This window comes from Anguilla rostrata, chromosome 6 (assembly GCF_018555375.3).
Source record: "Anguilla rostrata isolate EN2019 chromosome 6, ASM1855537v3, whole genome shotgun sequence".
NCBI classification, from domain to species: Eukaryota; Metazoa; Chordata; class Actinopteri; order Anguilliformes; family Anguillidae; genus Anguilla; species Anguilla rostrata.
The window spans coordinates 43,974,924-44,118,959 of record NC_057938.1 but is presented as its reverse complement, the minus strand read 5'-3'; the positions used below and the strand labels follow the sequence as shown (position 1 = coordinate 44,118,959).

At 40.2% G+C, this 144,036-nt stretch overlaps 4 protein-coding genes, 1 long non-coding RNA gene and 5 other non-coding genes across 17 annotated transcripts in view; 8 read left to right on the top strand and 2 right to left on the bottom strand.

The window, feature by feature from the left end:
• LOC135257307 (5-hydroxytryptamine receptor 1E) overlaps positions 1-1,017 on the bottom strand; it is a 21,418-nt gene extending 20,401 nt beyond the window's left edge. The window contains exon 1 of the mRNA XM_064339917.1: positions 721-1,017. The gene's annotated coding sequence lies outside the window, so the exon portion shown is untranslated. The remainder of the gene's footprint in view (positions 1-720) is intronic.
• A 42,222-nt stretch (positions 1,018-43,239) lies between these two features.
• On the top strand, positions 43,240-45,497 carry LOC135257306 (uncharacterized). Its single transcript, XR_010330631.1, has 4 exons — positions 43,240-43,390; positions 44,352-44,408; positions 44,749-44,796; positions 45,447-45,497. It is a non-coding gene; the product is annotated as an uncharacterized LOC135257306 (long non-coding RNA).
• On the top strand, positions 44,596-44,667 carry LOC135258365 (small nucleolar RNA SNORD50). The gene has a single exon (XR_010330958.1). It is a non-coding gene; the product is annotated as a small nucleolar RNA SNORD50 (small nucleolar RNA).
• LOC135258369 (small nucleolar RNA SNORD50) lies at positions 44,965-45,036 on the top strand. Its single transcript, XR_010330962.1, has one exon. It is a non-coding gene; the product is annotated as a small nucleolar RNA SNORD50 (small nucleolar RNA).
• A 392-nt stretch (positions 45,498-45,889) lies between the features above and the next one.
• On the top strand, positions 45,890-45,961 carry LOC135258366 (small nucleolar RNA SNORD50). The gene has a single exon (XR_010330959.1). It is a non-coding gene; the product is annotated as a small nucleolar RNA SNORD50 (small nucleolar RNA).
• An 877-nt stretch (positions 45,962-46,838) lies between these two features.
• LOC135258368 (small nucleolar RNA SNORD50) lies at positions 46,839-46,910 on the top strand. Its single transcript, XR_010330961.1, has one exon. It is a non-coding gene; the product is annotated as a small nucleolar RNA SNORD50 (small nucleolar RNA).
• Positions 46,911-47,276: 366 nt separating this feature from the next.
• Positions 47,277-47,348, top strand: LOC135258367 (small nucleolar RNA SNORD50). Its single transcript, XR_010330960.1, has one exon. It is a non-coding gene; the product is annotated as a small nucleolar RNA SNORD50 (small nucleolar RNA).
• A 3,075-nt stretch (positions 47,349-50,423) lies between these two features.
• On the top strand, positions 50,424-62,365 carry syncrip (synaptotagmin binding, cytoplasmic RNA interacting protein). Of its 6 annotated transcripts, none has more exons than XM_064339913.1 (12): positions 50,454-50,789; positions 52,253-52,412; positions 53,310-53,428; positions 53,509-53,616; positions 54,042-54,155; positions 54,500-54,676; positions 54,778-54,913; positions 56,768-56,976; positions 58,086-58,235; positions 58,355-58,476; positions 58,740-59,263; positions 60,810-62,365. In XM_064339913.1, the coding sequence occupies exons 2-12, from the start codon at positions 52,265-52,267 to the stop codon at positions 60,836-60,838; spliced, it is 1,836 nt and encodes a 611-aa protein (XP_064195983.1). In that variant the 5' UTR covers positions 50,454-50,789; positions 52,253-52,264; the 3' UTR covers positions 60,839-62,365. The 6 variants fall into 6 exon arrangements, with proteins under 6 accessions (XP_064195981.1, XP_064195980.1, XP_064195983.1 ...); XM_064339915.1 differs by having other exon boundaries at positions 50,469-50,789; positions 58,740-59,106; positions 60,813-62,365; XM_064339914.1 differs by having other exon boundaries at positions 50,470-50,789; positions 58,740-59,106.
• Positions 62,366-64,150: 1,785 nt separating this feature from the next.
• snx14 (sorting nexin 14) lies at positions 64,151-82,549 on the top strand. Of its 3 annotated transcripts, none has more exons than XM_064339907.1 (30): positions 64,151-64,340; positions 64,989-65,131; positions 65,352-65,472; positions 65,570-65,640; positions 66,358-66,436; positions 66,522-66,565; positions 66,940-67,027; positions 67,837-67,921; positions 68,272-68,428; positions 68,693-68,768; positions 68,937-68,981; positions 69,112-69,192; positions 69,300-69,414; positions 69,851-70,006; positions 70,187-70,311; positions 70,727-70,785; positions 71,752-71,778; positions 74,125-74,254; positions 75,363-75,552; positions 75,886-75,969; positions 76,264-76,364; positions 76,705-76,816; positions 77,156-77,196; positions 77,801-77,920; positions 78,087-78,204; positions 79,210-79,374; positions 79,662-79,757; positions 81,018-81,109; positions 81,324-81,380; positions 82,064-82,549. In XM_064339907.1, the coding sequence occupies exons 2-30, from the start codon at positions 64,995-64,997 to the stop codon at positions 82,124-82,126; spliced, it is 2,835 nt and encodes a 944-aa protein (XP_064195977.1). In that variant the 5' UTR covers positions 64,151-64,340; positions 64,989-64,994; the 3' UTR covers positions 82,127-82,549. The 3 variants fall into 3 exon arrangements, with proteins under 3 accessions (XP_064195977.1, XP_064195976.1, XP_064195978.1); XM_064339906.1 differs by having other exon boundaries at positions 65,567-65,640; XM_064339908.1 differs by lacking the exon at positions 71,752-71,778 and having other exon boundaries at positions 64,152-64,340; positions 65,567-65,640.
• A 5,428-nt stretch (positions 82,550-87,977) lies between these two features.
• On the bottom strand, positions 87,978-105,424 carry nt5e (5'-nucleotidase, ecto (CD73)). Its single transcript, XM_064339909.1, has 9 exons — positions 104,988-105,424; positions 102,349-102,571; positions 100,749-100,937; positions 93,685-93,882; positions 91,837-91,991; positions 91,389-91,497; positions 91,143-91,292; positions 90,645-90,845; positions 87,978-90,128 (listed from the first exon to the last, which is right to left on the bottom strand). Exons 1-9 carry the CDS (start codon positions 105,327-105,329, stop codon positions 89,926-89,928), a joined length of 1,770 nt encoding a protein of 589 aa, XP_064195979.1. The 5' UTR covers positions 105,330-105,424; the 3' UTR covers positions 87,978-89,925.
• Positions 105,425-144,036: the final 38,612 nt, after the last annotated feature.

Genomic DNA, 144,036 nt, shown 5'->3' with positions numbered 1-144,036 from the left:
CTCTTGGGTCCAAGAATAGACGTGTTTAATAACGGCAATGTGAGGTGATACATTTATATTAAAACAAGAGTTAAGACCAGGGGATGCCGAATAATTTCAGTAACACAGACACCCGGCAACAATACACATCACTCCACCGGTAACACTGAATACACGCAACAAGCTTATCAGTTAGGGTCAGCTTATTTCGAATAGAAAAAATCGCGTTGACAAAACACACACACACACACACACACACACACACTGTATTTCAGAACAGACAAAAAAAAAAAAAAAAAGGGGGGGGGATACCAATAAATAAAAGATACATGTAATCTGTCTTTGAAGATTTCTACATCAATATCCCACGGGGTATTTTTGCACAAAAAGGACACCAAGAGCAGACTACCAGCAGTAGTAATGCGAAAGTGTACCCTGTACTCTAGTCAATACAGTGAAAGGATTTAACAATGCAACTCGATATATAAATAAATAATTCTGTAATGTAACTAACCGACATTAGGCAGATCTGTTTTGTTAGTAACCTGGACTATAATTAACGGTTCAATAAGTATACTTAGCTACTTTTCAATTCAACCATAAGTCTCGTGGACAACAGTTGAAATACTAAAATATAGCCTAATTGCTTCATCGTCGTCCAGTTCTTTCATGAGTTTGGTATTATCTATGAATAACTGGATTACAACTTAATGTTTAGTTTAACTAGAATGTGTTACTTACCTTGGTGTACTTTAAAGAGATGATTTCAGTCTAATCCATTTCGAATTTGCATGTCTCTTAAAGAAAAAATGTTTCCCGTCTATGACTTATGAAGCTAGCACGATATAATAAGCAATGTTCCGTGCCTTCTTGAGGCTATGGACTGAGCCACTCATCAGGTGTTCCTTCACAGAGCTGGCAGGCATCTTAGAATAATCCACGGCGAAAAGAAAAAGAGCCGCTCACCTGAGCGTATTGTCCACGCTCTTATCGACTCACTGCAGAGTGGAAAGGGGGGAATCAGTCAATAAGCGTTTAGGGGGTCCTTGCAGCGGTTTTCCTCACACGAAACGTCAAGGTTGTCTACTAATTCAGAGAGAAACCAAACACCAGGGGGCACTTTTTTGCCAGATTGAATGCATTACATTTTCTTCTGGGTAATGGTCGCGGAGTAAGCAAAGGCAGGTGTCAAGATCCAAGTGATAACCCACATTTGGTTTAGTAAATTGCCCTGTTGGATCTCTTTCGTCACTTTATGTACAAACTAAGCAGACTAAAACATTACATGAAAACAATACAAAAAGTGGTATGGTGTTTTTCTAATACATGGAAAATATTTTCTCAAAACGTTTTTAATTAATATCGATAGAATGAAGTCGCTGTAGATTGACGCGCACGCGCACATATACTTTACATCTCTGAGTAAAGCTGGAAGGTATTCGTTCTGCAGGCTTTGCCCAAGCACCGGACAAATGGACCATCTTAAACATATTTAACCCATTAATATATGCCCCATTCTCCGATAAATGTACTGAAGAGATCATGGAATGACTTTCAATCCCGGGGTTTTGACTATTCTCTCTCTTAGTAAGTAATGTGGGAACCAAGATGCTTGGTGTGAGCTGGAACCCGAGAGCTGAAATCAGAGGTGGCCAGAGAAGTGACATATTTTGCGTATTTTGATTGCAAGATGGGGCAACGCTGTTCCTGGACTTTCTTGGGCCCCATCCAGTGACAGGGCCTCTGAAAGCTCCCCCCTGCCCACCCTCCCCCCTATTTACAGGCCTGGGACTAAGGACTGGTCCCCATTATAAAACATACATGTCAGATTCAGTCCCCCACCAGATGGCCAAGACGCCACTGGGACACATTTTCCACGACAGAGAAAAGTCAGAGTCTTTGCTTGGTAGCCATTCATGTGGATGGTCCTGTCCTTCGTGAGCAGAATGTTACGACTTCAAATCTGAGATAATCGAAAGAACTTATGGTAAATATGGCCAAGAGATAACTGAACATCTGCTCTGTCACTTTATCCATTGAATGATAAAAATTAAATCCTGTAAACAAATTTCAGTGGATAGTTCATAGACCTGTATAATTAACAATGAATGTACAATGAACAATGTGTCACTTGGACCAAGGAATTCTGTTGTCTATATCTTCTGTTGCTTCTGCATAATTGTCCACAGGATGTTCAGATATTAAATGAGCATGAAATAGATGCAACATTTATGAATGCATTATTATATCTATTGTAAACTTTATGTTACAGTCATATTCATATACTGATTGTCAATTTATTGATGTTTGCTTTCAAGTAATTACAAAGCTAGCATTTAGGTAGCTAAGATCAATGAAGGAGATAAACTGAGATATGTGGTTGAAATAAATATTTTTAGATGAACAATCCAGATATAATCTATTGGTTAATGCAAAAATTAAAAAAGTAGCATGGATATATAAATAATGATGGAGCATGTGCATATAACTATATTTCTATTATGCATGGACAATAATAAGGATGATTCTAGAAAAATGCTGAATTTAAATCTGTGAAAGCTGGGCAATTTGGGACAACTTAAATTTACACCGTGTGATTACATATGACAAGCAATAATTACAGGAGTTAAAAATACAAACAATAAAACAGAACAGACATAAAGCGGCAACTATGCTCTTTAATTACAACTTTTACATCGACTGCTTACTGTAGGACCCAAAACTAATCACTAACTACCTCTATTGTGTTTGTGTCTGTGTCTTTGTGTCTGTGTGTGTGAGTCTGTGTATGCGTGTGTATGTGTGTGTGTGTGCGCGCATTTTAATATAGGTGCCCTGGTGGCCAAGTGGCAGGGGTGCACTTGCCTGTCTTATCCAAACCACCTCATATCGCAGTGGGAGGGTCATCCAAGGTTGTGTGTGGACCTTCGTTTTGGGGGTTGATGTGGTCTGCTGTATCACAGCTATGTCTTCATAATACTTCCATGAAAACTGCACATCTTGAAATTACATTTACCTGCCCTGTGAACTCCCAGCTTTTGACTGTGTACTCCCCCAGACTGCCCCTCTGCTGATTATGAATTCAAAGACAATAATAAGCTAGTGAGACATACTGTGAAATCATTACGTCTTGATTAATGCCTAAAAATAGGGTTATTTTTTTAAACAGAGAAGAGCAGGTACTGTGAATACGCCTGGGCACAAGCTGGGACACGGAGAGTATGATACCACTTCAGGATGCAGTGATGTTTATGTCTAAGTATTTCCAAACGTATAGAGCCATGGTCTGTGATGGAAATCTTAACCCCCCTGAGCCTATAAAATGTCATCGCAGTTAGAATGCTTATGCTGCACATTGTGTTAAGGGTTCCAGGTCCTCGCTAGCATTGTTTGGTCAGCTAGAAAAGAGTGACAATAATAGAATAAGTCTGATGTCACTTTAGGACCTTTGCCCTTGGAGGTAGCACCCTATGAGTGCTCAGGCCTTTTATTTTATATTTGCTTTTGATTTCCGCTTTTAAATGTTTGTTGGAATTCAAAGCACACCACCACTAGAAAGGTATTTTATGAGATTAGCATGAAAGCAAGCCAGGGCTCAGAGCACAAAGAGTTGAAAATAGATTGTGAGACTTAGAGGACAAGAACAGAAGGTAAATAGTGAACTAAATTAAAGGTATCTGCCAAACCAGACACAGTAAAATGACTCATGATTGAGAATGGCTTGAGGCTGATTAACAACAACATGGGTCTGTTTCTGCCAGCTTTGCACCTTGGGGAAGCGGCGTTGGTTGTCGGCCAAGTGCAGCATCCACGTTCTGGCTAAGTGACTCGCGTGGTTGGAACTCGTCCCGATTTTTGCAACAGGAAAGAGTGAAGCCACTGGGCAGTATACTAGTCTGTCATAGGGATATTACCTCCAATTTCTAACTCTTCATGCTGAGCGGCAATAGGCATAATTTAAAAAAGTTTTATCTCTATTTTCTCCTGGTTTGGAATGGTCAATTTGTGTGTTCTCACTCATTACTGCAACCTCTTTTGACAGTTTGATTGATTGTCGAGGAGAGAAGCTGCTACTTCTTTTCACTTTCCGGTCCCCAAGTTGAGCATGTGCAGATATTGAGTCCGATGAAGGACATTTCCTGCGCATCTTGATCTGGCAGTTCTGTGGGTGCCCTAGTAGCTGTAGGGGGTCTTTGCTATGTGATGAGACATGGGCAGCATCACTACAGAAATAACAAGTGTCATCTCCTGCTTTTTCCCCCTGTCAAATCATCTATTCATTTTCCCACAGCAGGTTTAGTACAATATGCTGTCAATCGATATAGTGCACATACCCTTATGACTTGAAATGTTTTGTAAAAGCACTGAATGAATCTCTGACAGAAATGTGAATTGCAGATTTTTTGCCTTAAATAAAGCAGTGGCAGGATTTTGCTTTGCACTAGTATTCTGTCAAATGGCTTATAGTCAGGGACCACATCACGGGCCAGTAATCACAAGTTAGAAACCTGGCCCTGTGGCAGATTTCCCAAGAAATGAACATGGAAACAGGAAACATTGTTTAAGCACTAGAAGGGGGAGGTGAGGTGGACCTGTCAGCATCGATTTATGTTGTGTGGCACAGGATAATGTAATGCAGCCCTTTTGCTGTGTAGAATATTGATTCAGTGCTAGAGAGGAACAGCAGAGGAAGTAAATACCTTTGAAAAGATTTTGAATTTTGAAATAGACACATGTTGAGTTCATTCTTTTTTGGTGGAGATCAATCAGACATTGGCCACAGGGGAAGCTGTATGTAATAATGACACTGAGGTAAACCTTATTCAGTTCTGCGAATCAAGCCAGACCCCAAATAAATTCAATTGTTAAGTAGTCCTGTTGAATTGCTTTCACATTTGAAACCATTGTTGCAATTTCAGTCATTTCCTAAACTGAACTGAATAGACATCCATTTATGAATGTGCCTTTTAGAACCTCATGTTTCAATTATAATTGTTTTTCCAAGAAATTCTTATTACAAGGGCTTAAATGTCTTTCTGGCCAATTTAAAGCATGGTAACAGAATCTAGCCAGCAGAGAAAAGAATTGCTTTAGTCTTTCCAATTAAGTTTATTCAAGCACAGTTTTGAGGACCCTTGGGATCATATTTCTAAATAAAATAAGTAAAATAGCATTAGCAGGATGAAAATTTGCAGAAAGTTTGTAGATATTACTTTTGCGTATAGAGGGTGGGATCGGCACCAATGATAGCCAATGATATCCTTCTGAACTGATGTACCCAGGAGAAGCCAGAGAGTCCATCTTTAGCTAGTCCAAAATACTGTAAGATAATTGGTGATTGCTGTGTTTTATTTGAAAGAATGCATGCTTGTTTATACAGACTCCATAAACACACAAAAATACATATTGTTTACTCCTGACAAATATAATTTACAGACATATTAAATCAACACACATCTGAATTCCCCATTGTTCTGTTCCTGTCATCTCAGGGTACAAAAATGTACATTTTTTGATGATTGATACCAGTTTATTGATATTAATGTGTATCCACCATTCTTCTTGGTGCAATACCTCTGGCTGTTGCTGGACCACTGCATGATGGTCTGTTGGTGTCACTATCAAAACAGACAGAGGGGAGGAGAAGAGCAGAGAAGCTGGTGGAAATACTTTCATTCACAAGTCAGCAAGTCAGACGACACCACTGTTTCATTAACCAGCTCTGGCAGGCTCGGCACCTTAGGAACTGGTAGATGAAACAGGCGGATGCTGAAGATTAGCAGCATCGCCTTCGGCTGTTCTGACAGATTGCGTTCTCGGACAGAACAGTCGTGGCGGCAAGACTAGCATTCGAAGCAAGAGGACGCAGCAGGTCAAAGGCCTGCAGCCGATCAAATGAAATCATGGAGCAGATTGAACAACCGTTTCTTTAACCTTTAGAGTACGGGCCGCTTTCTTCATGCGTTTGAAATGGTTTATTTCAAAGGTCACATAATAGTGAGCTTTATGGCAAGAAACTGCAACAGAAAAGTAAATATTACTTTCCAGTGAATCTATGTCTAGAAAATCATCGAGAAAAGCAAGCAGGAACTGCAAGGACTCAAGAATGTGCAGTGATAGTTTAAAAGTATTTGTAAGTTTTGATGAAGATCAAAATGTTGATCGGTTCTGGGCGACCCTCATAGCCTTGGATCGAACCCAAACCGTGCCAGTGCTGACTGTGTCCGGTAGCTCTATAGGGCAATGTGTAGATTACCTCACCCAGGGTGAGGGAGGGGACCCCCGCTGGTCGATTGGGCACCCGTGGACTGCATGTGAAAGCCATATATGAAAGGTCTTCCTCTGAGTCTACTCTGTTCGAACTTGTAGTCTGCAATGTGAAAATAACCATCTGGCAACATCACATGTTTGGAAGAGAACTGTGGATGCCTACTGTCTCCCTAATTGGCAGTGGGATTTGGCAATGGGGTTTCCACACTGTGGAGGGAATTGGAGATGCTCTGGGCACCAAATTTTTATTGAAAATGTTGATCTCTTTTATTGTTCATAAATCAAACACATTGAAAGCCTTAGAAAGTTTCTTTCTGTGTTTTATAAAGAAGATCTGGATCGTGATTTTGAGAACAGGTTTTGAGATTATACAGAGTAGTGATAATTATCAGAGGTGCAGTCAGTATAATGTGTACACAGGAAAAGCCTTGCTGAGTTGGATGGGTATGAGAAATCTTGGAACACGAGGACAAGCTCCTGGCCAGATCCGGGGTAGATCCATTGGAATTGTTTATGTTTCAACAGATGCCATTTGGAGCAGAACCGCTCCTGCATTATTTTAAGGAGATTTGGGTTTCTGGGTTATGGGGCACTCTAGCTCCCATTGGAACAGGTAAGACCTGCTGATTGGGTTGTCTTATTTGTATTATAGCACAGAAATATTTAAGCAAGAGACTCAGGAGGCAGAAAGTTGTGTTAAAGTGTTAAAGGGTAGCATATGCAGATGGTAGCCATATGGTATGTATCAAAGACAAATGCTAAGTACTAATAATAATTAATAATTACTAATAATTACTTTGATGACATCACAAATTACAGCACAAATTTGGAATATTAATGACTCGCAGTCAAACTAAAGTGTAAAAATAAAAAGGAGAAAACAAAAAGAAAATCCATTTAAAAATTGAGGCCTAGAGAGAGGGAGTGTGTGTGAGAGAGAGAGAGATAGATAGATAGAGAGAGAGAGAGAGACTATTCAAAACCCCAAGATAGAAAACCATTCCATCATCTCTCCAGTAAATTTACTTTTAATATACTTTAATGGTTTATGTGATGATTTGACAATGGTCAGAGAACGTGGAGGGTCACAGAAGGATATATAAAATAATATAATTCAACAAAACTTATGAAGAAGATTACAATTATTTTTTGTCAGGCTCTGCCTAAGGAGGAGATCGGAAATATGTTTAAATATTGAAAAGGTATTAATAAAGTGAATCACAGAGGCTATTTCAAGCTCAGTTCTCACTTCTCAGCAATGAAAAAGGATGTAGGTGGAAATTAGTTCAAAGTAAATTGTGCATTGATACTAGTCTATCGTCAAGAGCCAATGCAGACTATGTGCTGCAAAACCAGTTAAATCTGGCAATCAATGGACAACTCTTTGAAATAAAGCCCTGTCAGTATCCAATGCTTTATGTCCAAGACTTTTACACTGCTATACTGTCATTTTGTAATTGCCAGGGAAGCAAATGTTAATGCAAGTTAATCGACTGTCAGTCAGTCATAATTTTATGATTGTCAACTGGACATATGGTAAAAAATAAAATAAAATAAAAATTAATTAAAATTCACACTTATTTGGATTTTTAATCAACTCTAATTGAATTAATTATCCTGTAAATAAAATTGTGTATTAACTTTAGTGTTTTAATTAAAATACACAACTATTCCATTGAACCACTACATTGCCCATAATTAGGATTCACTAATAATCTCTCTAATTGACAACAAAGTAAAATATATTTAAATGTTTACTTCATGGTAGAAAAATCATTGCAAATGACACTTAATCGTGTAGTTTGTGGCACAATAAAATTCAACCAATCGTGTAAATGTCCATTGTCAAAGTTTGGCTTAATCTATACTCATATCTGTTTGCCTCAGTGATGATAAAGATAACATACAGTGCAATATAATGCATTCACTTCTATAATTTAAGGGTTTAAAAAAAAAAATTTATTCATCACAAGAGAAGCACAATGAATTACTAATGTTTCAGCCATATCTTACACGGCTGAAACACTAGTTCCTTAAAATAATCACTTTTTAAAAGAATTTTGTATGTAATGTTTATGAATATACAAGTGTTTTAAACTGATTATTCAGACGTTTAATTAAAAACAAACCCCCACCTGTTACATCATCATCTGCTTGCAGGATAAAGTAAATGAAAAGATGGCATATAGTAAAATTGGTTTGTCATCTTTCTCAGAGCTTGCTTTGCAGGGTGTATGAATTAATCATGATAATTGTTTTCTCTTTTAAATTCAAAGCTGCAGTTGCCCCAGGCTGATATAAAATGATTAAAACTTTACCACTGTAAGAATCCCCTCAGCTAGGCTACAGCAAACAGCAAAATCTTAGTGACACAGAAATGTGTGTAGTCTTCCCCGGTGCTGCTGGAACAGGATTAATTTGATGTTATATTGATTATCTGACTCTAAAATAGTGTTTTAACCTTTCCTCTGTGCTCACAGTTATGCATAGAAGGAGGAGACTACTTTCTGCCGATAGTGCAGCTCAACAAAGATCGCTATCTATCTTGGTTGACGTGGACATGTCTCTGGCTTGTGCAGCCTGCATAGATACAATTGTGTATCTTGCTATGACACTAGTGTATAGGTGAATGACTGCAAGGTGCAGATATCCTGAGTTCTATGTGTATGTTAGGACCTTGAAACTGCTAAGTGTCAAAGAAGGTTAAAGTGCCAGGTTAGAGAGAATGCCGTTTATTGTACGTGTTCAATAATGGCAATACACACTGGTGCAAAATGTATGTGTACTTAAATGGCTATGTGTGTATGACACGCAGGAGAGTCTCCTCAAACATACCAGTTTTTCCCTATACACAAGGATCAAAAGAAAACTAAAAAAGTAAAATAAAAAAGGCAGAAGGCGGCAAAACTGAAATAAAAAAAGAATTAAAGCAAAAAGCAAAATTATCTTATTCTATTTAAATGGATTAAATTAATGTAATTTAAAGACTTTCTGTGCATACATTGCACAGCTTGCACATTATGTACACAATTTAGAAAATTAGAAATTATATTTAAATACATAATATATACATAATGTAATTTCCACCTTTCTTAATGATTTTAAATAACCAGTATATAAATATATTTTGGATCAATTACAAACTCTGAGAGAGATAGAAAGAAACACATTATGAAACAACATTACTGATCACATGTCTTATGTAATATTATGTACGTATGTATACATTATGTAAATAAATAAATATTTTCACTGTACGTTGGTTTGACAAAACACAATATGTAGGTATGACAAAATGCAATTTAGTTTAATGGAAGGAAAATGTCACTGAAACATAATGAAACCGAGCCCTTGAATACTAAATTTATTGTCAATACCAGCAATAAATGTCAACACACCATCAAAGTTCCAAAACGTATGCGTGCATATATATTTGTAAAGCAAGGTACTTGACCCAATGGCTTCAATCAATGTCCAGCTCTCTGAATGCATAAATGTTCAAATGTTCATAGATGTGAATTACATTATTCATCCCAGACAAACCCATGCAAGAAGAATGTTAGAAATATGTAAGTGGTAATAAATTATTAATGGTGGGTTTAGCTGTATTTATCCCAGAATATTTGTAAACGACCCATTTAGTCTTAGAAAACCCAGAGCTTAAAGATGTAAAATTCATGTGTTGAGAAAAGCATTTCCTTTTGATCCTCTAAACATGCGAACACAAATGAGGCAGTTCAGATGTACCACTGTCTTGGCTCCGTTTAAAAATGAGGAAATTTACCACAGCCCACAGTTTATTTTGGTTTGTCCTCAGTGCTTCTGTTCCTTTGAAGCGCTCGTGAGAAACAGCTCTTGTGTTAGAGGCCCATCTTTCCACCCATGCCTCTTCAACAGGCAGTTGAAGTGCAAGTTATTCATTATCTTCTAATTGGTTTGCTTTGAACTGTGAGCTTGTCTGATCTTTACGATTTCAGTTATTCATTTATTTTGCTTTATTTAACCTATTTTAACTCAGATAAATGACTAGGTGTGACAGGGTATATGTTTAGAAAAGATATTTAGAAATTCAAAAACAATGTCCCAGAAGCAAGATTAAATTAAGTCTCTCTCTGTATCTCTCTGACCAAGACTCTAATGACCTGACCAATGGAAAAACAACTCCACTATTCATCAATGTCAAAAACATTCCTTTATTTACTGGTTAATAATATTCCAAAAAAGCATCTTATTAACCAGTAAACACAGAAACAGAAAAACAATCTGGAGCCCTAAACTAAAGACAAAATCATAGCTGGACAGGTCAAAAGGAGGCATGGCCAAATTAGGTTAGGTATTTTAGCCACCTAAATCAAGCAATTATGTCCAACAAACTGTCCTTCACAGGGAAGGGTTATTTCATAATGCTTTCAATACATCATTGAGACCTTTCCTTTTTGATCTATCTGTGTGATGAAAGAAGACAGAATTCAGCAGGAGTATTAAAAAGAACATGAAAAAAGAAAAAAGGGAAGAGGAAAAAAGCTTATTTTGTAAGAATTATTTCAAGGACTTCGTCAAGTTATAATTGTACATATGCACACTCAAATATATGGCTGCTAAAAAGTTGCACTATTATATATAAAGTTGCATGTAATGTAATCCATGTGCTTTGTACAGTGTTGCAATGTGTATGTTTACAATGCCAAACACATAATGTCAGTGGCATGTGCACATGTGCAACAGAGAAACAACACTGCTCTAACTTCCAACTGTCCACTGGGTTAATCATTTCTTCAAACCCCCCAGTAATGTAGCACGACTGAATATACAACACTTCTTATAAGTTCCTAACTAACATGGCTTTATTAAAAAGTGTTCAGTACAGTATTGTGTGAATGAGCATTGTGGTCTTGTATCAAATCTGGGATGTGTTAGAGCTAGCTATGGCTGACAGCACCGCAGGGTGTCGCTGACGGTTGTGTCCAAAATCCACAACTTAACAGGTGGACTGTACAGTGGAAAAAAGCAGAAGGTGAAAAGCACATTTTGGAGGAGAGTATGTGCCGGTCTGTGACGCAACAATGCCTGGGACCACATAAACTGGCCATTCAAATTTTGAGAAAATTAAAAAACTTGCATACAAGAAAGTGTTTTGCATTTATAACTCTTCGCTTCAATATTAGTTTCTGCATTCAGTATTTGGCCAATTTGATGGACATTGTCCCAATATTGATCACAATAATTATGGTACAAAGCAGTTTGTTCATGATTTTATGGTGGACAATTACCTGTTATACTGAAAACCTTCCAAGAAAATTCATTTGAGTTCTATACAAAAACTAAAATAAAATAAAAAAAGTAAACAAATGACCACTATAATATGACAAGTTTGCCGTAAGACACAGGTGGTCCTGTCTTGAGACTATACTTCTGTGTCCACAAATTATCCAGCTTGTAAACTATGGGCATGCATAGTTTTGTGACGCAAGAGTGCTGGAACAAGGCATCCTGAGGGATTTGAAAGCAAGAACCTAATCTGAGGAACCAAAATTGTCCATTTTCAATGCACTTTGTTGACACTTACCTAACACTGAATATCTCACCCAATATGTATGAGAACATGAACAAGTGTGAGCCTTAGCATTGAATGCCTAACATGCAGCGGCACATATATCCATATACTGTATATGCATGAATGACAAAAAAAATAAAAAAATGAAATAAAATAAAATCTTAATTTGATATCATGGAGGCTACAACACTGTCCAGTGGCTGCCTTTCTATGACAGCGGCCCATTAATCTGGGGTGTAGGGTATTCTGGTATTCTTTGTTGCTCAACACTTAATTGGCCAATAAATACATTTCACATCACAGCATTCATGTCAGGGCTCACAGAAAAGAATAGGACCCAGACACAGAGAGGAGGCAGAAGCAAGTAAAATAAGTCTTTACTGAAGTCTTTAAACAGCAAAGACAAAAACAGTGACAAGGCAACAGGAAACGAGATGCCAGTAAAACCAGACACAGGGGAACTAGTGTCAAGGACAACTATGCAAGAGAAAACAAAGACCAAGCACAAAACTGAAGAAAACCAGGAGCTTGAATACGCAGTGAGACACATGCAGACAATCATTGAAAACAAGCAGACATGTGCGGAATGTGAAGAATCAATTATTCAATAACAACAAATGATTAATAGACAGGAGACACAAAACACAGGAACTGGGTAAGAACTAAAACAGGGCATTTAGTGGTCAGGAGCCACAACTGTGATAATTCATTGGTTAATTCAACTTACCTGGGTTCTTAATTGTTGGCCAATGACATGGTAAAAACAAAAATCAGTGGTAGGTTCGTCTGTCTGACGTGTTCAAAATAGAAACTGAACATAGACATTACGATAGATATTACAATATTCTGAAATTCTATGATACTGTGTTTAAAATGTTAAAACTCATACCTCACTCACTTATTCGCTCTGCTTTGTGTCATGAGTTCATCGTTGAGCATCCTCCTCATGTGGACACTATTGGTTTTTATAGAGTACTAAACACTACATATGTAATGACTTCAGTGACCTCTGCCTCAGAGTGAGAGAGAGTGAGCTCATGCGACGAAGCTCAATTCCCTTGAAGTTATTGTTCGTCTGATTCCATGTGAAGAGGGTATAGGGTATCATTGAGCTGTATCAGTGCTGGAGACCTGTAATGATGTTCTCTAAACCGTTGTGGATCACGAAGAATCTTTGCTGTTGATGAAAATAAACCGTTGCTGTTTCTTGTCCTTGCTAGGAGGGTTTTTTGCACTATAGTAGTTGTGACTTCATTACAAACAAGTGCCAAAATTTTAATGAAAAGATTTTGAGTGGATGGTGTTTCTCTTCATGTGTCCGTACCTCTGTCTGGTGTCAGATGAATTCTTTCTATTTGTTTTGGGACTGTAGAGCTTCACCTGTTTCCATCCATAAATAAATACGATGGTGTTTGGATGTGGGGATATTGAGACTTTATTGATTCTATGTAGCAAGCAACAGCAAGACTACATCTCAACAAATACAATATGTTGCTCACCCAATGAGACACAAATTGGTGAGTCTTTGGGGGGTGGGAGTGAGGATATATTGAAACTTTATTAAAATATGCAGCAAGCAAGAGAACTACAATCACACTGATAATTTCTTTATTGTTTCATTAGGTTTCAGAATGCCTGTTTTGGTAATTGTTTTGGAATGGACCTGTCAAATTCTATTCAAAATTATGATGCTCTCACTGGTCATGCTTTGCTAGCTATAGTAAAAACCTTTTAGAGGCTCATTGACATTTCAGTTACTTTACAGAATTATGAGCCTCTAAGACTAGAAAGCACAGGATGTTCAAAATTGCCATTAATCTTTAGGAAGTGTCCTATCAGCAATGTGAAAGAGTTGAGAAGAAGCCATGCAATGTAATGCAAGTGCTGCGTTTTGGATACCTGACACTAATTCTTCAGCCTATATTCATAAATAGCAGGACCTATAAATTCACCATGTTCTCTGGGTAATGGTGCAATAAAATTGAGGATGAATAGCTGCTATGTCATTGTGCAGGATGGCTGCGACTTCTTTATTTAGCCCTTATAGCTTCGGACACTGCTGGGTATCACAGGGCAAAGAAGTTCAGGTAATTGATATTCACTCTGCTTATTGTGTATCTTAATTGAAGGTCTTTCTGAATAGGAAATGATTAGCAGCTATTGACGGTCTTTTTGAATAGAAAATTAGCAGCTGTGTTATTCTGCATATCAATTAATTACGTAACTCTCCTTTTGTTTGAATAACAGATTTATAATTGCCTGGTTGCATCTTTTAGCTCCCATGTTCACAAATAAAAATACTTAAGGAAGATTCCAAACAAACTGAAAGCACTATTTTTTGTGTTGGGATTTGGGGGAAAAAGTGAACATTGGCTTTTTTTTCGGTTTTAAATTGGCAAGCAGACCTTGAGCTCCGGTTGAATAACTTGGCTTTCTCACAAAAAGGCTCCTTAAATCGAAATACCCAATTCCCTGCTTGGAACAAAAAAATTTAAACACAGCTTGAGTCAACTGGTCATTTGTACTCCACTGAGCAGTGTCTGGTATTAGCACCATATGCAATTTGTTCACACCAGCAGGTGCCTTTTGATGTGAGAGTGGATAAGGGTGTACACTTGGCTATACACTTTATTGTACATTCATAATAAACGCCATCATACTCTTTTATAGCCTCCTTCCAAAAACTAATATTGAATAAGACATAATTATTAACGATGAATACATTAGGTTTGGAAAACTATGTGGGTGTTTGCAACCTCTAATTATTATGAGAATGATTATTTCTGCGACTATGGAATGAAAGTGATAATGCTACCAGTGAACAGCAGTTGATGAAATGTGTACCTTATTCACAGTATGACAGTGTAGCCACTTGCAGTATCCCACCATACTTAACTGCTCATTTATTTCTTGGAAAATACAAGCTGAATGGATTTAAAATATGGTCAATGAGAGGCTTCTCTTACGGCTAATCTAATCACTGCTCCCTAACAATATTGCTTCCCTACAATACCTCTCTCAAATATTAGATCCTTTTCATTATCTCATACTTGGTAATTTGGTGCATTAGGTATCATTATCATACCACCACTATAATGTCACACGTATTTGAGTACTGGCATTGCCCGTGGTATCTACCACAGATTATTAATAACACGATGGGCTGAATTATTAATAAGAGGTGTTTTTTTACCACGAGGGCTAATGTGCAAATCGGCAGTAAACTCATGACTCGCTGAGCCAATCATCACTGCGCCATTATAAACAGGAAACTGACCCCCATGCCTCTTGTCTCAGTAATGTGGGCACCGAAGGGAAAACCCACGCACAGCGAGGGCGGTAATGCTCCTCGTTATCACCCGACAGCTCCTGGCCAGAGATTAACAGCATACTCTGTCATCCTCCTGCGCATCACATACCCCCCCCCCACCCACCCCCTCCATCCCCTCCTGGGTCAAACTCCGTGCTGCTGTGCCTGTGGACAGCCAAAATCTGACTGATTGCCAGCATCCTCCCTGGGGGACCCCAAGAGGAGGCTGACAGCTTTCTAAATATAAACAGCCCCATGAGACAAGTGCAGGACCAAGCAGCAGAGGGGGAAATTTTGAGCTCCCAAAAAATCTGTAGAAGAATTTGTTGGAGTATGCCTAAACATTTTCGATGTTCTTAAAGTGGTTTATGAAAGATTATGTGAAATATGGGGATGAGAATGACACTGTCTATTAATAATGATAATTAATATACACATTGATATTATATAACAAATATAATATGATGATGATAATATAAGAAATACAAAAATAACGTGCTAATAATAAATGCAGAAATGAAAGTAACTCCTTGTAAATGCAACTGCTCATTGCTCTTCATTCAGTAATGCCTCACAGTTAAGAGAAGTACATCTTTTCCCACAGCTGGGGCTCACCTTGGTTGAGCTGAGTCCAAGTTAACAAATCTTAACCATAGCAATTGCAGATAATTGCTATCTCGACGCTGGTTATAAACATGCTCTGTCATCCCAGGATTCCCCAATCAAGCTGCAGTATCTCCCAGTATCTTCACATAACAGGGGTGGTGTCTGTAGCAATGAGCCAATCTCACAGAATCACAAAGAGAGCCAAAACCACATATTTCAACAGGGAGTGAATCATTCTCATGTCAAAATATGAACGTTTTAGAAGCGTCTTTAATCAAAAATGCAACACTCCTGCTGCCCCCAAGGTTCGAGAGGACTGCTGGAAGGAAGATTGTAGACAGTGTCAATGCGTAAATATGGGGCTAATAGCTGTGGTCCCACAGAAAGGACTGCTTCTGTGGTCAACAATATGTTTTATAATGCATAATACATGTTTCTATGTCATGCAGAACTTGAATTTTAGAGTTGATATTGTTTTGGGCCCACCTCCCAGAGATTACACCCCTGCAAAGGAGCTCGCCCTCTCCAATAACAAGGTTGAGCCCATAATGGATGGGGTCCAGTGGGAGGTGTGTGCTATGAACCTGGTGTCGGCAGCTCCAAACAGGCCTTTTTTTTTACAGGGTGAGATGATGCTCAACAGATATAGATTTTTATATAGATATATAAATATAGATTTTTAAAATGGATAAAATTATGAAGCACACCTTATATAATATTAAATCATAATATTAAATCAGAAAGGTTAAGGCATGACTCAATATACTTGACAATAATTTGTTTACTCCTGCCCCAAAGCTATAAAAAAATAATTTCTTATCCAATAACAGGGAAATAAAAATTGATAAAACAAAATATATAAAGTGATTAGTACTAAACATTTTCTAACAAAATGAAACATTTCAGTGTTGTCTGCTTAAAACATATTTTTCAGTTTAAACTGATTTACCCTCTAAACTGCGCAAGTGCAATGAATTTATAACTGTACATTTTCTCAAAGTTATCAACCAATCTGCATGTAGTTTACGCTTCAATGGTTACAGGCAAGGACCACCAGTCCGTTCACAGCTTCAGGTTCGAGTGCTGATGGGTGGCATGTCACCACATTACAGCCAGCACTGAAAGCCCTTCCTGATGGCTGGGATGCACCAGCATTTCCGGGCCAGATGGCTTACATGTGCCGGCAATATCAGTCCTCTTTGGCAAGATCCATATCATGGCACTGTGTTATTCCGGTATTCACATTAATGCCGGCATAATGCCCACCCCTACTCAGAGATTTTATTGATTTTTCTGTTTGCTGAGGCACTCAGCAGAGATGCTGTGCCTCTAGTATATCAGAGGAAGCCATTAATATACTAGTGCTTTAACTGAAGAGAATCTACACACTTCCCAATATGCACTAGCAGAGTATTTCAAGGCATTGTTACAAGTTGTCGGTACCTCGTAGTGCTGTAAACTTTGCATTGTAAAATTTTACAAGGTGGACTCTATTAGGAAATACAGCAAGGTGGGTATAATGATATTTCTGGTGGGACTGACCCGCATTGTGACCTAAAACCATGTCTGAGTTGAAAGGGTAAGTTGCTGATATAAGAATGTTTTCTTCTAATAATTTATATAAAACCACATTAATTTGAAATGGACTGAGAAGTTTATTTGAAATAGGGTGCAAATATCAAGATTTTTTGGATGTATTGGAAAATATCTGGTCATTCCCAGACACAGAAGATAAAACCTGGGATTCTTTCCTTTTCTTTTTTTTACATTATCATCAATGCTAATATGCAAAAACAAAATGCTCATTTGTGTGTATATTAACAGGCTTAAAACACAGAAATCAAATCAATGTGTCACCTATGAGTTTCTTGAGCAATCTGTAGAGATGACACATCACAGAATAATGGTTTCATTCCAGATGACATGCAGGATCAGCACAAATTAGACCCTCTTCACATTTCTGCATATAGCTGTCTCATAAGATGACCAGGAACAATGTTTTAAGAGAGTGAAAGCACATGTATGTTTTAAAAATCTATTTTCTCCCAACTCCCAGTCTATATGTGCTATTTTAAATAGGTGTTTCGGGGATAACTGCACTGAAGCCACTGAAACCATATTCAGCCATTGAAAGAACTCACTGAATAGGGTGACTGCTGGACTGACAGTTAATGACTTGAAAGTTATTCACTGGGTCTTTAACCCCCGATCCCTTTCAGTAATTTCCTCAGAGAAGTTCTTGAGAATAATGGCTTGGCTATTTTTGATGTGCATGGAAACTGGAAATTGGATTTATGTGACACACACAGTTTGAATAATCACATTCTCTTCAGATGTGTTAGAAGGAAAAATAAAAACACAGGACCAAGTCACTTAGTCACCAAGTCAATCTAGGAAACCTTGGGTAGCATTGCTTTGGAGTAGAGCTTGTTTATTTTGTGTGAGCTAAGATAGCCAATATTGTTTGTTGTCCTCATTTTGATATCAATACTTTTAATGGCAGGCCTAGATTTAGCAAGTTTTAATTGATGACTTGTAGACAATAAAAAAAGATGTTCTTTAGTGTTGTCATTTGCTCGTCCTTGTAAAGAAGGTAGACTACCAGTTCAGGTTTGAAAAGTATTGTTTTAGCTGGGGTATCATCAAATAAAGGTGACCACAAAATTTTGGTGACCAAAAAAAAAACGTGTGCACTTCCTTATATGACCATTTTGCAAGTATCCTGCAAGCAATTGGCTTCTTTCAAGATCTGAATTTATTAATGGCTGATGTAGCTAAATGTCGACTGGGGGAAATTATTGATTGTGGTACCGGAGAATTTATGCTGATGCAATTGGCAAGAAAAAGAAGCAGAACTCAGTGCAAAATCATGTGGCTTTATTGTGTGCACATGAAGTTGTTTGTGAATTCTGTTTGTTTACAAGAGGTCAGAAGATACGAAAGTTAAAGTTCCATACTCAGTGCCGTAACTTGGCAGATGACATACCTACCATCCCAGTCATACATGTTTCCCTCCGAATGTGGACCATTTTATCTGTATAATAACTTCCACGGTAGCATGGTGGCACAGTGGTTAGCACTGGTGCCTAGCACAAAGGATATTCTGGCTTTGACTCCCAGCTGGCCCAGATCCTCTCTGCATGGAGTTTGCATGTTCTCCCCGTGTTTGAGTGGCTTTCCTCCGGGTGCTCCGATTTCCTCCCACAGCCAAAACACGTAGCCCAGGTACAACATATGAAAATGAGCCTACTTGGCTAATTTTGGCACATTTGCAGAAATTTTATTAATGTGCATTATCCCGGTCAAATTAGTAATGATATTAGATGTTTAACATTTGATGCGTTTTTCTTTTTCATTCATAAAGATTATATGTTCAGGGCCCTTTTAGTTAATGAAAATGCTTACACTGGCAGTTTGTGATTCAAGTCACAGCAGCTGAGTCACACCACCAAGGCCCTTAAAATGGTACCCGCTTCCTCTCTGCTTGGTGCTCATTATTAAAAGAGATGGATTGGGGTAATGGCACTGCTGTAGACTGGCGTCCTGTCCAGTGGGTGCACTTGTGCGTCAAGCTGGTGCACACTGTAGTAATTGCTATATAATCATCCTTCCACTCTGTGAGCCACTCAGGTTGAGACATGGCTTCTATGATTGGGGGATGTTCTATTTGAACCACGAAGAGCAGGCTCAGAGTTTCAGATCAGTGAATAGTAGAGAAGGTGAAACAAGGTCAAAATAAAAGAAAATCGACCAGATGATTTAATGCCCCTGTCTTCCCCCTTCTCTCTCTCTCTCTCTCTCTCTCTCTCTTGCTCTCTCTCTCTCTCTCTCTGTGAGTAGGTTTAAAATAAATCAAGCTTTCATTATTGTTTATAATTAATATGTAAAAGAATCAGTTCATTATGCTTTCGAAAGGGATGGGTACTTTTTAGCTTTACTGTTGTCTCGTTGAAAACAAAAAAGGGCTCGATTTACAAAGCTGTTTTCCCTGGGTTATTGCGTAGCATCAGGATGCTTTGTAGTTATTAAATGAGAGTTAATTGGGAATTATGACACAAAATTAATTTTCATGCTGTGCTGTGAAAGTCAGATGGGAGGGGGATTTAGTATAGGTGAATAAGGTCTGTCTGTAGGGCAGTCTCCTCAGAGCACAAAGCTGCTTATGCTTTACCTACACTGTGTATCTCCTACTAAAACAGCCAGCTGGACTAGGCAGAATGGACCCCAAGAGGGACTCTGGTGGTACAGTAGGTCCTGTAGTAGACATTTACTTGTTTGAATGAAGGAGGATTATTCTGAATGCCTAATCAGATTGCCATTGTTGCTAGCTACTCCCACTTACCTTCCCACAGGGAGGAAGCTGGCGCTTCGAGAATTCACACAATTCAAACCAAAAGAGAAGTAGCATTACAATGGGACAATGATAATGCTGCAATTATGCTTCATAAACGTATGTACCATATCCATGTCATACCTGTATCTGGTTTGTAGCATGGCATTGCCAATGTTTCAACTGTGATATCAGTTTGAAATTTCATAGCATCTGACCATATGACCTCTGGGCCTGGCTGGACACAATGCCCCGCAGTCCTGTACAATCAGTGGGTGGAACACTGATTGTACAGGACAGTTTTGTACAGTGGTCTCAAATAAGGCACAATGGCAACACAAGTTTGCTGTGCTGGACAAAATGTGACATCCAACTGAAAATCCGAAACAGACAGGGAGGGCAGATTACAGAACTGAGTTTCCCCCTCATCACTGTAAAATGCTTTGAGTGTGAGAAAAGCGCTATATAAATGCAAGGCATCATTATTATTATTATTATTATTATTATTATTATTACTTTATAGCTACTCATGTTCACCTGGTCCCAGTTTTTTGCCCTCATTTTTGACACGCTGCCTAAATGGCAGCCTGATCAGTATTAGTTCATGGCTGTTTCCTAAAGCTGATCACATGAACAGGATTGCGCATAAAATTTACAAACAGTCAGCATTTATCTCATACTCCAGGGATATGCACAAAAACAAAGGTCTGCACATGTGTCATGAATCCAATATTAGCTTTTCATAAGAACATTTTTTAAAAACAAAAGTAAGAATAATTTAAGAATTTAAGGTTTTGTGAATGAGGCCCAATGTGAACATATTGAATCTCCAGCCCACCCAGTTTATGAATGCACCAGGTGTAGTCATCAGCAGCTAACCCAATGTGTATGACTTTTTATGTATTGCATAAAACTCTGGGTTTGACACTATTTATTTAAAATGCTAGAACTCCTATTGAACAGAGCTGCACCTGTGTCTTTGTGTTTCTTTAAGTGGTGACATTAAGATGTTTATGTAACTTGCTGAGTCAAGAGTTTAGGACGTCTGATGGGAACAATAGCTGTTGTCATTGACATTGCCATTTTTTTTGTTATTGTCATCGACTGCTCCCTTGTGAATATGCAAATTAAGATAGCTTCCTCAGTGATGTCGGAAAAAAACGTATTACGAAAGTTTCAGCTTTTGAAATATGCACCTATTCAATTTTTTTTTTTTGCTCACCAGCTGTCATACATACAGGCAGCTTTGTGGTTGCAAGCTTCTACGAAACCTGAACTCTTCATGGTCATTAAGTCTATTAATATGAAATTGTCATTACAGCTTTGAGAATACTATGCTTTTCCCAGAATTTAACCTCTGCCTTTGAAACAGTACTGCCTCTGAAAATTGCATTCTATTTGTATTTATGTAATTTAAATTTAATATGGGCTGCTTATGTTTGTTTTTCATGGTTAATACTTCTATGCCACCTGTAAGGAAACCAACACCTCCATCATTTTGATAATTAATTCATAGATAGGCTACATTTTTGGGAGGTATTTTGTATTGTGTGACAATGTGGATTATAATGTTTTGCCATAAATGTTTTAACATTTTCATTTCTGCAGACATACAGATGCAAAGACAGCAAAGCAATATCAGTGTCTGTGGGGCTGCTTCTCCTCAACATTAATTTAAGAAAGTCATCCCAACATAGATTAATGCTATTTTTTATTAATGTGATTTAACTGTAGCTGTCTACTCGCATCTTCTCAATGGTGATGGCCATTCTTTTCTCATTTAGTCATATTCAATACAGAAGATGCTATATTTATATTCCATTGCATTTTTATTAAAGGGCATATTATCAAGGGCATGTATCATGAATCAAGGGTTCAATATTTTAACCCTTTGTTTATGATTGAGTTAAGATAATTTTATTGTCTTTTCATTATTTAAATTGTCTATTAAAAAAATCACTATTAATTGCAAGAAGATGAAATGTTTGTGTGTTTGAAGCTGAATTGTATACTGCGTGCAGTATGTTTTGGGGTACCACTTAGGGTTACCTTTAGGGTACCACCTCAGTGACAGGCATTCATACCCTTTTAGACACTTTTTCAGACCTTATTTTCTGAGATGCAATGATGAAGCGAAGCTCTTTTAACTGGCATGTAATATCATCAGAGGGTTAACATATCATTGGCAGAAGACAATATGGAATTCATATGACAGTAATTGTAAAAGAAACATCACTTGACTTGGGAGTTTATTGGGTTACTGTGTTGCTCAGGTATTGCAGAATATCAAGTATAATACTTAATCACTGGGTTATTTCCTGTGAAATCCAGATGGAATTAACCCTTTCAGAAATATCTTGAATATTTTGCATAAAGAAACTTTGCGTAAAAATGTGTTATGGTACCGCCTGAAATGATTTCTCGGAAATGTCTGAAATGTCTGAAAAAACGTATTTAATATTTGTTCATTTTGTCCATACACAAGGAATACAAAAATACACTTTACATTTTGGTCCATGCAGATCACAGATACAACCTTGGTGTCATACTTCAACAGGACTTTTACATTTGTTAAATTATTGACTGTATGTTAATTTATTCATTCATGGAATCTTAACACAGATAACAATTTTCAATGTTTGAATATCCATTTTTTTGGTATATTATTTGATAGATTAAATTTTATCAGTGCAGCTAGTGGTTATTTCTGATAACTTCAAAAACAATCACCCATTTGTGAGGGAGACGGGCAATTTAACCAAACTTTATTTCACAGTTAGGATAATATTTATCCTATCCTATCCATTACATGAAGGACACAAAAATGCTGCAACCAGACCTTTCTTGAGTCACCACCAACAGTGTGTTTTACAATTTTAAAAAGGATAAAATATACATTTGCTTTTTTATTAAATATATCTTTTTCCAACAATCCAAGGACAATACTAGAAAGGTCTGCCATTGCACCTAAGAGAATAGGAGAAATTCTAACTCGCAATTTAAGGAGAAGTTACAGGACAGCTCAGACCTGCTAATAACTGTTGGATGGAAGCAGACAGCAAGCAACACCTAATATTCACACATGTGACTGCCATAGACAACCTGAGAACCGACTTCATCCTGCAGTCAGATTCGTGGAAGTGTATGCTTCCGGGGGATAGCGTTGACGAGTCACACATGGACGCCTGCTCCCTGTTAGCGCCCCGAGGTGCCATGGTCAATATGACAAAACACAGGCGATGGAAACGCACTCTGGATGGCCCTCTGAACATGGCATATAGCTCACCCTGGACAATCCTGTCATGATGCACTTTTAGCGTTCAGATGACAGAACGACTATTAGGTGTCTGAAGGCTCAAATGTCCAATTGCTTATGGCAGGGAATACTGGCACAGGTGAGTGACATCACCTTCATTCTGTTGTGGGCAATCTTCAGAAGACTGGACTGAATGATTTGGTTTTTTTATGGTAGCAAATAACCTTTTAATAGTTTCTCTGTGGAATTTAAGCACGTAGTTTCACAGCTGCTGAAGTGCAGTTGTTTACATTTTTGTCTGGACAAAAACGTCTTTTACATAGACAAGCCAATATACTCACAGATGAAGAGCATATATTCTATACATCAGCAGGGACATTAATAAAAAGAGAGAGGAGGAGGAGGAGAAGAAGAAGAAGAAGAAGAAGAAGAAGAAAAAAGAAGAAGAAGGCGGCATCATTATCATTACTTTGAAAATGGCACAGGGCACATCATTATCAGGGCAAACAGATATGTCAGAAAGAGACAATTGTTCCTATTTTTCATTAGGCCCTTTTCAGATCCATTGACAGCATTCTTTCTGATCTTTCACGTGTCGTGCGGACGATCGTTGCTGTTGATTTTCTGTTGATTTGACATTTCATGTGCATTGTGCAGCGGGGTATATTTATTCTGATTCTCTTCCATGCTCTGCAAAACATTAATGTTTAAACAGCGCTCTCTATTATCTACACAAGAGCAGCCTGCAGCAGGAGGCAGGCTTAATTCTGATTCATGTAAATCCACGGTGCTAATAGTGCAGGCATTAGCATGCGGTCTTTAGTCTAATGAGAGTTACGTGGGAGCTTTGCAGTTACTGTAAACAAACATTTGTACAGGCCTCCCACACCACACTGCCCTCCACCATTACCTCTCACCAGCCAGCAACTGGGGAATAAAAAAAATCATTAAAAAGAAGTGTGAGACATTTGAAGTGAAAAAAACAAAAACAAACGTTTGTTGGTATTTGTCCACAGTGATATATAATGGAAAAGCTGTTCAAAAAGTGAACACACTGATATAATGCCTCATAGCACTATGGCTAACTATAACCAGTCTTGGGGTGGCAAATCTGTACCATCAGTAAATCAGGCAACTTATTTACTCTCCCTGAAATGCATGACGGATCTATTTATTATTTTGATAAGATTGCCTTTTGATTCTGTTGGACTGATATGACTGAAAAACATTTCAATTGAAATGATAATTACTTTTCATACACGGTTTTTCTATAACTATTTAGCAAATCACTGGTTCTGAATCCTTTAATTTTACTGTGAAGGTTTCAACTGAAACTGAAAAACTGACAACCCTGTTGCCACTTGATTCTGTTGTGCTGGACCTTGCATTATTTTTCAAGCTCTGACACTGAAAGGAAATGAAATATTTTTGTTTCAGTTGTTTCTGTGGTTGCTACAGGTAACCTCAATGTTCACTTAAATTGTTGCTATCTGAACATATCTGAACACATGAAAAAATTGAGGTGCAATAATTTGGTTTGTCAGTTGAAGCATGGGTAACATTTGTGAGAAATGCATTTGGTGAGATGGAATACGTAATGTTTGCGATATCTCACTGAAAGTCAGTGAATGTTAGTCTTGGCAGCCAGATCAATCATCTCCCACATTGACACTGAATGATTCTTTTTCAAACTGACCTTGTTAAGCACAAGTATTATTGCCTTACTCCAGTGAAAATGTCAAAAATCAATAAACATATTGGTGTGCACTTTTCATTAGTTTCTTTTCATTTACTAGGATAAATGTGAGCTGTTTCTAATTTGCTGAAGTTTACATAGGAACCAAGGACCTGCTTGCTGTGAGGTGCTACCCACTGCACCACGTGTTGCCTGCATGCCATTAAAAGAATGTAGAAATAACTGTTCAAAAGGTGAACATACCGTAAGCATATAACGCATAATAGCACTATGGCTGGCTATAACCATTCTGGGGTTGACATTCTGAACCAGAATGAGCATACATCTGTACACTCTGAATTATTATAACCAATAAATCCATCGCCTGACAATGCCTGGCCTTCAGCAGGCAGAGAGTGAAGAGCATCTGATTAAATTGCCTGTGCAATATTTGGCCCACTGACTGCAGCCTTTGCATTTTCACAATAAACAGTTCTAAATTAATTAGACACTTTCATATTGCTATCGCTCTGTGCTCTCCACATAATGTAGCATGACACACCAAGGACATTGCTTGCACTGTGCTCTCAAGCGTCCTTAGTAGGAAATTATAATATGTGAGTAACTTGACTATATTAATTTGTTGCAATTGGAATAAAAGTAATGAAACAATTGTGCCAATGCCTTCAAGCTGATACACATGAATTAATAAGATTCAACATTTGATTGGTGAGATTTAGGGATAGTTTAGATACAGTTACGCAGATCTCCTTACTTTGTGACATACCATCACGTAATTGGGGCAGTTATACCTTCACCCATGATTAAGCGCAGAAAATTCAGGCAAAATTTTTAGGATTTTATTTTGAAATGATTACCGCAGAGAGGAAAATTTCTCATATTGAAGGAAAAAGTGCTACATCAGCTGTCCTGTCATACAGTGACCACAGAAATACACCTCTATGGGTATCCATGTATTTTTGTGTCTTACTCCTTGCTCACTGGTCCTGTATTTGGCCAGGGCCTGTGTCTGCTTCTCATCTCTGGCAAAGTAGAGATATTCAGTCCAGGGCCAAATATCAGCTAAGTCTACTATGGGATTTTGTTTTGTTCTTTCACATTCCTTTCTCACTGGTTGATAATTTTTTTTGTCCTGTTCAAATTTGTTATTATCTGCAGACCCAGCAGTGGAATATTTTTAGCTTCGGCAGCAGTGCTGTGCCAACCGTAAAACTGGGAGATCACCTTCATGCATTTCTCTCTTTTCACGTAATGGAATGAGATAACTCGGCCAGCTGAACCACAGAGTTGTTCAAATCCTAGTTATGTCAAAGGTAATTCTTTGTTTTCTGTCAACTGCCCCAGAGACATGTGGGCAAGTATGCCAAAGCCTAAGAAACATCTTTTCTTTTTTTTCCCTTTCCCTCTGGCGATGTCTGGTACTGCTCCCATGGCTCCCACTGGCCATTCACGTAGAGCAGACCCAGTGTTCCTGCTTGTCTGGAAGGCTGTCTGCAGGGAGGTAGTTCCCGAATATTAGCTGCCACATGTTTTCACCTCTGCCGCTAGCCCCAGGGGTGAGAAAGACCGTTCTGAGTGTCCTGACCTTGCAGCGGAAGCGTGAGCTGCGCTCTGAAACGTACCTATCCCCGCTCAGCGATTCGTGTCATCACCCTCACCCTCGGCCTGTCAGAGGCCCTTAAGCTGGGAGGCACAGCAGCCCATTAAGCCGGGGAAGGATACCAAAAATCCTGTGACGCCTCTTTGAATGAACGCAACCTAAAGTGAGGGTGAGTCCTTCATGCACTGCTTTCAGTGCGGCCATTTCAAGTGCAGAAAATTGCGGTGGGCTGTCGATTGTAAGTGCACCGTTGTATTAATACTCGCTGTGGGAATGTTTTTGCGAATTTGAGAAAAACACTTGAAAAATACATTCTGTGTCCTGAACTGACCCGCAAAAGACCTTCTTGTTGTTGCAGTTCCAGGAAATTCGCAGATTTCAGAAATTCAGAAGCCCAGTGTGTGTGAACTTTAAAAGGGAGTGTGAACAGAAAATATGTACAAATGCGCCAATGGTTCCCTCTTTCAGGACAGCATAAGCATGCTATGACCTTTGCAGCAAAGACAGTTTCACAGACAGATTTTGACAGCTACAAGCATTAGCTTTTTGAACATCTGAGTTTTGTACACAAATATCTAGAGAATCATTTATAAATATGCATTATTAAGATGGTATTAAAACAAACTTATGTTTTATTACTTAATTCAAGGCCATTAGATAGTGGTGGCCAACTGTGGACTAGGTTAACCAAATTCTGGAGGTTTTTCAATTGGAAAGTTAGGATATTATAACTGGTAAGAACAGGAAACTGAGGCGCAAATTCATTCCAGCTAAATAGAGGAGCTAAGAGCAGTACCTCTAGCCCTTACACTAACCTTGAAAAAAGGGGAAAAAAATTATGAAAAAAGTAAAAAAAAAAAAAAATATTAAAACGATTTTCTCCATTCATTAACAAATTGAAAAAAATAATAAATTACATAATTTATTTAAAAAAATGTTTTTATGAAAAATATGAATATGTTTCTTAAAATTATTATTTTTTATTAAAAAATAAAAAACCCTAACCATAACCCAAACCCTACTCCAACTCTAAAACTAAACCTAACCCAAGTCCTGACCCTACCGTACAGCAATAGCCCAATAGAGGATCTACCCCGAGCTGAAGACAAATAAAACAGCTTGTAGAAATAACGAAATGACACATTTTGAAAGTGATTCCTACTGGCAGGTTGCCTTGCTGATGCAACGTCTCACAACCCATTAATAATAGCAGACAGAGGAAAATTCACTGAACAAAGGAAAGGCCGATTTTGCAGGGCCTCAGGTGTAATTGCATTGCGAAACCTAGGAGTGAAAACACTTCGGCCAAATGACACGAGGTGCCAATGACAATGGCAACACGTTGTGCAAATGATGCCACCAAAATTAGACAAGAAGCGCAACTTGGGTGGTTGTGTTCGGTTGCTCCCTTGGTATCGCAGCTCAGACACGGCGTGCCTTCCAGCTGGTTCTGACAAGTGAACTCAGCTTGCATACAGGAACTCAGGTGGATGGGTGGGATCCAGAGGAACTGCAACAAAGAGTGATCATGCACTCATCAGAAGATAGGGAAAATGAGCTCACACAAGTATCTCTATTTGTTATGAGCCACTGAGGAAAGACCAGCTCATTTTTGCTGTAGGCTATTGTACACAGGGCTCTCAAACATGAATGCATCTGGACAGGAGATATTTTTACTTGCAGTGTTCATGCATCTCGATTTCCATGTTATACATCTAAGAAAACCATTACTGTACGTCATACAATCAAGATCCGGAGATCTGTTTTATCAGATATGACCTTATTTAGAATATACGTGAATAATTTAACAATGATCAATAAATAAATAAATAAATAAGATAAAACAGGAGGCAAACATACAAACACGTGAACAAACTGACTGGCTTTTATTCCAAATCAGAATTCTGGTGGCCATTTCGGTGTATTTGTTTCAACACCCCCAATGACGCAATGACTCGTCATTTTTGCTGAGTGTCATAACCACGCAGAACACACAGCAAGGTGTGAATGCGTGCTGGCAGAGGTTTGTGGAGTCATTTAAATTCGGTAGGAGGTGGTCAGCTGGAGAACTGGAAAGAGAAAAACACCCCGAGTCTCTTTGGTGCATTGGGTGAGAAATGGAAGGGCACGCGCTGCTGTACATGATCTGTGCTGGGCGAGGCAGAAAGTCAAATAAGCCCTTGTAAAGCTAGGTAGTGTTTTGAATCATTTCCACAGAAAGTAACTGGGAACAAAACGGTGCTTGAATAATTTTCGCCTGTCTGGAGCGATTGGCGTGATATGAAATGCTGGATCACAGAAGCTATTTAAAATGATAGGCACAGTGTGCTGCCCTTTTTGAGTTTTCAAAAATGATGTTACCAGGCAACACACTTGGAAGAAAGTCTGAAAGGTTGCTTATTTTTGCACTTTAACGCTCATAAACAGTGACCTCACGTATTCAGCCTAGAACATTTGTAAATAAAGCTTTTCGTAGTTTTAACGTGGCTGCATATGATTCGAAATTTGTCTTCAAATCATTCAAGGTGACTGGCTATATGGTTTGAAATATTACATCAAATTTCCATTGTAACTCAAATCACTAAGCCTAATGCAGCCTGCGCTACAGTAATATATGCACTTCTGTATCTGTCCATGTACACACCAACAATTCACAATTTGTAGACAGCTGTTCAATAGGTTAATGTGGTCTTTACATCACCCATCCATGGCCATTTCTAGACTAACTAGACATGTTTACAGGTGTTTGATTTAATGAGCAGCTGGGAACCAGCTTGCGTATTGAGGTGATGAATCACATAAACAAAGCTGTGAAGGGACTATTTTTTCTGACGGGCAGGTTCTTGAAATTGCTTTGCATTCAGGTGGGACAAACCTTACCACTCTGACCCGCATTAAAATCTTCTCATAATTTAACATTCGTTCTGCTGAGTGATTGAGTGGAAGCCTAACCTTATCCATTTGGAAAATTATGAGCAACAATGTTTGAAGGTCTATAAAATGTCTCTCCCTTTGCCAGCTCTCTCCAATGTCACCTTTTTTTCCTTTGTATCTTTGTTCCTTCACATAACAACTTCTAAATTACAATCACAATTTAAGCTTTGTCTCCAATATTATGACTGTTAATAACAATGCATTCAGTTCAGGGAAGATGAAATAATATTTTGACTCTTATCTAATAGCTTGAAACTTGGCATTGGTGCTATTTAAACTGTGACTGAATGAATGAATGAATGATTGAATGAATGCACAATAGCACACTTCAGCTCTTTATCAGCATTGGCAGTGAAGACCTGCTCACATGTTCCAGTCATTGAAAGGCACATGTGCTCAGACCGGGGCCAGATCATTAAGTAGCGGGAATGGTAACTTCATGCTGGGAGTGACACTTTCAAAGCCGGCTCCTGCTGAGCGATGAAAACCCGATCCGCTATTATCGCCACGCTCCTTGTGGTGAAGGGAAAAGACAGCTTGTACAAAGGGAAGCAAGACCTCAGAGAAAGCAACACACACATAAATGGTTAAAGAGAGGTGGAGGAGAATAGTCAAAAGATTGCAGCGATAAAAATGTCTAGCCTTTCGGCAGGGAAAAGTGTATGACCTGCAAACTCCCACATGAATAAACTAAAGTTGTACATCCATATTTATGTATATGCCTATAAATAACGTGTATCAGATTTCTGTGATGTTGGTAGTTGTGAACACTGCAGTTGGTTTTGGCACGGTCCAGCCTTCAACAGTTGACTAGGATATATTTGTTCCTTATTTGCTCTCATTATGTTTGTCTTCACTTTAATATTCAAAAGGTAAAATTGCCTCATCTCCTGTGCCCTGTCACTGCATGCTTATATACTGTATATCACTTATGAGTTAAAATAAATGAATTTCTTTTACATGCACACACGCACACACAGATACACAAATATGTATTCATATGTTACACTTCTATGTGTGTGTATGTGTGTGTGTGTGTGTGTGTGTGTGTGTATGTTTATGCTCATCACTTACTTTCAGAGGCTTGTGCTCTCAGAGCCACAGTTCACTTTACAGGGAATTACATGTGATTTATATTCTGGATGATTGGGCACCACGATAGGGGTGCTTCGCTCTCCGCAGCATGTCCCATTGTCTCATGACAGCCACCACTTACGCCCCCCGCCTCCAAACGTGACTTATAAATATTTTTATGCTAATGAGAATCCCAGAGCCCGGGTAGCTGGCTGAAGTGAAAAAGGAGAAAAAATTGTGGTCTTCAAGCTAGATTTCCGTGCGAATTTCATAAAATTACCATCTTATTCCTGCCCCCTTGTATGAATGAAGACTATTTTTGCCATCTTTGTTATTTCAGGGGTTTTCTCTCTCATTAACAATGCTAAAAATAATCAAAATGGTTCCCAAAATAATATTTTGTCTTCAGTATTACGTTCAGTGACCTACTTCCACAGATACATGGGTGCACTCTTAGATACTCTACTCTCCTATTATTTGTTACCTACTCAAATTATTCTAATGGATGCTTTGATCACAAACCAAGATTTATGAATGCCAGCCTTCTGTCGGCAATGCAAATTCCCAATGTTTGTTTATGGTACAAAATGCAGGATCTATGTGGCTTTAAATTGATGACATTTACTTGCGAGTCTGTCACTCACTGTGATACAGGTCATCAGAAACCCAGAGGACATGACTGTGTTGAGTGTTATGTCCAGGGTTAAGGTTTCAACAGTCACAAGCTGCTTGTGAAAAATGGCTTAGAAGCAAATGTGGAAGCTTGAGACTCGGTTGCCTGTGTGGAAAGATATGACAGCCCCAGAAACAGGCATCATGTTTGCATCAAACTGAGATGTGTAATACTGGCGTTTTCTGCAAGAAATCTTATCGACAACTCTGTCTCGATCAGAAATGATAAGGAGTAAACATGTAGTGCTGACAGTGAAGATAGTAGTGCAATTATGGGCATGTAATTGGCAACATCTATGAACATCTATGACAGTATATATATATAGTATATATACATATGTATATGTATGTATGTATAAAACCAGCCAGCACAAAGCTGGTTTAAATCAATCTTTGGATCAAACTGAATTCTTATCAGAGATGCAGTACTTTATCAGCTAGAATTGGTATCTAGGCAACCACATTGTGTTGTGGTGTGTTGAACAAATTGTAACCTCTGAGCCATTCTGTGACTAAAAACAAATTTCTTTCCCTTGAAAGCTAGACATCCATACATTCCACAGATAAAGCAAACTGAAAAAAAGAAGATCTGTGTCACGAAGGAGGAAATTGAGACAATGAAGGCGATTACTGGGGCTGCTGGGTGGCTCATCGTGTTATGACACGGCTCTAGTGCATGGATTAGACCCACTGCCTGGTATCGACTTTGGACTGTGCCTGAGACGACTGAAGCCAAGAGCCCCACAGGGTGATGCACAGTTGGGTGAGAGGGTTCCAGCCGATTAGGATGATAATGTCTCATCGTTAGCCAGCGATCCCTGCTGGTTGATCGGGCCATCGGCAAGCCTGCATGTTGAGCTGTGTAGACTATACATCATTTGAAGAAGATCGCTGGTTTGCATGCTTGTGGAGATAAATCCCATACTAGCCCACTGAGCACTTCCTGACCCACACGTGAAACCTCATGAAATGTGTATCATGGGGTGGGTGGGGGGAGGGGGGGGGCAAGCACCCAACAACCCATGCATGCTCCCTTGACTCACCCCCCCCCCTCCTCCCCCCACCCATGCCTTGGGATAGAATTGCACATGTGAATAGACTGGAGGATGGCTCGTTAGCTTTATTAGTGTGGACTACCCTGGTCCAAGGGCAGAAATATATTACTAAAAGATTATTGGAAAGACGCTTTCATTTCCGCTACATGGACTGTCCTGGAAGGACTGCAGGAGACCTTTCATCTGGCAGCTCCCATGATGAGGGAGAATCAAAGCTGACTTTAATTGAGATTCATGTGGCACAGACTTTGAAATGACCCGTAATTATTTGCAGATGCAGTTACAGCTGCAGTTCTTTAAGTTATTTACAATGGGCCCTTGTATTCCTCTGAGGCAGCATGAGAAATAGAATACCCCCCTTGCCCCCACCCCAATCCCCCACACATTTACCCACCTGCTCTTTCCAATGGACTCTGACACTTCCTCTAAAGTCTGCCTCCACCGCCGTCAGTATTCATTAACCATAAGAGAGGCAGTTGCACACAGACACAAACCATTTGTGAGCGTCGGTGCTTACTGTAATCCAATCACCACCGACCCGCCAGCAGGGGCACTTTGGCGAGGATGTTGTGCAGAGAGTGCAGCAGTAAGCACAGCACTGCTTGAGCTGGGCTCCTGCTGCAAATGGCCAGTATTTGGCGGGGAACAAGGCTTGTGATACATTGAGGAGAACATGCATACTCCACACAGAAAAGCCCAGGCTGGGATTCGAACCCTCTTGCTGTGAGGCAACAGTGCTACCCACTGCACCACCGTGCCACCCACTGTACGCATGTATGCAAAACAAAATGGGCCATTCAGTCTTCACAATTAGCTGCACTTCGAAAGTGATTAACAAATTATGACGTTATGTTTTATTCATATAGAGTATCTTATTAATACAGACCATAGCTGCACACTCAATCTGAGATGATGATTGATCAATGGATAAATATTTACATTCCCTATTAACTGTTTCCAGTAATGCTGTCTATGTACACAAAAGCTGACATGAGACAGCATCATTAGTGTCTTGGTGAAACTAATTCTGGTCTAGGCTGTGTCAGGCTGTACACTGAACAGAACAATTAAACCCACAGGAGACAGAAATGAACACACTAGGACAGTCTGGAGTTAACAGTGGCTTTCAATCCAAAACATCACAGTGGCTATTGGATCTCTCTGTATCTCTCTCATCTCTGTCTCTGTCTTTCCCCCTCTTTCCTTTGCCGCCTGGGTTGAGTGAGAAAATACGCCATGCACAGCGCAGGTTCGCTTCAATCATGCAGAAAGCAAAAGACTGAGATGGTTGAGGGAAAAGGCGAGGATGATACATGTTGCTTTTTTCCATTATAACAAGGCCCTCCTTTCATTAATCTCACTCGTTTTATTGCTATTCTCGGTTATTAGGGGTCCAAGCAGCGAAGCTGGTGGAACCCTATTGTATCTGTTAGGATTATTATTCTTATTTTTTTCCGCTAAAAGTGTCTGAGGCTCAGCAACCATAAGTCCTGGAGCAACCAAATTTGGCAGGTGGGTTCCTATGGCCCCCCACTACTCAGGCACTAAAAACCACGTACGTCGGCCAGATGGTGGCGCTATAACAAAGGGTTTTGCGTAAAAGGCCATAACTCCCACACCATAAGTCAGATCAACACAAAACTTCATCGACATATGCATCTGAACGTGCTCTACAACTTTGCCATTGGCCCCACTTTTGTCCGCCATATTGTTTGCCTGCCATTTAGACTTTTTAGTTGAGGCGTGGCAGTTTTCTCCGCAAAAATGTCTGAGGCTCAGCAACCATAAGTTGTAGACCAACCAAATTTGGTAGGTGGGTTCCTATGGCACCCCACTAACCAGGCAGTAAAAATCACCTATGTCGGCCAGATGGTGGCGCTATAACAAAGGATCATAGTTTAAAAGGCCATAACTCCCACACCGTAGGTCAGATCAACACAAAACTTCATCGACTGATGCATCTGAATGTGCTCTACAACTTTCCTATTGGGAGCACCTATGTCCGCCATATGGTTTGCACACCATTCGGACTTTTTCATTAGGTGGGGTGCGGAAAAGCTGGAGCTCCAAATCCAAACGATTACGACATCGAGTAAACTTCTTTACGGCAAGCGACAACCATGGCGACGCTAGTTTTTATCAGTGAAAGCACGGTCTGACACTGCCACCTAGCGTGCATGCTAAGATCGGCTACCCAAAGTTTCTTAGTAAAAGCTTTCTGAGAGGATGAATAATTACTTTTCTTTGGCATGGATCCATTTGAAGACAGTATCGGGTGAGTTCGTTAAGTCTTTAAATCTGTCATTATGCTGAGAAATAGCTAAACCATTTTATTGATAGGTTCTGAGTTTCTGTGTAAACGCGCGAAAACACGCTGGTATAATGAAACAATGACGGTAGTCCAATACATATATAGTCCGCTTCGTTCCGTTGCTACCATAACATAACGACATACAGCTGCAGTTTCTCGCTGCATTTACTAATATTGAATATAAACAAAAGACGCAATTTATGCTGTAAATCGTATCCTCAATTTAATCTCTAAATCGACTGTAAGTTTAGGGTTGTAACTAGATAGTTGTTTCGTAGATGACTTAACTCGTCTTAACTATTGCCGTAGGGTCTAGTTTATATCAGTGAGGGGAAGGTCTGACTGTCGGGAAGCATTGGAAGACAGTGCCGGGTGAGTTCGTTTAATTTTTAAATCAGTCATTATGCTGAGAAATAGCTAAACCATTTTATTGATAGGTTCTGAGTTTCTGTGTAAACGCGCGAAAACACGCTGGTATAATGAAACAATGACGGTAGTCCAATACATATATAGTCCGCTTCGTTCCGTTGCTACCATAACATAACGACCTACAGCTGCAGTTTCTCGCTGCATTTACTAATATTGAATATAAACAAAAGACGCATTTTACGCTGTAGTCTGCCAATGTCTAAATAAATAATACGGTCCATTTGAAGACAATATCGGGTGAGTTCGTTTAGTCTTTAAATCCGTCATTGTGCTGAGAGAAATCGTATTCTCAATTTAATCTCTAAATTGACTGTAAGCTTAGGGTTGTAACTAGGTAGTTGTTCCGTTGGTGACTTAGTCTTAACTATTGCTTGAATGTTTTCATAGACTGCGTTGTTGCTGTTCTTGTTTGTGTTAGCGTTAATCAGTTTAACCTACTGGGTCCAAGTTGAACTATGCGGTTGTTCCCTGCACTTGGAACGGTATTTCTCTCTAGGGTTTTCGGCACACTTATTCCTGGTTATGTTTATACACTTTGTTGTACGTCGCTCTGGATAAGAGCGTCTGCCAAATGCCTGTAATGTAGGCTACTGTAATATTCCGTAGCAACAAGATAAACCCGGCGTTAGCCCTGAAATATGCCAATACAGCAGTGAAAACGCTGCTCACTGAATAACGAAATAAACGAGACAAAGTTTTTTTTTTAAATTATGCCATGTCATTCTACATTCAATATCTGGGACTAAACTTTGAATAATTATACAATCTTACCACTGGTTTCACGCGTAGAGATGTCCCTTTTGCGACTGAGTGGTCATATATTGTCTTGGACAATCCGTTTGTGATTCCTGTTGCTTCTCATCTGTCAATAAATAAATAAAACGGTCGGCTGCTCTGCGCGTAGGTGGCGACTTGATAACTCGTTTATTGTGTCGTTTTTTCTCAATGTCGTATTTATTATTTGAAATGTGCATTCATGTGTTATTATTCTATCTGTCTCTGTGGCGCTCTGAAATGTGCATTCTCTGCTAAGCTGAGCAATGGATTGGAATATGTGTCTGAGGTAGTGATGTCCCTTTTGCGACTGAGTGGTCATATATTGTCTTGGACAATCCGTTTGTGATTCCTGTTGCTTACGGCGTTGTCGCCGTTTTTCGTACAATCTGGCTTGAATGACAGTTCATTTATTCAGTAGGTGAGAGTATAAGCTTTCTAACGATGTATAACATGCATGATTTTTCATTTGGAATAGCGTTTTATAGTTCAGCGCAACGGAATATTTTCTTATCGCATTCACTGTGGCGTAGCATAAAAGACGATTCACCTAACTAAACGTTGTCAACGATTTTCATAATTTCTTGTAGAGTACTATTATTATTGAGGACTTCAGGGCTTAGCTAAGCAATTTCTTTGCTGATAGACCTATCTGAAATCGTTTTCTGGCGCAAAACAGAAGCGGATAGGACTTTGTCATTGATTTTCTGTCTCTATACTAGGCTTCTAAACACAGATAAAATGTCATGTTGCTATGTAAGTATTACTGCTCAAAATATTTCGGTTATATACGTTCTTTTCGTTATATACGTTCTTTTTGAAATTGGGTGTCTTTAAATAGGTTAGTCGTATTATATAATGTGGATTTTTCACACTGCAATGTAAGCGTTAGTGTAATAGTTTTTGTGACCCATGGAACAGTGATGACGAGAGTGTTGGAACGTTGCTAAAATGTGGTGGACGGTTGAAAATTATTTTCGTCCCATCTCCATCCGTCATTAGGCTATGCTGAGAAATAGCTAAACCATTTATATTGATAGTAATTGAGTTTCTCTGCAAACGCGCGAAAACACGCTGGTATAATAAAACAATGACGGTAAATATAGCCTATATATGTAGTCCGCCTCATTCCGTTGTTACCATAATATAACAAACTTTCTTGTGTCTACAGCTGCAGTTTCTCGCTGCAATTACTATTGAATATAAACAAAAGACGCAAATGCTGTAGTCCGTCAATGTCTAAATAAATAATAAGGGATTCTTCGCGCAGCACGCATGCTAGCAGGAATGTCCAGTTGATTTTTCGTTTCGTTTTTTTTAATGTCGTATTTATTAGGCTATATGAAATATGTATTATTATCCTATCTGTCTCTGAGGCGCTCTGAAATGTGCATTCTCTGCTAAGCTGAGCAATGGATTGGTATATGTGTCTGACATAGTGTTGCACAGTACACCGACACTTCAGCACTTTTTCGGTACTTAAAAAAAAAAAAAAAAAGAAACGGTTCGGTATTAGAATTTTCCGACGTTCGGTAGTTTTGCGTCAAATGTAAAAGCCAGGGACATGTGTCTCCCGCATTACCGATTGAGAGGATGAAAAGTTATGATTTGTCAGAATCTTCGCTAGATGGCAGTAGCAACTAAGGGTGGCAAGTGAGGTGACCTGTGCTTGTGCATTTTTCGTGGTTGATTCAGCGCAAGCTTAGACTCAGTTCACTTCAGTAGCAATACCTGTTCTTATCTGTAAATATTTTATTATAGGAAGATGCTGTATTGTTATTGAAATGTGCTGTTTTTAGATATATTTTAAAGTAAAAGACCTGTTTACAGATAATTCACTTTACAATTGTTTGATTTTTGAAATATATTTAATATAGTTTTCTATGGTTTAGTGCTGTAACACTATAGTCCTATGCTTATTGATATGTTGAACAGGCTTCAACTTAAAGGTTGGTATTAAACAGGGTTTTTAATAAACCGTGAATTCGAAAATGAGTTCATCCCTTGTGGACATTATGTTTCTGATCTATTAAGGTATTTTCAGTATCGTTAGGTACCGAGTATTGAATCAGTATCGTTTCAGTATCAATTATCGTGATACTACACCTGGTATCGGTATCAAAGTCAAAATTTTGGTATCGTGACAACACTAGTGACGCCTTTTTTAGTTGCGGCGCAGAAACACTGCAGCTGTGCATACACGCCGGACCATCTAAGTGTTACGACATGCCATCTAAGTGTTACGACATAGTAAAAGCCTTTACAGGAAGCGGCCAGGACACATCCATGGGGACGTAACTAAGTCATCCGACAGCGTCTCTTAGCACAAAATTGGCCATAAGTCATCAATATTTCATACGATCATCACGATATTCAGTAGATATGTTGGGTGAAGGCATATGATCATGAGGACAAAGCCATTTTAAAATCGCTCCATAGGGGGCGCGATGCTGCCAATGCTTGGACCCCTTCCAACGCCGCTTGCGGCTTTAATTTATTTTGTTCTTGGCCTGCCTATTTTACAGGCTAGTTTACCTGCCTCTGACTGCAACCTACTGAACCCATTTTATTGTCTGCTCTGAAAGATCCCTCATTACAGTTCTGTTACCGTTCATTCTATCTTAACTATCACACGAGGCCAGGCAGTGGAGGATGGGCTCCTTCTCCATAGCCAAGTTCCTCCTGAGATTTCTTCCCGTTGTGTAATTTTTTCTCGGCACCATTTCAATGTTTCTCTTCCCACTGGGGAGATTTTTTTTAACGCAACTGGGTTCGGGCTTGGTTTTTGCCCAATTTTCTTTTTCTATTTCCACTGTAAAGCATCTTTGTGTCAGTGTATCTGTAAAACATGCAATACAAATAAAGTTGAATTGTTCTGAGGAAGAGACGCTTTATTTCTTGATCACCAGTTCATTGCCAGGCTTTGGTCATAAACAAAGACAAATGTTTTACATTTAAATCATTTACATTAACTTCTGAAGGAGAAGGGGTGAGGTTTTACTCATTTTTCCTGTTTAACGCTGAGGACACTGGTAGCAAATGAAATATCAGCGAAACAAATGATGTCATATCTGGTCAAAATCTAGCTTTATTCCACTGTTATTGGCACTGTTATTATTTAATGCAAAATGTCAAAAGCAATATCACTTCTGGAGTCTATCAGAAAATAGGAGAAAATTAGCCCTATAGTTGGACCAAGGCAATAACAGTATTCCATATACAGTACTTCATCTTTTATTTAGGTTTTTACATTAAATATAATTTACATCATAGAGTTACTTGATTCCAATGCAGATCATGCAAACATAAAATATTTATTTGACAGAATATAAAATGTATAACTATTTTAATGTAGAACCTAATTAATTTTAATCCAAATCCAAAAACGCCTGGGAGAAGAACCTCAACAACAACAATAGATTTTTATTCTGTATTCTCTAAGAATTTCCTCTATTATGGAGGTCTGCATTTGCCATTGAAAAGTATGTCAAATTAATATGCAAAACGCTTGAACAGTGGGTTAAAAATCTGTTACATCAATCCCAAAGGTTTATGCCAGTAAATATGTAAATGTAAATAAGACTACATTAACATCATTAAGAAACTATATCAACACATGAATTTATCAAAAATGTATGGGGGCAGTAGAAATAAACTGTAATGTCGTGTTTCGGTGGAAATAAAGGTTTCTGGCAACAAACAGGCAACCTCCGACATTTTAATGGAATCCCCCTCCTATGTAACTGTAAGAAGTGTACTGAACCTTTCAAGTAAAAAAACAACTTAATTTTTTTCCATAACTCTAATCAAACATTGATGGCCTTGCTAATATGCTATCTTCTTTGCCATCTGTTGTAGAATTATATTCTGTCCAGTCTCTATCAGCAAGAATTATGTTACACACTGAAGTATACTGATGCTTCATGCAAACAAAAGTGAAACAAATCTGTAAGATCCACTACATAAGTGGATGGTCCAAATGTTGACTGAGCCATGTAGTGCAAACAAATGCTTTTTCGTAAGTGCCTGGAGGTTTGCAAACTAAAAACTTTTGGAGATCTGAAAGCTTTTGGAGAGTTGAAATTTTTGGACAGTCAAAGTTGAAATCATGGCTTTTTGACATGGCTTTGTTGAAAGGTTGAATAGAGCTTGCAAGATTCAAATTCAGGTTTTAACATAACTGAAAGTGAATACAGAAAACAGAATTTCAAGAGGGTCCATACAAGTTCAAGTTTTTGAAATTCAGTTTCAAATCATATCATTCAGTTTTAAAATCTTACGTACAAATTTAAATTATTCAATACAAATTCTATATAATCAAATACAATTTCAAATAGCTACATTTGAATCCCCATCACTCACCAGGTGTCCCCAGTTCATCAGTTAGAAAAAGACAGGCTTCTCCTTCAATAGCCTTTGTGTTGGATGCTGTGTAGCTTATAGTTTGGGATCCTGTGTGGATCCTGCAGGTGCAGATGAAAAGTGCAATTGCTGAATCAAAAAATGTGTTTGTGAGTGGGGGGCTTGCATATTTATGTGGAACACTAAACTGAATATCTTATTCACATTCCGTGGTGCTCTGTCGGATTCATGAGTGTGCCGTCCTGTCAGAACTTTGATTGGCTTTATGAATGTTCATTCGGTTTGTGCACCTCACCTCTGTCAGGACACTGTCACTTACGTAAGTGACTGCCATTAACTGCATTGTTCACAGCACCTTAATAGGTCCATCTTGTCTTCCAGCTGAGAAATTCCACATCGAGGCCTGATTGGCACCGCATGTTTAATTTGATAGCGAAGATATTTTTCTCCTTGTAGTTGATTATTCTGCGGGTATGCGTGGAGAACATCCGGTTTTCTTTTCTAAACTGTGAATCTGGGCACAGCTGGCATACAGAGCCATAATTTGGCTGGCTGAAGACAGGTGGCTCACCCTTGAGGGCCAAGGGTGCCACTTGGTGTTCCATGGAAATGGAACACAATATCTGCACCGTCTCCCCTGAGCGGCCTGTGGCATAATTTGACTTGCATGCAGATACCCTGCGAGGCTGGTGATCGTCGCCTGGATCTGAGCTGCTTTCGGACAATTAAGCCCATTCCCAACTGTTCATGCTTTATTTCTCTCTTCTGAACTTCCAGCATAGCGCCACTGAAAACGACCTTTGAATAAACTGCAGGATTTGCTCATTTCCATTGTATTGGCTGTGAAAATAAGTCTTCTGGTACCGGCAATGAGAATAACTCATGTCCCTTGCCTGATAGATAAATTGCAATCTGGGTGGATCGGAGCCATCGTGTATCATTTTGCAGTGTCATTGCATTGGGAAATTTCATTCAAGTTGTCCTGTTGTTCTCTTTGGAACCGGCATAGACTGGCAGATTCATCAGGGAGTCCTTACTGACCCTTGCATGGTCTTGATGTGTTATTGCAGCTTCAGTATTCTTATGCTTTCAAAAAGGTCTCAGAGATATTCCCATTCGTTTATATTTTTGTGTCTTGGCTATTCCAGTGAATAATAACCACTTGGAACACCCAAGGTCATCCGATCTTTCATGCTCCCTGATCTTATTGCTTTAATAATGAGAAGAGCACAATCCATTCCAAGTATTTTTCATTCTCAAACATCATCATAAAAACACCAGCCTAGTTTATCTTTTTAAAACAAACTTGTAATTAATGCAAATAAATGTTTTCCAACAGTGTTGTACAGCTAGATACAGTACTTGTTTGGAATATAAACATCCTTAGGAGACAGTGACCCCTTGTGATGTGAATGTGAAGCACATATCTGTTTTTATTTAAAGAATATGCTGCAAGCATATTTCCTTTTATTGTTGTCGCTGTTCTTATTATTATTATTATTACATTGTTCTTGTTATTGTTTTTATAATTGTCAGAAACAGGAATACAAAGACAATTTTATCCAAGTGTGAATGCCTTTAGGCCTTTTTTAATTTAATATATTTTTCATCAATTTAAAATCAGACAGATTTATTCTTCTCTTCCAGCAAGTACTGTAATCAGAACAAAATCATCCATCCATCTGGGGGAGCACAGGCAAGCACACAGTATTCTCCGAAGCACATTCTGCTAGCCATTACTTTTTTTTTACATAGCTATCCACCACGCCATGATGTACAGTCGTTGAATTTTATGAACATGTCGAAAAAAGTTTGATGATGCAAATTAATACATGTATCCCTTGAACACCCAATAATCTCCACATGGCCACTGTGCCCTCCACATTGCCTCTCATGCAAGGCCTCGATGCACACAGACATGCGTCACAGCATGGAACACTCAGATTGGGCACTCATTAAACCTGTAAAGACTTCTGTTTTACAGGTCCCCTGGTGTGTATTGAGACCTAGATGTCACAGATTGAAGAATAACTGAGTTCAGCTCTGTCTCTTGATAAATATGATGTCAGGAGTTTTCTCTCTCTCACCAATGGGTCACTTGCCCCATTTTCCGAGCCCCATTTCCTCAGCTTGCTGTCTGTTCACCACTCCAGCCTGCCACCCCACCCTAGGACTGCCACCTTCCAGATGCTACATACAAGCTGCCCTGGACCGATCAGATGGACTGATAATTCACCTGAACATGTTTCTATGAATAGACAATCTGAGCCAGCCAGAGGAGCATGGACTCCCCCTACTGAGCACAGTTTCTGATTTTATGGGATTTTACTCTTTTCACTGGATGACTATCACATTAAATAATCAAATAATTGGAAGAGGGGAAGTAATAAATATGGAATGCAAATGTGTGCCCATGTTTTGGGAAGGCTCTAATAGTCTAAAGCAGTTTCAACACTTCCAATGCCAATTTGCTTGAGTTCTATTCAAGGTATGTGACAAGACATGGGGAATTGTTAGTGCAGTAGGATATACATGACCCCCATCTGATGTAAATGTGTATTTATGCAAAACATAATAGGGCCCCATTATTTTTTTCTTGGAAGGAAATGTAGAATAAATAAATAAATAAATATAAATAAATAAAAGAAGCTCTGGCTAGACTGCTTTGTGCGCAGAGTCTCCTTACAACTGCATCCACATTCACATAATGTGGCAAATTAGTTGGTGACGCCATTTCGTATACTTATTCTACTAAATTAAATAAAGAAAATTAAATTGCATAAATGTTAAAATATGTGCATGTAAGCAAATTTTACGCAACCTATTTCAACAATATAAGAACCTGTTTGCTCTGATCCATAAGAATATATTCGTGGTTGTTGCAGGGTTGATTCACGCCGATTCGCATAGCCTATATTTATGGTTCGCGCAAGTGAATGAATTTGCAATATGTCTCATTGTAAAATCTGGGCGGAATTATTGTATTTCAGTAAGTCTGTAGCAGCAAGACGCTCAAAAACAAAATAATAATAGACTTCAATCAATGTGTTGAATCTGCGATATCCAAACGGACGATCACTTGGACTATAAATACAACATGAAACGCGCATATCGTTCCCATTCTCTTGAATTACGGGGAAATGATGTTGGTGCACGGTGGTGAAATGAACACCGGCAGGTAATATTTTCTTCGTTACTTAATATGTTTACCAAAAAGTTGATGCATAGTTTCGTATAATAGTAAAAACGTTAAAATTACTTTGGATGATTTAGCAACGGTATGCGCATAGATTTTTTGAGAATTTCTGTAACTTCAGTTGAGTTCACACGTCTTCGAACATAACTAGCTAAGATAGCTAGCTGGCTTTATTAAGCAATTTCAGAGTATCAGTGCGTTTCGGCGTTTCACAGTTTATCTATGTAGTCATTTCAAAATGCTATTAGTAATTTAACGGAAGTAGTCTGGCTAACATTCACTATTTACGATTTGCGTTCATACTTGCCCCTAGCGGGCTAGCAAAGCATCTTTAGCAGTTGAGCTGAATGTGTTCTAATGGCAATAAATTGTTTTGAGGTCGCATTTAGCCGAGTTTTTTTTTAGGCTTATGCATCGCAAAACCACTACAGGTTTTATACTATTCATACAAAATTTAGGTTGGATTTAAATAGACAACTCCGGTTCAGGCATTTACCGCAGTCACACACTGGAACCTGACCACGTGTAGTTTAGCACGAGGGGAAAAGTATGTGTTAAAACCGGCTGTAGTAAGGAATCTTCTTTGTAAACAGATTTTTGGTTTGAACCTAACTGATTAGTATTACTTGAGCCATTACCTTTAAAATTGCAGTCGAGAAAGTAACAGCAGGCACCATGGTAATCAGTTTACTTCCAAGTCACGAAGTGATTAATAAAGTGTAATTTCTGGTATTGTCTTTCAGCATTGTGGAGGGTCTGAGCTGCACATGTAGTCTCCCATTTTTTTCTGATTAGATCCGAAATGACAAAACATTATACAATACATACAGCTCAACGCGAGTGACCACTTAGCGGTACTTTTTTTAAAACTTGAAATCCAAGGCTTTACATGTTCCATTTTACCACCAAATATGATGTAACTTGAATTTGATCATCTCTACAGATGCTGGAGTGTGAGCACAAACTGGTCTGAACGTGATGTTGGATTTACTTTCCGATGGTAAGGTCATAGGGGTTTAACTGATTTTCTTATTTTGTTATTGTCAGTTGTAGCAAATGCTACAATTCAGGTGATTGTAAAGGACATTACTTAATGTGAAGTGGGTGTTGAGAGTTCCAACCAAGAATTGAACCTATGGTACTCTTTCTACGTTGCTTCACTCTGCTTGCCTGTTATTGTGAGTTTGCCTTAAGGATGAATCTATCCCGAACCTGATTCTGTTTGATTGACAATCTCTATCGGATCTGACTTCTGAAATGCAACTCACATGTAAGCATTTACCTTAGTTTCACTAAAACAATAAAATATTTACCAATTTTTCATTTTGGTCCCTCTGCAGCACCATTGGAAAGATGTGATCCAAATTTGAGGCGTTGTGACATTTCAGGTGAGTGTAAAACTTAAAGATTAAACCTTTAATTATGGTCTGACCATTTGACAACTTTCTTAAAGATCAAAGTTCCTTTTTAAATGTTTGAATAGTAATTCCATTATGCTAATAAATATGATGTGTTATGTTTTTGCCTCACTCTGCTCAACTGTTTCTGTGAGTTTGCCTTGAGGATGAATCTATCCCGAACCTGATTCTGTTTGATTGACAATCACTATCGGATCTGACTTCTGAAATGCAACTCACAACTGTCTAATTGATATTTAGCTGATTCAGACATATCGGTCAAACAAGTTCTAGCATGCAACCACTACATTACATTACATTACATTATAGGCATTTAGCAGACGCTCTTATCCAGAGCGACTTACACAACTTTTACATAGCACTTTACATTGTATCCATTTATACAGCAGGATATATACTGAAGCAATGCAGGTTAAGTACCTTGCTCAAGGGTACAACGGCAGTGTCCTTACCCGGGATTCGAACCTGCGACCTTTCGGTTACAAGCGCAGTTCCTTACCCACTGTGCCACACTCCGTCCTCACTACTGAATTAGCTTTTAGTAAGCACCCACCTTAGTTTTACAGGCATAGTGCATTTGAATATTTTAATTCACCAATTTCATTTTGGTCCCTCTGCAGTATCATCGGAAAGATGTGATCCAAATTTGGGGGGTGTTGCAACATTTCAGGTAAGCTTAAAACTTGAGTGTTAAAGCTTTGGTCTGACCACTTTTTTAAAGATCTGATTTCCTTTTTAAATGTTTCAACCATAATTCCTGTGCTACATGTTCCATTTTACCACCAAATAGGAAGTAACTTGAATTTGATCATCTGTACAGATGCTGGAGTGTGAGCACCAACTGGTCTGAATGTGTTGCTGGTTTTACTTTGCAATGGTAAGGTCATTGGGGTTTAACTGATTTTCTTACATTCTGTTAAATTTTCAGTTGTAGAAAATGCTATATTTGAGGTAAACGTAAATGACATTACTCTATAAAGAGGGTTTTAAGAGTTCCACCCAGAAATTGAACCTATGACATTCTTTTCACGTGCTCTAAACTTTGCTTCACTGTGTGAGTTTGCCTTAAGGATGAATCTATCCCGAACCTGATTCTGTTTGATTGACAATCACTATCGGATCTGACTTCTGAAATGCAACTCACACTTGTCTAACTGACATTGAGCCTATTTCAGACATTTAGATATGTTGGCCAAAGTAAGCTCAGCGAATTGCTAGCATGTAACCACAACTAAATTTGCTTTATGTAAGCATCTACCATAGTTTTACAGGCATGGTACGCCAGAATATGAAATTATTTACCAGTCTGTTTTGGTCCCTCTGCAGAACCATTGGAAAGATGTGATCCAAATTTGGGAGGTGTTGTGACATTTCTGGTGAGCATAAAACTTGTGTTGAAGCTTAAGTGTGTTCTGACCATTTGGCATAACTTTGTTACCTATCCAAATTCCTTCTTAAATGTTTGAATAGTTGTTCCATTTTGATAAACAGAAATTATGTTTTTGCCTCACTCTGCTCAACTGTTCCTGTGAGTTTGCCTTGAGGATGAATCTATCCGGAACCTGATACTGTTTGATTGACAATCTCTATCGGATCTGACTTCTGAAATGCAACTCTCAACCGTCTAATTGATATTTAGCCTATTTCAGACACATTTAGATACGTTGGCCAAAGTAAACTCAAGTGCTAACGTGTAACCACTACTGAATTGGCTTTATGTAATCATTTACCTTGGTTTCACAGGCATGGTGCACTAGAATGACACTATTCACCAAAACTTTTACATTTTGGTCCCTCTACAGAACCATTGGAAAGATGTCATCCAAATGTGGGAGGTGTGACATTTCTGGTGAGTATAAAACTTGTGTTGAAGCTTTTAAGTGCGGTCTGACATTTGGCAAGACTAACTGTGCAAATTCCTTTTTAAATGTTAGAATAGTCGCTCTACTTTGATGATGAATATGAAGTATTATGTTTTTGCCTCACTCTGCTCAACTGTTCCTGTGAGTTTGCCTTGAGGATGAATCTATCCCGAACCTGATTCTGTTTGATTGACAATCACTATCGGATCTGACTTCTGAAATGCAACTCTCAACCGTCTAATTTATGTTTAGCTTATTTTCAGACATGTCGGTCAAAGTAAACTCAAACAAGTTCTAACGTGCAACCACTACTGAATTGGTTTCATGTAAGCATCTACCTTGGCTTTACAGGTGTAGTGGACTAGAATATGAAAATATTCACCAAAACTTTTACATTTTGTTCCCTCTGCAGTGCCATTGGAAAGATGTGATCCAAATTTGGAAGGTGTTACGACATTTCGGGTAAGCTTAACTTGAGTGTTAAACCTTAATTGTGGTCTGACCGTTTGGAATAACTTTATTGGTTCCATTTTGATAAACAGAAATTATGTTTTTGCCTCACTCTGCTCAACTGTTTCTGTGGGTTTGCCTTGAGGATGAATCTATCCCGAACCTGATTCTGTTTGATTGACAATCACTATCGGATCTGACTTCTGAAATGCAACTCACAACTGTCTAATTGATATGTGGCCAGTATCAGATATATATTTAGATAAGTTGCGCCAAAGTAAACTCATAAGTGCTAACGTGTAACCACTACTGAATTGGCTTTATGTAAGGATCTACCATAGTTTTACAGACATGGTTCACTAGAATATGAAATTATTTACCAATTTTTCATTTTGGTCCCTCTGCAGAACCACAGATGTGATCCAAATTTGGGAGGTGTGACATTTGAGGTGAGTGTAAAATGTGATTGTTAAAGCAAGTGTGGTGTGACCATTTGGCATAACTTTCTTAAAGATCTAAATCTTTTAAATGTTTGAGTAGTTGTTCCTTTTTGCTGCTAAGTATTATGTTTTTACTTTTCAGCTGTTTCTGTGAGTTTGTCTTGGGGATTAATTTATCCTGATTCTGATTTTGTTTGACACTCTGAAATACAACTTGCAACTCCAGCCTCATCTCGCTTAGTAAAAGTGAAATTCCAGAAAGCTTAAACAAAACCAAACACAAGTTTTCTTTAAGAGGGACTACTACAATTTGGACCCCTAGTGTAATTCTACATGGTATGGCCTATACATTGTATTTATTTTAAGAAAATGACTTAAAATTTGTATTAATTCCTCAGCACAATGTCTAAGGGATGTAACCCAAGATGGCGGAAAGCAGTAATGCTCCAGGTGAGCTTAAATTTTGAATGCTGAGATGCCAGTCACTGAGATTGATTTGTCTGTATAGTTTTCTTTTTTTAAATGATTAATAGAGGCATAGGGCTGAATGTAAAAGCTGTTAAATGGAATTGAATGGAAAAGTCTGGCTTCTGGCCAAAGAGTGCCCCAAACTTGGTTTGATTAATCTTAAAACTGAACTGACTGCTGAGCTGGCCTGATGGGAATAGGAAGTGCGCTGCAGTTCAGAGCTGGTTTGGCGAAGCCTCATTGTAACCTGTGCAGTTTGAGGATTTGTCATTGCAGTTTGATGGCACTGTACACTGCGCATATTGCAGTGTGCACCATGGCGGCAAGTAATAAATGGACTACATTTATCATTCTGTGCAAATTTTTGTAATTTTAAAAATGGTTGTAATGGTTAGCGTGTAGTGGAAGGCAGTCGGGTGGAGTTCATTCGGAAAAGTACATGGATTTGAATGGCCTTTACGATATCGACTTAAGCCAGTTTTAGTAAGCCATACATTGAGCTACATTGTTAGGCTGACCAAATTAAATTCATTTACTCTGGGTACTGGGGTACATGAAGGAATTTGTTCATGTAACTGTTGCACCTAGAGTCTGGATGACTGGTTTAATATTTGGGATGGGTAATTTTCTCTCATTGTGCATTTCATGTCCTAAATGGAACATTGTTTGCTTCCATTTTCATGTTCCTGTGAATAAAAACGAATTTAATAATTGGCATACATGTGCCATATCCACACTGAACAAGTGCCATTTCAAATGTTGGTTGTGTGGTTATTTCAGATTCCTGGCAGGATAGACAATGTTGCTATATGGGTAGGAGTACACAGTTGATAACTACTGCTGAAGTGTTCCAGGGTGCTTAACAGATTTTTTGTTTTTCAGGGACCAAGGTGGCGGGCATGTAGTTGGCAGTTCTTCAGAAGTGTTGCTTTGATATGAATGGACCAAAGATGCTTGTAAAATGCTTGGTGCTTAAGCAATAAAGTGGTTGAACTCATCTTGTTGTCTTTCACTTAAAAACAAAAAATGAAATTGGCCACTTGAAGTGATAAAGACTCATTGCCATATGTTGCTTGCGTGGTATTTACAGTATCCTGTTTGAATGGCTTTTTAGTGCACAGTACCTTCTGCAATACTTTGAATTCACAAAGCGTTAGAAATTCATTAACTGGGGGCCGCTGATTGACAGCAGTGATTTGGTTGTTAAACGGGTATTGACTGATTTCTATATTGGGAAGATTTTATGAAATTAATGGAATGGGTACTGTTAACATGATTACTCTGGTGGGTACTGGTCATTGGACCCTTTGTTAAGCAGGCAAATGTGGACAGTGCAAAGTCAATTGCATCTCCATTAATTGGGAAATGTGTTAAGTCAAATTCGGTTCAATTAATTCGTAGAATTTAACTAATTTCAAGTTAGCTAGCAGCTAACTTGCAAGACGATAAAGCCAGCTACAGACCTTTGTTAGCCTTGTATGCAGCTTTAACTTTGAAAGTAGCTATCTAATATACCGATAACTTGAATGCATAGGCATGCGCAAAACGATGTACAAAATCATATGATGGCGTTGTATCCAATAAGCGGTTGATGCGTCAAAATGGCACGTTCTGAAACAGCAGCGGAACCGGAAACATGCAGCAAGTGCAGGGGATGCCGTATATGTAGTTTCACCAGCCCTCCAGGACCGGAATACTCACACCTGTCCTGTAGGCTAATCATTCTTAAAGCATTAATTATTTCACATTTGTGGCCAGCATTCCACAGTATATTTGTACATAAGTAAATATTAAAATTGTTAAATGTGCTCACTTTTGTAAAGGGGGGGAAAAAGCAGTAATTTCTCAATTCCATGACCGCAACAAGAAAGGTTATAAAAGCCAATGGGATGCTGACGGCAGAAATGTGTGCTGTTGTCAACAATATGCTTGTATCTAACACGAGTCATTTAATTAAAATGGGAATGCGGTTCACTAAATTTTAAAGAAGTTGTAGCCTATTTATACATTTCTATTTTTAAGACCAATCAGTTTTTGATGCTGCATAAAACCTATTTATACAAACCTTTTATTTTGGCTATGTAAACTAAAGACTACCACTGTTATATTCAACATTTAAAATATAGTCAAACGATAAATACCATGTCCTGTGTATTAATTTCTGAATTCAAGTCTTCGTCCATTGTTATCCAGCGATTATCACATTCCATACTGTTATTCCGAACGCCACGCGCACTGATTGTAGGCGTGCTCCCCACCTCTCTGTCACTTGAAAGAGCTTTAATGTATATCATCCCGTGAAAATGTGCAATACGTAAAGGAACTCAGATCAGCACTACTTGACCACTGTATGTGTTATTTCAACTTGTAGCTAATCGAAATTACATTTGTCTTTGTTCTTGTTGGGTTTACTCGACATCAGCCAAGGGACAACAAGTTTACCAGAGCCCCGCCTGTCTGAAAGGCCTCCTCCCTCGTACCCGGCTCCGCCCCTGTGTTCGTGGTTGATGGGGAGACGGACGGGGACCACTTGTGCTACGAAAAAAGGCGAGCCCGTGTACGGCTCTCCGAGAAACCCCATAGATACGAGCGAACTCGCGGCATGAGCGCGGCCGCCATTTTACATCATCTACAGTGGAGGAGCAGAGCCGGACCTACGCCGGGAGTCGTACACTTTTCTCCTTTTTTAATACCCTTCCTTCCGAAATAATCTATACCACACACCTTATTGAATCATCGGCAGGTAAATATATGTGACATTTTTAACCAGCCAAGATACAGAGTGCTGCATTTGAGTGTTGTTCTATCAGTGTTTTTAAACAATGTGGAAACTGGTTCGTATGTCTGAAACCGGCTTTTTGAAAATGGACTCCAGTTATGTGGCGGCACGTTGGACAACTAGCAAGCAAGCTAGTGAGCTAGGCCCTGCCCTCCTTGGCTTGATGTAAATACATTCTGCTTTGAAATGGTGCCTTTAAAAAATATGTTCTCCACCGGGTGCCTGACTGAAAAATGCTCTATAGGTAAAGATAGCTAACGATGGCTAGCTGCTAACATGATAACGTACCCTGCGATGTTGAATATTTGAGCAAGCTAGCTACCAAAGCGTTTTGCTAACGTTGGCTATATATACATCATAGGCCCGGCCATGCAGTCTGCTGTTCTGTATTTTTGTATGCTTGATTTGGTAATAATACGGGAGTTATAAAAACATGACATTGTTTAATTTTTGGAACGTTTAGCTACCGGACACAGAGTGCCTTCTGGTTACATTTTCCCTCTAGTAGCAAGACTACTTTATTTGTTAGCTGGTGAACTGGTATGTGCAGACTCGGCGGTGACTTTCTTGCCAGCTTTGTGGAATGATTATAGCTCAAATTGCCATTGCTGGAACACTAGTTTGCTTTCCACGTTGATCGCAACCGTTAAGCATACTAATTGGCTAAGATTACTTTTCATATGCAACATGACTGGTTTTTCTACATAGCAAAATATACTAAAGTTGGAATATGCAGCTTGTTGGATCACTATTGGCTAAGTACGTTCTCGGTCAAGTTAGGTAGCTAGTTGGCTAATGTTAGCCAACTGAAGGAAAGCAACTGAAACACGTGTACGGCTTCGCACAGCAGACTCGGTCGAGTTGCGTGCGGAGCGGGTAGGGATGGGCTTTTGTTCACCACGAGCAAGACTGCTTCCACTTGTTCTGCTAACTTGCTAGGAAGGCGGGAATATGCTGTGGTTTACATTCACCGTAATAAAAGCAGGTGGCATAGAGTCGATAAGTTAATTTAGTCGGTCAAGTGAGAGAAGGTTGTGCAAAGACCCACCTATTGATTTGCTCAACTTGGCTAGCCAAGTGCTGTCTGCTCAGCTAACGCTAAAGTGCTACATATGAAGAGGAGGTCTAGTTTAAAAATTCATGTTTCAGAAACCCACGATTCAGAACAGATAACATTAAGTTAATATCTCGGTTACTCCATTTAATTAAAATTATCCACGGTTGGCTAGTTATCTCCCAAAGTAATCGCAACCTACTGCTGACGAAGCTAAACATTCGCGCCGTGTAGCTTGCAAGCTACCGGCCATGTGCATGCTTTCTGCGTTTCAGCATGTGAAACGTGACAGTGATTTATGACCCCATGATTTCAAGTAATTTATGATATTTACTCAGTCTTTGGATTAATTTGGCTCATTGCATTTGCACAGATTTCTGGAGACATGGCCACAGAACATGTTAATGGAAATGGTACAGAAGAACCCATGGACACCACTGCTGCAGTTACCCATTCTGAACACTTCCAGACTTTATTAGAAGCTGGTTTACCACAGAAAGTTGCTGAAAAACTAGATGAAATTTACATAGCAGGTAAGGCACACAAAACATCCAAAAGATTCTTTTCCATATGGATTTTATTTAGCAAATTATTGCATGTTGTTATGTAATAATCTATTGAATGTGGGAATTGGGATACTTGAAGCAACTTTTTGTGGTTTCCTGACAAAATGGGTACTGCAGTCCAAAAACACCCCCCCCTCCACCCCCTCAGTAGTGCAGTTTGTACAATGTGAATTCAGTATGTGCATCGGGGCTGAACCGAAGCATCCTGGGCTGTTAAAGATATAAGACTTGTGAGGATTAGCACACTTGGTATACAGTAGCTCTGCGAGGGGGCCCTTGTAAGGTCTCAAGGGGGAATGTGAAGCCAGCTGGCTACATGCAAGAACAATGGAAGCAGCTGTCTGAGACTGGGACAGGTGATGTGCCCTTTGAAAGCACATTGTGGACATGCTAATTATATTGGCCGGGGTAGGGTGGGGCGAGGGGTAAAGGATGGGGATTCAGATGGCCGTGGAGGCAGTAGTATCAGTTTGCATTGTCACATCTGTTGAGACTCCTGAAAAGATGAAATGCGGTATTTAAATTTTTTTTTTTTTTGTGAAGGCACAACTGACTGTGTAGCTACCTTTTAGTCATGTTGGTTCATTTACATGTTACATTTACATGCTTTTCTTGTGATTGCTATTTGCAATGTATGTGGAAGCTAAAGTAGCAACACAATTTGAAAGTATTAAGTGCTTGTTTCATTTTACAGTGTGTAAACTACGGACTGCAGAAAGCATGCATCTTGGCACTGTTGACATTCAGACTGCAAACTTTGCTAGGGCTGACACTGCTAGGCTCTTATGGGACATCACATTTGCATGCGGGGCAATTGGTTGATTTTGACAAAATGTTAATGTTTGTAGTGTTGCTCTTTCCTAGGTTTGGTAGCACACAGTGACCTAGATGAGAGGGCAATCGAAGCTTTGAAAGAGTTTAATGAAGAAGGTGCACTGCAAGTTCTACTTCAGTTTAAGGAGAGCGACCTGTCACATGTGCAAGTAAGTTCATTCATCCTGTGCTTATTTGAAATGAAATGCCCTTCTCTTGGTAGCATTCACACATTTCTTTTCTCCCCCAGAATAAAAGTGCCTTTTTGTGTGGAGTAATGAAGACTTATAGACAGAGGGAGAAGCAGGGGACCAAAGTCTCAGATTCCAGTAAAGGACCAGATGAAGCAAAAATCAAAGTATGTTGGAACGAGAGTAGTTTTTGAAGACTTGTGCCGGCTGAGGGAAAAATGGTCTTTGTGTCTCTGACCCCACTAATGTTTCTGCATGCTCGACATGGCTGAAATAGCAGCGCTTTCAATCCGGCCTACGGCCTCCTGGATAGACAAAGCCAATTAGGCCATTTGTGGTGGACATGCACCTGAAGAAGTAAATAGAGGTTGTCTGAGTCTGCAACTGCCTGTTCCAGCAAAGTATGTGTCTTTGAAGATTTGTATGTTCGTCTGATCCCTGTTCTCCGTCCTGTTCCTTGCAATTGTAATGTTGTACTTGGTGCACATGTCTGGTGGACTCAGACTCAAATCTGCTGGATTGGAATTTTTATTCTGTTACTGGGCTTAGTACAGCTTATTACATTTGCAAACCACGATTTGACGTCCAACAGGCTCTGCTGGAGAGAACCAGCTACACGCTCGATGTGACAACGGGTCAACGAAAGTATGGCGGCCCTCCTCCAGAGTCTGTGTACTCGGGCGTACAGCCAACAATTGGTACAGAGGTAAGGACTTCTGCAAACAGTCGTGTTCATCGTGTCCAGTATAGATGAAGTTGTGTTGGCTTAATGTGCTGAGCCTTTTTTAAAGATGAGTAAAGTTACAAAAGGCCTTTTGCCTGTGTTGCATTTATCATTGTTAAGTGTCTCAATGATGAAACTTGTACTCTGTCCTGGAGTGACTGCTGTTACGCTGACAGTTTACCGCTAAGATCTGACCAGACACTTTGCTATCTCTTGCTTTGCTCCGTTTTGAAGTAAATGTATTCAACTCAAAGTGCTGAGCATTTTGCATAGGGATTATTAGGCGTGGTTGATCTTAATCTAGTGCGACACTTCTTCGTTTTCAGATTTTTGTCGGCAAAATACCAAGAGATCTGTTTGAGGATGAGCTCGTGCCCTTGTTTGAGAAGGCGGGACCTATTTGGGACCTGCGTCTGATGATGGACCCCCTCAGTGGCCTAAACAGGGGCTATGCCTTTGTCACTTTCTGCACTAAAGAGGCTGCTCAGGAGGCAGTTAAGCTGGTGGGTGTTTCCTTTTGCCCCGTTCCCCCAGCCTTGCAACAGAAGAATCAGTGTGATTGGCTCACATCTGATCTCTGCCTCCCCCCCCCTCTTTTTTGCAGTGTAATAACAATGAAATTCGACCTGGCAAACACATCGGAGTGTGCATCTCTGTAGCCAATAACAGACTGTTTGTCGGCTCAATCCCCAAGAGCAAAACAAAAGAACAGATTATAGAGGAGTTCGCAAAAGTCACAGGTGAGAAATGTCTACTTTGGAAAGGATATGGTACTGGAGAAAAAAAGATTAGTCTTCCTTTCAGAATACTTTATTGGGAAAATTGCCTTAGTATCGCTTCAACTGTCTATTAATAATGAAACTAGTATTACTGAAAACATATGGCCAAGTAAGGTTTATGAAATCAGTTTACTATTGATGCTTATGACTCTGGGGCTTTCACTCATTCAGTAGGTCTGGATTTGAACTCAGAATGTGCAACATTGGTAACAGGTGTTAGATTGTATAATCTTGTAGGGAAGTGGATTGGCAAACAAGATCGATAATGCTTGCATAATGCTTACTACTCCATGGTAGCTGGCCAGTTTTTCTAGTAAATGTGTAGGGAAGCTACCAAACACATGTCTGTTCTTTTCCCTGAAACTGTAGTGTGCCAGTTTAAAACAAAGATTTGTGTCAAATGCGGCTTGTCAAAAGTTTATTCTGTCCAAAGATTAAAATACAAAGATTAAAGGATGTTTGTGATTGTACTTGGATGCCACTTGCCTGTACTCGTGAAAAGTACATCGAGGTCATTCCCCTGCTTTGGGATTTTTTTCCTCCCCATTTCAAAATAATTTGAGACCTGAATGGCAAATGTTGTCCGGTCCATTAAATAAACAGCTTATCTCAAAATGTTGATTATGCCTGAGGGCTTTTCAGAAATGTATGAAGTACTTTGCTGACATGTACATGCACTGCGCTGGAGACCATACTGGACTGAAATGCTTTCCTGTTTCCGTAGTGCTCTAGTGTGCTTAGACAAAACAGCTGTTGTCTTGGATTTAAATACTGTATATTTGCAGAAAAGGCACACTTTCTGTAGTTCTGTAGATTTAAAAAAAAAAAAAAAAAAAACATCCTGCCTTTGAACAATACGGCTAGCTTATTTTGATTAATAAGTGAAACTGTACGCAATGGATTCCAACATTGGTGGCTATATTAAAAATGTCTGCCTGATTTGTAGCAAGCTAGCTAGGGGAATAGCTGGATACTTGTGAGCAGGCTGAGAGTGGGCCTTGTGGATAAGCTTGTGCTTGTCTTTATTCTTGCCTGTTGGAACATGCACTGTAAATGCAGGCCTTGTTAATTATGACATCTGTGTTGCCTGGCTTGCCAGTGCTATTGGGGGATTCCAGTGTTTTGAACCATTTAATGTTATTGAGTGTTGTACATTTTAATAGAGCTTGGTACAGCTGGCATGGATGTTAGACAGTGTTAAAAACAATATGGATGAGTGCATTGTAATTATAGTGTGTGTATAGAAGGAAAAGCCTGGATTGGAAAGTAAAATTGTGGTACTGAAGTGTTATTTATAATTAAAAAAAAAAAGAACCCAGTTGGGCTAATGCTAATGTCAGCTCCAGCAATTGGAATTCCTTAAGCTATCCACTTGTAGGATTTGTGCGATTATGTGCCCTGTATTCAAATGCTCGGAACTGTTCAATATGATGACATTGATCTCGAGGGCATGTGGAACCAAACAGATTTCTCACACCCTATTTCGCACCCAAGTGATGCACCAGAAGGCAGTAGGATAGAATTAGAAAGGAATCTTTGAGTCCTCTAATACTTTGAAGTGTGAGCTGCTTATTTATACTCCACTTGGTACCCCTCTTGTTTGTACGTTAAGGAAGGTGTTCTACTCGCACTAATACGCACCTTTGAAACTGATGATAAATCCTTTAAAGATGGCGTGCACAAGTTGTGCTGCATGCATTTGCAGGTGCATTTGGTTCCCCCAGTGAGGACGCTAATTGAAGTGATGTACTTCTGCTTCCGCGTGGCCCGTGGCCTTGTTGACACGCGGCTCTTTCGTTTCCCCTTCCTGCACAGAGGGTCTTAACGATGTCATACTGTACCATCAGCCGGACGACAAAAAAAAGAACAGGGGCTTTTGCTTTTTGGAGTACGAAGACCACAAAACGGCAGCCATGGCCCGACGCCGGCTAATGAGCGGAAAGGTGAAAGTGTGGGGCAACGTGACTGTGACGGTGGAGTGGGCGGATCCCATCGAGGACCCGGACCCAGAGGTCATGGCCAAGGTGAGTAAAGCGTGAACCTGTACCGGAAAGGCCTGTTGACTCTGATTGGCTTTAGGGTGAAACAGTGTTTTTTTGCCAAGTTAAAGCTAGCCAGGGTTGCTTCCAGCCTTAATGTGAGCTTTGCTATGGATCTTTGTTAAAGGTAGTGTGCTCGGGCAACTTGTTTATTAGCCTAGCCTATTTACGTTTCATGCTGTGTGTCCGAAATGTTGTAAGGATTTTTCCAAACTTCTCCTGCAATGTGACTGGCTGTGATGAAGCAAGCTCTATGGAGTACTTTTAAAATGAGTAATTGTTCTAAGAACTTCCTAACCTACATTTCATTCCTGTGGGCTCTACAAAATGCTGCACAAATACCTCTGAGTAGTCTATTTCTATTCAAGTGCTCTTCCCCTGTCCTAAACTGTCCACTATGGAAAATAAATAAAAAGTCCTGGTGGTTGCAATTCAGCCTTTGTCAGCCCATTTGAACATTTTTGGGGTGACTAGCATATTCCTTCTCATGTGACTACATCTGTGTTATTTTTCTCATGTTGGCATGAAGTGCAGGTGTACATGGGTGTGGCTTGGCATCATGTTTTAGCCATTATATGGACGACTGACCTGACGATAATATTTTCTTTTGTGCATGACTTCTGTAAATGCTGCAGCAAACATGTATTGGGCAACGTTTAGACTGCAGTTAAAACTGACTCGGTTACAATTTTTTTCTTTACCCTCATATGCGACACAGATGCTTTGGAAACAGTGAAAATAGAGTTGCATCTTTTTAGTTCCGATTTGAGCCACATCTGTGTGTGGAAATAAATCTAATTGGCAGCCATATAACTAGTGGGGAATTATTCAGTTGTTCAGTCCACGCATGCAGTTAGTACACCAATGTATACCGGTTGGGTGGGGGTATGTCCTCAAAGACCGGTACAGACAGGTTGGTACAGAAGGGCATTCCCTGCCCAACTGGAAGTACAATGGCAAAGTAATTTTTACCCCACTCTTCATGCGACAGGTTAGTATCGTTATATTTCTGTATAGGTAGTGCTGTTGGGTCGCATTCAAATTAATATATACAGCCAGTCTAAAAAAAATCTTTGTTTTGTGTCGCTTCGCAGGTGAAAGTTCTGTTTGTACGGAATCTTGCAAGTACTGTAACGGAAGAAATACTTGAAAAGACCTTCAGCCAGTTTGGAAAGCTGGAGCGAGTAAAGAAACTAAAAGACTATGCCTTCATTCACTTTGATGAGAGGGACGGAGCAGTGAAGGTACGATCTCGCATTCGGGAGAGTTTAGCTACTGCTATTGCATTAAATTGGCTATTTTCTGCACTGTAGTTCAGTGGCTGACCGTGTTAATTTCAGTATGCCACTGGTTTCCTCCACAGGCGTTAGATGAAATGAATGGTAAAGACCTGGAAGGAGAGCTCATTGAAATAGTTTTTGCTAAGCCCCCAGATCAGAAGAGGAAAGAGCGCAAGGCTCAAAGGCAAGCGGCCAAAACTCAAATGTAAGAAGTTACAAGAAATAAACTAAATTTAGGTGGATTAATGGTAATTTGTAAAATGATGCATACATTTCTGCAGGAACATTGGAAGTATGAGCATTGGCTTTGACATTGAAAGTACACTTCAGGACCAAAAGCATCATAATTTGTCCATTGGGTGACTGACTTTCTGATTGTAAATTGTTGAGCTGTTGAAGTAGTAAGGTGTGCTGTTCATGCATAAACGTGTGTAAATCCCCTCCCCCCTGCCCTTGTTTGACCCTCAGGTATGATGATTATTATTACTACGGCCCCCCTCATATGCCACCTCCCACGAGAGGGCGAGGCAGAGGAGGCAGTCGGGGAGGCTACTCCTACCCCCACGACTACTACGGCTACGAGGATTACTACGATTACTACGGCTATGACTACCACAATTACCGCGGCGGATACGAGGACCCCTACTACGGCTACGATGACTTTCAGGCCCCCGGCAGAGGACGAGGGGGCAGAGGCGCTCGGGGCGCCTCGCCAGCCCGGGGCCGCGGGGCCGGCGCTCCGCGGGGCAGGACCAGCTTCTCTCAGCGGGGCGGTCCCGGATCGAGCCGAGGGGCGCGCGGTGCCAGAGGAGGCTCTCAGCAGAGAGGCCGCGGGGTACGTGGTGCGTGGGGCGGCCGCGGTGGAAATGTAGGAGGCAAGCGCAAAGCTGACGGGTACAACCAGCCAGATTCCAAGCGGCGCCAGACCAATAATCAGAACTGGGGCTCTCAACCCATTGCTCAGCAACCGCTCCAAGGTGGTGATCATTCTGGTAACTATGGTTACAAATCTGACAACCAGGAGTTTTATCAGGATTCTTTTGGGCAACAGTGGAAGTAGAACAGTAGGGCTTCAGCTGCAGATTTTTTTATAGAGACTTGATCCAAACTGGTTTGGCCCTAAATCTGAATGAATGGTTGCCTCTAATTGGTGACATCTGGCAAGATTACCCTCTTGTATATATTTTTAACATTCCGCTTGGACTTGAACAGTAGTTACACTCTCACCTGCTTCTGGCGAACTGGTTTTATTTTTTACTATTTGTTTTAATCGGCTCTTAGCTACAACTGAATTAAATTTTGAAATTTCAAGATTTGCATTCATGTGCTTTTGAAATTGGCTGTCATAGTGTCATGTATATGTTTATAGAAATTTTGGTCTCCATGTCTTAACTAGGTTTACAACAGCAAAAGAAGCTTTTGTCTCCACAATTTATTGTATGAAATACAAATGAAAGCTATTTGTATGTTTCAAAAGATAACCTTGCTTGAATAGCGTGTCATGTTTTTAGAAATAAGGACACTAGTCCTTGTTTTGGCTCTATTTTGGCTTGTATTCTTTGCTGTTTGTCTGCTTTAATAAAATTACACACACAAGTGTTAAAAACCTCCAATTGTGTTTCAAATTCATGTTTCGGCAAATTTTCTCTTCAAATTGCATTCAAATTTAAGGCTCCTTGTGGAAGAAAAAGACTAAAGGTTTGCATACATTAGCTACATGCTGCAACGTCACTTTGCATGCCATCAAATTTGTAGCAGTTTTAAACCACGTAGTTCAACTGAGTTGGCATTTTATTTCCACTACTCAGCTTTAATGTATGTATAGCAACATAACTCATTGTTTTAAATTGTTAATTTGACCTTTTTGAAATCCTGAGCACCAGTTTAACTGTGGAGAATCTGAAAACTGAATTTGGCAACTTAATGACAAAATGTTTTTCTTTAATCCAAAATATGCAAAATAAACTGTATTGGATACTGAATGACATTTTAAATTGGCATCCAAATATGGCCACAGGAAATTGTAACAATGTCTTGTGGGTGTTTGGAAAGCACAATTTGAATATAATTGAGGCAGTTGTTTGTATTTAACTCTATACTATCCTGTAGCGGCTTCAAGTCTGATCTTGCATGTCAAACAATTCGCAACTTCTTTCCACTCTATCCAAATCCGGCGGTGGGGAGGTAATTGGCCTGCATGAAATGCTTACTGCTTTGAGATGAGGGGCACCTGCTTTTTTGGGATGTAACCCTCCCAACCACTTGATTGGTGTCACTTTTCAATAACACAGCAAGACCACTGTTCTGCTTATGTTTTCCTAAAGGCTAAGATTTGTTTGCATGTGTGAAGTTGAAGGATGTGGTAGTTTAGAGAATGCTAGTTTCACGTTTTGCTTTGTTTTAAAACGTAAAGCCTATCATTTACATTGACTCGTGTTTTTTGTATGTCTGAATGGTGTCTTGTTTTGTGTGTAAATGTACTGTGTGGTCTGTGGTTGTGAATTCTCTTCTAATTGCATCCTTTTGTTACCTGACTAGCAGGGAAAAGGGGTCGAGGCCGGTCCTGACCTGTTACTATGAAGACTGACTTGCAATGTGGGGTTACACCAGAAGCTGCCAATGGATGTGATGGTAAGGTCCACACAATGGTCCAATGATATTCCAGCCTTACAGAAGCATATCTCCCTGACTGCCACCTTTTGAAAGATCATCAATGGAGCGAATTCAAGATGTGTTACTTGCTTGGACTTTACCACATAGTCATAGGGATAAAAAGCCTTGCATTTAGCCAACTTGTTTCCCACTTTTCCCCTTGTGTTCCCTGCTCCCACCCCCCAAAGAATATGCCATTTTAAGAAGAATCAACATATTCAGATTTCCTAAAGGAAACTCATCCTGAAATGAAATGTAAAATGTATTTTGCACTTTGTCTTAGTTTGAAGTGGCTCAAAGGAGCTTGATGCTATTGTATATTTTTTTTTGTGCTAATTGCAGCTTTATGTTGGAATATCCATGTTAATCTAAATTGATTTGGATAGGTTTGAAAAGAATGTTAGCAGGTTTTAGGTGTAACCACCTGGCATGAATAGTCAGGCATTCCAGGAAACATGGTTCTTTTCAGAACTTGTCTTTAAAGGGTTGGTTAACTACCTCAGTACAGAGGATTAAACTGCCCTGTCTGTACTGTAAATAGGGGAAATGATTTGATGAAAGCAGGGCCTGTTCCCAACTAAATATGCACAAGAGCAACGGCAGAACAGATGTACTTAATGTAATATAGTCATTTCGCTGTTGCTCTGACACTGCGAACAGTCAAACTGGGCATGTAAAATACTCTCATATGATGAGCCTGAACAGGCCCTGCCTTCATCCTATTTGAACTGAATTAGCTGCCTTGCTTCTTCAGGTGATGTAGTTACTGGTTGTATGATAGTTTAGAAAAATGTTACTTTTGTAAAAGCTCAGACACCGGAAAAGAATCGCAACTACTTTTTGAATATCTCTGCAGTGTCCCTTTTCTCAATGGAAGACAGTGTCTAACTTTTTATAATACTAACTCATCTTTTTTTATTTTTTTAAGCTGCGTACACAATTATGTTTGGAAGCCATCACAATTCCATTTAACATTTCCCCTAATCATGTGCAACATGAATGATCATTAACATCAAACCAGCTGCCTTTTGTCACGCTCGTTGAACGTGGCTAAGTTGTGAATTCTCACCATATTGAGAATGTGTTGGAAGCAGCATCAGGCATCAGCCAGAGAAGACTGGTGGTTTACCAGTTCAAAGGGATACTGCAGCTTTGATTTTTATTCCATGAACTGCAAAAAAAAACAAACAAAAAAACGAAAAAAAAAAAACAAAAACAAAAAAAAACAACCGAAAAAAAGACTGAACAACTTACCCGGTTTTTGTACACAGTTAACTCCCTCTCAGTACGTCTGTATTATTACAAACCTTTGAAAAGATGTTACCAGTTTTAAACTATTGTTGGTGGCCAACAACCGTTTTTGCATTCCTGCAAATAAATTGTTTTATACTGTAAGATGAGGTGAGTGTAACTTATTTTTGTAATAAAGTTTTTGATTTTTATCTGTGTCTTAAAACTGTTTGCTATGCTGTCTCTACCCTCTCTGCTCATCGTGTCATTCTGGTTTGCGAAAACATCTTTTCTGCCTGAAAGGACAGAGTTTACTACCTTTTAATTTTGTCGTTTTTCTACCCAATTTTAAGTTCTTCATTACCCTAGAGCAGAGGTGGGCAAGGAAGCAGTATTCGGATTTCATTTACAAACCTCTGCACATCACTGCCACATGATCTGACATTTCTGCCGTCATTTTTTACTCATGACAACTAAAGTTCTTATCCCTAACTGTAATATTAATTTTGTGATCTAAATCTAATCAGAGAACTGAAGTTGATATATACAAGCTAATTGAATCACCCAGGGTAATTGTTGGCAGAAATAACCTGCATATACCACCATCCTGCAGGAATATTTGCTCACTCCTGCCCTTGATGCATCACTTTGCATCACTGAAGTAATACATTGGGATATGTGATCTACAGTGGTACTGGTTATTGTAGTCTTATAAAGAAACCCATACTACATTTGTTTTATAAAAGTTAGCCTGAGGTATCTTGGAATTTGGCCACTTACGATTTCATGTGTTGGATGCAAACCGGGGTGAAGTGGAAGCCTGCCTCATCCTTTTTAAGAAGTTACTCTCACTGCATACATTAGACAGTATGTTAAAAATAGAAGCTGACGGTCAGTTTTTGAACTGATTGCAACATGAAGGTAAGTTGTCATATTTAATTGAGTTGCATTGGAATATGAATCGAAAGGCAGACCATAATGAATGGTTAAGTAAACCGGAAGGATAATACGGTTATCGGAACTTTAGGGGTTATGTCTCGTGAAAAAACTCGTGACCCAGGAGCAACTACCTACCCTGCTGCCATTGCGGTGTTAATCCGTACTTCAAACTAAATAAACTTTCAATGGAAAAATAATCTAACGTGAAATATTGAAGCCAGGCGTTAGCTGTCAGGACCAATGGTTCTAATTAGTCGTCGGGTTTGCTTCCACACTACCCTAGATTACGCGACTGCTCAGCATGCTCACAAAAACGCATCGTTGACGCAATTTTTTTAGTAATTAGAATTTTTTTATTAGACGTTTTGTAATTTATTTTTCATACATTAACATGTAATGACAATGTCAGAAAAAGACGGGTAATAATTACATTCAATTCTTCACAGATTCTCAATGTTCTAATTGTTTTAGATTTGAAAGTTTGAAAGATTTAAATGTAACAATTCTATATCTTATTACTTAATTTACAGGGTATATTACATTTCTAATCACGAACTTTGTTAGTAACGCAAAATCTTCTGATATTCCATAGTTTTCTTAATGTTTATGAATTTAGAATTCCAGACCAATATTAAGACGTGTTCCCTGCATAATCCACTAATGAATGAATTTGTACATGTTTAATTTTTTATGCTTTTTCTACTAAGTGTAATATTAGGATTGAAGGAGTCAATTCTTTTTTAAACTACATGGATTTGCAAGAGCCTTATAAGACCTTCTGGTACTGAATCAGAAAGTATGGCAAATGCATTGCTTTAACAATGAATTAATAAAATTCTTCAGATTTGTACAACTGTCAATTTTCTTGAACAGTTGTGTCCCCAGCAAAACTCCGCAATCATACCAATATTATACATAATTGACGGATATTTTATATATTTATTGTTTTAAATTAAATAGTTATGGGGGAGTGTGCATTTACATCATTTTGTTTAAAGCCGAACGCCTCTTCTAGTCAGCTGACATGTATGCTGACTTGCTGGATTTGACCAAAGTGGACCGGATATGACGCAAGGGAAATGGATGACCGAATTAAAGCAAAACAGGAAACGCGAGTTTTGTCGAAAGAGAATTCATTTGCCATGAATATTTTGTAGCTACTGTTTTTATTTTTAAGTATGCCAACAGTTATTTTAGCAGCGGTGCCATTCATTTCCATAATACCAGCTTGCTACCTATTCTTTTAAGGTGAGGGAAATGCAGACATTGGCTACTCTGAGCTAGTCGAGTATTACTATCTAACGCGTTAGCCAGCTAAATTACTTAGTCTAACCAACGTCATTGGTATTGAATGTATACTTGCTCTCTTCGGGATTAATACCAAAAAAATAAATAGCCAGCTACGTTGACGTTAGCTTGATATGGATTTACCAATGTCACTGAGTAAAATGAGCTAGTTCATTCTGTTAACTATGTATGGTTTGCTTGGTAGCAAATTCGGGCGGTCTGTGGGTTGCCTGCACACTGTAAGATGCAATAGGAAGCTAGCCAATTAGCTAGCTAGCTAGCTAAACGGAACCCCCCAGTAAACGATTTATACCAAGATAGCCTGCTAGCTAGCAGTAGTTAATCTATACAGTTATTGTGTGTCTGAAATTTGGAAATCTGTTTATGTGCGGTAGTCACGTGGATAGTTTGCTAGCTGGACAGTCTTGTGCACACAATTGCATTCATTGACATTGTGTTAAATACTTTTCTTGAGGGCATAGTTTGCATCCATCAAGAAGTTGTGCACCTCATTTTGATCATAGTTATCGTTTGCTAAATAATCCTGTGATGTGAACAAGGTTTACTATATATTTGTTTATTCATTCATTCATTCATTCATTCATTCAGACCACAATGACAAGAATCAGAGCATACCTGGAAAGCCTGAAACAGTGTTTGAAGGTTGAACACTTCAGAGAAGTTGGCCGCCAGTACCCCGTCTTCTGTTTCGTTTTACTGTTTTTGCTTCTGTCAACTGTTGTTCTGAACAGGTAGATATGCCGTAACACTTAACCCTAGCGAGTTACCGTCTTGAGTGTTAATTTGTTGGATTTGTCCGACTATTATTGCGATTGTGTCCTTCTTATACTTATGTGAATATACTTATTAATGATTTTTCTTTTTTTAAATAATATTTTCAAATTACTCTCTTTAACCTCAGTCTATTGTTGTATTTTTCTTATTCAGTTTTTTCGAAAATTTTCTTCATAGGTATCTTCACATTTTGATGGTTTTCTGGTCGTTCCTGGCAGGCGTGGTTACTTTCTATTGCTCCCTCAACCCAGAATCTCTGCTTCCTAACATCATCTTCACAATAAAGCCAAAGACCAAGGTAAATTGCTTGGTGGGGAATACACAAACCCCCCTTATTAGAGTGGATGGTGAAGGTGTCCTGGTTAAAAAGCCCTTCCCCTCTATCTTAACAGCAGGTGCAGCAGGAGTTGTTTCCCTCGGGTCATAGCTGTGCAGTCTGCGGGAAAACAAAGTGTGAACGCCACAGGTAGGTTTATGTTAGTGCTGTAATACCACAGCTGAACGGATCAGCCGTCTCACTCTACTCTCACTGTAGGTACTGTGTACATATTGCATTGTTTTTACGTTGCAGGATTTCATTGCTCTGCTAAGGGTCTTACATTTGTACTCTGCTGATAGGCTTATGGTACCCATTCAAACAATTGGACATACACTGAAACAAAGCTTTGTGCCCATAGTTTTGCACCTGCGATTCAAAGCCACAACTGTTTTGCTACAAATAGTTTCAGGTCTCGTGTCCCTTCTACAGACTAGACTGTATTATTGGTCGTTGAAAATTAAAGCCACGTGATGAATTATGCATGTAAAGGAGATAATTGGTTGGTAATGTTAGTACTTTTCTGTGCTTTCCTGAATTGACTGGGAAGGGAGTGCAAACAGTTGTGAGAAAATGGGTAAAATAAGAAATGTGCTTTAAATAGTCTTATTGCATAATATTATTATTTTATAATGTTTAAAATAGTATATAAGGTGTATTACTCTAAATGCTTTTATATATATTTTTTGTCTGAAATGATTGCATTATAATGCAAAATTTATATTCTACTGCCATCTAGTGGACACTAAGCACATTTATAGTAATATTTTAGATGACCTTATAAAGTGCTTTATTTGTTAATACTATGTGGCAATAGGGAACACTTTCTGTCAGGAAACTGTAAATATTACATGTTCTACCTGACAGACCAACACTGCTCCTGGAAAACTATCAGCCATGGCTGGATTTGAAAGTGCATTCCAAAGTGGATGCGTCTCTTTCAGAAGTAGGTGACGTACATTTTTGTTGCTCATGATTAATACACTTCAGCAGTACGTGCAATATCAGACACTTGCTTTTTTTTGTTGCAGGTTTTGGAGTTGGTCCTGGAAAACTTTGTGTATCCATGGTACAGGTAAGTTACTTATCCTCTAGTACAGGGGTGTTCAGTCTTATTTGAATAGAGCCAGTGCGGGGTGCAAAGTCTGGTTTTCTCCCTCTGCCCAGCACTAAGCCGCCTGATTCTACTTATCAGTGTCTTCGTTGAAGAACATGGCTGGTTAATAGGTTGAATCAGATGTCGTAGTGCTGAGCTAAAACATAAACCTGCACCCACATCGGCCCTTTCCGGATAAGATTGGAACAACCCCTGCTCTAGAACGAATGCAGAAAGGCCTTGCTGAAATGTGGATTTTTAAAATCTAACTCGCCATATGCTGAGAGAAGGCTACCGCGCGTCAATCAAATCGGCCTCTTTACCTTTTGGGGTTTTTGCTCCCCTGTCTGTAGGGACATCACGGATGACGAATCGTTCGTGGACGAGTTGCGAGTGACGTTGCGCTTCTCCGTGGCTGTCTTGGTCCGCAGGGCACAGAAGGTACAGTGAGCGGACCTACGAATGGCACCTACAGAACCGGTTTCTGCCTCATTTCATGACTTATTAGCAGCGTTTAGCTTGCATTCAGTCTTTACTGAGGTCTGTATGAGCATTTGGCAGTTATTGATATTCATCAGAGATTTCCCTCTCTCCTGAGGGTATTGAGTTTTAATGGGGCGATAATTGGGAAAGGCAACACACTGTGAGTGAGCTTAGTGTTTATTGGTTTGTCGTAATAACTTATTGAATTTCTAGCAGTTATCAAAATTGGCCCTGCAGGATTTTTCTTTCGGTTCAGAAGTCTAGCCTATGCCTGAAATACAAATGACACGTTTTCCTGAAATCAATTTTTATGAGGGATTTTATGATGAGAAACTGACAGTGCACAGAAATCGCAGCGCAGATAGGATTCGTTTTGTCTCTGTGAACTTTGGTGCAGGTCGCAGTGTGTTTGATTAAACTTTGAGTCAGAGTGCCATGAAACATTGATGTGACACATTAATGTTTATTCGATCAGCTACGGGCATTTTACCATTGTTAAATGCTATCAGTAGCAACAGTAAAGAGCACAGAGCAGAAACTCTTTTTCCTTGTTAGAAACTGTTTCTGATACGAATTGCCAAATTATTATGAATGGTATGTTTCTGAATAATCTCCATTATCCTTTGTTTGTCTTGTGAATTGGTTATGGTCGCTGAAAATGTTGCTCTTCATTTCTTAAAACTGCACGTGTATAGTTCGTTGCCATAAAGCTATAAGCTGTTATTAAAATTCACTGTTATAACTTAACACCCTTTATTTTCTGATAGATTGACGTTCCATCCCTTATAACAAGCAAACTACTGAAAGCTGCCATGAAGCACATTGAAATCATTGCAAAAGCACATCAAAAAGGTATTCCTTTTACATTATTTAGATTCATTGAAATGAATAAGTTATAGTAGTTGCTGTTCATCTGTTTTTAAAATTTTATTGGTTCTCGGGTCCATGCTACCTTCATAAAAGGCTGAATGTGGACCCTGTTTGATGTGAGGCATTTCGTGAAAAGGTTGGCTGTGATGTCATGAATATGCTGGAGCTCACACTGTGTGTGTGCATGTGCGTGTGTGTGTGTGTGTGTGTGTGTGTGTGTGTGTGTGTGTCTGTCCGTGCGTGTGTGTGTGTGTGTGTGAGACTGTCTGTCTGTCTGTCTTTGCGTGTCTGTCTGTCTGTCTCTGCGTGTCTGTCCGTCCGTCCGTCCCCAGTGAAGAACTCGGAGTACCTGCAGCAGGCCGCTCTTGAGGAGTACGGGCCTGACCTGCACGTGGCCCTGCGCAGCCGCAAGGACGAGCTGCAATATCTCAGGAAGCTGACGGAGGTGCTCTTCCCTTACATCCTGCCCCCCAAGGCCAGCGACTGCAGGTATGCCCAGCCTGCCTTGGCCGGCTCCAGTGGCCCTGAGTTACTTACAGGAAGTGTGATAATGACTGTTAAAAATGATCATCAATTTCAAAAGGTAATCTGAAAATTTGATTATATTTGGTACAAAGATGAAGGCTCAGTTTTCGTCACCTGTGACTCTTGGGAGTTTTATGATGGCAATAAAGAGGTTCTTGAAAGTGACATTTGCTCTATCTGGCACATCGATTAAATTAACAAGTGTGTCTCTTTTTTGATCTCTCCCAGATCTCTTGTCCTGCTGATTCGGGAGGTGCTGACTGGGTCCGTTTTCCTCCCCTCCATGGATTTCCTTGCCGATCCTGTGAGTGTGGCTGATAGGGCTGTTTTTTTTGGGGTAGATGAATTGCATTGAGGACGCACAAGGGCCTTGTCAGTGGAGAGATTTAGAGACTCCACCCTGTCCTGGACCTTGGAAAAATAGTCTGCAGTTGATTACTTTTCTAATCAGTGATTTCCTTTTTGTCAACAGGACACCGTGAATCACTTAGCTCTCATCATCATAGATGACACACCAGTGAGTGAGCGGAACATTTTCCATATGCTGTTGTTTTGTAGTTGTAGTCTGTGGGTAACTGTACTCTCTACTTTTGGTATGGACTAAGGTGGAGTTAAGGGGACTCTGACCTGCTGTGGTTGTTTTCCAGCCCGAGCCGGCCCTGGAGCCCCCGTCTACCATGGTCCCGTTCCTGCAGAAGTACACCGAGCCCCGCAACAAGAAGCCATCCGTAAGACCACGCCCCTCCCTCGTGTAACCCCACCCACCGGGTCGCCTCTTCCGTCTTTCCCAAACCGGGGGACCGTCCCTCATCCTGTCCCTCATTCCGTCTCCCAGGTGCTGAAGCTGGAGCTGAAGGAGATCCGTAAGCAGCAGGACATGCTGTTCCGCTTCATGAACTTCCTGAAGCAAGAGGGCGCTGTCCACGTGCTGCAGTTCTGTCTCGCCGTGGGTAAGCAGGCTCTCTCTCTCTCTCTCTCTCTCTCTCTCTCTCTCTCTCTCTCTCTCTCTCTCTCTCTCTCTCTCTCTCTCTCTCTCTCTCTCTCTCTCTCTCTCTCTCTCTCTCTCTCTCTCTCTCTCTCACGGTGTCACGCTCAGGAACAGTCGCTAGCTTGTGCGCTGAGCCTCGCACATTTGAGACCCGCGAGGGTGGCATCTTGTGAGCAGATGTTTGCTTCTGCCTGCGCAACTGCCAGGGAAACTCTTACTCTGTGCGTGCTGGTTCCTCAGCAGCAGTGGTTGTCCTTTAGTGAGTCTAAAAGTGTGGTGAGATCATTCAGTGACATGATTCTCCTGTGTTTTTGAGGACACTGCTCTTTACCTGACGGTTTTGGGGCTTGGTCTAGAGGAATTCGGGGTGAAGCACGTTTGTGGTTTTCTGCCCTCAGAGGAGTTCAATGACAAGATCCTGCAGCCCGAGCTGAGCGACGGGGAGATGCAAAGCCTTCACGAGGAAGTGAGGCAGATCTACAAAACCTACTGCCTGGACGAGAGCATCGACAAGATCCGCTTCGACCCTTTCATCGTGGAGGAAATCCGTAATGGTGAGGGGAGTCTTTGACTTGACGCTTCATTTCTTTGTGTTAAACGTACAGTTGGCAAGCAAGCGCAAATCCTCATTTCCTGGTTCCGAGAGGGTCCCTCCCCAGCGCCCTCCCGGCCTCCTTCTCTTATGCTAACGTGCTAATGCTAACGTGCTAACGGGTCGCGTGACTCCTCCGCAGTCGCCCTGGGGCCCTACAGGGAAGTGGTGAAGCTGCAGACCATGCGCTGCCTGTTCGAGGCCTACGAGCACGTCCTGTCCCTGCTGGAGAACGTCTTCACCCCCATGTTCTGCCACAGTGACGAGGTAAGAACTGCTATTAGCGCACTGACTCATAACTCCGGACCAGGAGGTCCACGGAGGGCAGGCTTGTGTCAGAAACCATTTCAGACTGGGGAAACCAGACAATGTGACTTACCTGTGCAATAAACTGCTTTAATTAAGCGATCAAATAAAAGTAACCGACAATCAGACTTCAGAACCAGGGTTGAGGGCCACTTAGAGGTTGGAGAGTGTGGCACAGAGGAGTCTGGTCAATACAGTTACTTAAAAAAAAAAACACACAGTTTTACTTACACATTGTCCAGTGAGACTGAATGATATTATTAATGGGTGGTAGTGAGTTCCGTGCATCACCACGTGGACACTGAAGTATAAAAATGGGTCCATTTTCAGCCCAGTTCTGACTTTTTTTCTTGTTTTTCTTGAATCCTCTCTGCAGTATTTCAGGCAGCTGTTGAGAGGTGCGGAATCTCCAGCCAGAAGCTCCAAGCTGAGTAGGTGGGTATATGCCACCAACCCCATTGCGGAATACATACATACAGTATCCCCTCCCAGACAAGTTGATTTTAAAGTAGTTGCCCACTTTTATTAGGTGTGATTAGAAATGACCCCATTACCTTGGTTGTGATGTGTAGGCTAGTTCAGTATTTTTCTACCCTGGTCCTGGGGGGACCCACTGTGTATGCTGGCTTTTGACAAAGCCAGTCTCTTCATCATTCACGGTTGTTAAAATATGTTTCTGCCATAATTGTGTGGTTAAACTCATTTTAACACAATGTAGGCTTGGGCATTTGCTGTCGGCACACTCCATTTACTTTACACAGATGGTTTCAGGTTTCCACACTCAGAAAATGGGACCCAGCTGATTTCACCTGTCTTGTTTGTTAGCGATTAAAAATGAAACCTCATTCAATTGCCATATTGTGCATACAGCACAGTAAATGAAAGCATACGTTAAGCTGACTGATTGAAATTCCTGGGATGTGAATATGGGACATTGATTTTTTCGGGCGTGCTTAGCTGTTTCTGGCCTACTGTGGTTTTAAGAGGATAAATCATCCTTCAACAGATGTAAGAAGTCTAATTAATAACAATTAGTGTCTAATTAAGAACACAAATTAGCAGTTCATTACAATACAGAGCTTGTTGCAGTGATTAGAACGAAAACCAGCATACACAGTGGATCCCCGGGACAAGAGTTGAAACACTGGGCGAGTTCATCTTGTAATGCACACCGCCCCAAAAAAAAAAAAAAAACTGAGATACACCGCGAGTTTCGAAGCTTCCAAGTTTTAAAAGCAGTCGAGCCGAAGGCCTCGCTCCCACGCCCGGCGTGATGGAATGCAGAGCCGCTCAGACGTCCGCTCGAAGCGCTTTCCCACGAGCGGAGTCGCTGCGTTGTTTTTTGCGCCCCGGAGCCTTTATCGTTGGGGTGTAAATGTTTCTCTTGGCCTGTCCTTCCAGAAATAGCCTGAGCTTGGACGATATCCGGTAAGTACGTCCCAGGCATGATGGGGGCCCACTGTCGCTCGGGGGGTGGGGGTTGCCAGCTTTCCGCTGCACGCAAACACATGCGGCTGTCCTTGCCGGAATGCGAACGAGACAAAGCTGCCTTTGTAACGGCTTGAATCTGCATTGTGTTATTTGCAGGGACACGGGCCACGTAGTGTCAGTTTAATTTAATAGATTCTTTCCCTTTCGGAGGTGGGGGTGGGGTGGGGGGGGGGCGGTGGGGAGGAGGGGGTGTGTTAGACGGGCGTTTAATTTTCTTTGGTAGAGTTTGCGGCGGCATTTTAAAAACGTCTCTTTGAAACATTTAAGTTGGACGCTCTCGTGATTTACCGCCACTTTCTGTCACTTCTGGAGAAATCTCCATCAAATTTAGGCATGCCTTTGATGCTGTGTCGCTGGCATCCTTACTGAGGATTTTCCCGTGAACAAATCATTCGCTTTCCGCTACTCACATGTGTATGAAGAAAACATGAACCCTGCCAAACCACCCTGAACGTGGTGCCAGGAAAAACCGCCACCACGCTAAGACTGAAGTAGTCGTCTCGACCTCCTTCCAGACGCGCCCCGAGGAAGTTTACTGAACCAAAGTTTAGTGACTCATTGCGTAAATTTACGCATTCGGAAAGAATGTTGTGTCTATGCGAGCTATTTACGTTGACAGTGGGCATTTCCAGGAATGCGCTTTGCTATTTTCTTTGTTACCAAGGCAATACTGAGGTTAGTGCGTGCTTCCTAAACAAGCTCTGGACTATGTTGAAGAGGAGGGTGACTTTGAGAATGGCAGTGCCTTGTGTAAATGCTGACCCTGTCTTGGCTGAACCGTGTCTTTTTTCCTGTATTGACCACCGCTAGCTTGGAAGTGTCTGCTCAAGTTTTGTCCTTCCGTTCATCCGTTTGTCTGTCTTGGGTTTGTCGCATGTGAGACACGTGCACGCTCCTTACTGGGGGAGTGTACCGTTCCCCCTTCCCCCTTCCCAAGTCCCCTGGCACTGTCCCACCCTGCTTTCCGCCGTTTTGCAGCTTAAACCATTCTCCCCCCCTTGCTACGCACGGGCCCCTGCAGCCCCTCCCCTACCCACCCATCAGTCTGTCCGTCCTTGTGCCTGTGAAGCTTTTGTGGACTTGTCTACATGTATGCGAGTCCCAGCACGGTCCCAATACAAGCAACAAGACTTGAATTTTTATTAACATTTCAACAGGTTCTCTTTCATCGTGCAGCATGTGCTGTGTCTGAGTCAAACTCAAAGCACCAGCCCTTGGACCTATAGGGGGCAGTGTTTATCTGTGCTGATGTGATGATAAAACAGAAAAGGAAAAGTATTGGGTATCAACTTTAGAGTTGGTGTTTGAGATCTTTCAGATGATGTTGTTTTTGCTTTGTAGTGTTTGTGTTTCTGTCACTTTTACATATGCAGTATGCCGTCGATGTGTTAGGACAGCAATCACTTCTGAAGATAACTGGGTCTTTTAAAATGAATTCTCGTACTCAGTTAGCACAATTAGTTTTTAGAAGCATGTATAGTGCTTTTCTGGTGTCCTGTGGGTATGCTATCTAATTTATTTTGTGGGAAGCTTCAGTTAAAATGTATAAACTTTTTTTTTTTTTTTACTCATATAGACATAAGACATGTATTACACTTTGACCATCATTCTTTGGGATTTAGCAGCAAGTGCTACTTGAGCCTTCTTAAGACCTGCAGCTGCCAGTTGAAGTTGAGATAAGCTGAGAGTTTTGCTGCTGAATGTGTCCTGGGCCTCAGTCTGCCCCGTAGCCTGGGCCCCCTAGTCCTTTTCTGGTACTCCCTTGACCCCCCCGCCCCCCCTCCTACATGTACATTCTGCATGATAGACCTCCCCACCCCTTCCTGCTGCTGTCTGCCTTATGCTGACGCTGACTGTGTGCATGTGTGTGTGCGCGTGTATGTGCACATTTGTGTGCATGTGTGCTTGTGTGTGTGTGTGTGTGTATGTATGCAATGTGTGTGTGTGTGTCTGTGTGTGTATGTGCATGCATGTACATTTGCTTGTGTGTGTATGCATTGTGTGTTTGTGTGTGCGTGTGTGTGTATGCATTGTGTGTTTGTGCGTGTGTGTGTATGCATTGTGTGTTTGTGTGTGTGTGTGCGTGTGTGTTTGTGTGTGTGTGCTGTGTGTGTGTGTATTTGTGTGTGTGTGTGCGTGTGTATGCATTGTGTGTTTGTGTGTGTGTGTGCGTGTGTATGCATTGTGTGTTTGTGTGTGTGTGCGTGTGTGTGTGTATGCATTGTGTGTTTGCGTGTGTGTGTGCGTGTGTATGCATTGTGTGTTTGCGTGTGTGATATTCAGGAACCCCTCAAAGAGAGAGTCCTCTGGGATCAGCCGCATCGGCAGCAGAATCAAAGGCGTCTTCAAGAGCACCACCATGGAAGGGGCCATGCTGCCAGCCCTCAACGCCGCGGAGGGAGAGGACGACCTGGTGAGCCTCCGCTCTTCGTCCTGCCGCGTCTTCTGCCTTTCGAGCTCTGACCTGAACAGTGGTTTTCATTTCCTTTCAGTTTGATTATGAAACTTCCTTTAGGCTCTAGATTGTCTTTGCAATAGACTGAATTGGTTCTACAGGTTCCTGAGGGTGTGTGTGTGTGTGTGGGTGTGTGTCTTTGCGTGTGCGTGTTTCTGCTGGAGGGAGGTTCTTTTCCGGATTTAGCAGCAGAAGTAAAAGACGTATCCACAGTTTGAACATTCCCTAAGGCCCATTACATTATTGGTGCTCCATTACTCAAACCACTTCCACAGAACCTGTGGGAAATACTACGGGACTCTCGTGAGCCTCGGGCCCTTTGTAGAAACAGAAGATTAAAAATATCCTTTAACCATCCGCTCTCACCTTGGAATGGAGTGGAGTTGAGGTACTTTAATTAACTGTGAGATGGTGAGAACTGTGAGTTGTGCCCAAACAGCTGTAGGGAACACAGCGAGAACATTTCCATCCATTATTCATTGTATTTGTTGCCAGGAATGCCACTGCCCTAACCAGTCTGGAGCCCTGGAAAATATCCACTTGTAAGCACACTAAAGGATATAGACAGGCAGTCATCATTTAAATGCTTTGGATGAGACTACATAAATACATGTACCATCTTGGCAAAAAAGCCTTAACTTGGTCAACATGGAGATAGGTAAATAAACGTTGTTGAGCTTTGTGGTGTCATTATCCAAAATAAGTATTGTTATTTTAGTTCCTGAAGGTACTTCACCCTGGATGAAAATTGCAAGCTTGTTGCATTTGTTTATGATTTAGCTGCTAGAGAGCAACTCTCATATTCAGCTCAATTCACATCTTGTATGGGGTATGTAGACTCAGATAATCAAGGTTTTCCTTGATTTTTTTAAATTGATTTTTTTTATCCTTCACACAACAGTAATGTTTCTAACGCTTAGACTGTTTATGAACTCGGGCACAAATTTCACATGTCCAGTCCTGGTTCAGTTGCTCCTGTGTGTTAGCAGTTATGATTGCGCGTAAGGAACTTGCTGGGCTTTTCGGGCTTAACGTGTCTGAGTTTCCCGTCGCGTCGGATGCGCAGGTGGAAGAGGCCACCGTGGTCCTGGAGGACGACAGCCCCGCTGCGGAGGCGGCGAGCGCCCCCAGCACGCTCCGGAACCTGCTGGCCTGGAGCGTGGAGATCCCGTACGTGGACTTCTGCGACGACGAGGCCAAGAAGGAGCGGGTCCCCGTCTTCTGCATCGACGTGAAGCGCAGCGACCGCAAGGAGGGTGAGCGCTGGCTTCCTTCCCCGTCGCTCCTTGCCCACTGCAGTGTAGTGCAGCGGGTAAGGAACCGGTCTCGTAACCTAAAAGGTTGCAGGTTCGATTCCCAGGTAGGACACTGCCGTTGTACCCCTGAGCAAGGTGTGTCACCTGCGTTGCTTCGGAATATATCCAGCTGTATAAACGGATACAATGGAAATGCTATGTAAAAAGAGTTGTGTAAGTCACTCTGGATAGGAGTGTCTGCTAAATGCCTGTAATGTAACGTAATGTAGAGAGGAAGCGATAGCGTATCATGCCGTTGATCTGTTTTCTTTCCGCTTCTGTTGTTTTTCTCAGTCGGTCACGAGCCAGAGAGCTGGTCTGTGTTCAGGAGATACCTGGAGTTCTACGTTCTGGAGTCTAAGCTTACGGAGTTTCACGGTAGATTCAATTTTGTATTTTCGTTCGCTGTTATTTCTTTTATTTTTGCCTCCTCGTGTGTTTTTACACCTTTCTTGCCTGGGATTTCCCTGAGAGGAAAGAAAATCCATGGTTTCTGAGCAGAGCTATGCCGTTGGCCCCAGCCAATCAAAACAAATTTCATGCTCTGCTAATCAAATTAACTGAACAGAGGATGTCAAAGCGTGCAGTGTTGGATTACCGGTTCGTGTTGCCCTGGTTGTGTTTATGACTAATGCTACTCCTATTGGTCACAGCTGTTTTCTGTTTGCACAGGATCCTTCCCTGACGCACAACTGCCTTCTAAAAGGATAATAGGACCAAAAAACTATGAGTTCTTAATGTCAAAGCGGGAGGAATTTGAGGAATATCTACAGGTATTGATGCTAATACAGTGCCCAGACCTTATCAGTTTTTGGTAATGTATTTTCTGATACCTTCACGAATAAAATGACAGGCTCCACGATTCAGTAACCTTTTTATTAACTTTAAAGATTTCCCTTACGTAGTCTGTTCAGCAAATACTGTTCAGGAAAATCAGCATGTCTGCCTTTAGTATCCAACTTCAAAACTTTAAAAACCGTACTGTATTAGCCTTTAGCTATTTTCCTTACATAAACTGTTGGACAGTTTCTGTATTCTGGAGTAACACGAGGTAATTGTGATCTCAAGCTGTTGTCGTGACAACCTGCTTGTCTGTTGTCTCTGCTCCTCCAGAGGCTGCTCCAACACCCCGAGCTGAGCAACAGCCAGCTGCTGGCAGACTTCCTGTCTCCTCACAGCATGGAGTCCCAGTTCCTGGACAAGATGCTGCCGGACGTCAACCTGGGTACGAGACTGCGGGTCCCCTGAGGGCCGCCGCGTGCAATCGCTGCGCGTCCCGTTTCTGCAGCTGGGGAGCTACTGTGCCTCTGGGCCGCTTGCGACACGGCGCACGGGCGCACGAGGCCTGTTTCTGGCCTTGATTTATTCCCTTTCCTGGAAGTCCAGCGCTCCGCGTTGGAACGGCGTAGGTCAAGCGCTCGGCTCAAGTGTTCAACAGCTGCGGCTCGTCTGGGATTCCGACGCTGAGCTGGGGATCCTATTGCAATAAACACACTGCTTCACACCGCCGGTCTGTACTTCCAGCACCAAACCTGCTTTAACGTATTCTCGTTTCCGTTCGCAGGAAAGATTTTCAAATCGGTCCCCAGTAAATTAATTAAAGAGGTAAGCAGAAATGGGTTTCACTTACATGTAAGATGTAAGCATAAAGTTATATAACGCCGTTACGAGCACTTTATAATGCCTTTATAAACTAGATAAATGTTCATGCGGTAAACACTTATGCCAGAGATACTTAAGACTGTCATTGGGTATGCTGCCCCCTCCTCATATCTGAAATGATATTACTGTTTTCCCAGTAAACACACAATGTTGCTGCAATGTTGTGGCAATGTTATTAACATTTTGCCATATCCTACCATGCAATCCTACCACAAAGACTTAATGCAACTCATGCAGGTGCCTTCATAAGAGTATAATATTTGTAAATCGCGTTTTTGGATGTAAACATAAATGTCCACCATAATTCCCATGAGCAATACGATTGTCACCTCTTTATCCACTGCCACCTTTCGACTTTGGCACAGCCAGTCAAGTTGTCCTGTGTTCAAATACAGTGGCTAATGACAACACAAAGTGCATTTCTGCAGTATTTCTAAAGGCTACAGAACCCAGTTGTCAAAAAAGGAAGGCCTCTGGTTATTGTAACTTGGGTAAAGTACTCAGTTAGCATTGCCGCATGATGTCCGCTCTGAACTTTGCCTTACAGAAAGGCCAGAATCTGGAGCCTTTCATCCTGTCCTTCTTCAACTCCTGCGAGTCGCCCAAGCCCAAGCCCAGCCGCCCCGAGCTGACGATTCTCAGCCCGACATCGGAGAACAACAAGAAGGTGGGCAGTGTGAGGCCCACTCATTTTTTCAGTATCACAAGGGAAGGGGTTTTTCAGAGATTTGCATTATGGGAGTGGGGCAAGGTTAGACACGAGACCGCATGGTTGCGCACCACGTCCCTCAGACCGTAAAGCTAATGCTATTTTCTTCGTCTTCAATGTCCAGCTCTTCAGCGATTTGTACAAAAACAATGCCAGCCGTTCCGATGAGAAAAGGCACAACCAGAACTACTTCCTGGAAATGATCACAGTGGACGGGGTGTATGACTACCTCATGTATGTGGGTAAGTGTCCAAGTGCATTTGTTATAAATGCTTCGCCTGCTAGATTCTGGAAAGGGGAGAAATGACAGTGGTTGCTGGAACGTGCAACCAAATGTTTTTTTTTGTTTAGCTCTGCAGAAAAAAGCCCCAAACCACCAAGTAACAGGATGTTTGTGACAGGTGCTTAGAGGAAGCAGTGCTTTCACACAAGAGTGATTATCAGTCCTCTGAATTAAAACTTCCTCCTCAAGGTCATTGTCTCCAAGAAATATTGAGAAGATCCCAGGGTGGAGTGAACAAACCAATAAAACTAGAAGATATTGAAAGATTTTAAAAGGAGGTCACGGAACAGCAGGAAAATTCATGCATAATTCCCTTCAGTGTGTTCTGGCGCTTTTAAATCGCTTTGTTCAAAAGTATTGCGTCACACTTGCGTTTTTCTTTGTTGACCTAATGGAGCATATGACAACCGATACGGCACAATACGGTTGGGTTCTTTCCGGAAGGCTTGGCTCTTTTAGCTCCTTTCCGGAAAGCTTGGGTCTTTTAGCTCCTTTCCAGAAGGCTTGGCTCGTGTAGCTTCTCTCCAGATGTTTCACTCGTTTCTTTTCTTTCCAGATGGTTCAGCTCCTTTACCTTCTTTTTTGTTTTAGCTGCAACCTGGCACCATTTGGAGGTGGATTACTCCATCAGACTTCCTCACAAACGCGATTGTGGTTCTGAAACAAAAACAGTCCACCTTGAAGTCAGCCATGTATGCGAGAGCATAAGCCAAGGTCCCATGTCATGACTTTCAAGCCCAACTTACGAGATTTGGGATAGGGCTCGGTCTTCAAAAACGGTCCATACTTGTATTTCATTTCCCGTTCCTTTTATGGCTTTTCTTTCAAGCTTTCGCCGTACGGTTTTTTGGGGGCATCGAGATGCAGGCAGCTCGTTAGCGAAACCGCCTCGGTCGCGCCGTCGTTCGCCGAGAGGGATCAGCGCCTCTTAACGTTCTCCTCGCCGCGACTCCCCCCCCCGCAGGCCGCGTGGTGTTCCGCATCCCCGACTGGATGCACCACCTGCTGACGAGCGGGCGGATCCTGTTCAAGAACACGCTGGAGGCCTACGCGGACCACTACCTGCAGTTCAAACTGGACCAGGTCCTCCAGGAGCACCGCGTGGTCTCCCTCATTACCCTGCTGAGAGGTGAGACACCCGGGTCTTTCTCCACCGCAGAGCTCCGCGTGTTGTCCGGCCTGATTTCCAGTCAGATGCACCAGAGGCTGTCTCTTGTGGTCATGCTTCATGTCTCTTCCTTTCTTGCTCTCTCTGCTCTCTACCTGTGTAGATTATTGCATGCTTGCCAAGCAGATGCTGTTGGTGCCAGGTGACTTGTATCACCCCCCCCCCCCCATTACCTACCATTATCAATTTCCACAATTGAGGGGGTTTACTTGAATAGTAAACTTTGCGAATGTTTGTCGACACTGTAGATGCCGTCTTCTGCGAGAACACCGAACCTCGCTCTCCCGAGGACAAGCAGAAACGGGCCAAGCGCACGTTCGAGGAAATGATGAGATACATTCCAGGTCAGTGCGTCCGCCGCGCTGCTGTGAACGCCGGGGCTTGTACCAAACCGGGGGATGTGGTGCGTGAAGACATGAAGACATGGCTTCCCTGTGGAGCAGCAGTCTTTCCGCTCCACACGTACGCACACGCTCGCACAGACACAAACGCACGCACGCACGCATGCCCACACGCATAGATGACATTGGTGTCCAGGTGAGTGTTCGCAATTAAGACTGTAATTTTATCCAGTGTTCGTGCACGGGTTAACAAAAATTAAGACTCGGTAATTGGTGACGAAAACAATAACGGAACAGATGATATCGACGGCATTGTCAAAATGGTTTTTCCACGGGCCTGTCTTGAATTACCTCTCCAGGTAATCCTGTCAGAGCGTATCCCTTCTTGATTTAAAATGGTAATTCTCCTTTTCATTACTGCTTAAGCCACACAACTTAATTTTTTAAATTATGCATGGGGATGCCATAATCATTCCTTTTTGAAAAGTCGGAACAGAGGATCAGAGTTCAAACTTTGAATTAAGTGGAATCAGTTCTTCTGTTACCGATCATTAGCAAACAATCGTTTTGGACCAGTGTTTTGACTACCATCTGTTGTCCGTCTGTTGTGAATGCCTGAGAAACGCGAAGGAGGAGGAGGAGAAATCTAAAAGTGTTTCAGACGCTTCTCATGCCTGTTATTTGCTTGCAGAAAGACATGTTTTTATGTGTCCAGGCACTTAAAATTTTAGCAGTGACCAATGAGCTTGTGAGCTAATCGTTTCTTTATAGCTTTTATATTCACGCCCTAGTAGGGTCAAGGTGAGGTGTTACAAATATTGTAGTGCAGTTTGCCTAGAGTCCACTGCCGCTTTTCTGTAAGTAACCGCCAGTAGATTTCAACCTCAGCTGAAATCATAGCCAGTGCTGAACTCTCAGGCCTGTTTTCTTGAAAGATGTCTTCAATTGGAAGTCACCTTTTGGCCGTGGTCTGCACAGCCCACAGAGTGTTGACATTAACTGGAAATGCGTGCGGGAAGAGTCGAGTTTTCCATTCTTTTCCATTCTTATGATTGAGTCATGGAAAGAACTCTCTTTATGCTTGTGCAGTCATTGACTATCTGATGGGGAAACGGTCCTTGAAGCCAATTCAGTCTGGTTGTGTGGCTGTTACATCAGTGACTAAGGACCGTGAAGCAATCCCCAAAAGGAGTTGCGTCTGTAATCTGAATGTATGAGAAAGTGACTAAATCCTGGCAATTGTTATTGCTGTTTAATTTTCAGATTTCTTGGGAAAATGCATCGGAGAGGAGGCCAAGTACGATGGGGTCCGGCTGCTCTTCGACGGACTGCAGCAGCCGCTACTGAACAAGCAGGTATCGCCCCTGAACCACTTCAAGTTTTAATGTCCTTACCCGGAAACCATCCAAATGTCTGCCAATTATTTGTTACACCATCTCCACACACAAACTGATTTCCAAATTAGTCTGTTTAAAGATAAATGCATACTGTAGGTGGGATCTTCTTGGTTTTTGTGATGGTAAGCTTCTTTTCTGCTTTTTTCCACCTCCTCTTCCTCATTCCCTACAGATGACTTATGTGCTACTGGATATTGTCACACAAGAGCTTTTTCCTGAGCTGAACACGGTAAAGATCACCATCGACCCATGAAATATGCAAAAAAAAAAAATGTTTAAACATTTTTATATCAAAAGCTGACCAGTCTGTGCCATAGCTTCTCGCGGTACATCTCATTAATGTGCTGTATATTACATTACATTACATTACAGGCATTTGGCAGACGCTCTTATCCAGAGCGACGTACAACAAAGTGTATAACCATAACCAGGAACAAGTATGTCAAAAACCCTAGAGAGAAGTACCGGTCCAAGTGCAGGGAACAACCGCATAGTTCAACTTGGACCCTGAAGGTTAAACTGATTAACACTAACACAAACGAGAACAGCAACAACGCGGTCTATGCAAAAATACAAGCAATATTTAAGACGGGTGCATTAACTAAGTCACCTACGAAACAGCTACCTAGTTACAACCCTAAGCTTACAGTCTGTATGTTGGCAAATCCACCCACCCCCCACCCCCCCCACGCCCACGTCCCAAAGGTAGAGTGTTCAGTTATGGGTGTGGGTGGAGGTGAGAACTGGTTCGCTTATTTTTAAATGAATTTTCAGGAATGGGTGTGTCCACCCCTTTTCACTGAAGCATTTAGTGGCTTTTAAAAACTCTAGGCACTTAAAGCAGTTAAAGCAGTTGATTGCCAAGTTAAAGTCTCCTGGTTTCTTGGGTGTAATGTGGTTTCTGATTTTCAGGCGAAAACAACTGCCGGCAGACAGTGTGGCTCTTCAGGATCACGGCTAGGTCCCCTGGCCTAGAGTATGGCAGGAATCAACGAGGACTACCGCTCACCAGTGCCATGTTGGAAAGAAGTAGCTTGGCAGCACCACAGTGTAAATGTGCAGGATTTTTTAAACACTGTTTTTTTTGTGTGTGGTGAAGCCCTACTCTGGCTTCAGCAGGTACAGGAGCAGGTACCTTTCACACCAAGGACATCAGCCTGGCCTCTGTCTTCCTTTTAGCCAAAGGATGTGCAATATTCTTTATAAAACCCCCCGATTTTCCTGAATTATCTTAATTGGCATTCAGTGCTGTTAATCAATGCTCTCAAATCTCACAAATTCAGAAATCAATGTCAGTTTTTACCTTTTTTTTTGAGATGTCAGCAAATGTTTGTAGAAGCACACCAACATTCCAATGTATATTATTAAATAAAAAAGTATTTATTGATTTTAAAATGACCAGATGCCTCAGTTACTGTATGTTTTATGTGCATCTATGTAGCAGAATGTATTCAAATTCCCTGAAAACTTTTAAGTGTCTTCCCCTCTCAAATTTAGTCAGATTAGACCACTTCTGGCTCAAAGGTTATTGATGTGCACTGCCTTATGTTGATAACATTGTTGCTTTTTTCATGGCTGATCTGAACTTTTTAGTTGTGACGGTCTTCACCCTAGTAGGTCTGGTGCATGTCTTTTAGTAACAAATGTACAACTTGGCATTACTTCCACTAAACCATTTTCGGTCTGACTCCTGGTACACCACGACTATATTATTCACTATGAGCCCGCTTCCACAGTTACCCGTCTCATTGGATATCTTTAAATCTGCTATTCCTGTAACTTGGGGGAATGGGCCTATTAGACTTAAGGGATAGTCACTCTATCAACATCAAAAATCTTGTTTATGTAAAGGGTGTTGCTGTCTATCCACCTTCTACCGCTGTCTCCAGTCCAAAAACGGTTCATTTTTGGCTTCTCAGTATTAGGCCTCTAAATAATAAATTGGTTGTGATTTTATATTGTCTCATAACCTTGGTTTTATGCTGCTGACAGAAACCTAGCTTAGATGGGATGAGTTCTTAAACCAGGCTTCCCCCGTTCACTTCTACTTTCAGAAGCCTAGACTCCTTGGCCATGGAGGTGGCGTAACTGTCATTTATAAAACTAGTTTTAATTGCACCTCAACTTTTGATCATTTTCACTAATTTGAGGTAATGAGCCTTAAGATAAGGGATCATGTTCCTCTTTTGATTTATAGGCCACTGTAAATCAGTCAACCACTGGTTTTATTACTGAATTACCTGCGCTTGATTGAATTCTCAATGATTGTTGCCAGCTATAGCCCTGTGTGGATGGGACTAGTGTTGCAGGACAACGTTGGTAATGTATTTATGATTGCACATCAGTGATTACAATGCCTAATCCAGGCTTTCCCTTTATTACTCCCCAAAATTACTGAGGGGGGCCTGTTTGGTTGTTTTGGGTTGTATTCGTCACACATTTCCGCTTACCAGGGGGAAAAAAAAACAACACGTGAAAGGACTAGAAGAAAAAAAATGTTTTAAAAAATATTTTTAAGACCGAAAATTGTATGACAGCCTAATATCCTTGGTCCCTTTGAAGAATTTCATGGATCTTTGGATAAATTTACAGATCTTTACCTAAATCCTGTCCTGCTCAAGGTACTAAATTCAGTTTCACCCCTATCCACCAGGAATCGCACCCACAAAAGCTGGGCACCATGATATAATGATGGCACATATGCATGCAAACAGAGATGTAGAAGGCTTGAGAGCAAGTGGTGTGTGACCAAATCTTATTATAAAAAAACTTCCTCAGAAGCCAAAATGGCATGCTTCTCTCACTTATTTAATACCAATAAAAACAATCTGAGATTCATATTTGATGCTATTGCTAAACTAGTTCCATTTAATCAAATTAAGAGACCTTTGAAACATTCACCAATTTAATAATTGCCTCTAAATCTACTATATGTGCGCTTGATGTTATGAACTCCCAATAAACTCCTTAAAGAGCTACTCCAATGCTCAACATCATTAACCAATCGCATTCTACCGACTTTATAATTAAACTGTTGCTAAAAAACCATAGTCAAGTTCTGAATAATTGCAGACAAATGTCAAACCAGTCCCTTTCATTTGTGTTAATCATTAATGTGAGAATAGACTTTGTGCTTTATATAACTTGGTGAAAAGAGAAGGAAGAGGCTGTGCTTTAGATGAACTATGTTGTACGTGACCAAAGACATGGTGTTTTCTACCGATAAGTGAAACTTCTGTGGTTTATCCACCGCCATTGAGCACTGTTCCCATTTTAAACTGTCTGTAACATCTTTTTCATACATGCAGACGTGCTAGAAAGAGCTTCTACAGAGAATTATGCTTTTCCACAACACATTTCAGATTCACATTCTGACCATACCTAAGACAGCATTTTTTTTCATCTTTGCAACATTGCTAAAATCCAACCAATCTTAACAATGGCTAATGCCCCAATCTTAGTACACACATTTGTATCTTCCAGATCAGATTACTGTAATGACCTTTTCTCTGGTCTGCCTAACACAAACATTCAAATTATTCAACTTGTTCAACATGCTGCAACCAAAATCCTAACAAAAACTATAAAGTACAAACTCCTATACTGGAACTCCTATGCTACCTCCACTGGAAACCAGTACAAGCTAGAGCTGACTTCAAAATACTTCTTTGACCATGTAAAGCCTACGGACTGGCACCATCATACCTCTCTGGTCTTATTGCTCCATACACACCAGCACACAACCTGCGCTTCCAAGACAACGGGCTATTTATCACTCCCCAGTTTCAATAAAAGATCAGAGCATTCTGATACCACGCTCCCTACCTCTACAATGATCTTCCTGCATCAATTAGGAATGCAAGTTCTGTTTATGCTGCTCTTAAATTAGTGTTTTTTATTATTACCATTGTTTTTTTATGTTATTGCTCATTTGCTGTATTTTTTTAAATGTACGATGTGTTGAGACTTCTGTGAAATGCACTTTAAGTAAATGATGACTTTCAGCTAAACAGAGTAAAGTGAACATTTCGTATGATTATATTCATCGTTATAATCATCACTGTTGTTCCTGTCATCTTCTGTTGCTGAGGAATCTATTTTAGATCCCAATTACAGGTATTGCACTGTGGCAGCGTCTGACATCTAACAGACGTCTCCTGTTTCAGTTGGGAGAGCACAGCACCACAGTAATTGTAGTATAGACATTCAAAGGACCCTAGTTAATGTGGAGAGTAAATAGAGATTGTTTGAACATCATGTCCCTGAGAAATAGTTCTACACTTGCCTGCATGACCAGAAAAAGTTTATTTTGTTTTCTCCTCCTGGTTTACATTTGCCATTTCCCTGCTTGTTTAACTTTTGCTTGGCTGTAGACTATGCAGAAAATAGACAGGCCTTTAACAACATCAAACTGCACTTTAGAGCGTGTGGTTGAGGCAGCATGAAGTTACTTCGACACTCACATTTTCCCCTCATAGCATTTGGTGAACCTTCTCACTGGGTTTCAGTCATTGTGGGTGGTTTGTGAACTTATGCAGTTCTTGACAAGAAAAGGTTTCCAGTCTGGTATATCCGCCCCTGCGCTGTCTTACCCCTCCAAACCCAGCTGCTGTCCCGACACAACCGCCACACTGTGGTTTTCTTGCTGCCAGAATCTGTGGTGTCTGCAGCAGCGTCCTTGGTTTGAAACTATGAGTTTCAAACCTTCTGCGTAAAACGGCACTAATGCTGGAGCTGAAGTATACAGACATGGGCCTGAGTACTCCCTGTGAGGAGGGCATGGCCTTACTGTGTCCTGCACTCTGGACACAATGTGGGCCTTGTCTCTGGTTCTCGTTCAGGCACTGTGGATCCATCCACCTCCTAGTTGCTGCTGAGCATGTTGGCCGTTCTGGGGTAGTAAACAAGGTCTTGTTTATTTTTTTTTACTTTTCAAAAGGAAAATGTGCCTTCCCTTGTATCCCTGTTTTACTGGACTAGAATCTGCCCGTTTTATTGAATTAATGAATAATTAATGAAATTAATGAAACATCACATTTATACAGCACTTTTCCAGATGCTGAAAGTGCTCTACAGTGATCAGAGGGAAAACTCACCTCAGCCACCACCAATGTGTAGCACCCACCTGGGTGATGCACGGCAGCCATTTTGCGACAGAACACTCACCACACATAAGCTGAGGCGGAGAGGGAGATTTTCATTTTTCAAAAACACCTTTCCGGTAGGACCGGAATTATTCTTATATTTTGGATCAAAACTATCCCAATCTAAACAACACAACTGCTATGAAAATGAATTGATTTGCCTAAAATAGAATTCCAATTGGAAGGAGCTGATATGAACCTGGAGAGCTTCTAGGCTGCTTCCCTGATCTGCCAAAGTGGGGAGGTGGCCTCCCATCGAGCTACGCAGATGCCCTGGGAAAATGCCAGTGTATTATATTTGTTCAATTCCAGGAAAATATTATTTTTTTCACTGGTTCCACTAGCCTTATTATTGAGAAGGATGAGTAGGGGTAATTAAATGAATACTATACTTATATTGAAATTATCAGAGAAATTAAATTTAACTTTACTTGGACAATTTTACCTGAGCAGGAGTAAAATACTGAATCCAAAATACCAGAATCATTGCGTTCATTATGATTGCCCTTTCTTCATAAAAAAATGGCTGCATATAATCGCAGCCAATTAAACTGACTTGCTGTGTTTTCATCTAGAGTAACTGTGAACACATACAGGATTTATTTCTGCACACGATGCTGTGCCAGTATATTTGGGAAAGTTCACAAATTCAGAATGTTTCATTGCTTCAATAAGATTAAATTTTAGAGGTTCCTTTAGAGTTCATCCAAACTGCTGTTCAGAATGTCATTGTCAGAAAGCTGCTTTCCGACAGTTGGATAGAGGGGGGCTGCGTCTGACATGTTTTGCAACTTTCTGAAACCGATATTCTGAAGTTTACGCCAACTTTCCACTGCATTTGGCCTGGTGTGGAATGAGCAGAGGATCTGCAAATCCCCAAAAGCTGTTTGGCAACTGATAATAAACATCTTCAGAAGAAGAATTACAAAATCAGGACGTGTTTAATACCAATTCAATTGCATGCCTTTTCAAATTTTCATTCAAATTGCTTTGAGATTCTCTTTGAATCTCACAATGCTATTGCACCAACAGATACATAAATATCATGATCAATAAACAATGCACATGTCACACACTGAAAGATGATTGGCTCAGAGTAACAAGGGTAATTATTTTGTTGTGGTTCAAGTCTTGGTCATTGGCCATTGTAATCTTTAAAAAAAGACCACAGAATATTTCTGTTTATAGAACGCAATGTATTTTTGTTCCTGTGTTTTGAGCTTTTCTGCATAAAAGATACATAATCCTGCTTTATTGTGACCAAAGATTTATATGACTCTCATGTCACGATTATAAAGACACCCAGAAATCGCTGAATTCTTGCATGGAGGTTACAGAGGCTGTGGGGTGCAGCCAAGAATAGGCAAAGAACAATGTACATTTACTGTTATGCCACCATGTTTTTACTTAAATAGTAAACAGCAAACAGAACTCTGTTGTACCTATATTAACTTCCTATGACTACTTCCTATTGTAATTGCACCTCCTGCTACTTCGGAAAAGGTACAAACAACAACACTACAACGTGGTCAGACAATTTCATCGTACTCACTAGTGTGAGTGTGAGCATGCTAGTGTGAGCATGATGAAGCCTTTGGCAGTCAAATTGCTCTCACAGACTAATGGATAGGCTTGTCGGGGAAGTGACAATTTGTTGTAAAAATGAAAAATTCCAAATCCAGCAGTTTTAACAGGTAACACCATCATTTAATGTTCAGCACTCTGAACATAGAACACAAGTGCATCAACAAAAAACTCATATCTTATCTAACATGCAAAACAGATTTATTTGATTTCATTTGTTAAAGATTATCAAAGATATCAATTATCAATTAAATCACCAAATTTGCTGATTGGAAGAGCAATCTGTTGGATCAACCTTTATCAAAACGTACACTCAAAACCAGATTAAAATTAAGAGATTTATTAAATTACAAGCATTCAACATATCTAAAGACAAACGTTTAGCTTCATTAACAAATAATTAATGTTACAGACATAGACAAGTACAGTTACAAAAGAAATTAATGAAAGAATACACCAAATCATTTTTTTTCTCCAAAGATGATCTCAAGAAAACCAATACCAAATTTCAAAAACCAAAGAACAACAGAATATTCAAAAAGACAAAGAATACAAGACAGTCCACGCACACCAAAACCAAACGCCAGTTCCAGACACCAGACTCAATTGCCAAAAATAAAGACAGCCCTACATTTTATGTAATTGAAAGAGGGGGAGGGACACCCCTGCTCCTCCTGGCCCATTCACAGTTAATGAATTATCAGGGGAAAATGCTTTGTTTGATTGGGTAAGGCAAAATTAAGGTGTGGAGACACTGGCTTATCTAAAAGCTCCTACATTTACTTATAAAGTGGCCTCATTTTGTTGGAAGCAAGGCTAACTCTACAATATTATTATCAAAAGATTCATAGTTATAGCCTCTTTCTAACAAGACAAAACATGAATGGAGGTAATTTAGCTTAGCTATTAAATACCTCTACAAAAATGTAAATTTGCTTCTGCTTTTAACAACAGAGGAGATAGCTGTAGGCAATAATTGTAAGTCCAGCCAGTATTGCAATCTTCAACTTCAGGTATATCAAAATATTATCCATGTGACAAGGCCAGTTGTACTACACTGACCTTGAAACTGCCTCTAAAAAAAATGTAAATTTAAAACTGACAGGCCTCAACAACCATAGACAAACATAGACGTCAGAGATTGGCATTAAAACTTTAAATAAAAACGAAATAATTATCCTCCGTGGCCACGCTGGGCAGAACAGAGACAAGACCCTCAGTGTGGGCTTTTCATTGCCTAAAGACATTCCCTTTTAGTCCTGTTGGGGGGGGGGGGGGGGGGGGGGGGGGTGTGACAGGTAGTCAGGTCAAATTGTCAGGTTAAATAGAGCAGGCCACTTGATAACAATATAATATTGTGTGGACTAGGAGTAAGTTTCCCATATCAAATTATATTAGCCCCTTTTCCAACACAGTAAATTTTCCATAACTTATGAACTTTTTGCAGAACTCAGGAACTAAAGCCCCTTTTCCACCAGAGGAACAATTTTGGTTAGGCTCCTGGGGCATGCTTCATATCCCCTTTTTAGTCTTTGCTTGCAAGGTAGTACCTTTTTAAGGTCTGTCAATGATTCGGGTGGAACTTGCCGTACTGAACATTTATCAGCAGTGAGAGAGCAAGCAAGTTCTGAAATGGAAAAAGAAAATCACAACATCGTGGTCAACGAGGAGGTGCAAGCTATGATCAGTATCTGGTTGGAGGACGACATTCATCTGGGAAATTGACTCGGCAACTCGTAACAAAAAGGTTTGCATTTAGCTGAACTGGGCCACTCAGCTAAACTGCAAGGAAAAAATAAAAGAACCTAAAGCAGAATTAGAAAAAAAATTTAAAGACTACAATAACCGATGTTCATCAAATAGAACAGTGAATATGCATTTCCTGGGTATAGACCCTCCTACTTTACATAATCTTCACGGCTCTCAATGTGCGTTGGGAAAGCAAACATGAACGCACCTCACCAGCCCTTTCAGAGCCGTAGTGGACAGTTCCTCTCTGCTTTTAGCTCCTACATCCCAGTGCAAAAAGGGACTATTGCCTCTTTCTCAAAGGCGATAATCTAAAAACGAGATATCCGACAGGGTCCAGACCACGCCCAGGAGTGGCAGGAGCAGTTTCGGCCTGGTCACATGACTTGCACTCACTGGTCCCGATTTGGAGTTGACGAATGTGATCCGACCCTCCACAGCTGCATAGACCCGCTCCATTTCGGTGATGTAGTCGGCAACAACGGATATGTCCAAGTCGCCTGGAAATAAAGCAACCAACACTCTCAGGTTCCTCTCCTAGTCTGATAAACTTTTTCCTACTTAATATCCCTTCTAAGTCATTGATCTTGTGCACAATAATTCACCTTCTTATTAACACATAAAGTGGACAAGTAAAGTACAAGCCACATTTTCAATTTAATTATAAGTAGGCCTATAAGCAATTACCATTAAATAGTAATGTACTAATATTGAGATAACACTTATTGGAGATCCTGTATTTTACGATTGTTAATTGTACAGCACTGTTAGCATTTGAATTTCCATCCAGCCATTATCTATCCCAGCCAGGGCATGGTCACGGGGGTGCTGGAGCCTATCCCAGCATGCATTGGGTGAGAGGCAGGAATACACCTTGGACAGGTCACCAATCTATCGCAGGGTACAAACACCATTCACTCACCACTCACCTAAACTTTTTATACTCACATACAAAATGCATACCATACTAGCCTACTATACTCTACAAGTATTTCGGTTATGCCTAAAGGGCTTACCGGTGTCGTGTTTGAGCTTCTCATTCCGGATCATCGAGTACCCATCGCCTCCCTCAACCAGGTAGGACGGCAGGACCAGTTTATAGGTCCTGTTAGCCTCCAGGGGTTCATAGCTGGGCACTCGACAGTGTGTACACAGGAGGCTCAAACCTACCACGCGGTTGTCTGGGGGCTTTGACACGTCCAGCTGAACACGGATCCCTACGAGAGAGTAAGGGCACTTAAATGAACTCGATCTTTTCTGCTCACCTGTAGTAGAAATAGTATTTTTTATCTTATTTTCATCTTATTTTTATCCTACTTCTGTTGTAAATGCAATGTTGTTTCCTGTGCCTTACCAAAGAATATAGCATGGTGTGAAAAAAGAAAAAACAAATTGAGCCCTAAGTTAGAAGTTAGAGGTGGTACTTACCTATATTATTACTGAGCCAATCAGCATTCAACTCCTGCCTCTCAGAACCCCCCCCCCCACCAAGAAAGAAAGCTGAATTTAATTACCTGACACCTGAAGAAACTCCCCAGTGCCACCTCCATATCTCTTTACAGAATGCTCAAAGACCTTTCTCAGCGTCGATCCCTTCAGCTGCACTAAATCGAACGTGCCTCCGAATGGTAAGACAGAAATAAGGTCCCCCATAGTGATGGAACCTGGAAAACGCACGACGTCAGAGAGGAGACAGGGTCAGAGGTCACAGCTCGTCATATCTTGGGCCTCGCTAGAGCGACCGCGCTGCCCACACGCACCGTTTCGGCTGCGCTCGTCGATAGGCCCCCGTATGGACCCGCCGTTCAGGATGCACAAGCTGACGTGGTTCCACTGAACCTCATCGGCGTACTTGATATTGTGATGAATCTAAAAGAGAGGTAGAAAGCGCACTGTGTTTCCATGACTTGCCCACCACAGCGCTTATGCTAGCAACAAACAAGTTACAAGAAGTGGCAAGGTTTATAAAACAATAAGACTCAATGGCTGCCATTACAGTGCACAGGAACTAAGCAGTATCTTCACTGTTTGCAATACATGTTGTAAACACAAAATAATTTAATTACACTTTCCACAGGGCTCCAAATGACTCTTTCAAAGGGAAGGTAAAATAACAGTACTTCTGCAACAGGTGTAAAAGACAGTGAAGCTAGAGTGCACAGTGATTGGTCAATGAAATGGTCTGCTTTGTCCATTCCCACCACTCACCATTGCATCACATATTAGGTTTCCCAGGTTGCACTCCCTGAAACGGCACTCTTCGAAGGTGCCGTTCAGGTACACCCGGGTGTTTCCCACATACTGCGAAGAGTAATTTGCCAGGCTCTTCATCCATTCCCCCACATCTGCACGGATAACTGGATCTAAAAAAGAAAAAAAAAAACAGGATACCACTATCAGTTACCACAAGACGTGATTGCATACAGTACAGTACACCATTTTAGAGCTGCAGAAAATAAAGCACAACCCAGTCCTCGACGGCATACTCTATCTGTTGAGCAGTTGAATGCTGCATTCCCGTTCTTATGCTCATCAAGTCAGAGGTATTCACAGTTGACCAGCAGCGGTGTATAAAACTAAGTGACGCCAACTCCCGTGTTAGGCTGCCAACTCCCGTGTTAGGCCGCCAACTCCTGTCTACCGCCAGGAACATTTAACTCATCGTACTCTCCCCGTATCAACTTGGATAGCCCTATATGGTCTGCCAAGACAATGGAAGGGCATTGTTATATTTAAGTAGAATTTGGTTATTTAATTGCGCGAACCAAGCGATGTGTAACCCGGACATTTCCTCTCCTAGCTTGGTTATTTTAAGGTGGGTTATTTGGAAATCTTCCTAACCGGTTGTTACTACCTACCATTGCAAGCACCGAGTGGCTATTTTGGTTTTTAGATGCCAATAAGTGTTGCTGACATTATGATCAGAAATTTTGCTGTTCAAGGGAATTGCTGCTGCTCAAAGAAAACCAGCCGTATCTTACATCGCATCATACTTGTCATTACTGTTGGGCTGATTGTATCTAGTATGATATTTTGCACATATTTTTTAGAGATTGCATGTACGCACACAACTATAGATATCGGGTTGATTACATTATTGCGGCTAACTATAGCTTGGCATGGATTGTAGATTGCTAATGGTTGCATAGTCTTTATTGGATATGTGTATACGTGGATACTACTATTGGCAACAGGCATTTATGGTACTGAATATTGTGCACACTGCTATTAGAATAAGCATTCACACGGGGAATAGAAGACTTGCTAATTGTTGCTACCTTGCGTTTATATGCATTTCTTGCACCGCTGCTGTTGTTGGGCTAAGGAATTGCAGTCTAAGAATTGCCACTTTGGGAATTTCCGCTTTAAGAATTCCTCTAAGAAAGCTGCTGTGCTAGAAATACCATTGCTGTAGGAATGCTGTTTCTCAAACAAATACATTCATTTTGAACCAAAGAATTGCTGCAGCTGTGCGCCTTTGGGAATGTTTTGTGCGCCCACCACCACCGCCCCAGCATCCACGTGGGGGCTCTGCTTCTTATCGGATCCCCATGGAGGGGGATTTGTGGTGGTCACTCCCCATTATTATTTTAGCTGGTTTGTGCAAACGGAGAGTGAGCCTTGACACCAAAGTCTGCATTCACATTAATCTCAAATATCGCTTAATTCAATAATTTCAACAGCTGGTCTAAAATTTGAGGAATGCTGCTTGTGCTGACAAATTTCTCATCCCAGTCAAGTACACTTCTGGTCCATTAACACATTTTAAAAACATTTTTCCAGACCCTCGTGTGATTAGAAATCTGGTTATTCTGTTGATAATAATAATAATAATAATAATAATAATAATAATAATAATAATAACGTCACTACATTAATTGCGAACCCAAGCCTTGGAATAAGGCAACACAGCATACAATGGGCTTTATCCCTTTGGAGAAGGTTGGCCTTATAGTTCAGCATTTTAACTTGCATGATAAAAATAAATAAATAAAATTGAATATCAATGAATTTTCCATATTGGCAGCCTGCTGATTGGATGTCCATGCCACTTACCCTCTGGTATGCTGCTATTAAGCAGGATCGGATTCCCTGTTGAGGTCACCACACGTCCTTGCTCATCAAAGGTCACCTTCAAGTAGCCCAGGTACTTCCCAAAAGCATAGGCCTGGACGACGGGTACATCATAGCCATGTTCGGACCGCACCATAAAGGGGTAAGGGCCCGCTGGTACCTCTGTCGATGGGGGCGTCCCTTCAATCACAGACAGGATACAGGTTTGTGGAGCATCAGAACTTTGCAGTTAAGCAAAGATGCAAAGCAATATTTGTGAATTTAAATGGTCTGAAATGCCAAAATCCTCTGTCATGATTTTCATAACACAAACCTGACTTTCAATCCAACTATCACATATAAATGAATTCATAGAACCATTTTCAGGAGGATGCGCATTCATAATTTTCCTTTGGGTATAATAATCCAAAATATCAAAAAATCAAAAAAAAATATAAAGCGTCAAGTTTTTCTCCAGTGTGTTGTGACACTTCAAAATGCAAGACATTTCCATCAGAGATACAATTGCTTATACACACAGGGCCAAGTGACTTGAAAGAATTGAGGAAATATTGGGTAGCATTGCTTTGAAATACATCTTATGTCATTTTGGTGAGGCAAGATAGCCTATATTGTTTGTAGTACCGTAACTTGGCGTCATTTTGATATCAATACATTTGAGTAACTTGGCATTTTTGTACGTTGAAAACTTGTTTTTTATGAGATATCATTTCTTTTTGCAAAGCGTTTTATTATGAGAGTGAGAATTGCGAAGTGACCCTGTAAGAAACGGTTGTGGATTATGGCTATCGTTGTGTGAATTTGTATACAGTCTGATGAGCGTGTACCGTTCAGCAGTTTCGGTTTGCTATGTATATAAAACAGTGGCTGTAAGGAAGGGTGCGGTGGCGTAAGTGTAAATGTATCAGAAACGCAGATGAATATGGCCAGTGTATGTACTCACGGATTTGACGTCCATCCAACGAGCCTTGACTGACAAAAGAATCAGCAAGCCCGTAGAATTATAACTCCCTAGGTCGCAACTTGTGTAGCCTTCTGTCCTGCTCCGTTGTCTGTTATTTCGTGGCGATGCACTTTTAGTGTTTGTAAGGTTTATAAGGCATTTTGATAGGCTTATCTGCAGGTAGGAATCCTCTTCGCTGTTTTGCTAAACTAGAACCGGAAAACATGACAGTGGAGAATAGGAGCAGACACATATGTCCCAGCAGGCTTTGCATATGAGAAAATAACAACAGTGTGAGAGAAATTAGGATGAAATTATGAAATTGCGTAGTTGAAACAATATGTTTTTAGCAGAATGGGCATGTACGTGAAGGTTGACATGATCACGGAGTATAGTGCGAAGTAAATGGAGTGACCATGAGCGAGCTTATATTCCTTATCGAATGGTATATATAACAGTCGCTATAAAGCATTAGCCGTTAAAGTGGAGGGTTAAGTAACGTGTGAAATATATTGCACTGCTGTGTTTTTTTTCATGTTCAGTACCAGTAGTTATAATTATGAGTGAATCATGATTTTAAATGTAATGTTTTAATGGGGAGTTGCAGAACGTACGTACGTAGTAATTGTTTGTATGTGGCTAGATAGAGAACAGGGCGAGGTAAAATGAATGCAGAAACGTGGCGTTTGCTGATAAGAAGGTTTTGTACGGTAGCCAAGTGAAGAAATGCGGTTAGTAGAAATGGCACAGCAGTGAACTGGTGTAACTTTTTAATAAAAGGAATACATTTGCCGTCATGAAATGTATATGGGTGGCCATGCGTGAGTTTTGGTAAAGCAAATATAAGCGTAAGAGAACGTTAGTGTAAAAGAGGAAATTATCTGCCTGAGGACGAGGCGGGATTTAATCGTTCAACTGGAGGTTTACCAGTCTGTCACTTTGTTAGGGCAGTACCATGACATAGCTATGCAATGCGTGAAATATCATTAGCAAACCTGTCCGTGGTTTTAAAGAAGAACACAGGCGAGTAAGTACAAAAGAGCTCCCGTTGAATCCATATGGCTTTGCAATATTGTAGCCGGTTAACAATTGAACGTGCAGACGGTACGTCATAATACAGTGTATACGTTCGGGGAACGGCTGGTAGATATGGTGCAAAAGCAATAATTGAGAAGTAGTAGACAATTATTAGTGAGGGTAAAAGCAGGTTAAAGAAACACGTTCCTAGCTGGGCTTGAACCTCAGACCCTATGTTCCCAAGACTGTAACCTTACCCACTAGGCCACAGGCAGACTAGCTGTTTATACTGAAAATGTTTCAGAGTAAAAAGGTATGGGTATTTTGCGTGTGTATGCAGGTTTTTCATTGGGTCGTGTAGGTGAAGATTTGGCGGGTGTCGGTAAAATGTCCAATGGGGAGACATGTTATTAGTGGGATAGGCGGAAGGAAAAATAAGAATGAGAAGAAGAAGAAGAAGAAAGAGAAGAAGAAGAAGGAGAAAACGCAAAATCCCCTTAGTTTGGGGCTTTATTGTGTGGACATGTGAAGTTGTTTATGAAATCTGTCTGTTGAAATGGGGTCAGAATGTACAGAATTTAATGTTTTTAAGGGCTGAGTGTCTGTGGCTGTTGTGGTTATTTCTGTGGGGAACCCTGAAAAGTGCCAAACTCTCAGTGCTGTATAGGTATGGGGCATGCCCCCGCCAAGGCGTAACTTGGAGGGATGGCATACCTGCCATCCCAATTACATTACATTACAGGCATTTGGCAGACGCTCTTATCCAGAGCAACGTACAACAAAGTGTATAACCATAACCAGGAACAAGTATGTCGAAAACTCTAGAGAGAAGTACCGGTCCAAGTGCAGAGAACAACCGCATAGTTCAACTTGGACCCTGAAGGTTAAACTGATTAACACTAACACAAACGAGAACAGCAACAACGCGGTCTATGCAAAAATACAAGCAATATTTAAGACGGGTGCATTAACTAAGTCACCACGAAACAGCTACCTAGTTACAACCCTAAGCTTACAGTCTGTATGTTGGCAAACCCATCCCCCACCCCCACGCCCACGTCCCAAAGGTAGAGTGTTCAGTTATGGGTGTGGGTGGAGGTGAGAACTGGTTCGCTTATTTTTAAATGAATTTTCAGGAATGGGTGTGTCCACCCCTTTTCACTGAAGCATTTAGTGGTTTTTAAAAACTCTAGGAACTTAAAGCAGTTAAAGCAGTTGATTGCCAAGTTAAAGTCTCCTGGTTTCTTGGGTGTAATGTGGTTTCTGATTTTCAGGCGAAAACAACTGCCGACAGACAGTGTGGCTCTTCAGGATCACAGCTAGGTCCCCTGGCCTAGAGTATGGCAGGAATCAACGAGGACTACCGCTCACCAGTGCATTTTCACTAATTTGAGGTAATGAGCCGTAAGATAAGGGATCATGTTCCTCTTTTGATTTATTTGTATTTTGCGTGTGTATGCAAGTTTTTCATTGGGTCGTGTAGGTGAAGATTTGGCGGGTGTCGGTAAAATGTCCAATGGGGAGACATGTTATTAGTGGGATAGGCGGCAGGAAAAATAAGAATGAGAAGAAGAAGAAGAAGAAGAAAGAGAAGAAGAAGAAGAAGGAGAAAACGCAAAATCCCCTTAGTTTGGGGTTTTATTGTGTGGACATGTGAAGTTGTTTATGAAATCTGTCTGCTGAAATGGGGTCAGAATGTACAGAATTTAATGTTTTTAAGGGCTGAGTGCCTGTGGCTGTTGTGGATATTCATGTGGGGAACCCTGAAAAGTGCCAAACTCTCGGTGCTGTATAGGTATGGGGCATGCCCCCGCCAAGGCGTAACTAAATTCTAAATTAGTGTTCTAGAACTTAGATTTGAATTACCAGTAGTGTTTGTGACATCAGCATAAGAATGTTCAGTTAAGAACATTCTAATCACATATTTGAGATCTTACACCTTAAAGGTTAATGGTTTACAAATGTATTATATTTGGCTAACGTAGTAGTACATGTTATGCAGCTGATGTAATGCCTTGACAGCCATGGTAATTGGCGGGATACATTACATTTTAGTATTTAGCAAACATTACTATCCAAGGCAATTTACACAGATTCCATTCTTACATACACTGCATGGCCATAATTATGTGGACACCCGAACATCACGTCCATATGCGCTTGTAGAACATCTCATTCCAAAACCATGGGCATTAATATGGAGTTGATCCCCCCTCTGATGCTATTACAGCCTCCACTCTTCTGGGAAGGCTTTCCACTAAAAGTTGGAGCATATCTTTGGGGATTCACATGTAACTATTTTTAATTTAGTGTTGGTTTATTTAGTGGTGTTTGAAATTAAATCAAACACATGAATCAGATTCAAAAGAGAGGCCTGCATCTTTCTTAGAGAGACAAGCCAGAAGCTTCCTGGAAATCAGTACTGGGACCATTGGCATAAAAACCTTGACTGGCAGCCAATAAGCAACGTTTTTTTTTGTCCTGCCTTTCTCGCACTGTGGAAAAACAAAGCTAGTCTTTGAAAATTAACAGAGTGACCAATTAACAATGCTTTGAAAATAAACAGTGCCTCAAACTAGCACCATGAATGAATATACTGCTTGCTTTCATTTAATCAAAACTCTTATGCTACAATAACAGTCACTGTGTAATGAAATCAGGGCATTCTTCTGTGCTAAATAACAGATGCTCTGGTTTTCACTAGCATTGTATTCTAAAATCCCACTAGTGCTATAAGGGGAACAAAAACAAAAAGAATCATAGACGAAGACAATGAGCTATAACCACGGTTCTTTTTGTGGTGTCCATGACCACAATTCACTCATTATCCGCCCAGAAAATTAAACTCACAAAGAAATGCATCTCCAACAGACGCAGACCTGTTGAAGTAATTTTAGTGATCACTGGAACTCCTCAAACCACATTTTGAGAGGAGGTAAAAACAAACACTGGCATTTGTTCCTAAATTAAGGTTAAAGACATTGATTGAACCCAATCCCATGTCTCATCCATATGTAATTTTAAAAATACATATAATAGGGAAGGGAAGTTCGAGCAGTCTCCAGAGAGCCTGAGAACCATTGCGTGTCAGTCCTGTTCTGCAGAATAAAGCCAACTTGGCTAATTTATCCGCGTGTGCAGAGTGAAACAGGTTCCTCCCAGGAACAGACCGGTTCAGTGATGCAATCCACACTGCTGAAAAAGTTCTGCTTGCGAATAACTATCGCCTGGGAGACCCACAAAATGCACCAGCAGGGGTACATGGGAGGAACCTGTCAGACAGTGAAATACGAACTTTCCACAGGGAGGCAGTGTTCAAACGAACAGGGCTGGCAATGCTTTTGCAAAGCAACGTTGTTTCAGCAATTTAACTTTTTTTTTTTTACAAGATAGATTAAATAAGTAAAAACGTTTCTGTTATTAATGAAATTTATGAGTGGTCATGAAAGTCACCGGAAATCAAGGCCAAAACACTGAGGTAAATCCACTAAGAAGAAAAGAATAATACCAAGGCCTTGCACAACAACCATTAATCCACAGGCAATACATACATACATACATACCCAGGACCCTCTTGCTGTGAGGCAACAGTGCTGCCCACCCACTCACAGCAAGAATGCCCTGGGTTTGAATCCCGGTCTGGGCCTTTCTGTGTGCAGTTTGCATGTTCTCCCCGTGCCCGTGTGGGTTTCCTCCGGTTACCTTGGTTTCCTCCCACAGTTCAAAGGCATGCCAGTAGGCTAATTGGATACTCTAAATTTCCCATAGGTATGATTGTTCCAGTGAATGGTGAGTGAATGGTGTGTGTGCCCTGTGATAGATTGGTGGCCTGTCTAGGGTGTATTCCTGCCTCCTGCCCAATGCACGCTGGGATAGGCTCCAGCACCCCCCGCAACACTTAACAGGATAAGCGGGTATAGATAATGAATTGATGGATATACAGTACATGTATTACATGTAATATTTGTCTTCTTAAAAGCATACTTAAATTACCAAAGATAGCAAAAAGGGCAAGTCCAGGGGCAATCTTTGTCAACAAGCAGTAGTATTGCATGTCTAAGCCAGTAATGACAAATAATATCCGTCTATTAACCCAAAGAGTCATACTTTTGTATGGGAGAACATTACCACCTGGTGTCAGGTAGTCATAAAAAATACTTACTGTGAGTGGTAACTTGTGGTATCGTTGCGAAGTAAACACATTCATGTATTGAGCTCTATTTGCATAAATATAAATGATTTTGGTGATAAAATTTATTTAAATAATAAAATTTAAATATGCAAGACCCAGACAGCCGACTGTGTCACGCTTTCCAAGGTAGTGAAGCTGCAAGCGCTTTCAACCCACGACAGGTGGTTTGTGAATTGTGAATTTCGCTGGTACTTGCAATGGTTCAACAGCCACAATAGCATTGCTGTACCCTCTGATTTTTAATTTAATAAGTCATTCAGTTTTTAGAATTTAGCCAAAAACTTTTGTATATACTGCTACTAATACTGTATTTTCTATAATATAACTTGTGTCCTTGGGAGAAGCTGAACCAGAAGGAAAAAAATTATAAATTGCATGTTAATGAAGGACCACAAAGGGCAAGGTAGAACATGTGGCTCTACAGGGATGGAAGGGTATTCAAACTTGTTGACAGGCAATCAGTACTGAAACAAATCCTTCTGCCGCCAAATCAATCTCCTCTCTTAGATGACATGGTTGAAATACAATGTCTACTGTGACTGTAAATTGTCTACCTGCTCCCTGGATGCCATGATGATGATGATGATGGTGCACTGTAATGATGATGAAGAATGACTGACACATGTTCCCCCCCCCAATGCTGTTCGTTCCTCCTGATTCCTTCCCCTGTCCCTTTCCCCCCTCCCTATCCACAGTCATGAATGTCAAATGGCCAGCTAACAATGGACTGCAGACAGTAGATGATTACTACTGTCTACTTCAAAATGGTCAGACAATCCAGATTTATCTGTGCGCAGGTAAATCTCAACCAACGTGTTTTTTGAGTGCTTTCAAGCAATTGCTAGTTTAGGAACAAGAACCAGGAGCAGATTTCACGCTGAATGTGAAGCATACCAGTATATAGAAAAGTGTTGGTGTGTCCTCCGATCACCACGTCCACTCCCTTTACTTTCTTGGCAATTTCTTGGTCAGTGACAAAGCCAGAGTGGCCGAGGGCAATGATCTTATTAATGCCCAAGGTGACAAGCTTGTCTACCTGGAGCTGCACAGCTGTGACCTCATCCTCAAACACCAATTGTGGGCCTATGGAGGAAAAGACAACACACATAGTTACACAAAGAATACTATGGACAGCAGTTGAGACAAAGCATGCTCATTCGGCATATGGAAATTAGAGTCTAGACTATTTAGATGGCACAACCTTGAAGGGGAAATCTAGCCAAAGATCATAATTTGGCACGATTCGTCTTACTCTCGATGCCTGTAACGTAACGTAACGTACTCTCAGAATTTGTGTAACTGTATTTCATGTCAGAACAAAGCCTTGTCTGTGTATTCCAAACACCATTTAAAGTTATGATGTCTGGAATACAACTCCTCGTTTCCCTATTATTTAAGTGAGTGGAGGTGTCTTTTACTGTGGACTACACTGAAATGGTGACATATCTATTTTTCTATAACTTTGAGATCAGGCTGACAATATTTAAGCCACAGTTAATGCATTAACATATTTAAGACATTAAGGCAGAAGATTTAGAGTCCTGTTCAAATTTTCACCTAACTGCATCCTCCATTACATTTTCTGAATCCATTCTCTACGATGGGAGAAATAGGAGGTGTTATACTGTAACTGGATGGCATCACTGTTTTTAGTGGGTTTCTGTTTTCTTTGTTGTGGATTAAAGTATTATATGTGACACAACAGGAGTGTGATAAACACATTCTTGTTAAGATGAGGACCAACATGTAAAATCATGATTGCTGGCCACATTTAACTTGTTAATTTAAGTACTGCAGTAGGTTGTTTAATATATACACATACTTCTTGTTGACACGACTCTCTGGAATTCTATTTTATACAAGCCAAAGTACAGATAAAACCTTTCCAAACAACATAGCATTTGTAAAGATCACAATAACTAACAGCTAGTGATTATAATATGGATTATTATACAGTGATTATAGTGATTATAATAGAGAGAAGACGATTAAACGTCTAGACTGAAGAATTCTGTAGACTTTGGCAGAATAATCAGTGACAGTCTAATCTGACATACTAAACAAAAAATGGTGATAACTGGAATTTGCATTTCCATTTCCCAGCAATTGATGTGTCACATACTGTAACTGCTATATACTGTATAGGGTAAAATAGCAAGTCTGTCTGAAACAGCTACAGCCTCTTTTTACATATTAAATAATTTCGCCATTTGCCTCCTTTCCTATGTAAAATTATTTACCTGAATGCATACATTATTTGTAACTGTTTACAGTATAAACTATTTCAAAGGGAAAGTAGAAAGTAGCTTTCTTGTATTAATATTAAGATGAAATTGTCATAATATTGCGTAACTTAATTCTCATTTTTACTGGGAACTTCGATGAGTATTCAAACATCTATCAATTTAAAAAAAATGACTGTTCAAAATTATCCAATAAAATTTTATCTCATAACTTGCTAATTATGTATGTGAATCACTGAGGATAAATTTACCTGGCTTTGACAAAGCTGGTGTTTCCCTTGAAGTATATCCAACCACTGCCACCTTTTCAGTGCTTACATCAAATATCTTATAGGGCATGTAGTAGCCGGCTATCTTTGGAGCCAGTGTAGCATCTGGCTTAATGTTAGCACTGAGAATGCTGCAGTTCACTTCTTGTAGAAAAGGCTTAATCAGACCATCCACTCCATTATCAAACTCATGGTTTCCCAATGCCTGCAAGCAGAACATAAACACTTATTCTTTCAGCACTACTATCCCAGCAAGCACTCGTGGTTAAAACCTCTTACACAGCACAATAAAATATCGCAGAAGGGCAAAATTACCTGTCAATACATTTCTAAAAAATCGAAATAAAATAAAATTAAATAAAAGACACATTTAATAACTGCACGCTGAATTAGAGCAGCTAAATAGTATGTGATATTATATTTTTAGCAAGTCTGAACAAAACGCAGTGGCAGCACAAAATCGGCCAGAAGCCATGCCACCATGTACCCTGCAAGTGTGGGCTTGGTTAGAACTTGGATGGAAGACCTCCTGGGAAAACTAAGTTGCTGCTGGAAGTGGTGTTGGTGCGCCAGCAGGAGGCAGTCTTCCCTTTGGTCGAATAAACCCCAGTGCCCCACTACAGTGATGAGGACACTGTGCTGTAGCAGATTCTGTCTTTGTCAGATGAGACGTTAAACTGTGGTCATTAAAAACCCCATGACGCTCATTGCAAAGAATAGGGGGTTCCAGTGTCCTAGCTAAATTCCCGACCTCGCTCTCTAACATTCTGCTACCTAAAAATCCCCTGAGTTCATTGGCTAAAAAATGTTCTCTCCCACTCCACCTCATCTGATGTGTGGTGAGCGTTCTGGTGCAAATCGGCTGCCATGCATAACCCAGGTGGGTGCTACACATTGGTAGTGGTTGAGGTGAGTTCCAACACATCACTTTAAAAAGCAATTTGAGCATCTGGAAAAGTGCTACAAAAATGCAACATTTAATTAATTCAATAGCATCTCTTGGCCTCCTCAGCTTAATTGAACATATCCCATTAGTGGCCTAACTTAAACTGTGTGGAATAACACCATGCTTGGATACTCCACTAATAACCCTTATCTTGGCAGGTCAGAGAGCTGAGACCTTTGTTAAAGCATGTCCTGCCCATTCCCATTCAGTTGCTTTGTACATAAATCCTCACCTCTGTGCTTCAATGATTGGGTTACCCTTCCTCCAATTATTCCTATAACAATAAAATTGCTGCTACCCAGTCCACATGTCCATTATGGCATACTAAGGAGTAATATTAGCCTTGTGCTTTACAGTCTCCAATTCCCCTTGTGTAGCAAATGGTTAACCCTTTGCCTTGCCAACGGGATGCCTATGAAATGGGGACCTACATGATATTGCATGTGTAAATGACTTTCAAGAAATCAGAATAAAAGAGTAAAACAATATATACAGCTGGGACCAAAATTCTGAGGACACTACCAAAAAGCCATTTTTAAAAATTATTTATCAAGGGCTGATACAATTATGTTAATCATTCTTATTAAAACATACATTAATAACAATATAAGTCAATATACTGTATAATAATACAAGTAAAAAAAGTGAGTAGGCATTTATTGAAGGTAAAAAATTTTACTTTCGGACTTAGCCTTGATCACTGCGTTCACTGTGCTTGGCATTCATTCCACCAGCTTAAGCAACACCTCATCTTTTTTTTTTTTTTTACATCCCAGAACTTCCTCAACACTTTCCATGTGTTTCTTATGTGTTTATTTTATACTTTGTGTATTGTTGTGTGCTATGTCATGCCATGTGAGCCAAAGGCAATCTTCCTCTCCATGTGGACAAATAAAGTTGTATTGTACAGATTTGACAGACTAGCTGTTTGGCCTTTTCCCTCTTCAATTATTCTCACAGATGTTCGATTGTGTTCAGGTCTGGTGTCTGTGGTGAGAATGCCATCCTAACAATTTCCCCGTTGATCTCAATTATATATTCTTGAATAAGAAGTTTAATTGGAGTATCAAAATTGCATTCTTTTTTTTTTTTTTTTTTACAAATAATGACAATAACCAGGGCTTGGAGGTGTCCTCAAACTTTCGGACCCCGTTGTAGGTGTATAATACCCATAGAAAGCTTCAACAATGGAAGAATGAGGGCACTGTAGTATATATATATATATATATAGTGTTAAGAAGGAAAAACGCTTAACAAGCATAAAGCTTTCTATAAATAAGATAAAGCTTTCTATAAATATTTTTCTCATCTTTTCCCATATAGTTAACATTGATGGGAAGCTTCCACTGTGCAAAATGAGGGGTTGTTTAGCTATTCGCTTTGGTACATTAAGCCTCTTTAAACGGTTTTCTTGTTAAACGTTTTGTATTTCCAATGCAGTATAATGTTTTATTTTGCTAAAGGTACTACAACAACCACAATGCTTGTATCGTGGTATAAATAATGGCACAGAAAATAAACGAATATAGCGCACATCTGTAACTAAAAGTGGGCCTAAGTAATATACAGTACAAGTGGTGTAATGCATACGTATGCGACACCGTACACTTAGATTTACCACTAGCCACATAATTTGCAAAAATAAAGTTCACTTCCATGAAAGGGTAGTTCTTACCATTGCATCATATCTGAGCTTATTCATAAAATGTGCTGCTTCAGCGCCCTTGTAATAGTTGAACCAAACGGTGCCCTGAAACTGGTCACCCGCATCCAATAGCAACACATTCCGTTCTCGACTCCGGATGTCCTTGATTTTGGTGAATCTCCTGGCCACTCCAGCGAAGCATGAACCTTTAGTGCACGAGCCAGAACGTTCATTGGTTTCCTCGATTCGTGCATGAACATCGTTGGTGTGAAGCAGTGTGAGTTCCAAGCCTGCTGCAGAAGCGCATTTACTAATGCAGAATAGCAGCGAGACCAGAACGACCAGCGACAGTTCTGCAGATCTCCTTCCCATTTCTCTGTGAATTATGAAAGCCCAGACTGCAAGCAAGAATCGTACAGTTTAAAGCTAAATTCACATACTAAGTAGGCGTGGGCTAAGAAAGGGGTGTTCATTTTAAGCGCCGTTGTCATTCGTATTCATTCGGCGGCTGTATGTCGGTCACGCAGTTTGTGCACGCTACATTGTGGAGTACGCGTCGTGGAATATTAAATAAGCAGAACTTTGGTCTGTTAGCCGTAAAAGTAATACTGACTTCATGCTAGGGTTAAATGATCACTTACAGGTCTCACACAGCTCTCCATTGTCTAGAAATTATATTGACATCGATGCTGTCTGATCCATGATTTACATTGTTTCGTAATCTTAAAAAAAAAAAAAAAAAAAAAACCCTGGCTTTTCCAGTCTTTCAAGTGTTTCATATACTATACATTCTTTTAATTTTTTAAACTGCTACGGTGAAATCAAGGGTAGGCTACAGGGGTTCGGAATGTAAATTGATAGAGTACCGTGGAATTACCGTGGAATGGGCACTTTCGAGAATAATGAGTTTTGATTACTGAATAGAAATAGAAACAAATTAAATTTTATGATGCACCTGCATTATTAATATAAGACATTTATTCGGGAACTTTGAAAGAAAAAGAAACTTCCAGAATAAAGTAGCCTACTGTCTTATAACATTCGTGTAAGGCAATTTGGGCAATCTCGGGTAATTTGCCCTTCAAAGAGCCGCTTGGCTTCCCGTAGTTCTTTTTTAATTTTAATTTTTAAAAATTTTGCACGAATATTACAATATTCAGATGTATTACTCCTTGTGCAACATGCGTGTTAAGGTTAAAAAATAACTTTTGATAGGTAATTGCCCAATATCCAAAAAGTAATCCTAAACGTTTCTTTCAATACTGTAGTTGGAAAAGAAAAGTCTAAGAAGAAATCAGGTGCATCAGAAATGAAGAAGGAATAACGATCTTGCTGATGCCTTAAATAGTTATTCTACTGAGCGTTTTACTGGAGAATAGGCTACTAATAGACTGGAAGGCATATTCAGTACTCAGAATGTCTTATCAGATATTGAAGTAGAGGATAAAGTACTAGATGAATTACTTAAACTAAAGACACAAAAGGCAGCAGGCCCTTATGGCATATACTCAAGAGTACTCAAAGAGTTAGGTGTGACTATCTTTAAATGACTGGCAGGTATTTTTTAGACAGTCCTTAGAAACTGGAGAAATACATGAGGACTGGAAGCAAGGTAATATAATACCAATATATAAGAAAGGGGACCGTACTGGTTCAAGAAACTACAGGCCTGTCAGTTTAACTGCATCCCATGTAAAATACCGGAATCCTAACCTATAAATACTAGTTGGAATTATTTCTTGGAAATAGCACCATCCTAAGGGATAGCCAGCATGGTTTCTTGCAAAGGAAGGTCACAAACCTGGTATTCTTTGAAGAAGCTACCAAGTGTTTTGATTATAACAAGGCTTATGATATTATATACTTAGATTTCCAAAAGGCATTTGATAAGGTACCATATGAGAAACTTATTAGTAAAATGACAGTAGGAATTAGTGGATGTATTTTAGAGTGGATTCAAAACTGGCTACACTGGCTAACTGGGTAGAATTAAAAGAGTAGTAGTAGGATGGACATTATCTGATCAGGGAACTGTGGGTGAGTCCCACAAGGATCGGTGCAGGGACCACTGCTCTTCCTCGTATATATCTATGACCTTGACAGGGACATAGAAAATACATTAGTTAAATTTATGTTGATACAAAATGATACAAAACTGGGAAGCCCAGCTAATAGTTTGGAATCTACTAATAATAGATAATATCCAGAAATGGGTGGAAACCAGGCAAATTAAATTTAATATAGCCCAATGTAAAGTTCTGCATGTGGGAAATAACAAAAAATTGTAAAGGCTGATCAAAGCATTGCCAATAGGATGCAGTTTTATGTGTTATGTAGAATTTGTATTTTTCTTCCTTCTTATGTTTTCACCTTAACTTCTACTTCCACCATAAAAGTCACTGGAACTTTCTTATTTTTTAATACATTTTGGTGAAATTTTTTCCCACTTGAATTATGGTTTGGGCATGTCAGTGTATAATGGTCAATATTGTCATGAGGTAGTCATTGCCATCACAGGTTACACAGAAAGTAATTCTGGCTATTTCAACTTTCGTTTATCTTCATTCTACCCCTCTACCATTTGCTATAGCATGGGAGCAAATTGCAGGATCTGCAGCACCCACAGACAGTATCTTGGCCTTTTTTGCACCATGTGTGTACACATTCACACTCATTTTGATTGTTTAATTAAATCTCTACCCACCAACAGGATTATGAACACAAGAGAGCTGGATAAGGTTGTCTGTCGCTCCCCATTCCTCTCACCGCTTGGTGTGGGTTGTTATTATAATATTCAAAAGACAAACTCAAACACATTGTTCAATGGGGACTAGTTATTTTGTGCTCTACTTCTCTTCAGCTTGCTTGGGCTGATTGACTTATACATTGCTAAGCAATGCTGGCTAAACCGTAATGTTCCAAAAAGACACAAAGACAAATCATTATAAAGTAAAAAAAGATCATTTAAAGTTCCCTCTGGGTATTACTATGAGAAAATGTTTTTTATTTTAAGAACATTTAATTTCCTATATTGCAATGAAAGCCCCCGAAGGCACAGTTTGATGTGTGTTATTAAATGTGACCAAGCAAAGGGGTTTGTTTGTTCTTTAAAAGACTGAATTATAAGTGCTTCATAAATAAAAACCAAACATCTCTCCCAAGGTAATTTTTTCCATGGATAACCTTAGGTGAACACTGAGCACTGGTTCCTGACAACACCTCGCTTACCATTTTCATGCCACTGAAATACAGAATCTTCACCACAAGAGAAACAAAGCAGAATTACACTGAACAAACACTGCAATTTCCTCCCAGTGCTAAAGATGCATACTGTATTGTGCATTTTGCAAGCTTTTTTTTTTTTGCAAATGTAATATTTGCATTCAAAATGAGTGATATGCATATGCAGTATGCTAAACACCCGGGTAATAGCATGTCTGACTAGCTGCACGGGACAGACGAAAGCACAGATAACTGCTACCCTGCCTCCACCTTCCCTCCCTACACTAACCTGTAAATATGTCATTTCAGAAATGTTAAACCACCTTTATGCACATGCAACACTAAAATGTGCAACACAAACCTTTTCAAACATTTTACTAGCAACTGAAACCATAATATTTACAGAGAGAGAGAGAGAGAAGTGAAAAAACGCAGTGTCATGCACAGCTGGGAATTGTTACAAAGTTGAAAATTCACTTTCAAGTTTTCTAAACACATCTGTAGCTGAGATCCCTGCTGAAAGCTTGAAGAATTCCCTGCTCCAGCCTTGTGAGCTTAGCCTTCTGACCCAGGAGTGGAGATAAAGGAGAGTCACATGAGAATGTGCATGAACGGAGCAAACCAAATTATACAGTACAGTACCCACAATGACCTACAAACACGGAGACAGGAAACAAATATGCAGCCCTGTACAATTATAGTACATGCCACATCACTAATTAAATGCACACTAAGTACACTACATCTACATGGCAATACAGTACATGTTAAAATTATATTTTAACACGTACAGTACATAATATGTACTGATGCACTGCAGACCTGCAGTACATACACAAGGTGGCAGAAGATGTTAGCAAATCAGTTGGTTCAATTTACTGCACATTGAGAAATGGAAAAGAAAACCAAGTGTGCAGTCCACAATGAATATTTTGATCAATGTCAATACTTTTTAAAAATACTGTAAACGGGGTAATAAAACAAAGTAAGTAACTTCTCATATTTCAAAAAAGAAAAATGTCAGATTTTTCCTTTTTGTACAATGTGCAATGTCAGATTATCCAGAGCTGACACAAAATCAAAAGGACATTGGATTTAAATCAATATGTAGTTATACAATATGCATCTTTAATTCAAAATTACAGTTACAGAATAGAATATAATGTTATTGTTCATATTTGGTTGTAAATTACGTAACCAATGATTGAACATTGACCAAAATATGTCACACAAAGAAAGTGTAAAGATTTGTCTGAAAAATGTCTGTGTGGGATGGGGGTGGGATGATGGGGGGTGGGGGTAAATGTAACAGTTTTACCTCTATACCTTTTACCTACTATATTACCTACTATATTACCTTTTACCTACTATATTAGATCTGATGTGGGAGGACTGATTGTGCAAGAAGTGCACTCCTGAACTGTCCTACTTGACCCCCCTCCCCCTTCCAACAAATGACTAATGCTCGATACTGTCAAAGAAAGTGATGGATGAACTGCACCTTTGGCTGCTAGGTGAGGTACTGCATGTGGAAAATGGAAATGAAGGTGACATCCCTTGAATTCTTGTGGCCAAACCTGTCCGGACAATGAAGATGACCGTGTCATAGATCCTGTATGGCCTTTTCCTTTCATAGCAGTTCAGCATTTTGAAGTGGTGGGTCGTGTGTGTGTGTGTGTGTGTGTGTGAGAGGTGGGGTAATTCTTGCGGCTATATTCGGTACACAATACCCCAGGCTCTTGGATATATTGTGCTGCAATCCCATTTGCCGAAATCGCAAATTCCGTTGGCTAATTACACCGGGGAAATGACAAAGCTGATAAAGAGCGAAATGATCAAGGGCTGAATTTAAAGTTCTCCTGGGAAACTATCAGCCTTTTGGGTGAGAGAATAAGCCTGAATCCAAATTAATATGGATAATCGGTCTTGGTGCGTGGCTGCCTGCTGGAGTATTAAACAATTATCCATACCATTATTTACCTCGAGACTGTGGACACTGCAGAGCAAGAGTCCTACTCCCAGGCCAGAAACACACCGTACAGAGAACAAGGACAGGAGTAAATTAATACTGAGAGGTGACAGTTCTTATAAGCATTCCATTAAAATTTGCCGCATGGTTTCCTGTTTTAAAATGACAATATTCTTTCTTGTGTTGCCAAATAATTTTTGTGCCCTCAAACCAAAGTAAACAATGAATGTTCACTTTATCACAAACAATAAAATGTGATAAGCCAAAACAAAAAAACAAAAACAAAACATTAACCTTAGTTAACAAGAGCGGCTTACTGTATATTCATCGCAAGTGTTCAGCTTGGTGAAAATCAGGAACGGGGTTTTTCTAGAAAAAACTAAATCGCCCTAGGAAAATTATGAGGCATCAGAGAAGGTAGGGCTTGCCTTCAGCATTTTCCCAGGGACAAAGAAATTGTACAAACCACTAGTCTGGATTTCAGCATTGAGCAATCTACTTTTAAAAGAAGCTGTGATGCAAATTCATGTTGGCCCCAAAATGGGTCTGCCGAAATCTGCCCGAGACCCTCACTCATTGGAGTATGGATCAGTAAGCATCTGTCTGTGCATATAATCATATTGAAAAACGAAGCCATTTTGCAAAATAAATGAGCAATCCTTGGTTGCATCCTAATAACCTCAGAGAGTTGTATGCTGTCATGTTGTGTTACCCTGCCACACCAGTAGGGGGCAAGAACACAAAAGAAGCCTTCTGTGCATGCAATGTGAGGAGAAGTTTGCACAAGGTACAAGGCAGGTGTTCTTGGTGGGATGTTGAAGGCTACATCTTGATTTTTTATTTTGATTTGAATAAACAAGGAAACCAGGCTTGTTTGATTTGGATGAGTCCTGCAAATAGGTATTTGGTTCCGAATTTCGTCCCTGAACTGGTCTTTGTCTTTGTCAGATCTAAAGTGATTCTCATGTTGTGGTGCCCCAGTTTTCTTGCCCAGCCTAGCGGTCTTGTGGTTAGCATGTCTAAAGCTTTAAAATGGTACCCATTACACCAGTGATTGGCCCCAATACAGTGGAATAGGTACAGCCATATGACAGACTGTCAAGTGAGGATATTTGTACGCTAAGCTTTTACGTGCCTCTTGAACAAGGCTCTTTTGAAATGACCAACTCCGGAAGATGAATTTGACAAGAAAGGTTGAGAAACGTGACTGAACGCTGTCCTCCCTCACGGATCGACTCCTCAAGATACTTCTGGCATCAAGCTGGATAAAGACTGAGGATACTGTAGCTCCAAGGTTAAACTGCATGGCTCAGTGGTGCATTGATAACAGCTACCAATGTACTCTGGGCTCTGAGTGACTTACAGTGGCTACTGCAATCCTAAAAACACTGAAGTGCTGTATTGATTACTAGAAGAAACAATCACATGTCACAAGTGGGATCATACTTCATATTTCCACAATTGTTCTATGCTCTTCTGAAAAAGCTTTGGCTGTTTGAAAGACCGTTTCTGTCCTCCTTAGCAACCTACCTCTTCCTACCCAGCACCCCCCCCCCCACTGACCTGTGGTAAACACATTTTATCTGAAATGACACCACACATGGAAAAGTTCAACAGTTCATTCAGAAAAGAAGTGTGCAAAATCTTTGTTTTGACATAGGTCAAGTAAGACCTATAGTAAGGCTTTACAGAATATATTCTTTTTCAGCTCTGCGACATTTAATAGAGGCCAAATTGTAGTTTTTATATGGAATAAATGGGACATAGTAAGCTGCAAATCCTATAACCCAATGATACTGTGACCCTGGGTCCTTATCCTGTAAAACTACAAGTCCATTATTTGAAGAAACCTCTAATTTCCTCTTTCCTTAAAATAAGTTCCATGTTCATATATTATCACATCAACATAACTCAAATCATTTCCATCCAGAAGTCAGTAAATGTCAGAAAGCTTAGTCTCATCATCTTAAAGAGTGGGAAAAGGCTAATGTGCCTCAGTATCTTGGTTTTAATAACTGCAATTACAATTGGTGCCATTAAACTGACAAGCAGGATACCCCTTGCTATATTTCTCACACAACAAAATCTACCACATGAGTAATGTACTTCTCACTGCTGAGTCATTGTAATTAACAGCAAAAGAAGCCTACTTCTGCATGGAAAAAAAAAAAAAAACAAAGAAAGCTTTTTTAGTCAAATTTCACAACCCACTCAGTACGATTTCCTTCCAAAAAGAGAACTGTAGCATTTCCAAAAAAGCATTAACATCCAGGCCAACTCTGAAAAGCGATATTAAAAACTAAAACATCCATATGACAAAAATTCATACAATGCTAGACACATATTTATTTTCACCTTTCAATATCAAGTCCTTTCCATGTCAAAGATATCTACAGGTAGTGAACAAAAAAAAATTAAACATCAACATATGGCCACTTAATAAATTGAATTATTATGGGCCACTGCACGGCTAATACAATCTGTATGCATCATGGCGTAGAGTATACCCAGGTCTGGAATTCTGTGGGAATACAACACTACTCTTCCATTAAAAAGTCAATCAATCCATGTTTAGTCGATGGAACTGGAAAAAAAAAAATCATTGCAGAATTTCCCACTAAATACTCCACTGGGTTCAGATGTGGTAACCGAGAAGACCATGACGTGAATAGAATCAGTCTCATGCTCCTCAAGCTATTTGCCAACTACTCAAACTTTCGTGGATGGGCACATTGGCATTGGGCGAAGAACCGCACTCATATCGTTAAGTAACAATTGACAGTGACCTTGCCTGTCTGGGTAGCAGTGCACCCAAACCATGCCAGAAGACTGAACCCACACCATTACAGAACCCTTCTTTGTTACAACATTGTTGTATTTCCATTATTTGTTCACTAAATGTTGATTAAACACATCAAACACGTCTTACAGTGATGAATTGCTGATATTAAACACCGTTCACGGTGACATTTTAAGACATGTTTAAAACCTACTTGTGACCAGCTCAGAAAATAAAACACAAACTCACAACAAATGCTTGTCCTGCTCATTCTGGCACCACACTGGTATCAAATACTGACTGTTCAAAAGTGAGAGAGAGAAAAAAAAAAGGAATAGAAACTGTTTTTATCCCAGAAGAGGCTGAATCTCTCGTGCTACTACAACTTCTGTGCGGTACCTCATTGGGAAGAGCTGAGCTCTGCTTCCAGCAAACGGACAGATTATTAGTGGAACTCTGGTTGGAAGTGATGGACAGTGCTTTCAAAAGGCCGCTGCAATCAAACACTCACTTGCCCTGCAGACCACAGTTGTGTCTGAGCGTGACAGATAGCTCTGGGTCTCACTCCTGAATAATTCACCACGGTTGTGTGGATTAGATTTCCCTACATAGTGTGTGTTTTTGGCCACTGTGTGTCAGCTGTAGAAACAGCAAAAGGTTGAACTGGTGGCCATTTTTTGTTTATGAAAAATGCATTTGTAACAATATTGAATCCATAAAGGCTAGTGTGTTACATAAAATGTCACATTTTGATTGGGAAAATAATTATTTACGCTAATTCATTTGATATAATTAGCTAGAATTAGAACTTGTCTGCCTTTCCCTTTTGATCATGAGTTATGTTACTTTGGAAACAGTTATTATATATATATCTAGATTTGTGTCTACACTTTAGATTTGTAATCAAACAATACACAAGGTTAAACCTTTTATGAAAGGGCATTTTAAAATATATTTTATATATTTCACCTTGTAGGTGAAACCAGAATTACAGCACATTTCAGGGCCCCATAATGTTTGGACAAATGGCTTCACAGGTGTTTCTTATTAATCAGGTGTGTTCAATTGCTTCCTTAGTCCAAAGTGCAGCAGTAAAAGAAGCTATAAAATCCCAACCAATTAAAAGCATGTTTCCAGTACAGCTAATCCATTGACATAGAGAAATGCACACCCAATATCTGGACTGTGTAGCAAAAAACGATGAATTTCCGCAATAATGTGCAAAACAGTTTTATAATCTTTCATAATTCAAAGAGGATTACAGCATCTTTCTAAAACCAGGAAGATACAAAAATGGCCTGAGCCAATGCATAACGCTGCTTTACATTTCAAAGTATGAATATTTATGATAATATGCTTTAGCTATAATAGAATAAATCCGCGAAGAATTGACACATAAAGTCAAGCTAGAAGTAATGGGCAGGATCATAAAATACGTAATAATTGCTCACATGTCAGACGAATCCACAAGGTCAGAGGAAGACATTTTAGTGTCTCAGTCTCCCTCTCATTATTCTTTTCAGTTTTTATCTCATAATAATAATAATAATAATAATAATAATAATAATAATAATATAAAGCATTTGTTTCTTACTGGACTTATTTAATACAAAATTCAAAATGCTGGCTCGGTAGTCTACAAAATAGAGACATCTGTCCTTTAATTTCTGGCAGGTGTAGCTGATTACCAAGACCTGCGATTACACCTGACCTGGCGAGGGACTAAAAACATTTAAGAGAGATTTTTGAAGTTCAGGCTCCTGGTAGACATTACTGGGGGGGGGGGAGCTGGGTGTTCTGATGTGCCTGGGCAGACGCAGCCCGCTCTCTGTAGATGCGGGTTGAATGCTAAGCCCGGCTTCAATAAGACAGCCTGCAGCAGGAGATTACCCCGCGCGCTACACCGGATCTTTGAAGTGATCCAAAGTTTAAACCAAAAGGACACATGCCAGTCTCTTGCTGCCCCCAATATACGTGTGGCAATCAAATGACAGGAATGCCTGTTACTTCAAGCTGTCGATTGCGAGTGTGAGTGAATAATGTTACCAATGCTATAAATTGTTGTGAATAATAGTGTTAAGCACTTTCAGCTTGATGAAAAGGGGCTATATAAATAAATTGGATATAATAATAATAATAATAATAATATGGATATTATACATAGCTGATGTCACCATTAATAAAGTATTGTATCATTTTAGAAAAACAATGAATAATACTTCCATTTTTTTGTGTGTGAGAGGAGGCAAACTGTCTGGGAATGCCTCCATTACAATCACCATAACAACAGAGAGGAGGCGGGTGTGCCCTAGAATGACGACTCACCAGCCAGGGGAAAGCCTTTTTCTTACCTCCTGCACCAAGACCTCACAAGCAAGCGTAGTCTTGAGAAGAACAGAGTTCAGAGACAAAAATATCGGTAACCATGGGTCTCCTTTACATACTGCGTGAGCTCGGAGAGAGCACTTCTGAAACACTTCCCATATTCGTTTGACAAAGCTTTGTTTGGAGAGCACTCAGCTAATAGAGGCAGCAGGGCGTTGGGCTCTCTGGCCTTTTCCTAATAGAGCTTTCAAACTATTTAAAAAAACTTGATGACGGTTAATGGCGTGATTAAAAAATCCCATCCTTATTAATAGCAATTTAATCGCATTTTTAAAAGGCACTGCTATTTTTATTGATGTTCCAAAGCGAATGAGACAACGATCTAAACCGACGCATTCGTCTGCGATCACTCTTGTGAATCAAACGCAAAGGAATACGCCGGGTTCTGATGCAAGCTCGCATTATTAATGTAACATGGTATAATGGTGCTTTGTGCTGTGCAGAATGACAATGAAATGAAATGTTTCTCAACAAGTCAGGGCGAAGCAGTGCAACCTGCAAATACATCAGTGTAGATTATAGTACAGCAACATTGCAGGCATACATACATGAAAACACATCAGAGGAGTGTACAATTTATTTATTTTTTACACTGGTGCCTCAGGACTTCTTACATATGAATTTGCTCTCATTTAATTTAGTATGCACCAGTTACATCAAACAGTGTCTACCAAGCAGTCAACAGAATTAAATAAAACAGAAGTCCACAATGATTTATTCATTCGCAGCTCAAAACAGGTATTATTTTGCTGTTATGTTTTGGGGGCACAAGTGGCAGTTTACCGAATACATTTGTCAGTAGATCTGGTACAGACAAGAGCCATGTCTGTTGGGGGCATCTATGAATACTGTCACTGGCGGGTGTGTATGCTCCTGTGTGGGCAAGTGTGTCTGGGGGTGATGGCTGGATTGCGCTGTGGAGTAGAAGTGTGACTCTTCACATGTGTTGATATAGGGGTCTTTTATGATACCGCTATGTCAACATATGTAAACAGTCAGTATTACTACGTGTCTTTTTGTGTCTGCCTGATGTGAGATGCTTCATTAACCTGTATGTTCAGAAAGAGATGGTTAGTGGCTGGCTAGCAAAGGAAAGCCCTACTGCTGCTGTGTAGGTGTTGAATGTACATCAGGGCATCTTGTTCAGTTTTCCATCATTGTTTAAAATCCATGCTATTCTAACAATTATTTGGAGTGCTACTCGTTGATCACAGTGTTGACTGCTCCTTCTATAAATGAGATCAGAGCCTGTTGCCTGTCGGCTAGATGCTACAATAGGGACAGGACGTTGGTTTCGTCACATTTCAAAAGGAAACCAGAGAGGAATTCTCCAGCAATCACTGAGTATGTATGTTGGTGACAAATAATAGAAGAAAGCCGGTGGTAATTGGTGGAAACCTTCTGGCCATTCTCCGTTCAGTGATAAAGGGCTCCCTGAAGTACAGCCAACAATCACTGCCAGTATTGTTCTGTTGCTTTTTAAAAGCAAACTAGTCTGACCATGTCAGCTACCAGGTAAAATCATCTTCCTGAGTGGACAGAACACTTACGCCTGTTTGCGCATACACGCACACCATTCCAAGATTCCATTTTCCTTCTGGAAAATGCGCATCCTGTACTTAGCGGCCATTTATATTTAATGTGATATAGTTTTCCACAGTTGACCCCCACTTTTATCTCCTCGTCGTCACTCATTCGTTCACTTCTGCAGGACTGCCTCGGCAGCCATGTTGCTCGCGCGTCGACCGCAGAATCCTCAGAAGCGCCAAGGTTGCGGCTCGCGCGGTCCCTCTGGCTCGGCAGCCCACAAAGCCTTGCACGGAAAGGGCTGGCAACCCTTACGCTAATGCATCTTCAGTGCCTGCGGCCTGTGCTTTTGCGTCTGACATCCTGCACCGTGTCTTAAGAATTTCGTCTGACAAAAATACCGCCCTTCAGGTCTCCTGCTGGCTTCTAAATGCTGCCCGTCGCGCTCTGGCACACGAGATGCGACATTTTTAGGCCCCTTTGGGAGGTGTGCCTGCCCTGCCCCGCGCTCCTGTTGTGTGACAGACAGGCTGTACCTCGCTGCACCTCCAGGCTGCTGCAGAACCGAAGGCAAAGGCTTGCCGTTGCCGCCTCTCATTTTCTCATTCTATGAAATCGACTTCAGGGTCTCAGGCTAGTCTTGCCTGGCTGACCCGTTCATTTCAAACGCACCCTTGGAAAATCTTTACTGCAGTGAAAAGAATAAGCTTTATATTAGCTCCAGCTGTACAGCTTTACTACACTGCGGTCAAGTTATTGGTTTTATTTGCATATTTGTACAATAGTAATTACAAAACAAATGTACTTTTTGGAACCCCATTTCCATTTGAGGTCAGCTGTGCTTACACAAAATCATTATGCCAAAATGTGAGTGCGTGGGCATCATTTGTGCACCATCGTGGACAAATTCATTGGTTTATGGAGCGCATTCTTTTGCAATGGCTAGAACATAAACGAGTGCACCAACTGCAGTCCGGGTTCAGTTCGCATGATTTGCATCACCATGATCACTGATTATATTATTTACCAGAGTCATCATTATGAAATGGGTGACACTGGCTCGGACTTGGAGTTCAGTACCCTGGAGCCATGCAATTCACAGCAGTATTTGCCTAATCGTTTGACACTTGTGAACATGCCAACTATTCAAAATGGCAAAAAAAAAGATCTAATGTGGAAATGGCTTAACAACACAAAAACATATTTAATGTTTTTTTTTTAATATAAAAGTTTTTGCTGAAGTGTAGAAAACCCTGGATGCTAGCAAAGGTGAAAATGTAAAGAAAATGTGTAATAATATGAATTTGTTTGAACTAATAGAATTAACAAATGGGGATACAACAAGGAGTTAGATGTTCAGTCTAATTCACACACACACACACACACACACACACACACCACAGCACAGGACTAATTATAAAAACAGGAAATCATGTGCTTCAATTTTTCACTCTGCATTACAAAAGTACTGTAATAATGTCTTTATAAGCGAATGTGTATTCTCCTTTAATTTTCCATACACAGGTTTAACTTTAACAAAAGGCTTTCTGTATAGGTATGTGTTGGATTCAGTAGTATCTGAACTGGAGAAAAAGTACCACATCGACCAGAACTATGGATTTTTATTTTATTTTATCTATATGTTAATTTTTTTTTTTTACAATACATTGAATATTGCCATTTCGCACAAATAGGCTTGAACAAAACATGCACTTCAAGCATTGCAAGGATGATGAAATACTAGTGGATTTAATGTGACTCACATTCCTAAACTCCTGCCTGGATTAAACCAGACTGATGGGTGCTTGCCACAGTGGTTTATCTACTCAGTCAAGACGCTGAGTGCCTTTTCATAAGAAATAACCGCTCTGAAAAACCTGCTGAAAAGGATTTGTGTGGTAAATGCACAATAAGAAAGGATCCCCATTATTTCACAGAAACTGGAGTTTGATTTTTATTGATAAAACAAGAATCTGTCAGGTGAACATTGTACCTTCACAATAGGAGATAACAATAGAGAAAGAGAGAGTCGGACAGCAGGAGAAACTAAAGGACACAGAGTGAGAAAGACAGCGCAGAAAGAGAAGCAGGTGGAGGAGAAAAGAAAGATCGGGTGACAGACGAAGGGGGACTGCAAGATTGACAGGAAAAGAGGGAGAAAGAGGCAGACAAAAAGAAAGACAAAATGACTGCGTGCTGAGAGAAAGAGGGAAATAAGGCGTGAAAGAGATAGGAGAAAATGCCCTAATGGTCTAAATGAGTGCTGTGGAAGCTTACATTGTCCTTTTGAAACAGTCTTCTCTCTTTCTCTGGCATACGACAAGAGAAATGCTACCTGTTCAGTGGAGCTTGACAACGGGAGGGCCCAGCAAAATGATAGGCAGCTTTCTCTGAGGGCAGCACAACGTGGCAGTCCTCAGAGATCATAACAGCGGACGTGCGAGCCCCCACTCTGACTTACTGCGTTTTTCCGGAACACTCTTTGCTGTGATCTATGCGCTACACCTCAGCACGCATCCGCCTCGAATCAAACCGGACAACGAGTGCTGGAGTCTCAGCATGAGCTAGTTATTGATCTGATGCAACGGAGGGAAAAAAAAAAAAACAATGTCTCTAAGATGCGGTTTATTTACAGCTTAATTGAAAAGTTTTCTGAAATGTTACAGCCATTTCACCTGATCCATTAAGCCAATAAACTCGGAGAAAGTGACCACTTCCTGCAGGAGGCACGTAAGAGCAGATAGTGTGAACCTGTTGCCAAACATTTCATATCAATTTCCCAAGCCCTTTTGGAGAGTGCCTTTGAACAATACTTCAGTAAAGAGGTCTCTAGTCTCTAGTCTCTAAAACAATCAATTGCTCTGCCAAAGAATGGTGAATTTAATTGGTGATATTCCTTTATTGAGTGACTCAATCAATGAGTTTTAAGAAAGGCTTCTCGCAGCATCCATTTGGTTGCTGATTCTCACAAGGGACTAAAGTTATTGAATTTACTTTATTGAATAAATTTAATCTAGAACTAAACAGCAAATAATAAAATGGAAAAATAATTCAGGATCCTTAATAAATAAGCTGAGCATTTAATATATTTTTTAACGAGTACCTGATAAACCACAGGCAACTGATAAAGCAGCAAAGCTAAAAATTTTACCTACTGCTCATTGGCATAAAGAGAAAGAAAAAAATCACTCACACTTACAGTACAATGCAGGAAATAATCAATACAACTAGGCTTCCTTCCATAAGAATGTCAAAAGTAATTTACCATGCAGCGCTCAAAATACTTGAGTGCGAAAGACCCAAGAAAAACTTTTAGTAAATCACAAACTCGAAAGAAGCCCCATTTTTTAGATGTAGGCTAATTTAAATACAAATAGTTATTTCCTTTAACTGTAATTAGTTTGTTTACAATTTTCTGAAATGCTGACTTTAAAAAAAAACATTTTTTAATCTAGCATTTCTGTGACGTTCAGCAACTTTCATTTTTATTTTTCCATTAGGCCATAGTTATACAAGAGCAGAAGACCAGGACCTGATTGTTATACTGTATAATTCTAGCAGATATATAAAGCAGTTATTGTTTCTTGGACCCTCCACATTATCCTTGAAAAGCTGTGAATATCTCCAATTAATTACAAAAACCATACCCATTGATCATTCCCCCCATCTTCTTAGTATAATAAATGCTGAATCAAACGTTTAAAATAACACACTTTTCACAATCCCAAAATACTTAACAGGGAATGGGGGAGGATTAGTTCAGCCCCCACCAATGTGGAGCACCCGCTCTGGGGTGACTATCACCCACCCAACACATGGATTTTTGCTTTTTATTATTATTTTTTTCTTCCCCTTTGTTTGGCACCCATCCAGGCACCTTAGGTGACAGCCTATGTCATCTCCTGTATGCCTGGAGTCGATCCTGTGAAGACACACAGAACTGATAAGACACGGCGCTGAAGGTAAGTGCAGGACACCTTCGAGCGCTGATCTATGAAAAAAACGTCATCATCGCGGCTGTCTGCGCTCTTGCGATGTGCGTCTAAAGAGTGAGAAGTCTGGCACACGGGTGAGAAACGCATGACGCTTGACGCTACTGATTACTGCTCGCAGCCTCACCTGTGCCTCACAGTGTCATAGGTAACCACCCACATAGGTAACCGCCCACTTTCCTCAGCTGCGCCCAATGACCATACAGTACAGCTGTCCTGCTGACCAATCATGGGCCGCCTCCAGGTGCTGAGCCTGAAGAGTGGGACCTGATTGAGTGGCAGGTAGTCTGCTTTCATGTTAGGGCATTTTCCGCCCGGGAAGGGATTCTACATCTTTCCCATATTTATAGTATTAAGAGAAGAACGGCAGTTATTAACTGTATACTATAAATGCGGGGAAGTTGTAGGCCTTATTTTTTTCCTCATCTTGCTCCAGGCATGTGCTCACTTGTGGCTCTGTGAAAACACTTATATTTTTTTCCATTTCGAAAAATGGATGCAAACTTTATACGCCAGCCTGCTAGCCTCTATTTGAAGGAATGGCTTAATCTCAAAGCTTACTCCATCTCAATACAAAGCAATGCTTCTGTTTATCTGCACACAAACTACTGTAGCAATAAAACAGTCTCCCTATAAAAAATGTATCAGCAAAGACATTGTGGGAATAAATGTCAAAATCCTTCTGAATACAGAAGCCATTTTAATATATCTCCAATACAACAGCAGGACATGGCAAATTAACTGAAACAAATCATATATCTGAACTAAAATGCAGCCAAAATAAAGAGTGTCATATGATATGCATTATGATAAAAAGGGGCTTAAAAAACACAAAAGGCAAATTATGGATGTTCTTCCTTAACAACATAACATAATTCCAATTTGACACCACTCTGTGAAGTACAGATTTAAATATTATCCCAGATAAAATGGCCATGAATCTTGAAAAATAAAACTTTTGTCTAGACAACCTATCCCAATGCTCAAAATAAACTAATTGAATTCAAAATGCTGAAAAATGACATTGCCTATCAGAAAAAATAAACCAGAGGATAAACTCAAGATTTGCCACTTTGTGTGATGAGGCCTAAGTAAGTATGTAGATAATAAAAATGCAAAAATTCTCTGTCACTACCATCGTACTGTATAAAGTTTGATATCCATGACTGTATTCAGTCATGGATATCAAACAATGAATGTATTCACTTTACACCCCTCATGGACATCTCTCTGTTGTGTGTTGGTTTGGTTTTAGATTCAGGAGAAGGCATACTTAGCGGTGGGATTTGCTCAGTGTGGGATGTGTATAAAAGTTCGTATTAATGACTTTTGATGAGAGTTATTGTTTCCAAAAATATTCAAAAGGACATACCCCATACTAATGTGATTTGTGGAACACAAAATATTCATCATGAGGATATGCACAAGTTTACCAAGTTTTGGGCCTCAACAATTGATATTCTTGTTATAAAGATGAAAGGTAGAAACTAGATTGTCTGGCTTTTTGTCTTTAAGAGTTTGAAAGGACTGAATGCCTTTCATTTGACACTGATACACTATATGACCATTTCATGGTTTGGGCTAGGCCCCTTAGTTCCAGTGAAGGCAACCTTATTGCTACAGCATACAATCACATTCTAGGTGATTCTATGCTTCCCTAACAGTTTGTTTGAGCATGACAATGTCCCCGGGCACACAGCAAGGTCAATATAGAAATTGTTTAGTCGAGAATGTTGCAGAAGAACTTAACTGGCCTGCACAGAGCCTTGACCTCAACCCCATCCAACGCCTTTGGGATCAATTGGAAAGCCAACTGTGAGCCAGGCCTAATCGCCCAATCAGTGCCTGACCTCACTAATGCTCTTCTGGTTGAATGGAAGCAAATCCCTCCAGCAATGCTCCAACATCAAGTGTAAAGCCTTCCCAGGAGAGTGCAGGTTGTTATAGCAACAAAGGGTAGACCAACCCCATATTAATGCCCATTATTTTGGATGAGATGTTGGATGTCAGGTGTTCACATACTTTTGGCCATGTAGTGTATGTGTGTACAGTATGTATATAATCAATCACTAGAATCTATCAATATAGGAGAACAGGAGTCTGAGAGAGATAACTCAGATGACTGCCAAACAGTAGGTGGGTGCTTAGGGAGAGATAGCACATAATTACAGTCTGAAGGTTGAATCTGAGAAAAGGAGCTCTCAGCTCATCACAGAATCATTGATTATAACAATTTCCCTGAACTTTACGAGTGTTTGCCATTTAAAAAGTAACGGTGTGAGTAAAATCCAGAAATACTATGCAGTACTGGAAGGGGTGGGTGATCATTACTTACAATGATTTAAACATTTTACAACATAAAAATGCTGTTGAAAATAATTTGCCTGGCAGAAGTGTAATAGCAATGAATCCTCATGATTTCACGGGAGTAATGAACAAAATGAGAATCTCTCAGGAGAAATATACTTTTACAACAGGATATGGCAATAGAGAAAAAGCAAGGTAGAGTGGAGGACAAATACAGAGACTGATAAAGAGAGAGAGAGAAGGGCGACAGAGCGTGAAAGAAGGAGTGATAAAGGAACACTGAAAGAGAGAGAGGGAAGGGGGAGAAAAATAGTTTGAAAGAGACAGACAAGACAGGAGGAAATGCTCTAATGGTCCGATGAGTACAGTCTAAAGAGTATTCTTTTGAAATGAAATGGTCACCCACTCTTTCTGAGGCATAAACCAGAAAGAAATACTATCAGCTGTTCAGTGGACCCTTACAGCAGGAGGGCCCAGCAGACTGACAGGTAGCTCTCTCTGATGGCAGCATAATGCATCATCAGACCAAGCGTGTGAGCCCCAGTTTGATTGACTGCTCTTTTCTGGAACACTCTTTCATGTGCTCTATACACTACACATCAGCACACATCTGAGTCGAACCAGCCTGGACAAGGGAGGCTGGAGTCTAGTTATCGATCTGAACCGTGATCAATTCTCCAAGGTTCGAGAAAACGTCACTGATTTGTGGTTATTTACAGCTTAACAGAACAGGTTTCAGAAAAGCTGTCAATACTTCACTTGGGTCATTAGGCCCACAGTACCTGAGAAAATATCGGTTTGCTCCTCGCATGAAATGGCAAATACATTTTTGGTCCTCACATGAAAGGGTAAATAATGGCTCCCCAGGAACTGTTCCCAAACTTTTTGAATTACTTTTCAAATTATTTTATGTCGTCTCAGAATGATTTTTACTGCTGAAAATGACAACGTGGCCCCTAGTGGGCATTTCAGCAGTTATGCATGTTTTCTGATTCCCTGGACCAGTTCATATTGTAATATAACTCTGATTTTATGTGTGTGTGTGTGTACCAGACCTGGGTCAAATATGTATTTGTTTAGGATTCAAATACTTTTCTGTGGTCTATTGATCTTGCCTGGTGTAATTGAGCCTGCCAATATGACCAGAAGGCAGGGTTTGCACTTTTTGGGAGTATTTCATTGGTTTCAATACACCAGACAAGATCAGTAAAGGGTCTGGTGTGTATCGTATACTAAAAGCTTTGATTTACAACTCAAACAGATGCAGAGGCTGGGTTAATGGCAGATTAGAATTTGCATCAAAAGATACCTTGAGAAGATCATCAGGAAGTACACATCAGCCAGACCCCTTGGTTCCACTACCTTAAGATTTATGGCCCCTCCCCCTCTCTGAGGATGCGCTTCCTGGTCACGTCTGTTGCCTTTTCTGGTCCCTCGGCAGTGGAATGACCTTCCACAGCAGTCAGGAAAACAGAGAGACCGGCCATCTTCTGGCACAAACTGAAGATCCAGCTCTCCAGATTGCACTTTGGCTTCTCCCCCTAAAACCAGATTAGGTATGTCTTCTGTTTTTTCTTTTCAGAGCATGGGTTTTTTTTATTGCTATTTTTTCTGTAGTTCTGATCCTGCTTTTCACATTCCTGCTTATATACAGTGAGCTCCATAATGTTGGGTACAAAGACATATACACTATATGACCAAAGGTATCTGGACACCCATTGGTCTGGGGCTGTTTTTCATCGTTTGGGCTTGGCCCATTAGTTCCCATTCTGTGCCACAGGTAGGGGAAGGCCCTTTCCTGTTTCAGCATGACAATGTCCCCGGGCACACAGCAAGGTCCATATATAAATGGTTTTGTTAAGAACAATGTGGAAGAACTTTACTGACCTGTAAATAAAATAAATAAGTAAATAAGCAGATAAATATTAATTCCTCCCTCTGTATGTCATTTCAAACCAATTTATAATTCTGTACACAGATCAGTGTATGAGACCTACCAGGAAAATTCAGTTTGACCATGCCTGCACACACAATCTCACACACACACACACACACACGCACACGCACGCACGCAAACATGGACACGGGGGTGTGCGGACAAGAGTAGTTATCGTTCTCTCACTCTGTTCCTCAGAGACAATCACTCAAAAGACTGTCCAGAGCCACTGCAGTGGAGACGGATGGGAGCGTTGCACTGCGCACACATTTCCTGAGCGATGTGCTTTTTCCAAAAGCACTCATCTCAGAGCGCCTTAGGCACACTTTTATCAGACTCTCAAACAGTTTTCACGCAGCGAAAGTGACAGCCTGTTGATTTTCTTCATCACTTAGGTCCTACTATGAAAAACAAACAAAAGCAGTCAAAGAAGCCAATGGAATTGTGTTATTCCAGACAGGCATTGCTCATTACACTTTGACATGGTGCCGTATGCCGCTGATTAATGGAACAATTTGTCATCCATCTGCCGTATTTCAGGTCATTATGAGAAACACATCGCACCTCAGCAATTAAACAAGTCTTTTGTTTGAGATCCTCGTGTCTGGGGAGCGTATTTTGTATGCGTAGGCCTCAGGCATAGCTTCCCCAGCCATATGCTTTCTTCTGATAGGTGAAGCTGATAGTCTTATTGTGATGTCAATGCTCCAAGCGGAGGACGTAGCTGCTTTGCTACAAAAACTTTAACCCCCCATGGAACCGTACTTTTAAGACAGGATCAAAGATAACGGCTACAAATACGAAGAAAGCACCTTGTCGAACGCTGTCTTGACAGTCTGAAAACACTTACAGCATCAAGCGGGGCCCATTCATGTTGCCAGAGGCCCTAACAGAGCAAGCACAGGAAACATTTCTGAAAAAGAGACCTGCCAATTAGGCAAAGCTTTAATTATCTGGCAGAGACAGGCATCACAAGCAAGAAACAATTTCATCAAATGAGAAGAATGGAGTCTCAGCATCCAATGTCCTGTTCAGAGAACAGTTCAGGCAGACCAGGTCTATATGCACAAATGTGGAAAAATTGAACAGAGGGATAACACTGTAACTGAATCTGAACTTAATTTTGTAACATTCTTTAGCTTGCATATTTATAGTTTGATGGCTAATTTGTGTGAGTCGATATACTGTGTGAGAACAAATTATTGTAACCAGTTTGTTTTTTAACAAGAGAGATTTATTTCCATTTTCTATTAATCCAAACTGACCATATGACAAACTGGCGAAACTGATTACATGTGAACACGCGCACAGCAGTAATAAACCACGTGAACGGCATTTAAGCAACTTATTACAGCGTTTATTTATGGTCTAACACCTCAAACCCTGCGAAATACAACATAATCCAGGGCTTTTTAGACTCGATATGTGTGATTCTCCCTGTAGCAGCTGTTAGTGATCTGCAGCATTGCAGCTACAACATGTTATCATTCATATTCCATTTCCATATAATTAAAAATAAATGCTCAAAATAACAGGGGGAAAACATTTTGCTGTCGCGTCTGGCTCATTTAGCCTCATTGCCCTCCCATTCCACAATTTAGTCCATTAGAGCTGCACGTTCCGCAACCCCGTCCGTCGATTTGTCAAAAACGAACCCCATCTCGACAGCCCCCGGTGAACGACGCGCGCGTTTTAGCTGTCGCGCCGATGAGCGAATTTCGCCAGCGTCAGGCTCTTCATGTAAACCAGAGGCAATTACGTATGCAGATGCTGAGAGTCGAACCTGTCAGAAGCTTGGATTGTAAAGTCAATTACTGGCATTGGGCTGCAGTGCATATTCCAGGCATGTGAGCACCCCTTTCAGGAACGGCATCAATGTCAAATTATAACGAATAAGAAATAAGGCAAACAAAAGGCCTATCATCACCTAAAAAGGATCAAAAATACATTCTTTAAAGTGGGTATGCTGCCAAGATGATTGGCTAATGCATACCTGTCTGGTTTATTGAAATAATTAATACTATGCTTATTACCTTGAAAGAGTAATTACCCCTTTAAAGAGATGAAAGCAAAGTTAGCTTCTGAAACAGTCATCAACATTTTCCCTCGACAATCTTCAAGTGAATGCCGTGTGAATGCCTTCCATAAAAGTCTAGTAAATCTTTTTTCTTTACAAGAGACTGGGCATGAAAAGGGTTATTTGTGTTAAATGGTGTTGGGAAGATACATTCTTCTGAGAATCAAAATAAATGAATAACATTTCAGGTAAAACTGGTAACAAATTCTCAAGTATATTATGACAGAATCTCTGTTGTAGCAGGAGAACTGACATTTGTATCTGAGAATGTATCTGCGCTAAATAAGAGCTGTCATTAACAACACCGATGAACAGGGGGGTGTACAGCCTCGCAGACTGTGGTCTTTCATTGGTGTTTAACTTAATATGAAATATATAAGACTGTTTGGCTTGCAAAATTTGAAACTACTGACTGTAAACAACTTGTATGCAAAGACAAAGTGCACTATTGATACCGGCAGCTCAAAGGAAGTTCAATTGGTATGTAAGGAGAACATTGGTTTCTTTCTATGTTTTTCACCAGGCTTTTAATAGGTTAAACAAGTTTTGACATTACATCACAGATGATGTGTCCGAGCAGCTGTATGACAAATGAGGTAATGGGTGGCTTATGCTACAGTTAGATTGAATTTTCCATCATATGGTCAGTCGTGGGGCGGCATGGTAGTGCTGTAGGTGCTGGGTTTGAATCCCGGGCCTTCTACGTGGAGTTTGCATGTTCTCCCCAGGTCCGCATGTCCACATGTCGCCCCATTTCCTCTGGGTACACCGGTTCCCTGGTTTCTTCCAGGTACACAGTGCAAAGACATGCAGATTAGGTTAGTCTAAATTGCCCCAAGGAATGAGTGTGGAGTGAATGGTCTGTGTGCCCTGCAATGGACTGGCGGCCTGTCCAGGCTGTATTCCTGCCTCTCGCCCCAATGCACGCTGGGATAGGTTCCAGAACCCCCCGCGACCCAGACCAGGAATAAGCAAGTTAGATTAGGGACGGGTGGATGGTCAGACATGCATAATCAATATTTGACTTTGAGCTTTGAAACATATTTATTCAACTTCCAGCCATAATTTATTTTTTAAAAGTATACATTCATAAACAGGGTGAAATGTATTTTCACGCTGTGTAATTAATTGTCCTCAAAATGACTAGCCTAAACTAGCACCAATGTAAAACATCCACCTGGATGATGCATGGCAGCCATTTTGCACCAGAGTGTTCACCACACATTAGCTGAGGTGGAGAGAACAATTTTTAGCCAATTAAACTAGGGGATGATCAGGTGGCAAGTTCAGATGGAAGGGAATTTAGTTTGGCAATTTAGACTGGACACAGAGGAGGCCCCTTCCTCTTTTCAAGGAGTGTCATCAGATCTTTAATAACCACAGTGAGTCAGAACCTGGGTTTAACGTTTCATCTGAAAGACGGCGTCTCCCATAGCAATGTCCCATCACTGCACTGGCACATATAATTCTTACAAAACTGAGGTTTATTTGACCTGAGGGAAGATCACCTTCCGGCCCACAAGTATTTTTTCATACCGAGAATAGCAGTTTATAGAAAATTTACTTACTTCATCATCCAGGAATTGCTTTTGAATTTTTTTACTTTAAGCAGTGTGTTTCCATAGTCAATGGAACAATGTGTTTTTTTTTCCACCTCCAATTATTCTAAATTGATTTTTTTTTGTTTCGTTTGGAAGTTAATTTGAATGCCTATGAACATTGTTAGCTTGCACACACCACCTGGGGTTATTACAGAACCTGTTTTAATGTGCTAATTGCCCTCTGATTCTCCTAATTATGCTACAATTAATGGGCTTCTTTCAAACTATATTTCTTTAGCAGTCTGTACTCATTTAATCTCTTTTCTCATTGGTGCAGGCAGCAAAGAATCAGCCACAGCCAGCAAAATGGCATGTTGAAATGGCATGATGTCGTGGGGGCATGTGGAACACGTTTCCCTGGTGGCACTCTTGTACTACTTTAGCATAGTTTCCCCCTTATAATTGGAAATAGTTCATCACTGCTATGCTTCCTGTATGCACAGAGGGAGAACTGCAGTAGAAAAGGTGGTTTGAAAAGGCAAATTTTGCATTCAGTGTCTAAAAAATACTTTCCCTTAACTATGACTTACAAATGAACACAAGTGAGATTTTTTTCTTTAAAAGTAGTTTGGCAAGTTGATATTCATGATTGGCCTGATGTTATTTCTGAAGACAGAAAACAACATTTATTGTCAGGTCTTCAAGCTTCAGCTGGAAAACACAGAAGAAGAAGTCTAAATGCTTATTTTTGGATGGTGAGGAGCTTTAGTGTCTTTTCATGCTTTATCCTGAGTGCTACAGGTGTCTACCCATTATTCTCTCTCCTTAGTCTTTTTGAAAAGCAGATGTTCTTTTGTCACACTCGTGTATTTAATTGAGTCAGGACTCACTTAATTACATCCCACATTAACATTCTGCACGCATAATATGTTATGACCCAATTATGTTGAAATTTTTTTTTTTTTTACATTTGTGATCAATTGTTTGTTCATGAGAAAATCAGAAATGAAAAACCTGCAAGAATCCCTTCAGAGAGAGAATATATTTTAAGGGATATATCCCTTATGGGATCAACACCAGCACAGAGGGAGGAGCAACTGCACTGCAATACATGATGGCCATGCACAAACGTGGTCCGCCGTGGTCTGAAGACTCATCTCTTCAGACTATACCTGGACTAACTAACTATCACCACTCTGCGGGGCACTCCCAATCTGGGATTTTTTATCACTTAAATCCCCCACTTTCATGCTATACATATACCTCCTGTGCCACTTTCATGTTACATGTACCTCCATCCAGCACTGATATTGTAATTTGTATTATTATCTTGATGTTGCCTCCTAGTTACACTTAGCATAGGCTAGGTCAGAGAGTAATGCTTATTGTGTGAACTGGACTCAATATGTTCATGGCTATGAATAACTGTTACCGTCTATCTTATCGGACCTGTATTTTGTAGTTGTTCCAATGACCTTCGGTGTGCACTTACTGCACGTCGCTTTGGATAAAAGCGTCTGCCAAATAAATGTAATGAGTGTGTACTATATTGCAGAGGGTGTTCTCTGCTCTCCCTGACTGTCTCTGTCACAAATACAAGGAAGTGCGTCACAAACTGCCTACCCTGGGTCCTCCATATCTCCAATCCTTTCTTCTTTCTTGACAATAATGTATTGTAATACATGAAATGACTTTTCAAGATAAATAGGCACAGGCATGGAAAATGAGAAAAAATGATTATGAAAATCCAAAAAAGAATCCTACTGAAAAAGGCAGTTCTGAGTGCATATGTGACGATGGAAAGCCACTGACGTGTGACACCTGAACAAGCAGGAAAAAACCTTGGTCTCCACTCGACAAACTGATTTACAAGTGGTGAGAAAATAAGGTATCATGACACCAAAAATAGGAGCAGACACAATCGGCTGTCAATCGCCAACTTTTCCAGTCAAAAGGTTCTGCTTTTCACAATAAAAACACAAAACTTTTTAAGTCATTGGGTTACAGGCAGCATATGTTAGCTCAACCCATTTTAGGTGTCATGTGACCTAATTCTCCCATCACTGATATAAAGCCTACAACCTGGAGAAAGGAGATTTTGTAAGCCCGTTTAAAAAAAACTGTCTAGACTAATAGTTCTTGAAAATAGTTATTGAAATTTCTTGAGGTAGAACAGAACATTTCATTTTTCATTGCTTGTCATTTAAGATTAAGCAATGTTCACTTCCTTTTCCTGATAAAAGAGAATAGGCTGAAGATATGAAAATATAATGCGCTGCTCTCACATGCTAGGAAGGTGATTCATACACCAAGGGCAAATTCTTAATCCAACATTGACACTTCCTGTTCTGTGACATTGACCTCACTGACCACTTAGGGCAGTACCGAGCTTCCCACTCTCATCCCAAGATTAAGTTGTCAATATGTTTTAATTTTGTCAATAGGACATGTTCATCTCCTCAGTAACTTCCATTGCTTTTTATATCACATTTTTAATGGTTCAAAAATATTTGTTCCAAGGACTTCCCACATGAAAAAATTTGGGAGCATTGACTACATTGGCATGAAGTGCATTGGTTGGGTGTGTGTTTGTTGGGGGAGGGGGGGGGGGTGCAAGCATCTTGGACAACCAGGAGTAAGCAGAAAAAGCCTCAATATTACACAACACCAGATGACAACAAAATTGTTGCTGTTCATCTATATTGTGAGAAAATCAATAATTAATTTGACAGCAAGTTTGCTCTTCAAAAAGATTTAGCTGGCTGGCGAGGCATCCATTCTGATTACCATCAGCTGAAAGTGATGATTTTCAGTATAATTCAGGCCTGCTGTTGATTTAAGGTGCAAGGGGAGAGAGTGTGAGATTTCAAATATCCTGCTTTGTAGTTGAATACAGTAGGATGCACATGTAATAACAGTATAAATACCAAAATTAACTTAGTCACTGTGTGGACAGTTGCATAACTATGTATAAACACTCCTGTGTTTCTGCTTGTCTCTGGATGAGCGGTTCAGGATATTCACTCCTGCCCACAAGGCCTGTTCCTATACTTCTGGATGTTCTGTGCTTCTGGCTCTTCGTATTACTCAGAAGGTTGGCTGTATTTTCATACATAGATTCGGCTATAAATGCATCTTACCTGCAGTAAAATACAGAGAAAATAACAGTTGCGTCATTTTTTATTTCATAATCGTGTACTGTAAGACATCAACCTTTCAAAAGCCTTCATGGTTGGTCATTGTTATTTAAATTCTGATACTAAAAAGTATGCTATAAATGATTTTTTTAAATATAACGTAAATGTCTTTGAGAACATGTGTTACAATTACACCCATTGTTTATGGTTCAGCTACATATTGTAGATGCTGGTAAGGTCATAACCTGCTTATATGGAAAGCAGTAGACTGCATGCATCATTAGACATTGAAATCAGCATTCAATGGGCAGTTAGACAAAAAGGCAAGATGCTAATAAACTACATTACACCGCACTATTTTCACAATACACAGTAGACAGCAAATACAAATGCCAATTACAACAGCTGCATGAACTGTATACATAATGTGGAGGCAAGAGAATCTCAATGGGGTTTTTTTGAGCTGAGAGCAGACATTTACATTATTTCAGTTTCTAGAGCTTCTAGAGAAAAATCAGGCTTGGCTGGAAAACTGCAGCTGCACCCCCATTCACCCCAAAAATTGAAAAACGTGATTGATCTAGAGAGTCCAATAAGCAATTATCCTCTTCTGTGTGGTATTGTATTGTTCCTGTTATTCACCTGAACGTGTGTATAAATGAAACCAGGGGCTTAGTGCAACCAAAACTTTTGAGGGGGCACAAACTCAAACAAAATGTGGGTAGTTTTGTGCATACATTCATCCATCCATCAACCCTTCCATTATATAACGTGCCTATTTCCTGGTCAGGGTCACAGGGGGTGCCGGAGCCTATCCCAGCATGCATTCATGAGCGAGAGGCATGAATGCACCCTGGACAGGTCGCCAATCCATTGTAGGGCACACACCATTCTCTCCCTCATGCATACCTAGGGGCAATATAGACTCTCCAATGAACCTTACCTGCATGTCTTTGGACTGTAGGAGGAAACCGGAGTTTATATCCACAATACAAATATTTCTTTATTCAATCATTTGTTTCCCTTATTTTATTGCTAAGAGTGACAGTATTACACTTCCAGCGGTAAAAACATATGACCTAAAACACACTAAATACTGTATTTCAGCAGCATACTGTGCTATATGGTGGTGCTATAAATCCATGAGGACAGCAGTGATCACATTTAGTTCACACTAAAAGTACACACAATAGTAAGTGGATCTATACTGTACTCTGCATCTCAATCCCATACTTTCTTTCAAGGAAAGAGAGCTGCATCAGGACCCTAATTTTTCTAAAAAAAAACTGTTCTGTCACATTGGCTAGCTACCTAAACTAGATAACATTATTCAACTAGCAATGACGCAAAGTTGCTAATAAATAGCTACAGTAGCAACTGAAGAAAACATGTCTAGAAAACTTGCTGCCACATGTGAATTCACAACACCGATCACCAACTTTTCATATCGATACAACTTTCTGAGCGACATTTACTTGGTCACTAAACATACCCCAAACCCAAACTTTAAACTCTATCGTGTTTATTTTGCTTGTCGTCTTGCAGTGCGCTTTGCTTCATTTTATAGCAATCACTGACTGCCTTTTTAGCCATTTTCTCATTTTCCTTGCGTTCAAACATGCTAATAAAAACGAAAAAGTATATTCTCAGCCACATAGAATAATGCTTTTGACTCGTATAATCTGAGAACATCATGCATAAATATTACAAATGACGAATAAAAAAAAGTAAAAAAAAAAAAAAAAACACATCTGAGGGTGCACGTTCCCCCTTTTTTGATTCACTGATTAAAGCTACATTTTACTGAGAATGTTTGTGTGTCTTCTTCATGTCTTTTCACATTGCCTTGTGTATTACAATCAAAGTAGCAATAAAAAACATGGAATGAAAGCCATAAATGTTTTCATGTAATCTGTGTAAAACACAGTCAAGGGAAATGATTCTGTATGTGAGAACTTAATATACATTTTTGATATCATTACTTCAATAAAACAAACCAGACTGAACCTGATTTCTCTCTCTAAATGTTGCAGTTACTCTTGTGGCCCTGCAAAATACAATGGCATGGAAACAGTAAAAGCATCGTCGACACAATGAAGCCATTTGCAGGACTGACTAAAGGTGGCAGTTGTGGTTGTGATTAATGTGTGAATCTATAAATCCGGGCACAGCACTATTTTCAAATAGATGCCAGCTGCCAGCTAGGAGACATTTCATCATTATCTTTCTTTTTTGAAGAACCCTTCAGTTTTCTTTAAACTCTCTTGGGTCATTTTTTCAACAACGTTTCTGAATTCTTCATAACTTAAGACAAAGTTTCCGGGATGTGATGTCAAATGATAATTTTTCTCACTCCCAGAGCAGGGCTTTCCTATTGAAACCCGTACAAAAGTGGGGGGTCAACGACAGAAACAGGACCTCACAAAAATCATTTCTTTAGAATTAAATACTGAACTCACTCAGTGATAAAATTCAATTTTCATTAAGCAACGGAAAATGTACACAACACTACATAACCTATATGACATACATGTCTGAGAATATGACATGTTGCCTTAATTATGTTGCTGTTGTCAATATTTATAAAATTAAAGCACTTCATCTAAAGGCCCACAAGACAGGAATATAATAAAGGATGCTATATATAGGTTGTTAATCAACACCTTCTGATTACTGAAAGCAGATCAACAAAACACACTGACAACCGCTTGCAAAATAATGCAGATTACGTTCATTGAATAAAACGGTTAAGCACAAGCAAAACACACCCCGAATAAAACGTGGGGCACATACTCATAATATCACTTTTGTGACAATAGTTATTAGGACACCCCCTCAAGGTCAACACTTCACTGAAAGCTAAAATTGCTTGAGGTAAATTAAAGCGGAATTTCTGCATTCCGTGTCACGCTCGCCAAATTGAAAAATCTAATCACGGCCATCCAGGCAGCAGTAATTTATAGCTGAGCGAAGAAGGCAGCGAAAGTCACTTCAGGTTGACAAAAAAAGGCAAGTGAACTCAGAGTGCCAGAAACAACTTAATGTTTTGTACCCCTGGCTAAATCCGTTTGGAAGTCCCACTGATAATAAACATCATTCGTGGCGAGTGAACATAGCAATATTGCATTTGCGACAGTGGCATCCTAAACGCCACCTACAAAACAGTGTTTTAATTAGCGTACGTGAAGAGAGTGTCTGATTTATATAACACAAAATGGAACCTCAAATATGTATAAATAAATAAATAATATTAACTCTGCATTCTGTGTGAGGACTTAGACTGTAGTTTAGCGGCAGAAGCAGGCTCTTATGATGACACATACGGAATTTTATACGAGATGAATCATTCAAAATATATTTTGTAAGCATGAGCAAGACACAGTTATGCACAGTTGTCTCATATCATGAGTTATTGCAAAATTGAATTCCCCTTCCTCGGCACATAATAAATTGGAGAAAACTTTGTCGGTCTTTCGGGGGTTCAGTACTACAAGATTTAAACTCTGCCCTGATGAAACCACCCACATCTTATGCTGAAAGTGAAATGATTGTACTCTGAAGTAGGCACGACTATCTATTATACAGCACTCAAAAGATGATCACAGTAAGAAACACAGTAAGTATCACAGTAAGAAACAGTCCGATAATGTAACACAGCCAGCAGAGTATATTAAATATGAATGCTTCAACAAGGCATTATAGCACACATTCTTTGCTAACTAGCACAAAATTATAATGGGTTCATTTTACATGGGGTGGGCTGCTTGGGATAATATGAGTTTCAGAAATTCATATATACAGATATACATAATGATGTAGACCTCTCACATGTCACACAATCTTTAGAAAATTTCCCATTTATGGTAATGCATTTACAATTACACCAGAGGAGGCTTTCTACTATAACCCTGTAAGCATCCTCTGAATGGTCTTGATTGTCACAACCAATATCAACAATATTTGCATAAATATTAATCAAGCAGGATTATCTCTACATCTTGCAAGGCTATTTTATCCACATGAGTTGATGCCATGGCAGAATATAAATTAAATCAAATTTTCAATTTTGTGAAAATAATTCAAAATCTATAAGAGATGTCTGTAATATATTGGGAGAAATTCATAAATACCGACAGTGCCTCACAAAATCTTGGTGTCTTGGCTATTTACTGATTCATAAAAGCTGAAGTCAAATGATCACAGATCGGTTAATCACATACTTTTCTCCCTTGTTAGGCTAACAAGCAGGTGGTCATCAAAATGCTAAAAAAACCCATAGCATGATGAGGAAACCTATGAATGCCTGGTGATCCAGTATCACTTACGCCCGTCACCACAGAAACATTGACAGTATTTCTTATGCCTCTGTCACCACAGGAACATTAACAGTATCTCTTATGCCCCTTCCCATTTTTCTCTCCAGTTTCTCTCCTGTTGATTCCAGAGAGCTCACACAATCACGTGCTGTCCTCCAAAGCAAGAGATGCCAGTGGCTGCTTCTTGTTGCACAGACATGAGTTGGAGGAAGACCCTTCAGCTGCCGCGATGGCCATCTCTAGCACCTCCCCCTCTTTAGCACCTCCCCCTCTTCGCACCTGCACTTCCAGAACACGTCTCCTGTCTGTTCTGGCCCCACGATGGTGGAGTGACCTCCCTGTGGAGGTCAGAACAGCTGAGACACTGACCCATTTCAAACGACGACTGAAGACTCACCTCTTCAGGCTGCACCTCTCCCCATCCCTCCCTACCCCCCTGTAAATGACTGTAAGCTTAGGGTTGTAACTAGGCAGCTGTTTCGTAGGTGACTTAGGTGCATTAACTGTCTTAACTACTGCTTGTATTTTTTCCATAGATTGCGTTGTTGCCGTTCTCGTTGTGTTAGTGTTAATCAGTTAACCTTCAGGGTCCAAGTTGAACTATGCGGTTGTTCCCTGCACTTGGACCGGTACTTCTCTCTAGGGGTTTCGTCATACTTGTTCCTGGTTATGGTTATACACATTGTTGTACGTCTCTCTGGATAAGAGCGTCTGCCAAATGCCTGTAATGTAATGTAATGTAATGTAATCTCAGCCAACTGAAACCCTCCCATCCACATGAGAGGCAATTACATATCTCCCAGTGCGGCTTTAGGCCACAGCTGGGATGGGGATTGCCTGGACTCGCTGCCTGTGGGGCCCATCCATCCAGCCGAACTGTGCCTCAACAGGATGAGCCACAGTGGAGCCCCCAGTTTACTTTTCTTCAGGGTCCATTTTATGGACACATAACTCATGGGTATAGGACCGGGGTGCCCGATGTTATCTGAAAAGGGCCGATGTGGGTGCGGGTTTTTGTTTTAGCCAAACACTATAAAAGCTGATTCTACTTACCAAGGTCTTGATTGAAGACCATGATGTTAATTTGTTGAACTAGGTGTCACAGTGCTAGGTTAAAACAAAAACCTGCACCCACATCCGCCTTTTTCAGATAACATCGGACATCCTTGGACACCCTTGGTACAGGATATGAATGTCTCTTACAAAATCAGTGGTCGATGTACAATATGTTAAGGCGTTGCCCTCAAATGCGAACATGACGATGCATACAACGAAGAGCCTTGTAAACAAACTGCATCAACACAGCTGGTGCTTAATAACAGCTGTCACCAATTCTAGCACTACATTCAAATGTTGCTAAAGTGGACCTACAAGTGCAGCATGCTGCAGACGGACGGATATGGGAGAGCGATGGGCCTCAGGAACTCACTGCGTGCAATGGCTCTCTGTTCCCCGCAATCAAATGTGCAACGCAGTATTCTTATTCGTCTGCTAAGAAAATTATTTTGCCATCCAGCTAAAATGGGATTACATGCAAAATGAAGATAGAGGAGGAAAAGCCTAGCCTTAAATTAAAGTGTGCCCAGGCTAAATAAATTTCAGTGACTGCCTCAGACTGCACGAGGCTCATCAAAAATGCATTCGACAGAGATTAAAGTATATTTTCTATATTCATGGGACAAGATTACTTTATTAACACGTGAACATAACTGTCGCATAAATTTCTTAATCGTCTTCGGAAGACCCCCAAATTAGATATTCGCAATAACTTCACATGGTGCAATGATGCTCTGATTGCTTGACAGTCAAGCAATGGCAGCGATGTACCTTGCTAAAATCGACAATAACATTCTTTTCCCCCCTAGGGTCAAGAGTGCCGCATAACATGACAAGGTGCTTTCCTTTACTGACCTGGCATGTCTGGATATGAGATTTCAGAGTGGAAATACGATGCTGCTAATGAAGCTGTTAATCTGCAATCTGTAATCTTCACCTGGCCATCTTGTTTTTTTCACCTTCTATATTTTCCCAGTATTGACAATTTCTCCCATTAAATTCAGTTTATTGTACAGTTCAGCTATTCAGTTACTGTAAATGTGACATCCTAGTAAAACTGAAAATAATAATAATAATAATAATAATAATAATAATAAGTGTCAGATTGGAAGGTTGGAAGTTTAGTCTTCAGTTTAATTTGCAAAGAATAAGATAGTTTGGACCAAACTATCCCCAGGTTCCACAGCTGGATATACGCACAACATTAAGGGCACAAAATCAAATTCTACCATAAACCTTGAGTCGATTATAGTTCTTCTTTGGACTTTACTATGGGTTCTGTACAGATTTCACACAAAGAACCTCCAGGGAAACAGAAAATCACAGAGTATTTTCCAATAAGGGAAAAGCATTCCCAAAGAACAATATTCTGCACTTTTCATAACATTTTGCAACAAAAGTGAATGGTCTTCGGCATCCGCTAAAATCGCACAACTCCATGCCAGTCCAAAGCGGACAGAAAAACCATCAATTGTGATATCAATCTGTCGCCTTGGAGGATAATAAGAAAAGACACCTGAAACGTAGGCATCTTATCTAATAAAGGCCACCTGCAGCAGAGCCAAAATAACTATGCTGAGAGAATAACAACATGGTATTAAAATACTATCAGGGCGAGGAGAGATGAAGAATACTGGCAGTAGTACATAGAGTTCGCACACATATGTGGAGCACAGAGCCAATCTATGTATAATGAATGTTCTATTATGAGTCTAGCCACTGATGTATTATTTTGGACATGCAATGTTTCCTACTTAATAATACTTATAATACTTTCCTATGAAGTATTATAATATTAAAAACTATTTATGCATCACAGGTGTCCTTGTAGAATTAGCAAATGTGGGTTTTGTCACCATGGTAATGAAACTTTAATTAGGCAACGACTATCCACATGTAATTACTTCAATATGGGAAATCGTGGCGGTGGTGGTGGTGGTGGGGGGGTGGAGTGTCTCCTATTAGCTTAAATTACTCTTGCTTAACATTGTTATTAGAAGTGTTCTTTTGTAATTTGATGGACAGCTATGAATATTTAAAGTTAATAAATGAACCTAATTAGACATGACTTCGCTGAATGAGATTTGATACAGTTTTAAAAAGACAACATGCAGCTGTACCCGCTGAATCATACTGATAAAAAAGACAATGCCAGCTTAAACTCAGTGCATCACAAAACGAGGATGAGGAAAAAATCCTTTTGATAAAATAAATTATGGTTTACATAATTTGTCAAATACACAAATGACGTTTATATCAGGAAAGTTACAGCAATATTAATTTTAAAAACTGGTTCCTGAACGTGGTCAGTGTTAATATCTAATGACTCAATATAATATAATGTCAAAATAACCTCCCTTCCAAGCAGTTATTATCCTCAATATCTACCTTATTATTTCAAACCTCCAATTTAAATATTCAATCCTTCTAAAGTTTCACAAAATAGAAAAAATAAAGTGAATATTTAACATGCAGATCATATTTATTTGATTTACATATATAACTCAAGGAAAGAATGAAGTCAAATTGCAGTTAAAGGTGAGAGCATGTAGTGGTAACTTGTTTAAACTCATCATATTCAACTAGTCTTTGAATCAGTGTGCTGTGAAACTAATGAATTCCCTAATTTACATTTACATGCAGCAAATGAAATCTTCCAGAAGTCCTCAGGATTCATCTGACATTCAGCTAGAAGTTGATTCCACAGGCTCTCCTGCTTGACCTGGGAAAATTTGAGCACTAAATTGTTTATATATTGAATAACCTAGTTTGGTTTGTTCATCAAAAATCAAAAATCCATATTAAAGAGGTGGGGGCCGACAACCAGTATGCAACCAGGAATTGCTAGAGTGGTGTATGTGTTAGTATCATGGCTTCTTAATTCTGAAAGTAGTTTATGTATTATATAGTAGGGTATTTGGTGCTGTTAAAACAATATATGTGACCTCCTGAAGTTGAGTGCCCATCATTTAGCATAGAAAGTAGATTAAACTGCTTCTGACGAGTAATTAAAACATTGATTAAAAAGCAGTTAATGTCTTCAACAACTGTCAATAAGAAGTTCAGTGACATGAAACACTGCAGTCAACTGGAAAATCTTGAAACTATTACCGTGAAACTTCAAACTCTTTTTTTCTTCATTTTTTTTTAGAATGAAGCTGCCAGGAAGGATTATAATCTTTTCTTCTAATCCCTGCAGAATTTCAGAAAAAAATGTCTCCTGTATTAACGAAGGTGCTGGAGCGCAAGGCTATATAATGACTGCTTTTTGTACGTGAAAGTGCAACGAAAGCTCTTATCTGATTGGACGCGAGTGATAGAGCATGTGACACCGATCTATCAGCCTGGCACTCACGGTTAAGAAATGACTTTAAACACCGTTCATTGTGCCTACAGTCCACTCTAGTTTCCACTGGCTATCTGAATAAACAGTCCCGCAAATGACTTTGGGGTAAGTATGGCCCACAAGGCATATAGCTCCACCTCGAGTCATTCACTGTATAACCTTGGCCCAGACTGGAAACCCACAAAATAAGTCAAGCTGATTCTGGCACTTTCCCTCGCAATAATGAAATGTATTAAACATTTATCAGATTAAAAAAGTTCCTTCAACTCTAAATATTGAGATAGTGGACTTTGAGGGAATAAATCGAAAAGCAAGCCATGCATACCTAATAAAGAAATAGCTCTCCTCACATAATGGTTTGACGAGGTTGCGGGCTTCTGTTAATACAAATCATAATATAATGAAAATAATATCAATCTATCCTTTACATGATTTCACTGGCAGTTCACAAACACTGTTTTATTTTCATTGATGAAATTACACGCACAGAAATATGATTTTTTTTGCGTGAAAAAAATAGCTCGGACAGTAAAAATATGCTGCATCAGGTGGCCAAAAAAGAACCTGTGAAAATGGTCATTTCTTAAGAAGAGACTAAACTCATTTAGTCTCCGACACGTTTGGGCACTGGACGTGGTCGTACAGACTTTACAGTGAAACACGGCTCACAAACTTCAAAAGCGGTCAACACTCAGAAGAGCATTTAAAATGTCCTTTTCTATCTCATGATCGACAGCTAAGCCCCGTCCTGACCTTGCACAAATTAAAGGTCCCAGAAAAAGTCAGCCTCCACAGTCAGGTCTCTTCATCCAGGACCCCTTCAAAGCCCCAACCCGTGGCCCGTATTTCCCATCTCACAAACATTCCCACAAATTAACTCTCCTTTCTTGTGAGACAAAATCAAAACTGCCTTGACTCACGTGTCTCTCTCTCAGATCCTACGATTTAAACCTTTTTTAACCATAATTTTGATTTGTAGATTAATAACATTCATATTTTTCACCATAAACACAGCAATCAAATAAATTAATCGTGCCAAGAAAAATCGCTTCCGTACATTCATGGGAAAGTTGAGCGGAAGCATTTATAGGGTCCAGGTCAGCAAATCAGCCGTTGTGGATTTCATAAGGTGGGAGAACTGACTGGAGATGGATTAACAAGCACGCCATAACATCAACCGACTTAATATGGTGCAATTACATTTGTCCACACTGATGCTGACAGGATTATAGCCAGATCTAATGAACTGAACCTTATAAAAGCATAATATATATAGTGATGAAATGCAAAACGTAAATAATGTTCAGCATCAGAAGTACCTTGCTGACCACGAACTAGGCATTACGTAACTTATGAATAATTCATTATTATGTTAATGTGGTCATATATCACAGTCAGCACGCGCTAATTCGGATGCTACGTGCTAATTTCGCTGTCACTGGCGCGCATTTATCTAATCCCTGTCGTCTGGCCCCCTCGTCCCGCTTTTCTGTGACTCTGCATGCGGTACAGGATAACTGCATTAAGGCTAATGAAAGACTATGTGACAGGCATGTGAAGAGCAGGCACTAAATGGAATCATCTGGAACCGCTCCTTTTCGGTTGTCTCCAGACTTATCAGGTTTAAAGTTTTTATCGACGTCTTCTGTCGCCCTTTGCCACCACGGCTAAGGCCAGAGGCTAGCTTATACCCGCTGCTTGCCAATTATGCGGAGTCCAAAGTATTAGCTAACATTTCGTTTGTCTACACACAGTTCTGTTTTGTATAATGCCTCATATTTGAAAAGTTCACATGCTTTTAAAATTGATTTGTACATTTATTGATTTGCTTAATATTTCAACGCTCACTCGTCTAGTTCTTTCAAAAGTTAATTCAGGAATTATTAATTCGGGAATGGTTGCTGAGGGACTATTTATTTCTAAATCCATGTATATGCATGATTAAAATGGCGAGGGCACAGCGCTGTAGTGTGGCTCATCCAGCTAAAGCACTGTTCCAGCGCTCGGATGCAAGTTTGCCTGGCGAGCTGCACATGAATCGTCTTCCTCCCATTCATGTCTGTGGTATGCTGAAGAAGACAGCACACTGCACGATTAGTTCATGCAGACATTGAACAAAGAAGTGGAAAATACTGAAAATACTTTTTGCAGTTTTAATGTATAATACCATAAAACCCAGTATATAAAATACATACATAAGTAAAATGCATATATGATGCAGTATTTTATGGATATGCCAAAGAACACATTTTGGAAAAAGCCCATAAATTATATATTTTTTCATTACTTGTATTAAGTCATTTGTCTTATTGAATAGATATTCAATTCAATATTGAATAGATTCTAAATGTATTCATTTCATATACAGCATATAAATCATAGAAGGGGAATTATATTAGTGTCAAAGCACATACCGATACTCTGAACTTTCAAAACTTCAGTTACAGCCAGTTTTAGGACGCGCACCTATCAGTTCCAGGGTGAGGGTGAAATTGCCGTTCTGAAATTGCTCATGGGTCAGGCCATGGCTTGACCACCTCAGATGAGCTCAGTCCTAACAGACTGCGCCCCCCCCCCCCCCAAAATCCAGTTCCCACTCACGGCAACATGCTGCGAGACAATCCGGATTTTCAGGGGACGGCTGGGGACATAATAAGCTCTTTATGTTCTAAAAGATGAAAAAAAAAAGTCTGGGAAATGCTTATCCGAAAAGTACAGCTAAATATCCGAGCGAGCGTACGTCCTGCAGATATAATTTTCCCCGAAAGCAATGATGCCCTTTTCACCGATGCACGATTTCACAGGGGGGATATACTGGGATACATCTGGCATCACGCCTACAGTGGTAAAAAAAAACCTCAGAGCCCTCACCGCTTCCTAAACCTCTTAAATTCTGACAGGTTTAACGAGTCTAAACGGCCGAGCGGTTGAATTAAGAAAGCGAAACGGCAAAACAAAGTCAATTTAACGCCGGCGCCGTCCATTCGCAGCGCGGAAGCGCCACACGAAATGCCGTAAAGGTCCTTGGGAGGGAGCGGGCGCGCGTGTTTTTTTTATTGTATTTTTATTTTTTTTCTGAAACGAAGCCTGCGTCGCGCATTACGACGTCTGAGCACGTAGGGCCTGTCTGTTTCCCGTTCCCCCCCCCCCCCGTTCGCTGCCAGGAGCAGGATATGAAAGATGAGGAGATGGCAGGAGCACCGTGAGCAGAACAATGGAAGCGATGGCTATCAGCCGAGCCGAGCCGAGCCGGAGAGAGAGAGCGTCTCTGATTCGCCGCGCAGCGGCGAAACTCGTTGAGCCCGGGCGGGCATTTTCGCCGACGTCACCGATTCGGCGCTTTTTTACGGGGATGGCTTCGCGTTCGGAGCGTGTGATCTCGGGACCCGTGTTTACACCGTGCCTTCGCCGGGGTGGGGTGGGGGGGTGGGGGAGGGGGTGACGGGGGGCTCCGCGGTGCCGTTACGAAGGCGGAAGTGGAGTGAGTCA

Excerpts from the sequence above, each read along its gene's own strand:
- snx14 (XM_064339906.1), top strand. The coding sequence starts at position 64,995 with ATGACAAGAATCAGAGCATACCTGGAAAGCCTGAAACAGTGTTTGAAG. Across the intron at positions 70,786-71,751 it reads AGAAGCTCCAAGCTGAGTAG|AAATAGCCTGAGCTTGGACG; the intron begins GTGGGTATATGC and ends CTGTCCTTCCAG. Across the intron at positions 79,375-79,661 it reads CCTCATTACCCTGCTGAGAG|ATGCCGTCTTCTGCGAGAAC; the intron begins GTGAGACACCCG and ends TCGACACTGTAG.
- syncrip (XM_064339910.1), top strand. The coding sequence starts at position 52,265 with ATGGCCACAGAACATGTTAATGGAAATGGTACAGAAGAACCCATGGAC. Across the intron at positions 54,156-54,499 it reads AGCCAACAATTGGTACAGAG|ATTTTTGTCGGCAAAATACC; the intron begins GTAAGGACTTCT and ends CTTCGTTTTCAG. Across the intron at positions 58,477-58,739 it reads CAAGCGGCCAAAACTCAAAT|GTATGATGATTATTATTACT; the intron begins GTAAGAAGTTAC and ends TTTGACCCTCAG.
- nt5e (XM_064339909.1), bottom strand. The coding sequence starts at position 105,329 with ATGGGAAGGAGATCTGCAGAACTGTCGCTGGTCGTTCTGGTCTCGCTG. Across the intron at positions 102,572-104,987 it reads AGCTCAGATATGATGCAATG|GCATTGGGAAACCATGAGTT; the intron begins GTAAGAACTACC and ends TTCTGCTTGCAG. Across the intron at positions 90,846-91,142 it reads GGAGTTTCTTCAGGTGTCAG|GGATCCGTGTTCAGCTGGAC; the intron begins GTAATTAAATTC and ends ACTCTCTCGTAG.